At 38.6% G+C, this 144,179-nt stretch overlaps 3 protein-coding genes and 1 pseudogene across 40 annotated transcripts; 1 reads left to right on the plus strand and 3 right to left on the minus strand.

Annotated features, from left to right (window-relative positions):
• Positions 1–47,640: 47,640 nt before the first annotated feature.
• Positions 47,641–48,538, minus strand: LOC145823622 (uncharacterized). Its single transcript, XM_082923109.1, has 2 exons — positions 47,822–48,538; positions 47,641–47,712 (listed from the first exon to the last, which is right to left on the minus strand). The coding sequence occupies exons 1-2, from the start codon at positions 48,536–48,538 to the stop codon at positions 47,641–47,643; spliced, it is 789 nt and encodes a 262-aa protein (XP_082779235.1).
• Positions 48,539–56,158: 7,620 nt separating this feature from the next.
• LOC145823623 (uncharacterized) lies at positions 56,159–96,478 on the plus strand (annotated as a pseudogene).
• Positions 96,479–105,031: 8,553 nt separating this feature from the next.
• LOC145823625 (uncharacterized) lies at positions 105,032–105,424 on the minus strand. The gene has a single exon (XM_082923110.1). It carries the CDS (start codon positions 105,422–105,424, stop codon positions 105,032–105,034), a length of 393 nt encoding a protein of 130 aa, XP_082779236.1.
• Positions 105,425–126,665: 21,241 nt separating this feature from the next.
• LOC114313665 (plasma membrane ATPase 3-like) lies at positions 126,666–133,582 on the minus strand. Of its 38 annotated transcripts, none has more exons than XM_082924423.1 (10): positions 131,709–133,227; positions 131,424–131,558; positions 131,145–131,324; positions 130,611–130,834; positions 130,181–130,285; positions 128,932–129,039; positions 128,568–128,595; positions 128,369–128,420; positions 127,516–128,204; positions 126,666–126,906 (listed from the first exon to the last, which is right to left on the minus strand). In XM_082924423.1, the coding sequence occupies exons 1-4, from the start codon at positions 131,733–131,735 to the stop codon at positions 130,703–130,705; spliced, it is 474 nt and encodes a 157-aa protein (XP_082780549.1). In that variant the 5' UTR covers positions 131,736–133,227; the 3' UTR covers positions 126,666–126,906; positions 127,516–128,204; positions 128,369–128,420; positions 128,568–128,595; positions 128,932–129,039; positions 130,181–130,285; positions 130,611–130,702. The 38 variants fall into 38 exon arrangements, with proteins under 38 accessions (XP_082780549.1, XP_082780546.1, XP_082780556.1 ...); XM_082924420.1 differs by having other exon boundaries at positions 130,433–130,834; XM_082924430.1 differs by adding an exon at positions 133,288–133,557 and having other exon boundaries at positions 128,932–130,834; positions 131,507–131,558; positions 131,709–131,778.
• Between the last annotated feature and the right edge of the window lie 10,597 nt (positions 133,583–144,179).

Below are 144,179 nucleotides of genomic sequence, written 5' to 3' on the forward strand. Positions count from 1 at the left end.
CAGTTTAGAGCCCAAGCCTTAACTTTACCCAAATCCCTCATAAATCCCTCAATATATTCAAAATGACAAATACCTAGGTTAAACAACATAACAAGGTGTAGAATATCCCCATCTCAAAGCTAGGAGACCAAAGGAGATGATGAAGAGCTTCAAGAATGCCCTAAATTCGGTTTTGCTCGGATCAAAGGAAAGCCCTTGAGAAGCTCCAACACTTCAACAAAGGGACTAGGGTTGAGAGATACTTAGATCTAGGGTTATTTGTAGAAAGATAGGGTGTTTTAGAGAGAGAGACAGCCGATCTAGGGTTTTTAGGAGAAAAGAAATCAAAAAGTGACGTAAAATCACTTTGCTGCAAACTGATATATGCGACCTTCGCTCGAGCGAATGAGTTGTTGCCCGAGTGACCAGACACAACAAGTAACCTCGCTTGAGCGCAGAATGTAAAGCTTCAGGTCTGCCATAGACGCAGACACACGCTCGAGAGCAAGAAGTCTCGCTTGAGCGAGGAAACAATTGCACACGGCTCGCTCGAGCACAGGAAGCTTCGCTCGAGCGAAGAACTTACATCTTGCCAGAAAAGTTGCGTCTGGGAAAGAAACTTGAAGACCCTCAATTCTCGGTCGAGTGCAAAAAACCTCGCTCGAGCGAAGAGGCAAGTTACACAAGGCTCGCTCGAGCGAAGAGGCCAAAATCTGGGCAACAACCATTTGAACCAACTAACAACCAACTTGTTCCAAACTCGCCCAACAAGTCCCAAAACTCAAATTCAAAGAATTAAAGGAAGGAAACAAGACATAGACAACAACATACAATCACGGAACCTGAGTTTGGAACACAATAAAGGTCGGGGCAAAAATCAGGATCGCTATATTGTCCCTCCGCTCGAGCGGGATTCGTCAACTCCCAGTATTTCTTTTTGCAGGTTTGCAAATACTGGAAATGTGCATGGGACGCTCAAGCGTCTAGTCTCACGCTCAAAGAATTAAAGGAAGGAAACAAGACATAGACAACAACATACAATCACGAAACCCGAGTCTGAAACAGAATAAAGGTCGGGGCAAAAATCGAGATCGCTATATTGTCCATCCGCTCGAGCGGGATTCGTCAACTCCCAATATTTCTTTTTGCAGGTTTGCAAATACTAGAAATGTGCATTGGACGCTCGAGCGTCTAGTCTCACACTTGAGTGGAGTCTCAAGGTCGAGCGGAGCCTTGTGTCTAACGCTCGAGCGGGGCTTTCCACATTCTAGCGAACTACGTGTATAACAGTCCAAGAAGATGACATTTTGAATCACTTTTTCTTCTTCTCTCTCTCTCTCTCTCTCTCTCTCTCTAAAACTTTTCAAAAATCTTGTTCTTGAGTCTCTCTCTCTCTAAAATTCACCTTCTCTCTTAGATTTTATCTAGATTCGTTGATCTTTTCACCCTAGTACCTTTGAGAAAAAGTTAGAGCATCTTAAGATCTATATTTTGATCCGAATAGAAGTGGGTTTCGGTATTCTTGGAGTTTCTCCCTTGTTTGGCTCATCTTCTTCCTTTGAGGTAGAGATTCTTTCTACACCTTCATATGATATTTAGCTTAGCTATTTGTCTCTTGTGTAACAATGGTGTGATTTGGGGATGTTTTAAACAAACCTAGGGTTTGGGCATAAAATGGAAAGAGAGGCTTTGGGTGAAGATGAAATAAATGCTTGTGGGGTTTGAAAATGATGTTGTGTTATATCTAATTTGATGATTTTTGGCACTTGGCTAATATTTGGTAAAAAAGAGGAAATTGCCCTAATTGGATCAAACTATTATTTTGTACAAATAATGTAAATTGTTATTGAAAATATAGAATTGGATGATCTTTGACATAAATGGAGGAATGAAACATGTATTATTTCACACCTTTGAAAGTTTTAAACAATCTATCTGTTTAAGAATGAATATCTATTTAGAGATAATTGTATTGGGCTATCAGTGGAGGATAGCTTTGATTGTTGTAGAAATTGCATGTGAATTAGGTGAATTGAAACTAATCTATTGAAGATTGTCATTAAATATGATCGTGTTTATATACATTGTATATGTATGTTTGTTTTGGAGTGGAAAGGGGATATGCTCAATGTTTGATTATATGTTTAAATACATTGCATATGTATGGATGATTGTTTGGAAGGAGAAAGGGGATGGACTCCATTATAATTAAGTTAGCCAGAGTGTTCTGGCTGAAAGTCCCAAAATTATACATGGGTGCCTAGCCCGCGGACGAAATATCCATAAAATGGCAATTGTAGTGCTTGTACAGCCTACGTTTACATAGGTCCCATTTAACGGCTGCTTGCGGATGAAATATCCATGAAAAGGAAGTTTTGGAGTGTTTATGCATACGTGTTGTGTGAATTGAAAGTAATTGAGTTGTAGTCTCAGTTCGGTTATTGTGAAATAATGAAATTGACTCGTGAATTGAGAAAGATAAGTAATCGAAATGTCAATTGAAAGTAAGTGGATTAAGACTTGAAATTGATATCTTATGAGTATATAAAGTTGTGAAAAGTTTTACCACACACGCATTGTTTATGCACTTGTACTTATACCTTTGCTAAGTTTCATAGACTGTGTTAGATGATTTCTACTAGGTTGTGGCTCACCCTATTTGGGAATAATATTTTCAGGTAATGATGGCATGCCTCCACCAAGACAATATCATTGAAGTGACCTTTGGGAAGCAAGAGCTTCATGTTTTGTTTATTATGTATAGCCTAGGGCTAAATTTGTATTTGGCAAAGCTCATTTTGTTGTAACCATGTCAAAACTTGGAAAGGTGTAAGCCAATAGGGCATTTACTTCTGTCAAACTCTTTTGTAATCATTAACTTTGTGTAATGAAAGGACCCTTTACCCTGATTCATGCGATTATTGATATATGTTTTGGGTTGTATCTATTGTGTATTTTGGGGGCGTTACAATTTAGAAATATCTATATTGGGCTATCGGCGGAGGATAGCTATGATTGTTGTCAAAATTGCATGAGGACTAGGTAAATCGAAACTAATCTAATGTTGGTTGTCATTGAATGTGACTATGCTTTAAATACATTGTATATGTATGATGTTTGGGAGGAGAAAGGGGATGTACTCCATTGTTTGTGACGAGATAGGGGATGGACTCCATTGAAATTAAGTTGGCCAGAGTGTCCAAGGTAAAAGTCTCGAAAGCTCATGTATACATGGGTGCCAATCCCATGGACAAAATTTTTGTAAAATGGCAAATTGAAGTATTTGTGTGGTAATTGTGTTGATTAGAGGGCCACTAAGTTGTAGTCTCAGTTGGGTTGTTGAAAGATAACGAAATTGGCTCATGATTTGAGAAGAATAAATTAACTTGAAATGAATTGAAGGAAAATGGATTGAAATGTGAACTTTGGGACTTTACGATCATATAAAATGTGAATGTCTTGTCACAAGTATTGTATATGCACATTATACTTATATCTTTATTAAATCTCATATATTGTGTCAGATTGTTCCTTCTAGGTTTTGGCTCACCCTATTTGGGAAAACTATTTTTAGGTGTTGGTGACACGCCTCCGCTAAGGTAATAGCTTGGAGGGACTTTTGGGAGCAAAAGCTTCTTTATTTTGTTATATTCTTTTGTATAGCCAAGGGCTTAAATTGTATTGAGCTAGGCTCACTTTTGTGTAACTAAGCAATGACTTGGAAAGATGTAAGCCTACAGGGCATGTGACTATATATTTAGTTTTAATTCCCTTAACATTGCAACACATGTTGTAGATTCAGGATGAACATTTGTGAATGTATATCGCATGTGTTAACTTTTGTAAACAAACTCTGATGAATGAATGTACCTTATTTCTATTATTCTTCCGCTTGTGAGTTAGATTTATTGTATTATTTTGGGGGCGTTACACGTATGATATTAAAGTTATAATTGAAATTTTGATTATACAATAATATATATAAACATACTAAAAAAAGATCAATATCTTACCAAAATAATAATATCTACCAGTATTATTATATAAACTAGCATATCACACGTGCTATGCACGAGATAAAACAATATATTATTTAATAAAAATATGATAATTATATTTAATTTTTTTATAATATGTAAAATAAAAGTTGAATGAAAGTTAGCCAATCGAGATTTTCTTAATTGTTTAAAATTAAGAAAATCAAAAAAATTAGCATGAGATATTGATCACAAAGCTTCTCACTAAAAATCTCATTTTGTTTATATAAATGGGAGTCTAAGATTCACTTTATGTAAGTGAAATAATTCACTTTTTCCTTCTTTTCTCGATGTGGGATTATAAAATAAAAGTTAGCCAATAGGGATTTTCTTAATTGTTTAAAAGTTAATAGTTGTTTTCGAATCAAGCAATCTTAGACGTTTAATATTTAATTAGGTCAATTTTTAATTTATTTCGAATCAAACAAATTTAACCAATATATTTTGATAAAATCGCTAAAATCGTAGTTAAACTAGCGAATCAGTTAAACCGAAAACAGTTCACCCTATCGGCTAGGTCAACCAACTTATACAAAAATTAATTAATGAAAACTTTTAAATTTTATTTTAATTTTAAAATTTAAACTGTCTCGAACTGAAACATACACGACACTACAATATTAAATAGCAGCATAAGGTTTATATAGTAAAACAACTCATTTTTTCCTCCTTTTCCTGATGTGAGATTATAAAATAAAAGTTAATACTGTTCGGACGAGAAGTTCATTTCTAATCAAGCAATCTCAGTCGTTCAATTTTTAATAAGGTTAATCTTAGTTTATTTCGAATCAAACAAATCTAAGCAATATATTTTGATAAAACAACTCAAATCGTGGTTAAACCAGTAAATCAATCAAACCGAAAACGATTCAGCCTAATCGGCTAAGTCAAACGACCAACCAATTTACAACAAAATTAATTAATTAAAACCTTCAAACTTTATTTTAAAATTTAAATCATTTTGAACTAAAACATACACAATATTATAATATTAAATGAGAGTATAAGATTCACTTTATATATAGTGAAACAACTCACTTTTTATTTTTTTTCTTGATGTGAGATTGTAATTATTTTAAAGTTAAATATTATGAGAGTTTCAAAATCTCATACAAAATTATTTTTAAAATCAAAACGTCTATGTAAGATTGTAAAATAAAAGTTAAATGGAAGCTAACAATGGAAATTTTCTTAATTGTCTAAAATTAAGAAAATCAAAAAAAAAAAAAAATTGGTATTGATTATAGGGCTTCTCACTAAAAGTCTTCTTTTGCTTATATAAATGGGAGCATAAGATTCACTTTATATAAATAAAACAATTCACTTTTTCCTTCTTTTCCCAATGTGGGATTATAAAAGAAAAGTTAAATGGAAATTAACCAATGGAGATTTTCGTAATTGTTAAAAATTAAGAAATTTCAATAATTTATATAAATCGGACCATAAATTACTTTATGTAAATAAAACAATTCACTTTTTCTTTTTCTTTTTTTTTTTCCATTTGAGATTGTAAAATAAAAGGTAAATGGAAGTTAGCCAATGGCAATTTTCTTAATTGTTTAAAATTAAGAAAATTCAACAATTTTAGAATGAGAGTTTGGAGCTTCTAGAAGACTTCTCCTTAAAACTCCCTTTATAAGATTCATTTTATATAAGTGAAACAACTCACTTTTTCTTTCTTTTCCCGATATGGGATTGTAACACTTTATATAAGTGAAACAATTCACTTTTTCTGTTTTTTTTTTTTTCTCAATGTGGAATTGTAATTATTTTAAAGTTAAATATTATGAGAGTTTCAAAATCTCATACAAAATTATTTTTAAAATCAAAGCTATGTGAGATTGTAAAATAAAGGTTAAATGGAAGCAAGCCAATGGAGATTTTCTTAATTGTTTATGTTAGGTTTTATTTATTGGCAATCCCGTTTGACAAAACTCCTTTGAGTTGTAATTTTATTCGCACTTTTATTTCAGTAAGGCTATGAGCGTTTAGATGCGAATCCAACCCGAATTGTGCTTTTCAGAGAAGTTTGTGATGCTAATACTTTCAAGATTGCCACTTCGCTGATTATGACGGGGATTCCAAGTTGCCTGTCCGCTCGAGCGGACATACCCGCGCTCGAGCGGATAATCCCTGGTTCCAGCAGTTTTGGTCGCCTGCAAAAATACTGAGATGTGTGATTTCGCGCTCGAGCGGGCTTTCTGACGCTCGAGCGGACCTCTGTTATATCATGTGCAGATTTTACTGAAGACGCTCGAGCGGGCTGTTGGGCGCTCGAGCGGAGATCGCGGGACAGATTCTATAAATTCGCGTGTTGGGTCAGATTTTAGTATAACTTCTCCAGATCTTCTTTTTGGGTTTTAGGGTTTATATCTGGGGATACTTTGGGAGTTTTCTTTGATGTTTTTATTGAGTATTCAACTCATGATCCAAAGAGAGTACATCAAAGGTTTGTTTGTTATACACAAAAGAGAGAGTTATTCTTCAGTTGTGGATTCTGAAGAATTCGAGCCTGAAGCTTTGGTGGAATCCGGAGTGGCTCATCAGAAAGACAATTCCGTGGTGAAGATAGGGTTGGAAGAGGCACATAAAGGTTGGTTCAATTAGGCGTTGTGGATTCGCTAGGTAATTGAGAGTATACCTGTGTAATTCCTTTAATTCTTCTTAGTGGATTGTCTTGTGGCTGTTGCCCGTGGTTTTTTCATCACAGTTGGAGGTGTCCAATTGTGGTTTTTTCCACGTTAAATCGTTGTGTTTCTTTGTCTTGATTGTTTGATTGTTTGATTGGGATTGTTATATTCTGCTTAAAATTGATACATAATCACAAATCAACATCTAGGGGATTTCTAGTTTTTTCAATTGGTATCAGAGCAGGTCGTTCTATTTTTTTTTAAAAAAAATAAATTCTTTTAGAACGAGATCTTGTTTGATTTGTGATAATGGATACAATTCGTGAAGGAAACTCTATGGTTCGACCACCCCTACTTGACGGATCCAATTATCCTTTTTGGAAAGCTCGGATGAGATCTTTTTTAAAATCTATTGATGAAAAAGTTTGGGAATCCGTCATGAATGGGTGGACTGAACCAACAATTACTGTTGATGGAGTTACAATCCCCAAACCAATTGATCAGTGGGACACAACTGATTACCAAAATAGTAGCTGGAATAGTAAAGCTATCAATTCTCTCTTTTGCGCTATCACACCTGAAGAATTTAGTCGTATTTGTAATTGTGAAGTCGCAAAAGAGGCTTGGGATATCTTACAAACTATTCATGAGGGCACTCCTTCTGTTAAACGCTCAAAACTTCAAAGGCTCACATCTAGTTTCGAAAACCTTTCAATGAAAGATAGTGAGACCTTTGATGAATTTTATGCGAAGTTGAGTGACATTGTAAATTCCAGCTTCAATTTAGGTGAAAAAATTCCAGAATCCAAAGTTGTGGGAAAAATTTTGAGATCCTTGCCCGATCGGTTCCAACCAAAAGTTACGGCTATTGAGGAGGCTCAAGATGTTGACAACCTCAAGCTGGATCAGTTGGTTGGAAATCTCCAAACTTATGAGGCACACAGGAATTTCAAACAGAAACAAAAAGATATTGCTTTTAGTAGTGCTCATAAAGTTAGAGAGGATTCTGATGAGGATTGTAATATAGATTCCAAGATTATGGCTGCTTTTGTTAAACAATTTAAAAAATCTTTTTTGAAAAAGAATCCTAATCTTTTGGAATCTACTCATTCTCATAAATCTAAAGGCAAAGATAAACTCAAAATTAATTCTATAGCCAAGAAGGAGAAAGGAAATATACAAGGAAACTCTGAAAGACTCCAATGCTATGAATGCCAAGGATTTGGCCATTTTGCTCAAGAATGCCCCACTCGTTTGAAGAAGAAGAAAGCCCTTGCCATCACTTGGGATGATGAATCTGAATCTGATAAAGATGAAAGTGACAATGAAGGTCAAGGCGAAGAGGGTCATAAACAATTTCTTGCTTTCATGGCGGCTTCTGAAGCTGAAGGACAAACAGATTCTCCAAAGAGGTCAGTTGAGAATATCACTGATGATGAATCCTCGGAGAGCGATCATGAAGAGCTTGAGCAAGCTTATGAAAAGTTGTATAAGGAGTCTCTTAAGTTATTCAAATTGAATGACAAACTCACAAAGAAACTCAAAGCATGTGAATGTGAGAATGTCAAACTTAAGGAGGAGATTTCCGAGGCCAGGATTAATGCCATCAAGATAGCTGATGATCGACAAGTTCTTTGTGCAAAATTGTTGACTTGTGAGACAGAGAGGATTGAGCTGCTGCAAACCCATGCCATGTATAAAGAAAAGATTGAATCTCTCGAGATGTCACAAGTTGCTTTGGAAGAACTAATGATCAAGAAAGAGAAAGAGCTCAAGTGTGCTATGGCTACCATTGGTCTTTGGAACAAAGGATCAAAGACTTTGGAGGATATCATTGGGTCTCAACAAATGAGTTGTGACAAGAGTGGCATTGGCTTTGGTGGTAAGAAAGAGCAAAAACAGAATGCTTCAACATCTCATGATACAAGGACTCAAGGAAAGGTAGAACAAAAAATTCAACATAAGGATCGACTTCTCAAACTTCCTAGAGTTGGTAAGGTAAAGGAAAAGAAGGCACACCCTGTTTTTATTTGTCATCATTGTGGTATGCATGGTCATATTCGCCCTTATTGTTATAAGTTGCATGGGAGAGCGTATTTGCCTAGACCTAGGAATAGGAAGTTAGAAACCATGTCGAGACGGGTTCCTATTGCAGGAGAAAGGAACCACAACGTCAAGACACCACCCAAGAACCGCAATTCTCACAATTTTGTTCGTACCAAAGCAGTTTGGGTGAGAAAAGTTGACTTGTGTTAATTTGTTTGGTTGTTTTAGTTTATAGGTTTTTGTGTGTTTTTTTTTTTGGGTCTTTTAATGTGTGCTTGTTTGTTTTTTTGTCTTGCTTTGGTTAAGAAAAAAAAATTGAAAAAAAAAAAAAAAAAAAAAATCCAAACAGATTTTCGTAGTATGGTTTTGCAAGCTTGAAAATTTTGAGTGGTCCTTGGTGCATATTGGAATTGATGAGAATATCCATTACTTGTTAATATATGTGTGCTTTCTGTGGTCATTACTCATTTTAGAGTGTGTGTTTTTTGATTAGTATGTCTCATTCTGTACACACTCTTGGATTAGCAAATTTTGGAGTCTTCCGCCTTAGTGATTATTTTTTCTCTATGGACTTCTGTCATTGTATCTTTTGCTTTTCTAGAGGAATTGACCTATACTAGCATATCATGGGTGATGTTGAGTCTCTTAACCACCTACCATCCTTTTGCATCTCCTTGGCTTTCCCCTTAATTCTTTGCAGTCTAGCCATGAGGAAAAGGCTACCTCAGAGTCACCAACCAGGCCATCATTATTATATCCATGCTTCTCTGGTTCGGTTTCCATACTCTTGAGCGTGTCAGCCACCAATGATTGTGCAAAAGAAAAAGAAAAAAAAAAGGGAAAAGAAAAAAAAAATGCACAAGAAAGAAAAGAAAAAAATGTGCAGAAGAAAGAAAAGAAAAAGTGTGTGAAAAAGAAAAAAAAAAAAAGGAAAAAGATTCATTGATTGAGGGGGAGCCTCCGCCTTTACTCACCAAATACCCCTTGATTCCTAGTGGTTTGACTTTCCTTTGGCGTACTTAAGATTCTCTTGTCAGAGGTCCAGCTTTCATATCACTACTAGGATTGAATCTAGTGTTTGTCGAACTCCGAGAGTCACACACACACTTTTTATCATGGGATCTATGCTTTTCACATAATGCATCACTTTCTTTCATGAGGAATTTTCTACAGACTGTGCACATTGTGTTTACTAGTAATTGTGCTTCTTGGATAATCTTGTGTGTTTTAAGGTACAAATCTGAAATGCCTTGCTTGCTCCACCATATTATTTTTTGTCATTGTCTTCTTGTTCACTGTTTTTAGTGTTTGTGGTTGCTTTTAGTGAGGGGGAGTTTGGTTCATCTTGTTTTGGGTTGGTAAGGGAGTTTGGTTTTTCTTTGCAAGAGTTGTTTAGCATGAACACTTTGATATGTTTGATAAGGGAGATTGGCTATATTGTTTTTCATGTTGCTATACACTATTTGCCCTTCTTGTATGCTCCTGATATTTACATTGTCATATCATTGCTTGTGTGGTTTATGATCTTGCTTGTGTTGTTTGAGAGTTGTTTTTCATGAGTCTTAGTTTTCATCTATTCATGTTTTCCATCTCATGTTTCAAGATAATCGTGTCATATGTCTCTTGCTCTTTCATATACTCTTGTGGGACTAATAGTTGTTTTGGAGATTGTGGCACTAATAACTGTTTTGCAGATCATGACCTTAAGAAAGAAGTTGGCTTTTGTTGGCTGTAATGGGTTGGGGTGTTTAGGATTTTATTTGTTAGGTGTGTTTTGTCACGGCATTGCCAAAGGGGGAGATTGTTAGGTTTTATTTATTGGCAATCCCGTTTGACAAAACTCCTTTGAGTTGTAATTTTATTCGCACTTTTATTTCAGTAAGGCTATGAGCGTTTAGATGCGAATCCAACCCGAATTGTGCTTTTCAGAGAAGTTTGTGATGCTAATACTTTCAAGATTAGAGCTCGGATGGAGAAGAGACCCAAAACCAACGTGCTCCAATGACCGAGATTTTCAGATCAAAACGACGCTCTCGACGATCAACACAACTTTTACAAAGGCCGAAGAGAAGGAGGACACTCTAACTAGATCAAACCCTAGAGAGAAGGGAGTATCTAGAGAGAGAGGCTCTCAAAAAGGTTTTTAGAAAAAGTAGGAGAGAGAAAGAAAAGCAAAAAGTGATTTGAAATCACCCAGCGGATAACTCATATACGTAGGACCCACTCAAGCGGAGAACACGACGCTCGAGCGCCAAGAACAAAAATCTGGACACGCTCGAGCGCAATAAGGCCCGCTCGAGCGCCAAGACACAAGAATAAAACACTTTCGCTCGAGCGCGAAAACCAGTCCGCTCGAGTGTAGATTTCCACCTCCCAGAACTTACACCCAGAAAGTACTACCCGCTCGAGCGCCAACAAACCCGCTCGAGCACATAAATCACATCTGCAGAAGTTTTGCAGAAACCCGAAATACTGGAGGTGTGCAATCCCCGCTCGAGCGCAAGAAGACCCGCTCGAGCGGAACGCCTAAAAACTGAACAACAAGGAATTGAAACCAAGGCCTAACCAACCTGTAACAACCCTGTTCAAAACATCCTAAAACTCAATCATGTGGAATTAAAGGACACAACAAGATAGATACCACTACCAACTTCACGGAACCGAGTCCGGAATACAACAGAACAGTAAAGGGATAACCGGGATCGCTATAGCCTCCCCCCTTAAAGAATTTCGTCCCCGAAATTAAACACAAGTTTTTCAAAAACAGGTTTTCTCCATTCTCATTAATATTACAACATAATATTAAACAACCCGACCCATTACCGGTCGATTCCATCTCTTTTCAAGAGGCATTTCACAACAAATATTACAAGTGCATTATCAACATGCAATTTTCTTCCATTTCCAACATGTATGGTTCACAGTTCATATCATAATCAATATACATGATACAACTCCAGTTCTACAATATAGCCAACATATGCAATATCATAATCAACTCCCATATCAGGGTAAGTTCTATAACATACTTTCATTAAACCAAAACATTACCAATGTTTTACAACTTAAGACATATTTAAAGCTCTTAAGTCCAACAATATTACAGAATTTCATTACAAAATTACTCATCAATAAACAAGTCCGGATATTTTTCGCGGACCTCCAACTCACGTTCCCAAGTGGCTTCCTCCACTCCGTGATGTTTCCACAAAACCCTTACCAAAGGGATGGTTTTGCCACGCAGGACTTGATCCCGCCTATCCAAGACCCGAACCGGTCTCTCCTCATATGAGGCATCCTCATCTACCTCTAAGTCGGTCCAATCTAACACATGTGATGGATCCGGCTCATACTTCCGAAGCATACTCACATGAAACACGTCATGCACTCCGGACAACTGCGGCGGTAAGGCTAAACGATAAGCAACCTCGCCAATCCTCTCAAGGATCTCAAAAGGCCCAATAAACCGAGGAGATAACTTCCCACTCTTCCCAAACCTCATCAAACCTCGCCTAGGTGATATTTTCAAGAAAACATGATCACCTACCTCAAACGCCAAAGGCCTCCTCCTACGGTCGGCATAAGATTTCTGACGACTCTAGGCAGTAACAAGCCTCCTACGGATAAGTTCAACTTTCTCCGTCGTCTCCCTAACCAACTCCGGACCCAACAAAGGTGCATCACCCACCTCGGCCCAACAAACTGGAGACCTACACGGTCGGCCGTACAAGGCCTCAAACGGTGCCATACCGATACTAGACTGAAAGCTGTTGTTGTAGGCAAACTCCACCAATGGTAAGTGCCTCTCCCACGTCCCACTAAAGTCAAGGACACACCCTCGAAGCATATCCTCAAGGATCTGAATAGTACGCTCGGACTGCCCGTCAGTCTGCGGATGATAAGCCGTACTAAAGGTCAACTTAGTGCCCAAGGCACTCTGCAAACTCTGCCACAACCTAGCAGTAAAACGAGGATCTCTATCTGAGACGATCGTCACTAGGACCCCGTGCAATCTCACTATGTCCCAAATATACAAGTCGGCAAGATGATCTACCGAATCTCTCACGCGCATAGGAATAAAGTGCGCCGACTTAGTCAACCAGTCTATAACCACCCAAATAGCATCACTACCCCACTAAGTCCTCGGAAGACCTACAACGAAGTCCATAGTGACGTGCTCCCACTTCCACTCGGCAATAGGCAAGGGTTGCAACAAACCCGCTGGCCTCTGATGCTCGGCCTTCACTTGCTGGCAAGTAAGGCACTTCGATACGAAAATAGTCACATCTCTCTTCATACCCCGCCACTAAAACTGGCGACCCAAATCCTGATACATCTTAGTGCCTCCGGGATGCACCGCAAGACGTGAATGATGAAACTCTCGGAGTACTTCCTCTCGGCAAGACTCCGGCACAAACAAACGGTCTCGGTATCTCACACTCAGGTCGGGATACACCGTCAAACCCTTCTCAACTTTCCCACTGGAGATCTTCTCTCGGAAGGACTCCACCTCAAGGTCGCCTCTCTGTGCCTCTAACACTCTAGTCACAAGTGTGGGCTGTGCAACAACAGAAAACAAGGCCGCAGCCTCAACAGATTCGCCCAGATGCAAATCAAACTCGCCAAGTACACCCAGCATCCCCTATTCGCGGATGGCTATACAAGCTACATCACTAATGGATTTCCTACTAAGGGCATCGGTCACAACATTGGCCTTCCCCGGGTGATAATGCAACTCAAAATCATAGTCCTCAATGAACTCCATCCATCTCCTCTGCCTCAAATTCAAGTCCCTCTGGGTAAACAGGTACTTCAAACTCTTGTGGTCCGAGAACACCTCGAACATCTCACCATAAAGGTAGTGCCTCTAGATTTTCAAGGCAAAGATCACTGATGCTAACTCCAGGTCGTGTGTAGGGTAATTCTTCTCGTGAATTTTCAATTGACGTGAGCCATAAGCTACCACTTTCCCCTCTTGCATCAACACATAACCCAAACCCTCTCGTGAGGCATCACAATAAACTGCGTAACCCAACCCTCTCTCCGGAATAATCAAAACCGGAGCGGTGGTCAATCTAACCTTCAACTCTTGGAACGACTTTTCACAAGTCTCACTCCATACAAATTTGACCCCTTTCCGCGTCAATCTAGTCAACGGCGAAGCAAGTCAGGAAAAATCCTTCACAAATCGACGGTAATACCCGGCTAATCCCAGAAAACTGCGGATCTCAAACACACTCTTAGGTTGTGCCCAATCTTGCACTGCCTCAACCCTGGATGTATCAACAGACACCCCTTCCCTGGATACCACATGGCCTAAGAATTTCACCTCTCCTAGCCAGAACTCACACTTCCCAAACTTGGCATACAGCCTATGGGCTCTAAGTAACTCAAGCACCACTCTCAAGTGTGACTCGTGCTCCTCCTCTGAAGGCGAATAAACAAGAATGTCGTCCACGAAAACGACTACAAATCGATCCAAGAATTCCCGGAAGATTCGGTTCATCAAGTCCATAAAGACTGTCGGTGCATTGGTAAGCCCGAATGGCATCACCAGAAACTCATAATGGCCATACCGCGTACGGAATGCCGTCTTAGGAATATCCTCCTCCCTGGCCCTCAACTGGTGGTAACCCGATCTCAAGTCTATCTTAGAGAAACAACGGGAACCCTTCAACTGGTCAAACAGATCATCTATACGGGGCATAGGGTACTTATTCTTGACCGTAGCCCGATTCAACTTCCGGTAGTCTATACACAATCTCAAGGCACCATCTTTCTTTTTAGCAAAGAGGGCCGGTGCTCCCCATGGCGAAACACTAGGGCGAACAAAGCCCTTATCTAGCAACTCCTGGAGTTGAATCTTCAACTCACTCAACTCGTCTGGGGCAAAACGATAAGGTGCTATAGAAATCGGCGTTGTGCCGGGCACTAATTCAATAGAGAACTCTATCTCTCGATGAGGTGGCAAACTAACAAGGTCCTCGGGAAAGACATCCGAATACTCACAAACCACCCTCGGCAACACAACATGGGTCTCATCACACTCACCACTCTCAAAGTTAGCAAGTAGACCACTAAGCTCACTTCGCCCTCGCGAATCATACCCCGGTGGCAAAACACTACCAACCCGGTCTCGCAAGAAATGGAACCACTCCCCGCTCAAGGTACATAACGTGACCCTCTGGCGGTAACAATCGATAACAGCCCGGTATGACGATAGCCAGTCCATACCCAAAACAACATCAAAGCCCTTCATGGGCATGACCACAAATGGAAAAGGAAGCCTATGGTCGGCGACCTCTATATCACAACCTCTAACACCTTGTTTCAAGATCAACTCACCACCAATAGGCGATACCACACAAATAGGAGATGCTAACTGTGCTAACTCCAATTCCAAAACAGATGGAAATGCAGCAGATACAAAAGAATGAGATGCACCCGTGTCAATCAACACACTAGCAACCGAGTTGCAAAACAGAAAAGTACCTCTCACTACTGATGGAGCCGGTACTAAATCCTGCGCGGTAACAGCATACACGCGCCCTGTAGGCCCCTGATCTACCTGCTCACCTCTCGGAGCAAAAGACTACTGCACTGACTGGGACGACGAAGCTCCCGGATTGGCCCTCGAGGCCTGCACAGACTGAGCTGGCTGAAATCCCTGCGTCTGCCTAGAACTAGATACTCCCGAAGTAGCATTCAACTATGGGCAATACCTCTTCAGGTGCCCAGGCTGACCACACTGATAGCAAGACAAAGGCTAGCCCTTGCCCTGACTCTGGCCCTGAGGTCTAGCTGAAGAAGAAGCAGCTCGCTGACCCCCTCCCTTCTGTGGGCACACTGAAGACTTGTGACCCAACTGGCCACACGCAAAACAAGTCAAGCCTCCCTGACTACCCCTCCCCGAGCCTGCACTCGGCACCGGAAAGGTCGATCTAGCAACTCCTCCTTGAGACTGCTGAGGGTTAGAACCCCTCCGTCTCCTGCCATCACGCTGACCATCTTGGCTCCTCTTGGAGCCTCTCTGCCCCTCATCCTCCTCCTGCATCATGAGCTCTATATGAGCTGCAGCATCCACTAAGTGTCTATACTCTCGGATGTAAGACCCACCAACTCTCAACTTGAGGCCCCGCCTCAACTTCCGCTCAAACTCATAGCAACGGCATTCTTCGGACGCCACCAACTCAGGTACAAACCTGGACAAACTAGTGAAAGTGGCCTCGAACTCTGCCACAGAAATACCCTGCTGATTAAGCCGGCTAAACTGATCCCTCAGCTTCTCCCTAGCCACTGTAGATAAGAACCTCTCCTGGAAAGCATTTACAAACGCCTCCCATATACCACCAACACGAGCCTACTCGTACTTCCACCATTGACCCGCATCTCCCTTTAGCTGAAAGGATGCCAAGGTCACTTTTAGTGCCCCGTCCTCGATGCCAAGCATCTCGAACGTCTTACTCATTTGTTCCAACCACTCGTCAGCCTTCAGTGGCTCCTTTGGATCCCCAACAAACTCATCCGGGTTAGACCGAAAGAACTCCCTCTTCAAGAAAGAAGGCCCTGCCTCAGCTGCCTGATTCCCAGCCCTGAGAACACCCAATGCTCCTGCTATCTCTCGTGCCAAGGCACTCATAGCCTGCTGACCTGCTGGCTCTGTCACATTGGCCTGACCAACACCCTCCTGCACTGCCGAAACCTCCTCCGGTAAAGGCATCTCCTGCCTACCATGCCTGCCACGCCTACCGCGTCCTCGTCCTGACATCCTAATAAAGGTAACCAAGACTATTAGTACATTCATAAATGTGCCGAAGCTATAACACTCGCGTCCTAATCCATGGACAACTGTAATTCATTCCACGTAAGCACATAAACACATAAGCACTTACGAATTTCATTTCCGGATAATGATAGTCCCGAGGCGTTACTAGAGTTCCGGTTAGAAACAGCATTGATCAAGTGCTTTTCCAACAAGACTCCCAGAAACCCAAGGATCCAATCAGCATCCTAGAAACTACATTCCATACCCACATAGTACCATAAGTATGTTATCAATTAAGCACATAGCATATGACACTACATCTAAGTCTCTGTCAAGCGAGGCAAACCCATTGTGATCCTAATCACTTCCCACGTACCCAAAGTATTCGAACCCGGTACGCTCTGATACCAAGTTGTAGCGCCCTCAACGTAACACATTAAACCCATCAATATAGACATGTATTGGTAATAAAGATAAACATTCTTCTATTCATCAGAGTAGTTCTTTACAAAAGTATTACATGTTAATCAACAAAAGCAAATGCCCTACGGGCTTACAGCTTTTCAAGTTAACACTTGGTTACATCAAAATAGTGCTAACTCATTTACACATTAAGCCCTTGGCTTGAATATACATGTAATACATCAAAGAAATAAAACGACAAAAGCCCGCCTGCCTCTAGCCTCCCAAGCTACGTCTTTGGAGGTGGCATGCTACCTGTACCTGAAAATGATATTCCCATATAGGGTGAGCCACAGCCCAGTAGAAATATACTAAACCAAGTATGAACAATGACTAAAAGATTAGCAATTGATAGATGGCCAACACAGATACTTTCCCTTATCACACTTTACGATTTCATGACATACAAGTCCATATTACAATCTATTTTCCAATTTCTTTCAATTCTAATTTTACAACCATGGCTCAGAACCTAGCCAAACTACTCATATGAGACAGTAACTCATATCAAACACTTCCCATTTCATAATAGATAAGCATACTAGCTATATCACACAACAACAGATAAGCATACTAGCTAAAAACCCCAACTTTTGTAAAATTTACACAAAGGCCCCAAACTTTCACAAAATTACCAAACCTTCCCCAACATCTCAAAATACTAAAATTTAAAGACAAAGCTCATAGTAAGGAGTAGGTTATCCCTACCTCGAAGTTAGAGCTCGGATGGAGAAGAGACCCAAAACCAACGTGCTCCAAAGACTGAGATTTTCAGATCAAAACGACGCTCTCGACGATCAACACAACTTTTACAAAGGCCGAAGAGAAGGAGGGCACTCTAACTAGATCAAACCCTAGAGAGAAGGGAGTATCTAGAGAGAGAGGCTCTCAAAAAGGTTTTTAGAAAAAGTAGGAGAGAGAAAGAAAAGCAAAAAGTGATTTGAAATCACCCAGTGGATAACTCATATACGTAGGACCCGCTTGAGCGGAGAACACGACGCTCGAGCGCCAAGAACAAAAATCTGGACACGCTCGAGCGCAATAAGGCTCGCTCGAGCGCCAAGACACAAAAAATAAAGCACTTCCGCTCGAGCGCGAAAACCAATCCGCTCGAGCGTAGATTTCCACCTCCCAGAACTTACACCCAGAAAGTACTACCCGCTCGAGCGCCAACAAACCCGCTCGAGCGCCACCGCTCGAGCGTAAAGAAACCCGCTTGAGCACAGAAATCACATCTGCAGAAGTTTTGCAGAAACCCGAAATACTGGAGGTGTGAAATGCATATGCAATGCCCAAAACGGTTTACGTTTCTTCTCAAAATCATGCCATGCTCAATTTATGTCAAAATTGTCAAATCATGTCCTCTGCCATAGGAAACAAGGGGGAATTCTCAAACTGGTGCAACCGTTCACGGATATTTCGTCCGCGGGAAACCATCAAATGGCACCCATGTAAACGTAGTCTATACAAGCATTACTATTTCCATTTACGGATATTTCGTCTACGGGAATCGGCACCCATGTATACGCCCATTTTTCGGGACTTTCATCGTGGACACACATGCCACCTTGATTTGGTGATACACACCTCCTTCCAATAGCTACCCATTTTTTTCAAATTCATATACATATGCAATGTATTAAATGAGCAACAATGTTCAATGCACATGGATGAGAAATTAGTTTCAATTCACCTAATCCTTATGCTATTTCTATAACAATCATAGCTATTCTCCACCGATAGCCCAAAACAAATATTTCTAAACAGATAGAAAATCTCTAATACAGATAAACTCTTTCTAAATTTCAAGGTGAGTGATATTGCATATCCAGTTTCACCATCCATATCAATATCCATCCAATTTCACATTTTCAACAGTAATTCCATTTATTTGTACAAATAAATATTTGAAACATTTAGGGAAAAATCCTTTTTTCTTCCAAAATCCAATCCAAGTATCACAATCAACAATTTTATCACAACTCAACCTCATTTCCACTCCCACAACCATTTTCCATAGATCCATTTGAAACCTCGTCTTTGATTTTAAACCAAAACCCTAGGTTTGTTCAAAATCCTCCAAAACAACAAGATTGTTTATGAAAAACAAATAGCTAAGTTAAAAATCATAAAAGAGTATAGAGAATCCCTATCTCGAAGTTAGGGGACCATGGAGAGAGTGGAAAAACCTCAAGGAAGCGAAAATCCAACTCTATTCGGATGAAAACAAAGCTCTAGGTGAGCTCTACCTTTTTAACAAAGAGAGTAGGGTGGAGAAATGGGTAGATCTTAGTGTATTTGTAGAGAGAGAGTAGTTTCTAGAGAGAGAAGGTCTCAACTTTAGGGTTTTGAAATGTTTAGAGACAGAAAGACATGAAAAGTGATGTAAAAAGTGACTTTTACGAACTGAAATACGCACAGTCCGCTCAAGTGCAAAAAGTGACGCTTGAGTGTCTAGACACAATAAGTTGTTCCGCTCAAGCGTAGAATATGGGACACCTTAAAAATTAATTTATGGGCCAAGGGTTAAAAAAAAATGGATGGTTTATCACCATCCTAATATATAGGATGGTGACTAAGCAAACTATAGCCTGGGCGAGTCACCATAAAGAACACGAGGAAATGAGCAAACAGTGCCACCTGTGGGACAGATGGTCAAATATAAAATTGCCACACGGTGAAAATTCATTTCACTGCACCAACTATAAATAAGCTACTAACACGGTGAAAATTCATTCCACTGCACCAACTATAAATAAGCTACTAAATTGTTAGAGTGCAGGTGCAACTTACTAGTAGCGGAAAATTATTAACAGTGAAATAAAGGTTAAGGGTCAATATTAAGGTGAGTTATATTATACTTTGAGTTATCATAACATATTTTATGTATGTTTTTAATTACCATAATTTATTTTATACAAGTTATGTTTTATAACTTATATTTAGATTTTATGTATGTTAATTATTTTCTGAACTCGATTTGCTTAATTTGAAACCCATGGATATGTTTGTTTAAATTTTAGAAATTATTTGACAAATTATTTTATGTAAGTACCACCACGAGAGTCCCACTCCTTGGGAGACCAAAATAAACCATTGGCTTCTGATTGGTCACTTTGTGGCCTTCTGTTACTATGGATCTATTGACCTCTATTCTGTTTGTCACTCCAGTGACCTCTGTTCTGTTCTGTGGTTATGGTTAGTTATTTACATACTTTTCGTGATTTTAAATATTTTATCTTAAATAACTCTCCTTGGTTATTTCATATCCCCTATACTCTTGGCATAATATTTCTCATTTTGCTGTGTGCTTATAGCTGTTACCCCTTTCAGACGATGAGATATAAAGAAGAACGAAACCTCATATAGTGGGACTTGCATGGAATTTGATGCCGACCTGTTACATTTTGTTTTTCTTTTCTTTCTCTTTCTTTTTCCCTAAAATTTTGTCACCGCATAATAAAATAATAAAAGCCCCATGGATGTATTTTTGACCATTAACAAAGTAAATTTTCTGTTTAATTATTATCTTACTTTCATTTTGCCTCTGTCTACGCCACTTAATTTGTTAAGATGAGAATTAAATAGTAAGTTGCGATTCCAGCCCTAAGCCCCTTGCGTTGGGTCGTGACAGAATACAACTACTAATAGTTTTGCAAACAGCAGACCAACGCTCGAACGCAAGATAGGCCACTCGAGCCAAGACCGCTCGAGCGCAGGAAGCACTGCTTGAGCATAGAATACACTCTCCTAGTAGTTTTATAGACCTGCAAAAGTACTGAAAATTCACAAAGCCCACTCGAGTGCAAGAAGTGACGCTCAAGTGGAGAAGTAAAATTCTGGGCGACAAAAGTTTGAAAACCAAACTACCAACCTGTTCGAAATGCAACCAATACAACCCAATAGCCAAACTTAAGGAAGTATAAGGGAAATAAGAATACAAAACCATGAAACCCAGATCCAAAATGTCGAATAGGTCAGGTCTTAAACCAGAATCGCTATATTAATGAACAAAATTCAAACAAACTCTCACCAAATCAAGTTCGAGCTTGTTCATGAATGGGTGTGTTGATTTACAGTCATATTTGGACTTGTGCAGGAAGTTGGATGAGAGGGTAATTTATAGGTAAATTGGGCCGAGCTGGGTAATGGGCCATTGTGGGCCACAGTAAAAAGGGCATGGAGATAGCCCGGTCCAGAGAGAGCTTCGGAGTTAAGCTCGGTCCATGAGAGCTTTACAGGTAGCTCGGTCACCACACGCAGAGTTAGCTCGGTCGTGGCATATTGCAATTAGTTCGGTCATACTATGTTAGGCCGAAGTATGTTGAGCTTTCCTCAGAACCTTGCTACTGCATAGCTCAGTCCAAGCTCATTGTGGATAGCTTGGTTTCGGACAACCCAGTTGGAATGTCAGCCGAGGTACATGCGCAGTGAAAGGAAGAACCGAGCTAGTTGGAGCTCGGTCTAGTCTGCGGCTTTAGCGTGGCCATGTTATCTCGATCGTATGGACATCCAACCGTGGTAGAACCATCTCACTTGGTTTAAGCAGTGAGGGGGGTGTTGAGGGTAAGCATTATCTTTCAAGAATGTGATGCCAAGGAGGACTCTACATGGAGGAGTAAGAGTCCTACTAGGATTGTGCCACACGAAACCTATAAAAGCTCATAACATCACCTATGGAGAGGTAACACAACTTTGATTCTCAAATATATAGAGCTTTCGTCTATTTGTCTATTTTGCTGACTTAGGCATCGGAGAGGTATCTGGCACACACCCGCCGGCTAGCTCACGTTTGTGTTTTCAGGGGATAAAGCGACGTCGTACGGAGGAGCACAGACTTGATCAACAGGATTATACAAGAAGGTTTATTTCTTTCCCGTACAATTGGCGCCGTCTGTGGGAAAATCAGAAAAAGAACAAAACCTCTTGATCAAGTTTCCCTCGCTAGTTGAATGGGGCACAACGAAGATTTGCCGCAGTCTACCATCGACGGACAAACCCCAGAGGGGGGTAGGAGACGTGAAGGATTGCCCTCTATCCCCTCCATGGCGGACTTAGAGCCCCAGCGACAGAATCCCCGGAGGGATACAAGGGGGAGGCGGAACAACAGACCCCGTCGCTCTCGCTCACAAAGTCCTAAAAGGCAAAGGCGAAGAATCTACCCTCAAGCTCTGGAGGATCGCGTAAAAGAGCAAGATGAACTAATAAGGAAGATGGCGGCGGACATAGAGGCCATGAAGCGCCAGATCAAGGGAAAAGGGGTGGCGACAGGAGAGGGGCGCGAAGGCAATACACCTCCTCGCCACTCAGAAGATCGTGGTAGGCATACCACGCCGTCGCAAGCAGAGAGTAGAAGCCTTAGGACAGGCGACACTCAATCAAGGACTTCCAGAACTCGTTACTCCAGGTCTGAGAGAGCGAGATCATTGAGGTCTTACATTGAGGAAAGTACCTATCGGCCCTCACATACACACCAGACATCATCCAGGCAATTGGAGTTGCCTAGATCGTCTGACTTACGGACTGTGCTTGAAGAAAGGGCACGACGAAAGGAGGATGCCAGGGCATGCGACCCGCACAGAGTTTCAGCCCTTCAGCGGTTGGCTCCTCAGACGCATGGAAGCGTCGAGGTTGGAATGCCAATACCGCACCTTGCCTACGAACCAACAGATAAAGCATTGGCAAGACTACATAGCTCGTCGTTCGTTCCGGCGATTGAGAATGCACCATTACCCTCAGGCTTCATCCAGCCTAAATTTACCACGTACGAAGGGAAGATAGGCCCTTACATGCACCTAAGCCACTTTCGCTAGGTCATGGCAGTATATCGGCGGAACGAAGCTTTGATGTGCATCCTATTCCCATCCTGCCTTGGCGACCTAGGTTTAGCCTGGTTCGAAAGGCTACCAGAAGGCAGCATAGCCTCCTAGGCGCAATTAGCGGAGGCGTTCGTGACAAGATTCAGAACGAACACCAAGATGCCAGTGGAGATTGATCAGCTACCCTCCATTGGCATGGGTGACAAAGAAACATCGAGATCCTACAACAGTTGTTACTGGGAGACATTCAACCAGATAGAGGACTGCCCCACCAATCTCGCTATCGCACAATACAAAAGAGGACTTCCAGTCAAAAACAAATTAAGGGATTCGATTACTATGACACCACCCCTCACTATGGAAGCCTTGATGGAAAGGGTGCACCAACATATTCGGGTGAAAGAGGATGGCCCCCGTGCCAAGGTAAAATCTGGTGCAACAGCAACACCAGACAAGAAGACTACAGCGAAGGTTAATACGGTAGAACGTCAAAGCAAGAATGGACGAGGCAGGCGAGACAATGAAGAGGACCGAGATAAAAGATGGTTGAGAGTCCGCACTACCATTACCACGGTATTCAAGAAACCAATCTACCGGATTCTCAGTGAGATACGCGATGAACCTTTCGTCAAATGGCCAACTAAATTGGGAGAAGCACAGAAGGACTACGACGAAAGATCTCGGTGCACCTTCCATAAGGAAAAGGGGCACCGCACTGAAAACTGCACGCCATTGAGACAACATCTGGAGGAATTAGTGGCAGCTGGTCACCTAGACCGGTACATAGAATGAGGGACGCAGCCAGCCCCCCAAAACAACGACCACCCAGACGGAACACCGAACGACGCCCACCTCAAGGCGTAATGAACTTAATACATGGGGTATTCGAGCCTGAGCGAGTATGTGAGCTCAGGGGCATGATAAAGAAGGCTGAGCACTTAAGGGAGGTATTAAATGCACAGCCCACCATTAAAAAGGGAAAAACAGAGGCCACGAACGTCATGTCTTTTTCAGACAAGGACTTGGAAAGGATATATTGCCCTCACAACGATGCACTGGTCGTTACTCTCCGCATCAAGGATTACGACGTCAAGCGAATTTTGATTGACCAAGGAAGCTCATGTGAGATAATGTACTACGAAACTTTCAAACAGTTGAAATTGAAGGACAAACACTTGGCACCCGCCGTATCTCCTCTGATCGGGTTCAACTCAATGCCAGAATGGCCAGTCGGCAAGATAATCCTCCCAGTCAGAGCTGGAAGCATGACTAAACAAGTGGAATTCTGGGTATTAAAAGTGCCCTCCACTTACAACATAATCTTGGGAAGGACATGGCTGCACGCCATGAGAGCGGTAGCGTCAACATACCATCAAGTCATGCGGTTCCCCAACGAAGTCGGAGTAATTGAAGAGGTCTATGGAGACCAAATTATGTCCAAGCAATGCTTCGTCACAGTAAATGACAGCCGAGCTGCCAAGGGGTTTGTTCAGATGGTAGAAGAGCCCGAAAATAATGAATTATTTGCGGATGTTGGCAAAGCCGCTGAACAGAAGGCAGTGGAAGACTTGGTACAGGTAAGAATAGATAAAAAGAACCCGGATAAGTTCTTTTTGCTTGGCTCATCTATGTCCAGCGCTGAGAGAATAGAGGTCATGGAATTCTTAACTTCTAACATCGAAGTGTTTGCCTGGACGTCATATGACATGCCTGGCATTGACCCAAGCTTTATCTGTCACTAGTTGAATGTCCACCCAACTGCCAGACCAATTATACAGCGCACTCGTAGATCGGCACTCCACCTTGCCGTGACAGTGGCGGAGGGAGTAGAAAACTTGCTAGAAGCAGGAGCTATCAGAGAGGTGCACTACCCCAGATGGACCTCCAATACAGTGGTAGTGCCTAAGAAGAATGGAAAATGGCGTGTCTGTGTGGACTACAAAACGGTCAACAAGGCGTGCCCAAAAGACAGCTTTCCTCTTCCACGGATAGACCAACTAGTAGATCTGACGGCAGGACACAACCGTCTTAGTTTCCTCGATGCGTACAGAGGCTACCATCAGATCGCTATGTATGAACCAGACCAGGAGGTCACATCTTTTACAACGCTAAGAGGACTATACTGCTACAAGGTCATGTCCTTTGGCGTAAAGAATGCAGGGGCAACATTCCAACGGATGGTCACCAAGATGTTTGAACCATTGTTAGGCAAAACAATGGAGGCTTATATCGACGACATGGTGGTCAAGAGCAAGGACAAGAGTGACCATCTCAAGGACCTAAGTGAGATGTTTCAGATCCGGAAGAAACACAAGTTACGCCTTAATGCATCTAAGTGTGCGTTCGGTGTTGGATCTGGCAAATTCCTAGGCTTCCTGGTAACCAACCATGGCATAGAGGCAGACCCTTCTCAGATCAAAGCAATCCAGGATCTAGAGAGGCCCAACTCAGTAAAAGAAGTACAACATCTCACCGGTATGGCAGCCGCACTAAATCGGTTCATAAGTCGGTCGTCAGACAGATGTCGACCATTCTTTCAAGCATTGAAGGCCAAGTTTCAGTGGGATGAAGAATGCGACCGTGCCCTTAAAAGTTTGAAAGAATACCTATCTTCTCCACCGTTGCTAGTGACCCCAATACCTGGAGAAGAACTATTTTTGTACCTAGTAGTCTTACAGCATGCAATTAGCGCAGTGTTGGTCCGAGCAGAAGGAATCCAACATCTACCCATCTTTTATGTCAGCAAGACATTGCTGGGCGCGAAAACCAAGTACTTACCATTGGAAAAATTGGCCTTAGCCTTGATGATGGCATCAAGGAAGTTGTCGCACTACTTTCATGCCCACACCATAATCGTCCTCACAGCTTTCCCATTAAAAGCTCTGTTTCAAAGGGCGAACTTTTTTGGGTGAATCTTGAAGGGGACAGTGGAGTTGGGGCAATTTGACATCAAGTTCCAACCCAGAACCGCGATAAAAGCCTAAGCCTTGGCAGACTTTGTCGCAGAATTCACCCCAAGAAGTCATCATATCTGCCCAGTCGACCTGACTGATACAACCAAACTAGGGTTAGAAGTTGACTCTGGAATAATGCAACCCCTGGTGCAGGATACCCAGTCCGACCATAAAGCAAACCAGAGTAAAGTAAGAGAGGAAGAAGCAAACCATGCTACACCAAGCAAAGACTCACCAGCAAATGAAGACTTGGTACAATCAGATAATGAGGGGCAAACAACAAACATGGACTTTGAAGAAAACACCAGCAACACTCTGGACCCCAAGGCATCATCCGATCGCTCTACCTGCTGGAAGTTATTCGTAGGAGAGATGTGGAAGCTCTTTGTGGATAGAGCATCCAACAGGCACGGAGCAGGACTCGGCATAGTCTTCATCTCACTAGATGGCCTAGTAGTGAAACAAGCAGTCAACCTTGGCTTCCCAGCATCAAACAACGAGGCGGAATATGAAGCACTTTTAGCAGGACTGAAATCAGCATCCTACATGAAGGCCACCAAGCTAATGATTTACAGTAACTCACAGCTGGTGGTAAACCAAATTTCAGGTGACTACAAGGCAAAGGACGACAGGATGGCTAAGTACCAAGAATTAGTCAGAAAAGAGATCAAGAAATTTGAAGTAGTGCGGATAGAACAGATTGGTAGAGAAGAAAACAGTAGAGCGGACGAACTAGTAGGCTTTGCTTCAATGGCAGATACACCCGTCCCACATCCGTTACAGATTGACTACTTACGAAGACCAAGCATTGAAGAACCTGAAGTAGAAGAAGTGTGTTGCGCCGAACTAGGCCCTTCATGGATAGATCCCATCATAGCATTCTTAAAAGACGGCGTCCTACCGGAAGAGAAGAAAGAGGCCAACAAAATAAGAGCAAAGTCGCAACGATTTTAGCTCTCCCCATCAATGGCCTTGTACAAGAAATCCTTCACAGGACCTTATCTAAAGTGTGTCCATCCCAGCAAAGTTGAAGCGTTCTTGTTCGAGATACACAAAGGCGTATGCGGAAGCCACCAAGGAGGAAGATTAGCGTACAGAGCCATTTCACAAGGATATTGGTGGCCATACATGCAAGCAGATTTAGAGAAGTATGTCAAGAAGTGCGAGAAATGCCAGAAGTTCGCACACCAAATACATCAACCTGCTAGAGAGCTCCTACCTTTCACTAGTCCAAGGCCCTTTGCAATGTGGGGCTTGGACATAGTCGGACCACTTCCAGTAGCACTCGGCAACAGAAAGTTCTTTCTCACAGCAACAGACTACTTCACAAAGTGGGTAGAGGTAGAAGCACTAGCATCAATAAAAGAGAAAGATGTAAAGAAGTTCGTCTGGAAAAATATCATCACTCAGTTTGGCATACCGAAAGCTCTGATATCTGACAACGACACTCAGTTCGACGGTAAAATTTTCAGAGGCTTTTGTGAAGAATACAAGATAGAGTTCTATAATTCTACACCAGCATAGCCCCAGGCGAATGGCCAGGCAGAAGCATCAAACAAAGTCATCTTGGATGGATTAAAGAAAAGGTTAAAGAAAGCAAAAGGCAAGTGGGCAGAAGAACTTCCTCTTGTTTTATGGGCTTACCGTACCACACCTCGGCGATCAACTGGAGAAACACCCTTTTCCTTGGCCTATGGCATGGAAGCAGCAATCCCACTGGAAGTGGGCCTCCCCATAATTAGAAGTGAAAATTTTGATCCAGACTTAAATAGAGAGGCCATAGCATTAGAGCTCGACCTTGCAGAAGAAAGAAGAGAAAGAGCACTGGTTCACATCGCTTCATACAGCAAGAGTTGTCCAGAAAGTATAACAAGACAGTGCACCCAAGGCAATTCAAGATTGGAGACTGGGTACTGCGCAAAGTAATGGAAAACACCGTGGTACCTGGAGACGGCAAGTTGGGGCCCAATTGGGAAGGACCTTACAAAGTGGTCGGATTAACAGGAAAAGGGGCATACCACTAGGAAGATGAAGATAGCAAAGCCATCCCCAGGCCATGGAACACTGCCAATCTCAAACTATTTTATTTTTAGCTTTTTCTCCTTAGTATTTGTAATTTTCTTTTTTCTTTCTCAATAAAACAAGTAGTTTCTTTTCAGTGTAGTTGTTTCCTTCTGTAAAAGATTCTTTTAGTGAGTTAGGAGCACTGTAAGCATAGTTGGCCGGAATAACCAACTTTGCATTCTCTTCAGCTAAGATCAGGATTAGTGCTGAAGAAGTTGGCTGGAATAACCAACACCCTTCCTAAGCCCAGGATAAGGATCCAGGCTGCAGGACGTTTAGACGGAATAACCAAACACTTTACTCTAGGTTGGTAGGAATAACCAACTTAGAGGTTGGCTGGAAAAACCAACACCCCTCCTAAGCCCAGGATAAGGATCCAGGCTGCAGGACGTTTGGACGGAATAACCAAACACTTTACTCTAGGTTGGCAGGAATAACCAACTTAGAGGTTGGCTAGAAAAACCAACACCCGTCCTAAGCCCAGGATAAGGATCCAGGCTGCAGGACGTTTGGACGGAATAACCAAACACTTTACTCTAGGTTGGCAGGAATAACCAACTTAGAGGTTGGCTGGGAAAACCAACACCCCTCCTATGCCTAGGATAAGGATCCAGGCTGCAGGACGTTTGGTCGGAATAACCAAGCACTTTACTCTAGGTTGGCAGGAATAACCAACTTAGAGGTTGGCTAGAAAAACCAACACCCCTCCTAAGCCCAGGATAAGGATCCAGGCTGCAGGACGTTTGGTCGGAATAACCAAACACTTTCCTCTAGGTTGGCTCGAAAAACCAACATTTATTGTTCTTCAGCTGAGATAAGGATCTAGGCTAAAGAAGTTGGCTAGAAAAACGAACACTTGTTATTCTTCAACCGAGATAAAGATCTCGGTTGAAGAGGTTGGTTGGAAAAACCATCACTTGTTGTTCTTCAGCTGAGATAAGAATCTAGGCTGAAAAGGTTGGCAGTTATGGATAGCTAGATTGCAAAAATAAGACCGGGATAAGATACCTCGGCTAGAGAATAATATACGTCATTCAGACAAAGTCAGAAAGTTTCATGCATGGCAGTTAACTGAAATAACAGTTGGAACAAAAGAAGCTTTCATTAAAGATTCAAATCAAGTACAAAGGAGGGGCCTCAGCCTGGTTACAATTTTGTGTCCAAAAGTAAAAAGAAGAAAAGTACAAAATCAAGCAAAAAGATCATCTAAGTCAACATCAAGCACAATCCAGTCTTCACCGAAGGATAGCTTGGTTGTGGCAAGCTCCCCTTGGTTAGGCTCGGTCGAAAGCACCGCATTTGCAGGCAAAGGTGGGATGGAGACCTCTAGAGTGGGGGAGGTAGACTGGCGACCGGGCTGAGTGTTGTCTTCTGGAGCCTCATCCTCATTCTCCTCTTCTAGAAATTGTTGTTGTACTGTAGCAGCATACTCCGCCAGTGAGCTCGGTATGAAATATGGAGGAAGATTGAAGACCTCGGTCTCAGGTCCATGACCGAGCTGTGCCACAGCCCCCCTCCACCCACATTTGAAGAACAGATCCTTCGCAACCTCGCACTGCTTGATGTACAAGGCTTCGCCCTCTTTGAAACCGAGGTTCTCCGCATCCTCCATCTTCTTCTCAAGCTTGGTTATTTCGGCATTCTTTTTCCCTTCAAACTTGGCCAGCTCGCGCAAATATTTATCTTTTATCACGGCTGCAGCCTTTTGTTTGTCCGCCTCAGCCGAGCTAACAATACCAGTCAGACGACCATTCTCGGTTCGTAGCTCGGCTAGCTGCTTCCTGGCCTCTTCTAGCTTGGCGATTTTTTCAGTTACTTCGGCCATAGCCTGCCTTGTTGTTTTTCGAAGTTCCAACACTCGCTTGTGAGTGATATGGTTCTTCTGTATGGCCTACAAAAGGATGGAAAGAAACTTTTTAAGTACGACCGAGCAGAAAGTTGTAAGAATTTGAAAGATAAGCAAGTGAGCTACTTACCAGCACCATGGATTTTGTGGACGAGCGTAGGGCCTTCAGCTCAGTTAGGTGGTCATGGTGCTCCATGTCGGGTGGAAAACAAACACTCTTGGCTAGATTGAATGCCATTAGGTGGTCTTTTTCAGCAACCACTGAATCAGTATCCCGTATAGCACGGTTTTGAAAAGTGATCTTGAGAGCCCACTTGGAAGAGTTAGCTCGGTCAGAATGCTTCAGTTAAGGGTTTAGTGGAGGGCTTGGCGGAAGGATGGGTTCTTCTTCATCAACAAGGCGTGGCTCGATTGTGGAAGTCCGAGCACGCTTATTGGGACGAGATGATGAGGGTTGATGGGATGGAGGCGCCACCACGGTCTCCTGAGTCTGACCGGCTGGTGGTACCTCGAGCTGGTTTGTTTCGGTCAGGAGTGCCCTTACAGCTCGTTTCTTGGCCATCACTTGCTCAGCGGTTAGAGGGATCAATCTAATTTGGGGCAAGTTTGGGTCCGGTTCAGGAGAGGCTTCCAATAAAAAGTCAGTTACCTTGGTCTTTCGTTTGCCACTATATCGGTAGGTCGGCTGACAGTCCAATAGCTCGGTCCAACTTCGGTTTGGATATCGCAAGGCAGCGCGAAGTATATTCAAGTTGGGGTAGCTGTATTGAGACTTGAGGAAGTTCAAATCTACATAAAAAAAAAAGACAACAGTTAGTGCGGTTTAAGATTAGAAAATTGAAGTAAAGAAAGGCATAGTATGAAGCCGAGGTAACTCTATCGGCTACACCCTTGTTCCAATTTATTTTGTCACCAGGGATCTGGGCCTGTTGGTCTTCAAAATTTCCAGATACCCAGAGGAAGTCATCATCGTTTACGTCTTTATCCGGGGTATCCTTTATTATCTTTTCACGCCGGCGTCTTATTCTTAAATAATAGACCCATCTATCTTCGGCGGAGCCTATAGAATATTGATGGAAGAGCTCGCCTAAACCGAGATTAAGGCCAGCCCGGCGGTTTAGCTCGGCAATACCATTTATTATACGGTAAGAATTGGTGGAAAGTTGGGTTGGGCAAAGGTTGGTCTGCCTAAGGAATTCACAGAGAAGAGGTTGTACAGGGAATCTTAGTTCGGTTTCTACTATGGACAGAAGGGTAAAGGGAACGAAGCAGTGTTTTCCCCAAGGTATGATATCCAGGTCGGCTAAGATGAGATGGACATCATCAGGGATGTTATAATCCTTTCGGAATTTGGCCATGGCACCTGGTGAGTTAACTAAGAACCTGTACTTTCCCATTTGTGGTTTAAGTTACAAATAAGTTAAACAGTAATATTAGCTCGGTCGAAGTATGATGCTGAGTAGCTTGGTTGAGCGCTCAAAGGAGTGCCTGGGCAACCTAAGTCTGCAAAGTGAAAAACACAGGTGTTAAGCACAGATCGCTGGACCGTGCTACAAAAAATAGGGGCAAGATAAATAAAGTCCTAGCTCGGCTACATAAAACACTATCAGTTTTTAGCTCGGTTTGAGCAAGGGGCTTTTTAGCCCGGTTAAGCTTTTGGGGCAGCACCCTTAGTTCAAACCGAACTAAGGGAGCTGGTTCAGACCCAAGTTTTAGCTCGGTCGGTGGTTAAAGCTATTGGGGAAGCAATCTTAGCTCGGTCTGAAGTAAGGGAGCTGGTTTAGCCCCAAGTTTTAGCCCGGGCAGCGATTGAGGTTTTCTAGCATGGTATTGCGCAAACTCAGTGCGGTTCAATAGCTCGGTTAAAAGAAGCAGAGGGTCCCTAACTCGTGGAAACTACAAGTGTGACATGAAGTTTCAGTTTGGTTATTTGGTATGGCTAGGATAGCACCTAATACAAATAACTTCCTAGTGCGGTTGAAGTATGATGTTGGATCAAAATCAGTGTTTCTCAGGTTATTCATGGAGTACTAGAGGTTCTATTACATGGTTTTTCCCAGAAATATTGAAGCAAAAGTGGAATGTGCTTTGAAAAAACATACAAATAAAACATGCTATGTGTTGCAAAATAAGTCCGAAAACAACAAAAAGGAAGAGGATTCGAACCACTTACCAGTTCAAGTTGAAGAGGCTGAAGATAAGAGCAACGGCAACAAGAACACGAGCTTATGTAGTATAGAAATGGGGTTGCAGAAGCTCAAGCAAGAGAGAGAGAGAGAGAGAGAGAAAGGATGAATAGTGCAAATAAAGGGTTTCAAAACAAAAGGTTTGGTTTTGTGAAAAGGAAGGAAAAAAGCAGGAGTGTTCAAAAATTACGGAGTATAAAGACGGCTGACAGCTGCATTAAGCCAATAACAGTTCGCCACGTGTCCATCGGATGGGAATTGACGGCGACTAAAGAGACGTTTTGACTGGACAGACAGAGCTCAGCATGAATTTAGCTCGGTAGGGAAGCTAAATGCTTTTAGCTCGGTTGGAAGGCTAAGAGTTTTTTTAGCCCGGTTGGAAGGCTCAAGTTTTTTAGCTCGGCTGATAAACGGGTAATCCCTATCATGCTGTGCAGATGGAATTAAAGGGCAATTGAGAGGTTAATTTATAGGTAAATTGGGCCGAGCTGGGTAATGGGCCATTGTGGACCACAGTAAAAAGGGCTCGGAGATAGCCCGGCCCAGAGAGAGCTTCAGAGTTAAGCTCGGTCCATGAGAGCTTTACAGGTAGCTCGGTCACCACACGCAGAGTTATCTCGGTCGTGGCATATTGCAGTTAGCTCGGTCATACTATGTTGGGCCGAAGTATGTTGAGCTTTCCTCAGAACCTTGCTACTGGATAGCTCGGTCCAAGCTCATTGTGGATAGCACGGTTTTGGACAACCCAGTTGAAATGTCAGCCGAGGTACACGCGCAGTGAAAGGAAGAACCGAGCTAGTTGGAGCTTGGTCTAGTCTGCGGCTTTAGCGTGGCCATGTTATCTCGGTCGTATGGACATCCAACCGTGGTAGAACCATCTCACTTGGTTTAAGCAGTGAGGGGGGTGTTGAGGGATAAGCATTATCTTTCAAGAATGTGATTCCTATGAGGACTCTACATGGAGGAGTAAGAGTCCTGCTAGGATTGTGCCACACGAAACCTATAAAAGCTCATAACATCACCTATGGAGAGGTAACACAACTTTGATTCTCAAATACACAGACCTTTTATCTATTTGTCTATTTTGCTGACTTAGGCTTCGGAGAGGTATTCGGCACACACCCGCCGGCTAGCTCACTTTTGTGTTTTCAGGGGATAAAGCGACGTCGTACGGAGAAGCGCAGACTTGATCAACAGGATTATACGAGAAGGTTTATTTCTTTCCCGTACATTGGAGTACAACAAGTGAGACTGGAGAATCTCATCACCACCATCTACTTTGAGATTAAATAAGCCTCAGCCGTTCAACTATTTGTAAGAGTGGAATCTCACCTATTCATATTTTCTGTATCTCACAGATTTAGGCTGTGGGATCATATTCTTATCAATGGTCTCAACCATCCATAGGACAATTATTTGTAGGACAAATTCAAAAACCCACTCATCGTATTATATAGATGCATTATATTTTAATTTTGAATTGAAAAAATATATTTTTGTATTGTTTAAATGGTAAAAGTGTTCTTTATCATATCAATCAATCAATGATCATAGGTTCAAAATTTGTACCCCTCTTAGAACTATTTTTATTTTTATTTTTTGAATAGAAAAATTGACACTTGACGCAAGGAGAAAATGTCACTTGACAAAAGAAGAGAAAGAGGCATGGTGTATGTGATGACCCAAAATAATTTTTTTTTTTATAAAAATAGTCAGTGCATAAATTAATTGAGTAATAATTGGATTGGAGTGTTGTGTAAAGTTATGCGCGAAAATGGTTCAATTTTGTAATAATAATTTTTTTTAATATAATTTTCGATCTCAGAAATTATGAAATTTCTATTATGTTGTTCTTATAAGAGTCTAGCATGTTGGATCAAAATTTCGGAATTTAATGGTGAGTACTTTTTTTTTTTTTGAAAATGCGCAGACTGATTCAGTTTAATATATAGCAGGATTTGAAATTGAGTTTTCGGTGTTTGGACCATGATTGGAGATAAATTTGTTGGGTCTATTTTGGTATATAATTTGACCATGTTTGGCTTATGGGTGAGACTCATGACTTAGATTTAATTTAAATTGAGTTTGTTTAATGACTCATGTTTAACTGTTTGGTCCTTTTTAATTATATAATTGGTAGTAACCACCTTGGGAGTTGTTATTATTTATTATATAGAATTATAATAAATATTTAATAGTTGATTTTATGGTGTGTACCATATGGTGAAAAATTATATATTTTTACAGTGAATAAAATGGGTGTATATTTCATAGTGAGCAATAGATTATATTTTATGGTGTATAAAAATGTTATGTTTTGTGATGAGAAAAAAAATAATATTATTCTTATAATTTATCTTACAAAATTTTGAGATATTTTATAATGTATTTTATATATTCATTTTTGGTGTTGGATTATGTAGGGAGCCTTGGGAAGGCAACCCGCGTGGGTTGCCCCCCCTCCCCTCGGTCCTTCTTCCCTTTCATTTCATTTTTTTTTTTTGCTGACAGAGGGTTCCCCCTCCGTCTCTCTCTGTCTCTCTAGCTCGTGAGGTTAAGTTTGGTGTTATTAATTTGGAAGATGGTGAATACAATGAACTTACTAATTTGATGAATTAAATTAGTTTGGTTAATATTTTAAATCCTTCGTAATTAAAGGAGTGTTATTGGGTTTAATTCTTAACTTTAATATTATGAGATTAAAAGTGACAAAGTTGACCAAGTATGAGATTTGGAGAAATAAGCGAGATTATGTTGATATGGTATGGTATTAGGTTCCTAGTTTTGCTAGTCGAGCAATGTTATAATAACAATTTCATACTTCAAAATTTTTATGAGATATTTGAATTGTTTGGCGGTTTTTGACAAGAAAAGAATAGAATGTGATTTTAGCTCGTTTGGAGCAATTAGATGAATTAGATTAAGACAAAAATGAGTTATCAAAACTTTTATTTATTTATTATTTTCCTTGGTTTAATTCGATGGGGTGGATGTTGATAATTGGAAAGTAAACACTCGTGTTATGTTTTATAATTATAATCAAGAGAAGATTTTGTTATAATCGATTAAGTGTTGGGATATTCACTTATGTTTATTTAGAATTATGATTGAACTTAAAGATTCCGAGATTTCACTTGCATGAGAAAAATGAGAATTTGATTCTATTTAATGTTTGGGATGGGGATGAGTTTTGGAAAGATTGTAATTACATTTCATTGATAGAGTATGTGAGTTAGAAATTGATGAAACTTTGAACTCGTTTTGGTGTCATATGTTATTGCTATTGATGAACCTATTGTTTAAAAGTTTTGGTTTTGGTAACCAGTAGAGGATTACCATGTTGGTATTTAAATGAGGAAATTCTTGGAAATGGAAGAAAATATTTGATTTTGGAAGTTTGTTTTATATAAAGAATATTGTTGAATTGTCTTGAAAAGACTAAGTTAGAAATTGTTGATTTACATGTAGTAAATACATGAACATTGACATTATTATATTATCTCTTGAGATTGTATCATGGTATTACATTGATAGAGATGGAAATTGATCACAATGGAGCATTGTGTGGTGGAATTGAAATTTGGATCTATTCTAATACATTGTTATATATTGCATTGCCATTTCATTTCATTTTTATCATGGATTTCAAATTGCAATTGAAAACTATTGTTTTGAGAAAAGGAATTGTTTTTGTGAAACAAGATCATTTTGAATTATTTTGGGTAAATACATTGGTAAGTCCGGATAAGGGATGTAGTTTGATGTTGGTTAAGTTGCCCTGAGTGTCTAGGGTGAAAGACCGAAAACACGCGCTAAGGAGGTACCACTGCCCTTGCGGTGAGATACCGGTAAAGTAGGGATTTGGTAGTGCTCGATATGCCTACTTGTAGACACCAGCCTAAGGATTACCTGAGTCGTATTTACCATCTTGGAATTTTATTGAAATTGTTGGATTAATGTGTTTTCAAATTGGCATTGTGCATAAGATTTTCAAAAGATGAAAAAAATATTTTTAGCATGACATGACATATGCATTCATCTCATAAGACTATATAAAATGTATTTGATACTTTGTTAGATGTCATTATGAATTGTTTAATTATTTGATTCAATTGATAATGAGATAATTGAATAAATTGAAAACGATGTCATGTTGCTATTGAAGCATGTTTATTTATTTAAGTTAATTGGTTGTGGTTAATTAAATAAATTAGATTTAGGAGATTATGTTATAGAATCATATGGTTTGACATGATATGATTTCACGTATATGTATAAGTACCTTTGTACCCGCATATCTTCTAATGTTTTAATATGAGATTGTTTGGTAAGTTAGTGGTTGCTCACACCCTACCTATACATATGTACAAGGAATGCTTTTCGGATTTGAAGATCAAACAATGGGTTTTACCATTTCATAAGTGTAATGTAGTGATGGATTGCACTACTTCATTTGTTTGTTTGGCTGAGTTCTATTTTTTGTAAAGAGTAGTGTGCTCTCTTTTATTACAAGCCTCAGGGCATTTCTTTTATTTGTATGAAAATGTCACTGTTGTATAATGAGAGGGAACATGTATATTTAATTATTCATCATTTCATCAAAGGATGAATTGTCATTTGTAAATTGGACTTAATTAATGAATATTGGTAATGTTATCCGAGTAATAAAATACTGGACGTGACAGTGTATTGTGCAACGATTCCACAACTTTGTAAATATTTAGCAAAAGGTCCCATACATCGACTAACATCACCATGTTTACCATAATATTCACCTCCATAGTCAGATCTAATAATTTTGATCACTTTGCCAGTTTGTTTTTCAATGTTAGTTTTATAAATCTTAAATTTTTTAGGAGATTCAGATTTATTATGAATTAGATAAACAAAACCATAATGTGAGTAGTCATCTATGAAAGTGATAAAATATTCTTTCCTACACAAAGTAGTAGACAACGGCCCACAAATGTCAGTGTGTATAATTTCTAAAAGGTCCTTGCTACGTGTGGCTCCTAGTTTCCTTGTTTTGGTCATTTTTTCTTTTATACAATCCACACACACTTCAAAGTCATGAAAATTAAGGTTGGGAAGTATATATGTTTTAATCAATCTCTCAATTCTTTCTTTAGAAATATGTGCTAGTCTTTTATGCTACAACATGGATGAGTTTTCTTTAATTAAACATCTTTTAATTCCTTTGCTTTCAACATTCAAAGAAAATTGATTTTGGGACAAATTTAGTTTATATAAGCCATCACACAAGCATCCATTCCCAACCAAAATAAAGTTTAAAGACGAATTGAATTTTCCATTACCAAAGCTAAAACTATGACATTTTGTTTTAAGGGCCGCTCAAGCAGGGAAACTGCCGCTCAAGTGTAGAATTGTTGCTCCCAGCATTTTGTTGCTTTGCAGGCATGTCCACTCAAGCGTGAAATGTCCAGCTCGAGCGTGAAATGTTAGCTTCCAGTAGTTCCACTATAGCGCTGCAAAACTTCTGAGGTTCCTCTTTCTACACTCGAGCGGAGAAGTTGTTGCTCGAGCGGAGCTCGAGCGGGCCTTCTTGATCGTGTCTGGGTGCTCGAGCGTAGGAAGTCACACTCGAGCAGGGAATGCGATATTAGCTTTTTAATACGGTGGTTCTAGATCATTCTCTTATCTCTTTTGTTCTATCTTCCATCCCCTCTTTCTCTCTCTATGAAACCTTAGATTTCTACCACCAAATACCTCACACACCTTTGAAATCCATCCAAGATTGCTTGCTAGGGGCAAAGAACACTTGAAAATTTTCATTATCTACCGATTTGATTGTGGGCTTGCGATAGATTTGTGAAGGAGCTTGGATTTTTGGCTTGATAGTTGAGGTAGGGATACTTTTACCCTTGTATGTCTTCATTATTGAAGAGATTTCATGGCATTGTGTGTGATTTGTGAACTAATTGAAGATTTTGTTGGATTAAACCCCTATTTCGCATATTTACTCATTTACTTAACATTTTTGTTTGAAATCCCTCAATTCCTTCTTTGAGATACAAATGTAAATGAGGTTGAAACCTAGATTGGTGATTAGGAATAGAAACCCTCAAATTAGGTAAAACTCTAAATTCCCAAATTGGATAGAAAATACTTAATATAATGGAATTTCTCTTGATTCATGAAACTTTGTGAACAAAGAAGAGATGGAAATGTGGAATTTGATGTAGTTAAAGGAATGGTGGCTTGAATGTTATTGTTCTTCAAGTTTTATGTGATGTTCATTTAGGGTGATGTTTGACGTTGGATTGTGGAATTGAAATGTGATATAGCTGATAAGCATGCATGAGTCCAAGTGTGAGTCGGTTGTGGTTAGTGTGGTGTTATGTTGGTACCCGTGTGGGGAGTTTAAAAAGGTGCCCAAATGGCCTATCTAGGCTTATCGCTGGATGAATGTGGGAAAACGTTTTGGGGGTATCCACACAGGTCCGCCGTATAATAGCCGGCGAAAGTGGAAAAACGGATGATTTTCTTTCGGTGCCTACCTCCCACCATATAATAGCCGGTAAATGTGGGGGTTGTTTTCTACAAGTAAAAGTAAGGGTTGTTCTCAATTGGATTCATGTAGATGGATGTGTGACTTGATTTCCATAGTTGTGGATGTTTAATTATTGTACATGATGACATGAATTGCAGTTGTCTATGTTATATTCATAATGGTTCATTGTGAATTGTTGATGATTACCTGTGAAGATGAATTATATTGTACTATTTTATTACATTGATGCCATAATCTTGTTCAAAGGATTAGATACTTGGATAAATGTATTCCTACTGGGCATATAGCTCAACCCTAACTTATTTTTCAAGAATTGATGAAGTTCAGCCTCATTGAAGGATTGGTTCAAGTACTAGCTCCATTTCCTTTTTGGGAAAAATTGAAGTCAAAGGCATCTTGGTTGTATTTTTTTTTATTTTGGGATTTTTGTAACAGAACTACCGTATGTATTTTGTGATGTTGTACACCCAATGGGCTTATGTTTTGTTAAGTTATCTAATTCATTGAACTGAAAAATGAATTTGGACATCGTGGGAATGTATCTATTAAATTGTAATCAATTAGTTGTTAGTTCAATAAGAAAGATGACCTTTTGGGGATTAAACAATTCTATTATTATTGTATATTATAGTGTGAATTAGCAGGGTGTTACAAATTGGATCAGAGCAATAGGCTAGAATACTTTGGGCTCGTGGGAAGTGATGTTTGTCGCAATAGGGTCCTAGGCCAAGATGGAACACTTAGGATACCTTGTGTTTTATGTGTTTTTATGTGATTACATGGGTGTGGAGTTAGACTCCTATGAGGTGGCTTTGTCTGTCTCATTTATCGAAATCTTATTGGAAAGACACTTGATCACTATCCTTTCCACTTGGAGGTCCTTGATTGCCATGGACTTAGCTAACATTAGAGGAGCATAACTCATGTGTCCTTCTACATGATTATTTGTGTAGTTATTTGGATTATTTGACGAGAAAGTTTGTGAATTTACAGGGGAAGTGAGTGTGAGGATTGAGTATGGAGCACTTAGGTGTGGAAAGTTGTTAATGACTTTAACGTTGTTCTTATTTCTTATAGATATCCAGACGTGGTGGAGCTCGCGGTAGACCCCATCGGGGAGGCAGGAACGTCGCAACCCAACCTGAGATCCCTCCGCAAGAGGAAAGAGTGGGCCAAAACAACATACCCGTTTCGCCGGCCCAAGAAGCTATGAGGGCCTTGGCTAGGGAAATGGCAGGGGCTATACAGGAGTCCATGAAAATATTGAGAGCTGAGCAAGCGACTAGGACTATTGAAGGGGAGGAAAGAGCTTCTTTTTTGAAAAAGGAGTTCTTTCATTCCAATCCTGCTGAGTATAGTGGCGAGCCCGACCTGATGAAAGCCGATGAGTGGCTGGAACAAGTGGTCAAATCCTTTGAGATTCTAGACATCCGAGAAAATGAGTTGCGAGTGGCATTGGCGGCCTACCAATTGAAGGGGGAGGTCGGGCAGTGGTGGAAATCCGTTAAGCATAGGGTTGATCATACCTGGGAAGCATTCGTGCAAGCTTTCCAAGACAAATTCCTCTCTCCCACTGCTAGGGAGCCATTGAGGAAGCAATTCGAACAATTATTGCAGCTAGATGCACTTGTGGCGGAGTTTAAGGCCAAGTTCACTAGTTTATCCCGTTTTGCACCCAAGTTAGTGGCAACAGAAGAGCTAAGGTGCCTTGAATTTGAGAAGAGGTTGAGGCCGAAGATTTTTAATGAAGGTGGTTGGCAATATGATCCGTGATTATGATCGTTTAGTTGAAGTCGCAACTCATGTGGAGATCACTGTAAAGGCTGAAGTGGCAAGGCAAAGGTCGAAGAGAGCAGGACAGTCAGATGCTAGGAGTGACACGAGTTCTTCCAAGAGGTCCAGGGGCTCATCATCATCCTGGCAATCATCTCCATAGCAAGTTAAATCTTCAAGTTATGTGACAAGCGGGAGTTTGGGAAACATGACCTGAGTTACCGGTGCATGTTATAGAAAAATGCATACAGTTTGGTAACATGTATGCATAGGACTTTCCTTATTCACCAAGCCTTTTCACGAAAATGGGCACTTTAAAGTGCCTGTTGCAGAACAAGGAAAGGCTTTCATATCATGAAAATGCAAGAGATAGCCAACAAATTAACCAACCTTAAAGTGCCCATTACAAAGACTTTCCTTGTTCACCAAGCCTTAAACTCTCTTCCCATACAGTTTGGTAACCTGAAAACCATATATAATGCTCAAAAACAGTCATGGAATGTGAATGAGCTTATTGCTATATGTGTACAAGAAGAGAGAAATAAAAAAGAAAAAGGAGCGAGTGTGAATATAGTGCATCTGCCATACCAAGGAAAGGGTCATACGCACACCACTCATCCCATCATAACTCGTGGTGGACAAGGTTTGCATAAGGTCACTAGTCTCAGCCTTTTAAGATTGTAGGTATCGTTGTCCTATGGCATCAAGGAACATTTTAGCATTGGACTCATCTGGCATAACACCCTGAAAACTCTCAGATATGGACTTCTTCTTGATCATAATGCTAAGCCTGTTTGCCCTATTCCATTTGTGATATTGAGTCTTTTGTTCAACAGTGCTAGTATCAGTGAGTTTAGGAGGCTCATCATCAATTAAGGCAATATCTACGTCAGCTAAACCCAGAGCTAACTCAACATCCCTTTTCCATCCTTTAAAGTTATTCCCAGTCAAGGTTTCAATGGAACAAATCTGATTATTCACTGCAATATTGCTAACAGCTGCAACAAAAATTTAACATGACATAATTGAAATATACATGGGCAATAGCAATAATAATAATAATTTCACAATAACATGCTAAAAATTAACTTTAGCATTATTCTCAGAGGATTGAAATGTATCACCATATAAACACCTTTGAGTAGAATATATAGGACGCATCCTAACACCTCTAAACAAATCAATTAATAAGAATTATTTATCAAAAACTATCCCTTTGGGTTGATACGCTTTTTCAAAATCAATAAAATTGCCTTATTATTGACTTACACTACCTCTAAAATTAATTCACATGATTAGCTCCCTTTGGGAAGGTAATTGAGTAAAATAATTTCAGAAGAGCTTCCCAAAATCTTTATTAAAAAATTTATAAATCTCAATAGGTTAACCACTTTGACAGTATCGCCCATATTAATTTAAGAGTTCTTCAACTGGGACAATTTTAAAATAAATATTCTCCCATTGAAAATATCACTAGTTATTATTTTAATATATTATAGTCTTTGCACCAGTATGTTATCAAATATGCTTCAAATCAATATTCAAAGCAATAAATGTCAACAATGAACTGGATGTATTCCGAAGCAATATTCCGAAGCAATAAACTTAAATACATACCATTTAATTCCTCCATTGTCTTGAGTTTTGCTTTCTTAAAAGAAGATGGCATTTACAATTGGAAAACCTTAGCACCAGCTCTTCCCCTCATTCTCCTATATCTTTCACGTTGTTTTTCAATGGGACTAACAACCCTTTGATTTACATATATATAAATATAGGTAAACCCTAATAAGATATGAGAGGGGACTGGGCCTAAACAATAGGTATTGGGCCCTCCCATTAAGGAACCCAAATAACTCAAACAAGCCTTACACCTCCATACCACATACTTATAATAAATCCACTAAGATGGACCATGGCCCAAAACTTTATGAATCACAACATCAATTTGGGCTCATACCAGTTAGTTTGTCTGAATCACTTTCAACCCATTTTTCACAAATCAAAATGAAACATAGTCAATGGTAGCCCAACTAAAACAAATTAGCAGTTAAATGTTGTACTTTTGCCGACTAAATTTTTTTTAGTCACCAATTTTGGTCACCAAAGGTGCATTCTGTTGTAGTGCCTTTTCTCCTATTTTTTTCTCCCATGTACTTTCAGAAGCATATAATTAATTACTAAAGCCTTTTGTTAGTCTTTGTATAAGTTAAAAGTGGTTAATTTGTCAATATATATATATATATATATATATTATGTGAGCTTAACTTAGATCACATCTAGTTGGCTTTGATTGGCAAGTGTAAGCTTAACTTAGGTTTCCATTACAAATATCCCTTGTTCTTGTCCATCAGTATAGAAATAGGAAAAATTATGCCTCCCCATCTACATGATCCTTCTAAGTCCTCTGCAAGTTGTTAATTAATATAAGGATAAACTATCAATAGTCCTAATAATTGGACTTAATTCCCATTAAATCCTATTAAAAGTTAGTCTAAATAAAATCGTCGCTAAAAATAATTTTTTGTAACGCTTTTTTGCATATGTAGCTAAGACAATTAATGACTTTTTGTCACGATTATTATAAATTGTCTCTAAAACTTACAATTAGTGACGTTTTTATGTGATGATTTTTTTAAATTGTCACTAAAAGTTGAAAATTAGTGACTTTTTTTGTGAAATTTTTTTAAACTATCGCTAAAACTTATAATTAGCAATTTTTTTGTGACAAAATTTTCAAATAATCGTTGAAAATTAATAATTAGTTTTATTTTTTTAATAGTGTTTGATGAAAAATACTATTAATTACCACAGGACCTATTAGACAATAAATCCACCTATTAGGACCTATACGCACGTCTCCCTAAATATAATATACCTTTCATATATTTGAATGAATGGTCATAAAAAATTAAAAAGAAGAATTGCAAATACAGAAGGGGAAAAGAAAATTTACCTGGGGCAACATAGCCAAGGGTACCCAAAGTCTAGGTTTGTGTTGCAATCCTATTTTCAACTAAAATTTTGGAAATGCCGAAGTCACCCAAATGAGCAACCATGTCTTCATCTAACAGAACGTTGTTTGGCTTCAAATCACAGTGAACAATAGGCTCGGACTGACCATGATGGAGATATTCCAAAGCTAGTGCTACATCAAGCATGATGCTTACTCTTTGAAAGAAATTCAAGCAGTAGTTGTGAGAATATAACCATTTATCAAGGCTTCCTTTGGGCATGTACTTCAAAACCAATGCTCTTACCTCAGGGTTAGAGCATGAACTTATGACTTTAACAATATTTCTATGACGGATTGTTCGCAACACTTGACATTCAACATCAAAACTTCTGAAAGCTCCGTAAACTTGCAAATTTAGAATTTTTACAGCTACATATGTACTATTCGAAAGCATTCCTCTGTAAACAGAACCAAAACTTCCTACTCCAAGCAAGTTTGCTTCACTAAAATTACTTCTAGCAACACAAAGCTCCTAATATGAAATCAATCTATGCTCCACGGTCGATAACAATTCAACAGAATCAGGAGTCCGCACTTTACTTTGTTGATATTTTCTCAGCATATATAAGAATCCAATAACTGCCACCAAAACAGTGGCTGCTATGACACATGTGAGCACAATTTTTTTCATATTCGATTTTTTGGTACCATGGTTGCACGGTGGGACTTGTAAATATGGGCTTCCACAAAGTGCTTCATTATGCAAGAAAGATTTTGCAGTGAAATTTGCAAAAGGTCCTCCACTTGGAATCTCTCTAGACAACTTATTGAATGACAAGTTCAAATAACTGAGATATTTAAGTTTCTCAAGAGATTTGGGTATGCTGCCAGATAGATTATTGTAAGAGAGATCTATAGATTCCAATGTTATGAAATCACCAAAAGATTGTGGAATGGTACCTTCAAATGAGTTTCTTGACAGGTTTAGAGAGCTAAGGCACTGAAAGGCCCTAAGGAATGGCGATATGTTTCCTGAGATTTTGTTCAAAGATAAATCCACTTTTTGTATGACCTCCAACTTTCCTATATTCAATGGTAAGCTTCCTCCAAAATTGTTAGAAGATAAATTGAAGACTATTAGATTTTCAAGGCTACAAAAGTTTATGAGTATTGATGAGTTGAGGGCATTAGAACCTAGTAGCACCTTGTTAGCTTTTGATAAAACTCTCTTTAGAATGAACTATATTTTGTATTGATTTTTTATCACTTATTGATTCATATATCTTGCCCATAGGCTTACATCCTTTTATATAGAGAATGTTATACATAAGTTCAATGAATAAGATCCATGAACCTAAACAACCTTGTAATTAATTAGGTACATGAATATAATCTAGACAATGTACTTAATAAATATAAAATACATGAATATAAAAATACATGAATACAAAGAATGTATAAACTCAATATATCCAATGCATGCAATATATCCAATGTATCTAATGTAAATATGGCATTAATTTTAACACTCCCCCTTAATGCCATATTGTGTGACACCCAACATTTCTCTAAAAAATTCAAATTTGTCCCTTGGTAGAGCTTTGGTGAATATGTCTGAAACTTGATCTTCAGTCTTGCAATACTTGATTTGAATCTCATCATCTTCCACAGCTTCTCTAATGAAATGATGTTTGATAGCAATGTGTTTGGTACGAGAATGGTAGACAGGATTCTTTGCCATAGCAATAGCAGACTTATTATCACACATAATTGGAGTAGCTTCACCTTGCTTCTCACCAAAATCATCCAAAATTCTTCTTAACCAAATTGCTTGTGTAGTTGCCAATGATGCTTAAATATATTCAGCTTCAGCAGATGATTGTGCCACAGTTTGTTGTTTCTTGGATGACCATGAAATTACGCTCGATCCAAGAGAAAATGCATACCCATAAGTGCTTCTCATATCATCAACACATCCGGCCCAATCACTATCACAAAATCCAATTAACGTTGCATCAAGAAATTTCTCATAAAAATTCCATAATCAAGTGTACTTTGAATGTATCTCAACACTCTTTTTGCAACCCCAAAATGAATTTGGCTTGGACTGTGCATGAACCGAGACAATAAACTTGTAGCATACATGATGTCTGGTCTTGTAGCAGTTAAGTACAACAAACTTCCAACCAAACTTCTATAACAAGATGCTTCAGCTTCTTTGCTTCCATCTTCCTTTGGCAACTTTTCATTCACAATCAAAGGAGTAGCAATTGATTTGCAATTCTTCATTTGGAATTTCTCAAGAAGTGTTTGAGCATACTTCTTTTGGAAAATAAAAACACCACCATTGTTTTGGTGGATTTCAATGCCTAAAAAATGATGCAATAGCCCCAAATCACTCATTTCATATTTCTTCATCATCTCCCTTTTAAAATCTCCAATCAAGTTTTCATCACTACCGGTAAAAACCAAATCATCAACATAAAGTGAAAAACGAGAATACCGGTTGTACCTTGCCTCTTGATGTACAAAGTTGGCTCACTTTTGCTTCTTTGAAAACCTATTTCATTAAAGTAAGCATCAATTTCACTATACTATGCCCGGGGTGCTTGCTTTAGGCCATATAAAGCCTTCTTCAACTTGTACACTTTATCTTCTTTGCCTTTGACAACAAAGCCTTGAGGTTGATCAACATACACCTCTTCTTCTAATTTTCCATTCAAAAATGCTAATTTTACATCAAGTTGGTGCAAGAACCAACCCTTTTGAGCCGCCAAAGCGATGATAGCTCTAATTGTATCAAGTCGAGCCACAGGAGCAAAAGTTTTTTGGAAATCAATTCCAGGTTGTATTGAATACCCTTTTGCCACAAGTCTTGCTTTGTTCTTTTGAATAGAGCCATCCAGATTGAACTTTGTTTTGAAAATCCACTTCACACCAATTATTTCTTTTTCTTTCGGTTTCTCCACTAACTCCCAAGTCTTGTTCTTCTCAATCACATGAATTTCATCTTCCATTGCTTTCTTCCATGCTTCATCTTTAATTGCCTCTTCAAAATTTTCAGGTTCAATAATGCATAAATTGCATCTTGCATACACATCACTAAGACTCCTTATATTTCTTGGAGTTGAACTTGGAGATGAAGAACTTGAACTTGAACTTGAACTTGAACTTGGAGAAAATTGTGAACTAGCAATTGGTGACAATCTTTGTGGAGATTCAAGAGTTGCAACATCTTCAACTTGTAGACTTTCCGATTCTTCATTGAAAGCAATGCTTTGATCTTGGACTTTCTTTTCCTTCCAATCAAAAGACGCCTTCTCATCAAAGAGAACATCTCTACAAATAATCACCTTCTTTTGATCCAAACTGAAGAGTCTACAGCCTTTGGATTTTGAGCTATAACCCATAAAGATGCATTTCTTACTATTTTCATCAAGCTTGTGCCTTACTTCTTTTTGAACATGAGCATAACAAATGGAACCAAACACTTTCAAGTGATTCACCGATTGTTTCCTTCCACTCCAAGCTTCAAATGGAGTTTTGTCCTTAAGAGCTTTTGTAGGACATCTATTCATCAAGTAAACTAATGTATACACGGCCTCACCCCAAAAAGTTTTGGGTAGCCCCTTCTCATGTAGCATAGACTTGGACATCTCCTCTATGGTTCTATTCTTTCTTTCCACCACACCATTTTGTTGTGGAGTGTACCCAACAGTCAACTGCCTTTCCATTCCAATATCTTCACAAAATTTCATAAACTCATTTGAGTTGTATTCTCCGCCTCTATCACTTCTCAATACTTTCATCAAACAACCACTTTGTATTTCAACAAGATTTTGAAATTTCTTGAAGATAGAGAAAACTTCACTCTTTTGTCTCATGAAATACACCCAAGTCATTCTAGTAAAATCATCAACAAAGATAATAAAGTATTTGTTACCTCCATGAGTTGGTGTATCCATAGGTCCACACACATCGGTACGGACAAGTTCCAATGGTGCTTTAGCTCTCCATGCTTTCTCCTTTGGAAATGACTCCCGGTGATGCTTTTCAAGTGCACAACCTTCACAAATATGTTGCACTTCATGAATGGTTGGCAACCCAAAAACCATATTGTTTTGTTGTAGATGTTTAAGCTTTGAAAATTCAAGTGCCCAAATCTTCTATGCCAAAGCCATGAATTATCAATCATATCCGTCTTCAAAGCCGCATTTTTGCTATACCGAAAAATGAGAGGAAAACTTCTATTCTTCTCCATCTTGATTTGTGCTACAACTTGGCTTTTCCCCCCTTTGTCAAAAATTTTGCAAAAATCGTCTTCAAAGTGAACAAGATATCCATGCTCCATAAGTTGTCCAACACTTAGCAAATTTTGCTCCAAGTCTAGAACTAAGAGAACATCGGAAATGAATCTTGTACCCATCTTGGTTTCTATAGCAATAGTACATTTTCCTTTTGTTTGGACTAAGGCACCATTCCCCATTTTTACTTGAGGACTGTGTTTGATCCGATGCCTTGTGACAAGCATAGAACATGTGCCCTTCACTTTCTTGCTCCTCAGAAAAATTAGCTTGTTGAGTGCTCTTGACTAGGCAATCCTTCCTGACATGGCCAAATTTGTTGCAATTGTAACATTTTGGCTTTCCTCAAAACCAACAATCTTTATCAACATGATTGCTTCGGTTACAAATTCCACACTTTTGTTGAGTGGACTCTTCATTTTCCTTTCTTTGAAAATTAGACCTTCCTCTTCCTCTTGCATTTCTTACTTTTCCGATTGCATTTCTTCCTCCTCCTCTTCCTCTTCCTTGGAAATTAGAGGTACTAACATTGAGCTTGGATTGAAAGGCACTTTCAATTGACTTTTCAGATTGCCTACTCAACCTTTGCTCAAATGCTTTAATTGAACCCATCAATTCTTCAATACTCAAATCAGCAAGATCTTTAGTTTCTTCAATGACAGCAACAATGGGATTGTATTTCTCCGGCAAACTTATCAAAATTTTCTCAACAACTCTTTGATTAGTAATATTATCCCCATAAATTTTCATTTGGTTTACAAGTTCCATAACCCTAGAAAAATAATCCTTCAACAATTCCATATCCTTCATCTTTAAATTTTCAAAATCTCTTTTCAATGATTGAAGTTTGATGGTTCTTACCTTCAAGTTGCCTCTATACTCTTTCTGAAGAATATCCCATGCCTCCTTCGCTTTTGTTGCATTGATAATTCTTGGAAAGATTGCTTCTGAAACTCCTTGTTGAATAAAAGAGAGAGCCTTTGAATCCTTCTTCCTTTGCTCTTTTAATTGGTTCTTTTGGGGATTTGTCAAAGCTTCTTCATCTTTAGGTTCCTCGAACCCATTCTCAACAAGATCCCAAAGCTCCGTATAGACAAAAATAGTTCTCATTTTCACATACCAAAAATCAAAATTTTCACCATTGAAGATAGGAGTGGATACATTTTGGTTGTTGGGATTCGCCATGGACGTCGGTTTGTTCTTCTTCGGGGCTTGTTTTCCCGTATCCGATCTCTACGCCCAGCTTGCTCTTGACCCAACCAAAGCTTTGATACCACTTATGTTAGCTTTTGATAAAACTCTCTTTAGAATGAATTATATTTTGTATTGAATTTTTATCACTTATTGATTCATATATCTTGCCCATAGGCTTACATCCTTTTATATAGAGAAGGTTATACATAAGTTCAATGAATAAGATCCATGAACCTGAAAAACCTTGTAATTAATTAGGTACATGAATATAATCTAGACAATGTACTTAATAAATATAAAATACATGAATATAAAAATACATGAATACAAAGAATGTATGAACTCAATGTATCCAATGCATGCAATGTATCCAATGTATCTAATGTAAATATGGCATTAATTTTAACGCACCTTCTGTAGAAGACTAATATTTGCTATGCAAGGTGGGATTGGTCCAGAGAGGCCATTGTTTTTGTAGTGACAACTCTCGTAACTTTTTCTAAAGACAAAGCTCATTTGGAATGATTCCCTCCATCTTGTTTCCATCAAGAAATAGTCTTTGTAGGCTCAGTAATTTCCCGATTGTTGATGGGGTGGTTCTTGTCAGACCATTGTTGTCCAGATCAAGTGTATTCAAGTTTTCATAATAACAGATTCCCCTAGGAATGTGACCCATTATTTGGCAATTAGATGCAGCAAAAAGTAGAAGGGGACTTATGCGATTTCCAATAGAATTTAGTAAGATGCCATTGAATTGGTTGTTTTCAATAACCAAAGTTTCCAAGCTTCAACAATTTGTCAAAACAGTGAGAAAATGAAGTTTCGGACTTCCAGGATCTCTTGTTAGCCGACTGTTTCCAACATTGATCTTCTGGAGTAGCTGCAAATTTCCAAAATTTGTCAGCATCGGTCCTGTAAATAAGTTGAGTCCTAGACTCAACCTTGTTAGCCTAAAAGAATTAGACTAATATGCAGGAATGTTTCCTCCAAGTTGATTGCTTTGTAGCTGAAGCAATGTAAGATTCGGAAGCCGAAGCCCAGCAGTTTTCGGGAGGTTTCTAGAGAGATCATTAAAATCAAGGCTAGTGAATTGTAGGAAGGAGATGTTAAATATTTCTTGAGGTATTGCCCCGGTGAGGTAATTCACTTCAATATTAAATTCGATTAGTTTTGAAAGGCAACCCAAATCATTAGGAATGTGTCCATGAATATGGCCATCCCCTAAATACAGTTGTACCAAACTTGAAATGTTGCCCAAAGAAAGTGGGATGGTTCCAGCAATCTTGTTACTTCCAATATAAAGCTTCTTAAGCTTAGGAAGATTCCCAATTCCATCTGCGATACTTCCATTTAAACTATTATTATATAGAACTAATTGTGTAAGCTCTTGACACAAGTGTAGCATAGAAGGGAGTGGGCCACTTATCTGGTTATAAGCAAGAACTAACTCTTCAAGATTTGGACAATTGAGGCAAAGGTCATCAGGCAGAGTGCTAGATATGGTGTTTTGTGGAAGAAAAATGTACCACAGTGAGGAGAGATTAAAGATAGCAAAAGGAATTGAACCTGTCAACCCGTTTCTCTCCACTACCAAGTACTCCAATTTTGTGATGTTGCCAAGTGATAATGGAATGGTACCCATAAGGTTGTAATTTCCACCTAATAATAGATAACGAAGCTCAGGTAGCATGCCCAATTCTTCTGGTATACCACCAGTGAAGTTGTTATCTGCCAGATATATCACTTGTAATCTTCGGCACTGGTGTAAACTTGTTAGGATTGTTCCTCCCAAGTAGTTATATTGCAACCATAGTCCTTTCAGGCAATGTAAATGGCCAAACTCATGTGCCAGGCTTCCATGGAAACTGTTGTTTTGTAGGTGTAACACCACGAGAAATGAGAGGTTAGAGAGATGTGGGGAGATGGTGCCTTGAAGACCCTTGTGTCCAAGGTCCAAAACAGTAACCCGTTGTCTACGGGTACTATAGGTGACCCCAATCCAATTACAAAAACTGGTTGAAGTGGTCCAATTGTGAGCCAAGACATTTGTGGGATCAAACTTGATTCCAAACTTGAAGGCAAGTAAAGTTGACTGATCAGTGATGTTGGAAGAAGACATGGCCAACCAAGCCATGAATGAATGTATTAACAGCAATCTAAAGAGAGAGACAGGGTTATGCCCTTCCATAACTGGTTTGAGTTTCAGATAGAAAGCTGTAAAAAAACAGAATTAGAAGGTTGTTGTGGTTTCTATTGTTATTAATATTCACTCTATAGAATTGGTAATGCAGTAATAGGATGGCACAAGAGTTGGCTGACTTGACTTGAGTGAGCTATATAATACAAATATTCACAATCAACATATACTTCCTATTCCTGAATAAGTGTGAAATTAGGTTGGTGTCCATTATTGAGATTTTACAATCTTTTCTTGGTTGTAACTTAGCTTCCTCGTTTTAGTTTACAGTAGTGTTACGTGCACTAATTGGTCTACTAATTAGTATATCATATGTTATGACATTGCCACTTCAACACTATGACCCCACCCACAAACTTTGAAAATCCAAAGCCTCTACAACTATGCCACATCATCGGTTAATACACTAATTAGAATACCAATTTGTGCATATGGCATTATTCTTTAGTTTATGATTGCAATGGTTTTTGGTTGGCTATGTAATTTGAATCTAAAAACTCTTATGTATGTTTGTTATTCTCTTTGAACGAAATTCTTATTTTGCCAAAAAAAAAAAAAAAAAAAAAAAAAAAAAAGCTTTTCATATATTTCATAGAGTTCTTTCAAAACTGTTTCAAACACCAATATTTTATTGATACTTGACTTGAATTAGGGGGTGTTTGCGAAGTAAGATTTTTAGTTAAAATGACAAAAAGTCATAACAGTTGTCAAATTATTCTTTATACTTTTTATATATTTTTTTCATAAAAAGTTTAAAAAATAAAATAAACAAACTCATTTTCAAAACGAGCCCACACTTAGCTGGACAAGAAGGGAAGAAGAAGTTGAAGGACCAAAGGAAGGGGGATCTCCTAAATTACTCCATTTGCCCACAAATAAATGTGAAAAACCTAAGTGATTCGTGATTAGATCAATATTTAATTGTTCCAATTCCCAACCAATTAAAACTCACAATCTAAATCATCAAGTACGTATGAAAGTGATTTAGATTATTGCTTCAAAACACAATAAATCTACACAAACGATTTTTACGTGAAAAAATCACAATTGAAGCACCTCCAATTATGATAAAAAGAACCACAGGCGAAACGCCACAAATCAATCCACTACTGAAAAAAGAAATATTACAAAGATACCAAACAAATTATCCAAAAGCTTTCAATTTGTCTTCAAATCTTCTGCATATCTTTCACCGCAACCTTCGTCTTGGAATTGATTTGATTGATATTAAATCCACAACATCCATTGTCGAACCAACGACTGCAGACAGCATCAAACTCCTTCGATTACTCTGTGCTTGAATCTTCGGATTCCGCCGATGAAGAACACTCTTTAAAGAAGAACAAACAAACTCCTTGATGTGTGCTTATCAAAACATGAGTTTAATACTCAATCAAAACATCAAGGAAAACTAGAAAAATATCCCCAAGAGAAAACCCTAAAACCCTTAAAGAAGATCTAGAAAATCTAACCCTAGATTTGGAGCAACATGAGGTTTTATAGAAGTTGAGATCGCGAGGTCCGCTCGAGCATAGAAATGGATGCTCGACCGAGGACTCTACAACGTGTGTTCCAAACTAGGGTTCACTCTCGAGCGTAAGAACCCACGCTCGAGCATAAAAACACACCACTCCGTATATTTTGCAGACAAGCCACAATACTGTGATGGTTAAATCTCCGCTCGAGCGCCACGTTCCTCACTTGGGCGAGAAGACAAAAATTAAAGAAAAATTACAACTCAATGAATCCCAAGTTTGTCCATGGAATTTGACAACAAGTACGGTCCTAACAATCTCCCCCTTTGTCAATTTCCGGACAAAACTTTTCTAACAATTTTCTTAACAAACAAACCCACTAAACATACTAACTAACACAATCAACAACCTCGACTTTAACGGAAAAAAAAAAAAAAAACAACAACAACAACAAAACCATTATAAAACCATAAGAGCTGAATGTGAATATGAAACACTTAATCCTAGAACAATCCACCTATGGAAACAACCATACAAACCAAAACTGTGAAACTAGATAAATAGCCAAATATATATCTAAATAGAATTCAAATATATATCAAAACAAATGTCAAAAGTGTCCTAACATCCATGCATCAAAAATATTGTGAGTAAACGATACTGGAGAAGAAGCTCATTTTGTTTAATGAAAGAGCCCTGGATCCACGAACGAGATGTACCACATAAAGCAGTGGCCACCTAGTTGTAATCACAGGTGGGTCATACAAGGAAAGGATAATAACAAGGAAAGACTTGGCCAACACCCAAAAGCTCATGAATAAGAGCAGGTGTAATAGTGATAGACTTAGAACTGACCCAGGTCTTAAAAGAAGGGCCAACATCGTCAATCCCATCAATATTACAATAAAATTCCCTCATCCAATCAAGATTTTGATGGCCCGAGAAGGAAAGAACCAAATCCCCACCTAAAGGATCAAACAAAGGGCGAATGTGGATAGACGCAAAAAGTGTTTGGCTGGACATTGCGTTCAAGATGAACAGTCCTAGAGGGGTAGAACTCTCTAAACAACTTGGCATTTTCAGCTGAGGGAAACCGGTTTGTATTAAAAGAAGGGCGACTGGCAATTGACTTCTTTCGTTCAGAAGTGGACATGACTAAACTAAGGATACCGAAAAGCGACAACCACAAACCCTCGAACCCAAGACAAGAACCAAAATCAAAAACACAGACAAAACATTAGTAGAAGTGTCCAAATATATAAGAACCAAACAGGCAAGAGCAGTATTAAAATTAGTATGATCAACCCTCACATAATCAAAATAGAACAGGATCCGGTATTAATATCATGAAGAGCAAAATAAAATCCAAAGAGATATAGGGAAAATCACAAGAGAATAGAGATCGGTGATAGAACCAATCGACAAAGCCCAATATCCCACAACCCATTGGAGCATAAAACCAAAGATTCAAGAGAATGACAAAATATCATCATATTACATACAAAAATGCCAAACCAACCCTATGAGAAACTCAATAGGTACAACCTACTGTCAAAGTGTGTGAATAAGTGGAGAACAACAACTAAACACAGAGATGAAAATTCCACACCCAGTGCCATCAATTTATATTGGCATTGGCCATCAATTTATACAAGATTTCAGCAGGGGCAATATTGGCCATCAATTTATATTTTGGTGATGTCAGCTAATCATTCTTAACATTTAGTTAATGGTAGGGGTTAAATTTTTATGCGAATATAAATCTCGGGGGGCGGGATATAATTTCTAAAACCTAAGGGGGGAATTTTTATTTTAGCTAAATTTCAAGGGAGGTGTAGGTAATTTGCCCTATAAATATATATAGTAAATTCTAATAATTATTAAGGCAAATTATACGGGTAGTCCCTATATTTTCCTCCTTGTATCATTTTAGTCTTTATACTGTCAATTGACTCGATTTTGACTTTTAATTTTAAATTTTGTGTCAATTTGGTCCAATTGATAATATCGTTAGTATTTTTTAAGAAAAATTATTACTAAATTGGTTGGGATGAACTAATTGAATTGGGTAAATTTATAATTTTGCCATTAAAAATATAACACATGACACTTATGTACATATTTTTCATAAAGAAATGTTAAAAGTTGTAACAAATTGTACTAAATTGAGACATAGTTATAAATTTAGGGTAGAAATTAACCAATTAAAATTACAGACATCAAAATGATACAAAAATCAAAATATAAGAACTACCGTCATAATTTATCCTAATTATTATGGTAGGATTATTGTATTGGCACACCACATATCTTCTTCTTGCCTACTCTTATTCTTCCTTTGGCTATCAATCGTCCAATCCCCTCTTTGACAGCATTTTGTAACATCGCCAATTTTTTGCCCGTCATCTCCCTCAAAAGTTCAATGAGCGCATTTAATTGTCGTTGGTTGGGTTAATTATACTTCGTATTTCTATCATAATTTTATTTTGATCAATTTATTTTTAATTGTAATAATTAATTTCTTACACTTTAACTCAAGTTGTAATGTTATTATTTCGTCAATATACAGTTAATGATGTTGACGCAAATTAAAAGTGAATGAACCAAATTGAGATTTTAATGAAAGTACAATAATTAAGCTGAGATTTTGATGAAAGTATAGGGGTGTTAATGAAATTTAAAAAAATGTCATGACTAGTTCTATCAGCCTTATTAACAGTAGATTGACAGAATAGTGACATTGCAATTTGACTTAAAAAATAAATTGTTGACTATCACAATTTTAAATTAAAGAGACCAAAGTGTAATTAACTCATAATATATTGTATTAGGAGGCACGCTAATTTCATATCTTAAATATCTCTCATACTGATTTTACTTTGATATTTCATTAGAGATAAAAAAAAAAATATGTATTAACTATAAAGTGGAGCGGTTTGAAAAGCAGATTATAAATTTCAACCTGCAGTTCAAATTAACCTGTGGTTAGCGGGTAGATTAGTGCAGAGTGAATAGATCGGTGCGGATTGAACAACTTTACTAGTAACTACATAAAACTCTATAATAAGGGAGAAATAAACTATCACCACAACAGGTATGAAACACAACCAAAACAACCCGCCAAGGCCATGGCCAAGCCCAAGACTAACAACCCCCATAATGGGCGATAAATAAGTCATCACCACAAAAGTATAAAACTCTTACTCATGACAGTTTAATCTAAAATCTAACACCACAAAAAATATTTCACAATTATTAGGCCAAATGTATTGATTGACTTGAGAGTCAAGTCCGCTCTTTATTTTCTCGAGAGTTAGATTTAGCCATGGGGCCTTCCCTCCAAGTTTCTTGTAAAGACTTAGCAGCACTTATCATTCAAGTCTTTGATTGGAAAAGATGGCTTGGCTGCATAATTTTCATGGCTTGGCTTGCCGGCTTGCTGGTCACCATTAACTGTCGCAGTACCTGACGTGTTGATCGGCTCTTCTTCCGTCGTCTTCTCTCTCTTCGTCTTCCTTTTTTTAGAGTTGTCTGCTTCTCTCTTTGTATTAGGACTGGGCAACTATCCAACCGACCCCCAAAATCAAATAGTCCGAACCAATTCACCACATAATAGACGGTTTCAATAGTCCAACCAAACGGATGCGAATATATATTTTTCAATCTGCCTAACTTAGGACAGATAGCGGATGCGAGGCCAGTCGATCCCACCCAATCTGCCAACACCTCTTAAAAAATGAAATTATACTTTGTGATTTGTATATTAAAAAATACATTTCATTTAATAATTATATTAGTTACTTTTGAAATACGAAAATTAGAATTTTATTTTTGTTATAAAAAATAAAAAAAAATTAAGCCCAAATAAGGCTCAAAATAATAAAGGCCCTCTAAGATTTTTTTATTTTTTATTTTTGTAGTCGTGCTTTTTGTCAGAGTATGGTTCTAAAGAAAATTTTGGGCCCAACCGATGAGATGTTCACTGAAGCACTGAGTTTGAAGCAATGGGTGAATGCTTCACTTCCGGACCGAGTAATGGAAGCTGTGAATGGCGGTTTGTTGAGAAGAGAAGATGGTAGGGATGTGATTGCCTATAAAGATTCTCTTTTAGCCATTATGGAAATAGGAGAGTGTTCTCTGTTGGTATACCTCCTTATTGGGGTGTGGGATCCAATTGGTTTGTTAAAGAGTTTCAATTTGACTTGGTTTAGATATAATATATTTTTATATATTATATTTGTGGAGACCTAATTCAATTAAGATACAATTAGGGTTTGATTCCAAAACCCAAGATTTAATAATATATATATCCAATATATATATTATTTTGTTTGGAACACAAAAGAAAGGACGGCGGCTGCTATATGCCATACTATTGCACTACTTCGGTAACAGTGCCGAAGCTTGGCAGATTGGTTCAATTTCAGTTATTGAAGCTTGGTTTGGGGCATCTTCGGTTAGTGCTGGGTTTATTGTTTTGGGTCTTCTACAACTCTGGTTCTGAAGATTTTGTTTCTTCTATTTGGTGAGGTCTTTCCTCTTTGTTTATTTGTGATTATTTAGAATTCGCCTAAGGGTGTTTTGTGAGACCATTAGTGTCTCGTTTGTAATCGTTTGAAACTTATTTGGTTGATAGTGGAATCGGATTTCGATCCCGTGGACGTACCTCACATTGAGGGAACCACGTAAAAATTCTTGTGTTACTTTTGATTTAATTTTTCCGCATTAGTTTTTATTCCCATTGATTGATTTACTTGTGGAGAATCACGGATTTTCCCTAACAACTGGTATCAGAGCTTACGGTTTATTTGAGTTTATTTATTTGTGTAAATCAATGGAGGGGAATGTGGGTCGTATGTCTAGCTTCAATGGAAGCAATTGGGTAACTTGGAAAACTAAAATGGAGGACCTATTATTTTGTAAAGATTTGTATGGACCCATTGAGGGTGATTCTGGCAAACCCGAGGGTATGAAAGATGATGAATGGAATAGGCTTAATCGAAAAGCCGTTGGTGTTATCCGTCAATGGATTGATGACAGTGTGTTTCATCATGTTGCTACTGAAACTTCAGCACATGATTTATGGAAAAAATTAGAGGGCCTTTATGATAGGAAATCAGCCACAAATAAAGCCTTTCTGTTTCGTAAGTTGGTTAATTTAAAATATAAAGAGGGCAGCCCTATTCCGGAACATCTGAATGAAATAAAGAGTATTGTTAACCAACTTGCTTCTATGAAAATTGTTTTTGATGATGAGTTGCAGGCTTTGATGCTACTTAGTTCCTTGCCCGAAAGTTGGGAGACTTTGGTTGTGACCGTCAGTAATTCGGCACCTGATGGAGTTGTCACAATGGGCCAAGTCACTAGTAGCCTGTTGAATGAAGAAACTAGAAGAAAATCAGTGGGTTCCTCTCATTCAGAAGCATTTGTTGTGAGAGGCCGAAGCAAAACAAGGGGGAGGAGTAAGACTCCTCATGGTCGTGATCAAAGCCGTGACAAATCGAAAGATGGTTCTTTTTCAAAGAAAGACATGGAGTGCTATTATTGCCATGAGAAAGGGCACATGAAGCGAGAATGCCGAAAACTCAAGAACAAGGAGAAAAGGCGTGATAAAAGTGTGGATAAGAAGCAAGAAGACACAACAGCAGTTACTACCAATGGTGATCTCATGGTCGTTTGTGAAGATGATTGTATCAATTTTGTGGGCCAAGAGAGTAATTGGGTGATTGATTCCGGTGCTTCTTTTCATGTGACTTCTCGAGTTGATTTCTTCACTACCTACACTGCAGGAGATTATGGTTCTGTTCGAATGGGTAATGAAGGTTTGTCCAAGATTATTGGTATGGGTGATGTTTGCTTGGAAACAAATTTGGGTTGCAAGTTGTTACTTAAAGATGTGAGGCATGTTCCCGACATTCGCCTCAATTTGATCTCTACTGGGAAGCTAGATGATGAAGGCTTCAACAACAAATTTGGTGATGGAATATGGAAGCTCACAAAGGGTTCTTTGGTGGTGGCTAAGTGTAAGAAGACTCATACACTTTATTCGATGCAAGGAAAAATTTGTAAAAGTGTTGTCAATACACTTCAAGATGATACTTCTACCGAATTGTGGCACAAACGGCTTGGCCACATGAGTGAAAAGGGGCTGCAAGTTTTGTTCAAGAAAGAGCTTCTACCCAGTTTGAAAGGTACACATCTTAAAACTTGTGTTCATTGTTTGGCGGGTAAACAACATAGAGTTTCTTTTCATAAAAATGTTGTTTCTAGAAAAGAAAATGTTTTGGAGTTGATTCATTCTGATGTTTGTGGTCCTTTAAAAGTTAGAACACATGGTGGTGCACTTTATTTTGTTATTTTCATTGATGATTATTCAAGGAAAGTTTGGGCCTTTTTACTAAAAACTAAAGATCAAGTTCTAGAAGTATTTAAGCATTTTCAGGCCATGGTTGAAAGAGAAACAGGGCAGAAATTGAAGTGCATCCGATCAGACAATGGTGGTGAATACATTGGGCCATTTGATGAGTATTGTCGCAGCCAAGGTATTCGACACCAAAAGACAGTTAAGAAGATTCCTCAACAAAATGGCGTTGCCGAGAGGATGAACCGCACAATTGTGGAAAGAACAAGGTGTTTGCTTTCACAAGCTAAATTGCCAAGATCCTTTTGGGGTGAGGCGTTGAAGACAGCGGTTGACGTGATCAATTTGTCTCATTCCTATCCTTTGAATGGTGATGTTCCAGAAAGAGTTTGGACCGGCAAAGATGTGTCTTATGAGCACTTGAGAGTGTTTGGTTGCCGAGCTTTTGTTCACATTCCAAAAGATGAGAGGTCCAAGCTTGATAGTAAGTCAAGACAATGTATTTTTCTTGGCTATGGGCGTGATGAATTCGGGGATAGATTGTGGGATCCGGTCGACAAGAAAGTCATTCGAAGCAGTGATGTTGTGTTTCTTGAAGACCAAACAATTGAAGACTTTGGCAAAGGTGATCAACCGGAACCAAAAACAAGTGATCTCATTGACATGGATCCATCTCCTTCATCTTCAGTTGATGATGAAAATGGGGGAGATGTGCAGCCACCTATTGAAGATATAGAAGATGATGCTAATTCTAATGAAGTTGAGCCAGAAATTGAGGAAGAGCATCCAACTCAAGAACCACCACCACAACTTGAGTTGAGGAAATCTACAAGGGACCGACAACCTTCAAGAAAGTATCCTCCTAATGAATTTGTGTTGATTTCTAATCAAGGGGAGTCGGAGAGCTACCAAGAAGCAATTGAGCATGCAAAGAAAGGTGATTGGAAAAAGGCCATGGAAGAGGAGATGAACTCCTTACTTGAAAATCACACCTATGACTTAGTGAAGTTGCCTAAGGGGAGGAAAATTCTGAAAAATAAGTGGGTCTTTAAATTGAAGAATGATGGCAAGAATCTGAGGTACAAGGCACGTCTTGTTGTGAAAGGTTTTGGGCAAAAGAAAGGTATTGACTTTGACGAGATTTTCTCGCCAGTTGTGAAGATGTCTTCTATTCGGGTTGTACTTGGCATGGCTGCAAGTATGAACCTTGAAATTGAGCAACTTGATGTGAAGACCGCATTTCTGCATGGTGATCTTGAAGAAGAAATTTACATGGAGCAACCGGAAGGCTTTGTGGAAAAAGGGAAAGAGAAATTTGTTTGCAAATTGAAGAAAAGTTTGTATGGTCTCAAGCAAGCCCCACGGCAATGGTACAAAAAATTTGACTCTTTCATGATGAATAATGGTTTTTCCAAAACCACTTCGGACCCATGTGTGTTTGTGAAAAATTTTCCGGATGGTAAATTTATTATTCTTTTGCTTTATGTTGATGACATATTAATTGTGGGTCAAGATTCTACCTTGATAAACAGGTTGAAATTGGAGTTGAGCAAGTCTTTTGCTATGAAAGATTTGGGGCCGGCAAAGCAAATACTTGGTATGAAAATTGTTCGTGATCGCAAAGGGGGGCTGATTTGGTTGTCTCAAGAAAGCTACATTGAGAAAGTTCTTGAGAGGTTCAACATGAATAAAGCAAAGCCGGTTGGTTGTCCACTTGCGGGTCATTTCAAGCTTAGTTCGAATCAATGTCCTACAAGTAAGAAAGACAAAGAAGAGATGTTGAAAGTTCCTTATACTTCAGCAGTTGGTTCTTTGATGTACGCCATGGTTTGTACAAGGCCGGATATTGCTCACGCTGTAGGTATGGTGAGTCGTTTTCTCTCTAATCCGGGTAAAGAACATTGGGCAGCGGTAAAATGGATTTTAAGGTATCTTCGAGGGACTTCGAAGGTGTGTTTGTGTTTTGGGGATGGTAAGCCGATGCTTGATGGGTACACGGATTCTGACATGGCCGGTGATGTTGATTCTAGGAAATCTACTTCGGGGTATTTGATGACTTTTGCAGGGGGAGCTGTGGCATGGCAATCTAAATTACAAAAATGTGTTGCTCTCTCAACTACCGAAGCTGAATTTATTGCCATTACAGAAGCTTGCAAAGAAGAGTTATGGTTGAAGAAATTTTTGCAAGAGTTGGGTTTGAAGCAAGAAAAGTATGTGCTTTATTGTGATAGTCAAAGTGCTATTCACTTGAGTAAAAATTCTACTTTTCATTCGAGATCGAAACACATTGATGTGAGATACCATTGGATTCGTGATGTGTTAGATTCGAAATTGTTATAACTCGAAAAGGTTCACACAGATGATAATATTTCAGATATGTTGACAAAGACTTTGTCGAGGGACAAACATTTGAAGTGTCGAACTTTGGCGGGTATGGTTGATCTCTCCACCTAAGTCGGTAGGGGGAGAATTGTTGGGTATACCTCCTTATTGGAGTGTGGGATCCAATTGGTTTGTTAAAGAGTTTCAATTTGACTTGGTTTGGATATAATATATTTTTATATATTATATTTGTGGAGACCTAATTCAATTAAGATACAATTAGGGTTTGATTCCAAAACCCAAGATTTAATAATATATATATCCAATATATATATTATTTTGTTTGGAACACAAAAGAAAGGACGGCGGCTGCTATATGCCATACTATTGCACTACTTCGGTAACAGTGCCGAAGCTTGGCAGATTGGTTCAATTTCAGTTATTGAAGCTTGGTTTGGGGCATCTTCGGTTAGTGCTGGGTTTATTGTTTTGGGTCTTCTACAACTCTGGTTTTGAAGATTTTGGTTCTTCTATTTGGTGAGGTCTTTCCTCTTTGTTTATTTGTGATTATTTAGAATTCACCTAAGGGTGTTTTGTGAGACCATTAGTGTCTCGTTTGTAATCGTTTGAAACTTATTTGGTTGATAGTGGAATCGGATTTCGATCCCGTGGACGTACCTCACATTGAGGGAACCACGTAAAAATTCTTGTGTTACTTTTGATTTATTTTTTCCGCATTAGTTTTTATTCCCATTGATTGATTTACTTGTGGGGAATCACGGATTTTCCCTAACATTCTCCAGAATTGGCTGAATGGAGGACTGATAAAGGATGTGGTGATCAAGCTAAACAAGATCAAATTGCAGCTTCTTCACAGTTGATATGCTTGATTTGTGTATGCTCTCGCTGTCATGTGCAACTCCGAAAATGGTTGTGTTTAATTGGCCATGAGATCGTCTGTTTGCTTTGTTTCAAAACATTTATAATCGTTGATTATGCTTCCAAATTCTCGAAAAATCCTCAAATAATCTAACAACTTTGAATATTGTTCCTCATATACCACATATGGGTGTTTAGTAAATTTAATTGTGAATATCTGAATGAAACATATATTAGTCTTAAAATCTTATTTTATATACTTTATAATAAGTTCGGTAAAGTTACGTAAAAAATTTGAAAATGTCATGATACCTTTTAATTGAAAAAATATTAAAAGAGTAATGTTAGGAATTATAAAAAAAATATCATGAAGTTGATTATGAATGATTCTCTACCTTTGGATTATACATACAATAAAACACAACATACTAATCAAATGATAAAAAAATTTCATAATGCATTTCATAATATTTTTTTTTCTTGATCCCTAGTATGATTCATATTAAAATGTGTAATTAAATTTTTATTAAACGACTTAACCGTGTCAATTTTGTGTTGTGCAAATTTGACACTAATTATACCTACTTAATATTGATTATAATATTGGATCATGTTATATACATATTCATATCGAAAAATAATCATCTTGTTTACTAATTTCATGTATGACTCAAGTTGTGTTGTCGTGTTATATATATATATATAAATTCACCCTTAAGTTGGCCAACTTTTTTTTTTTATTAGTAAAAAAATCTTTATTGATGATAACAAAACAACTATTACATCTTGGCCAACTTGTAAAGATAAAAATCTTTTTTGAGACACAAGTTTTCTTTTAATTAGCTCAAGCATGAGTAATAAGACTTAATTAAATCAACATAAGGTGATACATAATATAATAAATAAAATATAAGAAAAATTTATTCATAAATCCCATATGAGAGAATGTCACATCCCAAATTCGGGTATGATCGGCCGTGGCCCACAGGGACTCAGCCCAATGCACACGTAAGCCTAACCACTAATCCATAATCACATTGAGCAACTATACAAAAGTCCAGTAATAAATAACCAAACTCAATCCGGTGACATGCCACAAGTAAAAACGGCAAAACCAACCGTAATCAATACCATTCAAACTTATGGTATATAAACAGCCCACATATCAAAAAAATCCTAAATGAACCTCAAGAAAAATAAAAAGAAGTATGCACAAACTTGACATAACAATCTAAAACAAAATAAATGTATGTCCTAGAGGTCCATGCAATTGAGTCTCAACTACGCCATGAGTTCACCCTAAGTCCTTCTAACACCTAGAAGTGATAAAAACTAAGTCAGCTGATAACTCAATGAGTAGCAACATGGATAGTAAATACAGTTTTGAAAACATGGCTCAATTCCAAAATAAGATATATATCACAGAAACTAGATTGGCATACAGTTTGGTAAATACAATCTCTTTCAAAAAGAAGGTTCCACAGTTCAGCACTTAAAATACTCATGTCTCGCAAGAACATGATAAATGATATTTTCCACTTAAAACATATTATAATATGAACACCAATAATTTTCTAGGTACCAATAAAAACAAATAATATGCCACACAGTTCTCAAGGCTATAAGCCCTGTTGGATCCAATACCGAACTAAGAGTCATCCTCAGGGTGGCACTTGGGTCTTTTCTCAAAGACGATCCGATTAAAGGTCACCTAGCTTTTTTTTAAGGTCTTTTCCTTATAATCGTTGAGCACTAGAGTCATCACGGTCCAACCCGGATCTGTTTCCTAGTGGCCAGAGTCACCACATACAGTGGAATAATTTCCCTAAACTAAATACATATATGGTCCCAATAATCAATACACATCAGTTTCGCAAAACATGGTAGTTCATCATTATAAACATGAGACCAAAACAAATAGTTTATAGTATACCAAGTTCACACATGTTTTAGAAATAATTTGATTCAATTGATAATATAATAATTTATCAAAATAGTTTAGTCATTAAACAACAATTTAATTTTCCAACAGTTCAGGGTAAAGGGAACATTTATAAAAATATGTAGCATGAAACTACTCACCTGAAACCAAAATAATATAATCCTCGAATAGAGTATAAAAGTCAATCTAGTGCCCTGAACCAAGTATGAAAATTACATGTCACTACTAATTTAAAAATACTAAAGAATAAGAACTAGAACTAAGTAACCCCAAACTAAAGCGCACTAACACGGCTCAACCCAACTCACCGTTACTCTTAAATATTACCTAAGTTCATGTTCTTCAAGGTCTAAAATCACCCAAGACATGTGTTCCGATCGAAACTTAACTAAAAATAACTTTAAGATAAAACAGAATTTTAAACAAGTTTTCCCAATATTCGCTAACTTTGAAAATTACAAAACCCACTCCACACTATTCAAAAAATTCCAAAAAACCTCTAGATATCAACTAATATTCAAATCCAAATGGTTTTACTTGATTTGCTTATCAAAATAATTATCTACAATTAATTATATCTAAGCAGGTTATTTTCTGCCGCACTTTAAAGAAATTAACGGTTCTCTTAGTATACAAGAGCAATCAACGCAAGGCCAAAAATATATGAAACTAGACTCATAACCAGTTCTAATGACACTAATCTGATAATTTTTTGTTTTATACCCAAAGAGAACAACACTCCCGAATTTACTGTTAAAACCAATTTTTTGGACATATTTGAACGCATCAGTTTATATGAATTTTTACTCCCAAAAATTATGAGAAAATTCATATATGAAATTCAATATGTAATTGATCTAATGTAAAAATTTCAGTTCAAAATTCATTCGTTTGATATGGTTTCATGATTTTTAAAGTTTGTGGTTCTATACAGAATTTTTAAACTAAAAGAATTTCTCCCATTCTTTATACATAAATTTAATTCCTTGAGTTTCTTAACAGGATATCTATATACAAAATATATAAACCTACAACCTCTCCATCAATGAACTAAATAATAATAGAATAAGGATAAAGAACAAAACCAAAAGGAAGAAGAAAGATAAAGACCTACCACACACCCAAAAATTCTTCCTTGTTTGCAACCCTTCTTTTTTCTTCTTCTTTTCTCTCAACCTTTCTCTCTCTCTCTCTCTCTCTCTCTCTCTCTCCCCTGTGGTGGCTCCTTTATTTTCTAACACATTAATTAAATAAAATATAACTATTATTATAACAAAATATACTTACTAACTTGCCCTCAATATTTTTTTTTAAAAATAATAAATCTTGTCTCTAAATTAAATGCTTTCACCACAAATTTATTTTAAGTTTAAAATTAATTAAAAGACCCTCTAATAATATTTAATTTGCACTTAAAGATTCACAATAAAATATTTGAGATTTGTAAAATTATTATTATCTAATTATTTATTTGATTTGTATATTCGGGTTCTCACAGAGAATATTGATCCATTTAGTCCTAAGAGTTTTCTTAAGAACCAATTAATCCTTTTTGTTTTGAAAAGTTGTCTTTATTTGATTTGGTGCCATTTGAAATTAAGTAAATGTTTTTTTATGATTCATTTTTCTAATTTTCTGATTCATTTTTTGGATGAGAATGAAAATGAGAGGTGTGGAAGATTCTTTTTGGAGTAATTGGTGGCTAAAGTGTTGGTTATCAAGCGTAGAAATCTATATTTTTGTTAGTGTGATTTTTTGGTATTACATTAGAGTGTTACATTAGAGTGCTACGTTTAGAAAAAAATACATTAAGGAGTTTTTGTGTGTTACATTAATTGGAATGTTACATTTGAAAAAAATACGTTAAGAATTTTTTTTTGGAATGTTATGTTTCTAAGTTTGAGAAATTACATTAAAGAATCTTTTAGTGCGTTACATTGGAACGTTACGTTTGGAAAAAGTATACTAAAATGTTTTTGTGTGTTACATTGATTGGAATATTACGTTTGAAAAAAAAAAGACACTACGTTGTTACATTTGAGAAAAGTATGCTAAGAAATTTTTTAATATGTTAAATTGATTAGAGTGTAATGTTTGAAAAAAGTACACTAAAGAGTTTTTTAATATGTTACATTAGAGTGTTACGTTTGACAAAAACACACAAAGAAATTTTTCTGTGTTACATTGATTAGAGTGTTATGTTTGGAAAAAATACAATAAAATTTTTTTAGTGTGTTACATTGGAGTGTTACGTTTAGAAAAAGTACACAAATGAGTTTTTTAATATGCTACATTAGAGTGTTACGTTTGGAAAAAATATGCTAAGAAGTTTTTGTAAAATCTAGTTTTATTAAAAATCCTTTCGAAAATCTAGATATGTCCCGTGCTAACATGATTATTGATTTAGCCAATCCAATAAAAATTATGCACCATGATCAATATAAAGAGATAGTAAGAGAAAATCAATCCACGATACAAGATATTTTTTACGTGAAAAAATACAATTGGAATCCGCCAACTTGTGACAAAAAATCACGGGTCGTCGGCCAAACGAATAATCCACAATGCAAGAAAGATAATACAAGAGATATCTTACAAAGGTCAATCCAGGCACCCGAGTCCACTTACCGGCACACGACTTTGCTCAATCTACAGATACCTCCGCAATCTCCACTGGATATTTGCTACAGTTGTCGAATCGCCACGACGCCAATGATTTCGGAATCCACCGAAATCTACAATCTTAGAATCCATCAAGAAGGTTGTCGAATCACCACAACGCCAATGTCACACCCCAAATCCGGGCATGACCGGCCGTGGCCCACAGGGACTTAGCCCAAGGCACACGTAAGCCTAAACACGAATCCAATCACATTGAACAACTGAACAATAGTCCAATAATAAATCACCAAAACTCAATCCAGACATGTCACAATTATAAACGGCAAAATCAACCGTAATCAAAAATCATCCAAACTTATGGGATATAAACAACCCACATATCAAAAATAATCCTAAATGAACATCGATAAGAATAAATATAAATATGCACAAACTTGACATAACACTCTAAACTAAAGGAATGCCCTAGAGGTCCATGCAATTGAGTCCCCGCTACGCCATGAGTCCACTCTAAGTCCTTCTAACACCTGGAAATGGTAAACAACTAAGTCAGCTGATAGCTCAGTGAGTAGCAACATGGATAGTAAATACAGTTTTGAAAACAGGGTTCAATTCCAAAATAAGATATATATCACAGAAATTAGATTGGCATACAGTTTGGTAAATACAATCTGTTTCAAAAAGAAGGTTCCACAATTCAACACTTAAAATACTCATGTCTCGCAAGAACATGATAAACGACATTTTTCACTTAAAACAGATTATAACATGAACACCAATACTTTTCTGGGTACCAATAAAAACAAATAATCTGCTACACAGTTCTCAAGGCTATAAGCCCTGTTGGATCCAAAATCGAACTAAGAGTCATCCTCAGGGTGGCACCTGGGCCTTTTCTCAAAGACGATCCGATTGAAGGTCACCTAATTGTTTTTAAAGGTCTTTTCCTTACAATCGTTGAGCACTAGAGTCATCACGGCCCAACCCGGATCTGTTCCCTAGTGGCCAGAGTCACCACACACAGTGGAATAATTTCCCTGGACTAAATACACACATGGTCCCAATAATCAATACACATCAGTTTTCGCAAAACATGGTGGTTCATCATTATAAACATGAGACCAAAACAAATAGTTTACAGTATGCCAAGTTCACACATGTTTCAGAAATAATTTGATTCAATTGATAATATAATAATTTATCAAAACAGTTTAGTCTTGAAACAACAATTTAATTTTCCAACAGTTCAGGGTAGGGAAACATTTATAAAAATATGTAGCATGAAACTACTCACCTGAAACGCAATAATATAATCCTCGAATAGAGTGTAAAAGTCCAACTAGTGGCCTGAACCAAGTATAAAAACTACGCGTCACAACTAATTTAAAAATACTAAAAAAAATAGGAACTAAGTAACCTCAAACTAAAGCGCACTAACACGGCTCAACCCAACTCACCGTTACTCTTAAATATTACCTAAGTTCATATTCTTCAAGGTCTAAAATCACCCAAGACATAGATTCCGATCGAAACTTAACTAAAAATAACTTTAAGATGAAACAGTGTTTTAAACAAGTTTTCCCAATCATTCGCTAACTTTGAAAATTACAAAACCCACTCCACGCTATTCGAAAAATTCCAATAACCTCCAGATATGATCTAATATATCCTAAGTTTCAAACCCAATTGGTTTCACTTGATTTGCTAATCAAAATAATTTTCTACAATTTATTATATCCAAACAGGTTGTTTTCTGCAGCACTTTAAAGAAATTGACGGTTCTCTTAATATACACGAGCAATCAATGCAAGGCCAAAAACATACGAAACTAGTCTCGTAACCGGTTCTAATGACACTAATTTGATAATTTTTGGATTTATACCCACTGAGAACAACAATCCCGAATTTACTGTTTCGGACTGGTTTCCTGGACAGATTTGAATACCTCAATTTATATGGATTTCGACTCCCAAAAATTATGAAAAAATTCAGATATGCAATTCAATGTGTAGTTGATCTACTGTAAAAATTTCAGATTAAAACTCATCCGTTTGATATGGTTTCTTGATTTTTAAAGTTAGCGATTATGTGCAAAATTTTTGGACTATGATTCACACCAATTCTTTATACATGAATTTAACTCCTTAGATTTCTTAACAGCATATATACATATACACAAAATACATACACCTACAATCTCTCCATCAATGAATTAAATAACAATATTATTAGGATAAAGAACAAAGAAAGAAGAGAAGAAAACCTAGGAAGCCACACAGCACAACACACCCAAAGCTCTCCTTCTTGGCTACAACAATAATCTTGATGATTGAAAGACCCCTCTCTTTTCTTCATAAACCCACGGCTGCTAGGGCTGCTAGTGTTGTAGAAAACAATTATAACAAGAGTTAGGGTTTGTGTTTATTTTATTTTATACTAGTGGTGGGCACACTTAGGTCAAATAGATAGATAAATATACAAAATACATATATAAGTTACATGCAATTCAAATGGTAAGAGTCTAACTTATTAATTTTGTGGTTTAGAGTTCAAGTCACACCCTCTTCTCTATTTTTTTTTTTTAATAATAAATCTTGCTTCTCAATCAATGACTTTCACCATAAATTTATTTTAGGTTTAAAATTAATTAAAAGATCCTCCAATAATATTTAATTTGCACTTAAAGATTCATAATAAAATATTTGAGATTTGTAAAATTATTATTTAATTATTTACTTAATTTTTATATTCGGGTTCTCACAGCCAATGACTCTGGAATCCACTGAAGCCTACAATCTTGGAATCCATTAAGAAGGTTCACTATTGGGAATGTGTGATGAACTTACAGAGTTTGATGATATACTTGAAGTTCTTATGGCTAATGTATCATCAAGCAGTGAGAGCACTACAAATGATCCTCACTACAAGTTCACTCTAAAAAATAAACTCAATAAAATCTCTCTTACAAAATATACTCTCTCAAAATATATTTCTGTCAAAATAAACTCTCTATAAGTTTGGAAATATTGAGCTCTCTAGAGTGTTAGAAAATAAGTTGGGAGAGATACCAAAATGGTCTTGGAGAGATGCCTGGTCCTTTAAATAGACCTGAGACGGGGAAAGTTCGAGGGTGCAGACACGCTAATTGCGAGTTGTAGAGAAAAGTACTGAGAGTGTCTTTCGGAGGCTGCACATCACGAGCACAAATCAATTGGTCGTGGGCATAGTTCTAAATCGCGGTATCGGGTAACGTAACGGTATCGATCGCGGAGTCTCGATATCGGTAGTATCGGCCGGTACGTATCGGGAATCGGGTGTCGCGGCCGTGAAATTTTAAAAATCATTAGCAATCCCTCTAAAACTCAATTTTATGCATTTTTTTTTACTCTTTTAGCCTTAATTTGTCACATTTTAATCAAAATCTTAATATGTAGGAGCACTTTTGACTCATTTTCAACTAAATGATATGTATTTATTTTAGTCACAATTATAACTTTTAATTATCTGCAATATCATTTTCAACTAAATGATATGTATTTATTTTAGTCACAATAAAATATTTAAAATAAAAATAAAAATCTAATTAGAATAAACCTCTTTAAAAAAAAAATTCTAAATCTTAAACATCTACACCAAAACAAGACACAAATAAAAAAAATAAAAAAAAAATATAGTACAAAAACATGGCACCAAAATAAATAAATAAATAATAAAAACCAATAACAAACCTTTCCACTGATCTAACTTTTGACATATTGGATTGAAGATGTATTTTTCTTATTTTTTTTCCCTTCTTCTGCTCTGTAGAAATATATATATATATATATATATATATATATTAATATAAACAGTGGTGGTGTAGTGTAGAAGAAAAGAGAAAACAAAAAAGGGGGGGCTCTCTCTATCTCTCTCACTCTCTCGGCCTCCACTCTCTCTCACCCTGAAATTCTTCTTTGGAGCCATACATGAACTTCTCTATCTCTTTGCCTCTTCTCTCTCTCTCTATATTTCTGATTTTTGGTGAGACCAAACCCACAGCAACAGCAATGGTTCCAAAAAACAGAGCATCAACAACTCACCAAAAACAGAGCATAAACACAAATTATAACTTGCAACTCAGGGACACAAACCGTCTTTGAAGAAGCTTGAAGATCAAGTGAACTCCATAGCCCAAAGAAGCTTAGATCTTGCAGGTTTTCGGTACTGATTTTCATCCGTACCGGCGTGTATCGGACTGTATCGTCGTATGTATCGGATTCGGGCTGATACGTGTCGGGAATCGGCCGATACGGACGTGAAATCCAATCTCACCGGTATACCGGTGAGTATCCGACGCGGCCCTCCTATTTTCCGGTACGAATCGGCCGGTACGAAACGTACCGGCCGATATTTAGAACCTTGGTCGTGGGTGCAATTAACTTGATCGCGGGTGCTAGTGGTTAGGTCACTAGCGCGATGTCAAGGGCTTGACATCGCAGGCGCAAGTGTGTGGGCTGTAGGCAAGACCTAGACATGCTCCGGCAGCTTTTGCAAACTTTTGCTTCAAGTTTTAAGGCACATTCTCTTGCAGGCTTTTGACAGTTCATACCCTCTGCAAATAGCTTTCTTTTAGGCTGGAAAATGTCAACAATCTCCCATGCCTGTCCTCCAAAAAATATTACACAAGTTGACTTAACAAAAAAAAATCAAAACATTAGCCAATTTCTTTTGATAACAAATCTTTGTCCCAACATGCTCAACTCTTCTTGGAGCCACCAAAACTGAAACTTTCCATTTTACAAAACCAAGAAGATAAAAAACCCACTAAGAAACAATTTTGTCAACTTTGTCTCGGTATTTGTTAAAATAAATCACATGCAACAAAGATTAGCATCAAAAATCCTAACAGTTTTTGTGTGTTTATAGTAATTGGAGTGTTACGTTTAGAAAAAATATATTAAAATTTTTTTTAGTGTGTTAAATTAGAATGTTACGTTTTTAGAGTGTTGCGTATGAAAAAAGTACAGTAAAGAGTTTTTACTGTATTACATTGGAAAAAGTACACTAAGAGGGTTTTTTTTTTTTTTTTTAAATGTTACGTTTAGTGATTTTAACATTATGAAAAAACCCACATTTTGACCCTTTATGTAATTCATACTAGAATGAGACATTTGTATCCATAAGAAAAAAAAAGGACCAAAGAGTGAAGATTCACTATTTAAGATTTATTAATACTTCACCAAAATATAATAAGTAAATGTATTCATCATAACATTATTATTTCATTAATAGTTCCATCAAACTATATATATGCTTCATAGACTTTATAAAATTGTTTTGATTGTGTGTGGTATGGAAACCCTCATCTCGAATGGGGAGTGGGGAGCGTATGATGAAGACTGTGGAGTCAAGGCCACCTCTTAATTTCCTTAATAATAGGGTTACATGGATGCCTGACCCACCTCTTAATTTCCTTAATAATAGAGTTCGATAGATGCCTGACATCATCAAAAATATATATAAGTTCATTTTTAAATTTATTTTCTAAATTTAATGATGTATAAGTAAAATAATTAATTAATAATTAGAGAAAATATGAACGAGACAAATAGCACATGAGAGTGATTGGCTAATTGATTATTAGATCTGAAAAGTAAGTCTAATTTTTTAGCAACACTACTCTTTTGTCATTAACAATGTTATATATAATATTATTTCTTATTAATAAATGCATATGAAATTCAATTATTTAGAAAAAGAAATAAGTTGTATCTATATCGTAGGAATTTGAAAATAAAAGAAAATAAAAAAATGTGAATCAAATATAATAGATTACATATTTTAAGAACCGAAGTAGAAAATTAAAATATTATAGACTATAGTATAGCAAGTAGTATTTTTTTTGAGCATTAGCATAGTTAACCCCAAATAATTAACTATACTTACCGCCCTTATATTTTTACTAAAATTTCACTTTTTCACTTCTACTTTCAACCATACAAACATGGGCCAAGTTTATTTATTATGTCATGGTAAAGTTAAGATTATTTTAAAAGGATTTTATTTTAAGGTTTTTAATATTAAAATTTTATAAGATAAAGAATACTCAACATTTTCATAGTACTTGGGGTCCCTTAATATTTTCGTAGAGAAATTTCTGCACAGAGAAATTTTGGCACAAATAAATTTCTACATAGAGAAATTTGTCTTCACAGAGAAATTTCAACTCTTCAAAGAGAAATTTCAGAAATTTTATGGAAAAATTTAAGCTCGTCATAGAGAATTTTTTAATAATATTATTGAGGGATCTTAACCTAAAAAAAAGAAAAAAAAAAAAAAAAAAAAAAAAACATATTGGACCTCTCCTATAATCAAAAGTTAGAGAGAGATGTTTCACTAATTTTTCAAATTTAAAAGTGCTTTGATTTGGTTTCCAATTTAATTTTGTTATTAGACGCCATTAAATTCACTAGTAAATTTAATAATATTATTGAGGGATCTTAACCTAAAAAAAAAAAAACATATTGGACCTCTCCTATAATCAAAAGTTAGAGAGAGATGTTTCACTAATTTTTCAAATTTAAAAGTGCTTTGATTTGGTTTCCAATTTAATTTTGTTAGTAGACGCCATTAAATTCACTAGTAAATTTAAAAATTGAATTAAAAAAACTACACTTTTAATCTAAAAAATATGCAATCTGTGTCATTTAGGTCATCAATATTTACAAATCCATGAGTAAATTTGATTTTTTTAATTAAATTTAAAAATCTTATTAATAAGTGTCCTTAGCATTAGTTAATATATTTAAAATGAATGTACAGTTCTTTATAGAAGTAGATTGTCGAGAAGGTAACCATAATTTACAAAAGTCAAAATTTAAATAGCCCTGCTCTTGAGTTAACTGACCGGTATTTGGATAGAAACTTACGCTTCATTTGTTTGATTGAAAAATATTTTTTAAAAAATAATTTATGCATTTTCTAGCATTTGGTACGATGAAGAACAAAGCCAATAAAAAAACATTTTCTATAGCCAACGACAAACAAATCTAGCTCGCTCCACGACAGTTTTGCCAATATGCCAAAGTCATTTACTAGTCATTGATCTCCTCCACACAAGTTTCAACTTTTCAATCAAGTCTTGATTTAAAAGATGGCTTTGTTGGCCAAAACAACCACACTCTTGCACAAAGCCCACCACATGGAGAGAATTTACATGAACTCTCTGCTGGCTGTACTGGTACTCGTATTAGCAGTGCAGTCAGCCTTTCCATTCTCAAACTTAACCGATCAATCAGCTTTGCCTGCTTTCAAAACTGCTATCAAGTATGACCCTAACAATGCATTGGGTAATTGGACCACAAGAACCAATTTCTGCAACTGGGCTGGAGTCTCGTGCAGCCGACGCAGACAAAGAGTCACGGCCTTGCGGCTTCAGAGCATGGGTCTTGCAGGCACCATTTCTCCTCATATTGGAAACTTCTCATTCCTCAGGAGGCTTGATCTTCGAAACAACAGTTTCCATGGCTTTGTGACTCAAAACCTTACTCGTTTGCGTCCGTTAACACATCTCATACTACAATACAACCTGTTGGAAGGAGAGATTCCAACAAGCATACAACAATGTCAAAAGCTTCGAGTCATGTCTCTTGTAAGCAACAGACTTGTCAGTTGAATACCAGATGAGCTGACCACCTTACCATTGCTTCGTATTCTTTTCCTTGGAAGTAACAATCTTACAGGTACCCTATCACCTTGCTTTGGTAATTTGTCAAACTCAGAAGGGTTTGGTTTAGAAAACAACCATGTTTATGGAAAAATTCCTAATGAGTTGGGACATCTGAAGAAGTTGCAACAAATTGGTTTTTATGAAAACTATCTCAGTGGGTGGATTCCACCTACACTATTAAACATCTCCACTCTCGAAGAGGTTTTGTTATCAATGAACAGCCTCTCAGGAAATCGTCCTCCGAATACTGGGCTTTGGCTTCCTAATCTTGAAATGCTTGATGTACAACTGAATAAACTTAGTGGGAAAATCCCTTTGTATCTGTCCAATTGCTCAAAGCTCAATGAATTAGCCCTGGCTTTTAACCACTTTACAGGGCCAGTACCTAGAATTTTTGGCAACTTGGGTATCCTTGAAAGGTTTTCTTTGCTAGACAATAAACTAACATTGGAACAAGGAAGCTCTTCAATTAGTTTTCTGATAGATATGACAAACTGCAGCTCTTTGATATACCTGGTTATAGTTGGTAATTCATTGGGGGGAATCATACCCGAATCCATCGGGAACCTTTCAAGTAACCTACAATATTTTGATGCATCTAGATGCCAAATAAATGGTGAAATTCCTAAAGAGATTGGTTCCTTAAAAGTGAATCTTCTTGATCTTGCTGACAATAATATTCAAGGAACTATTCCATCAACAATTGGGGAAATGAAAGGCTTGCAAAGGTTGTATCTACATGGTAATGAGCTTGAAGGGTCCATTCCTGATAAGATATGTCATTTAAGCAACTTGGGAGAAATTTATCTCCAAAATAACAAGCTCTCTGGTTTGATCCCTCACTACACTGGAAATCTAAGCCATTTGCAGAGACTATTCCTAAGTTCTAATAGATTGAACTCGTCTATACCATCGAGTTTATGGAGCCTTGAAAATCCCTTGAATTTAGATTTGTCATTCAAGCTGTTAGGCGGGAGCCTCGATCTAAACATTAAAGCATTAAAAGTTTTTGAAAGCATAGATTTATCTTCAAACAATATTTCAGGCAAGATTCCCAATGCTATAGTAGCTTTTCAAAGCCTTAATTCTCTTAATCTGTCAAGAAATTCATTTTGGGGATCCATTCCAGAGTTATTTGGAAACTTGATAACATTGCACTCTGTAGACGTCCCCGAACGCTCCCGGGAGGGTGAGTCCCGTTCTGTTCATTTGGGGTCACTACAGCTCAGGACTCTCAAATTGTCGCGGTTCTAAGTCTGAACCAAAGAGTCCAAACCCGGCAAATCGTTTTGAGAAAACAGATTTTTAGAAAAGAAGTGCCAAACATGGACTGCTTTGCCAGATACAGAGTCGCCACCTAAATATTTTATTTTGGGAAATTTAGGAAACCCTGACTCGTTGCCTAAGGCCACGTGTCCGTCATCACCAAAGTTGCCTCGGCTCGGGAACTTGGGTACGATTGGGGAAGGTCACTTCATGAGCACCCCCGCTCGCCCGATCAAAGATCGGCCTCTACTAACCATGATATCTATTTTTGAAAATATTATGTGTTCTTATTCCGGTAATTAGCCTAGATTACTATGTGATGCGCACAGCATACAAGTATAGACTGGATCGCCTGAATTGGAACAAAACATTTCATGTTTGTTTATTTGAAAATGGTTTGATGGTGCTACCCGCAAGTAGGCTAAGACGTGGATTTGCCACCCTCAGGTAGGCTTAGAAAACATGATTTTGCCACTATCTAGTGGGCTTAAAACACATAGTGAATGAATTGTTCCAATCCAAATAACCCAACTTTCACCCACAGGCATTCAGGTAGTTATATCATATAAGCATATAGCCTCATGGTAAGCATGCTATTCATGGCAGTCACTCACACGCATGCAAGGATGCTAAAGCATAAAACTTACCGAGTACTCCAAGCCAAAACAAAAGCTAATTAGAAATCCATGCATGATCCTAATTATACAGAAATACCTAATGCAACACATGCAAAATGCAACTATAGCAGGCTCGGCTATTCTAAACATGGTATATGAGATGCAACATCTAACAAGTATTCAACTTTGAAATTGAAATACAAATGCAGTTAGTATGATGCGCCGAGCCCGGTGCATGCAAAACAGATGAATGATGCAAACATGCTGTCATACTGTATGCTAATTGAAATATGCCCTAATCTAACCATCATAAGCTGGTAAATAAAAGGGAGAAAGACGTGGGGTTGGAAGACATACATCACACACACGCACACTTATTACAGTTGTGCCCTCGCGCAGAGGGTCCGAATAAATATACAGTCCCGAATAAAAGAATAGTACAGTCCAAGTAAATATTACAGTCCAAATATGTGCAAATTCCTAATTAATTAACAAATTAACTAAGAAAATAAATAAACTGGCATGCAAGCCAGGGACTACCTTGATTCCATTCCGAATGATGAATGATGCATGCCAGGGTTGCCTTTGCGCGGAAATCCATGACGATGCCCCAATTAGCCTCTGTTTGCACCTGTTCTTGAAATGCGTGCCAAGCCTTGGAAGACCACTGATTCTTGATTTGCTGCAACAGAGAGCAGGAAAGGGGCATAGCAATGTATTTTCACAAATGTATGCATGCCTCGATCCTCGTGCCACCAATCACGCATCTCGATGTATGATGGCCGAGGAGTCAAATTGCACAATTTAATATGAAATGAATGCACATGAAAACACAACAAGACCTAACTCCATCATGCATAATCCGGAGTGTCGGTGACTAGGGAATTGAGACACGTTTCGTCACTCGGAGTACGGAACGTACCTCGTTTCCCGTGCTCGGGCTAACTCCTATCCCAAGCACAATGCAATATGCATGACATGCATGGATGCAAACTAAGATACAACCTAACATGCACAATGTTATGAAATGGCATACACGATGCACGAGGTAACATGGCATACACAATGCACTAATATACAACCTAGCATACAAAATGCTATGAAATGGAATGGAATACACAATGCAATATGGACATACACCAACACAAGTGGGCCTCAGTCACACTCACATAGGAGGCCATAAGATGAAAATGAGACAACTCGAAGTGCGTGCACGCGTGCACGCAAATCGAGGACCGAACCTACGGCACGGAATGCCACTCTAACAAGACATGGCAAAACATGGAATATGGCATATGATCATGCAATTTTTAGAGGCAAAATGAGATGCAAAACATCCCCGAATCATGGCAAAATGATACCCGATGCGTGGAACGAGTCCCGAAACATGAATTTTGGTGCATGAAATGGCCTATAGCTATGCAATGCATGCATAATTTGAACATGAAGTATGAAGAAAGAAGCTAGGCAGCCCCAAAAAAAGCATGTTTACAGTTTAAATCATGGCCAAACGGGGAACACAAATGAGGCTAGATTAGCATACAAAAATGGGGCCAAGAGAGGGGTAATGAAGCAACTCACAAATGCTGGCCCCAAACAGAGAAGGGGCCTTCTAAAATATTGAAGAGGGGCCAAAAATATGATGTATTACAGTTTATGACAAACCCCAAAAACAGATACAAGTATGCTCAAAATGCTATGCAAAATAATGGCACCAAGAGAGCTATAACATGAAGTATAAAAAGGATGTCCCAAACAGCCATAGACCCTTAATGAAACATGAAGAGAGGGTCAAAATAGTGCCATTTTAAGTTCGGACCAAGGTCCAAAAACAGAAGCTCAATAGGCTAATAAATCATGCAAAAATGGGGACCAAAGAGGAGGATAATGACAAGTGGCACATGGAGGTCCCAAACAGTGATGACCCCTTCTTCAATGTTGAAGAAGGGCTCAAAATAATCCTATCTACAGTTTACATCATGCTCCGAAACAGATTACACATAGGCCAAAAATACTATGCAAGATTATGGCATACAAAGGGGTAATGAGGCAAGTGCAAAATGGGGGTCCCAAACAGGGTAAGACCCTTAATGAAAGATGAAATAGAGCTCAAAAAAATGTCAATTTCAGTTTTGGTCGGAGCTCAAAACAGCATGAAAAAGGGGCTAAGAAAACTTGCAAAAATGAGCTAGAAAGAGGGAGAAATCAACTCACCCTTGAAGACCAATCCTTTGCTGCCTCTTGGACCAAGAAAAGCTGCCTCCTAGCCTCTGAGAAGACCTCCAAACTGCTGGAATGGAAGTGGCAGTGTGGTGCTAGGTGGTGATGAAGAAAAGGGTGTAGGACTTGGTGTTTTGAGGCTTAGAGTAGAGAGAGAGGGAGAATTGATGCAAGGCTCTCAAAACAAATTTTGTAACCCTAAAATCTGAAGGGGAGGGGCTGTATATATCAGCAAAAGGGGTGGAAAAGAGAGGGAAAAAAAGGGGGGGGGGGAAACAAATCAAGTTTCCCCCCAAAATGGCCAAACCCTCGGACATGGGTGTAGTGGAAAACAATTCACTTCTAGGACACACTTGGGGAGGGGGGCATGGCCGGCTAGTTTAAAAGGGAAAAAAACTCATTTCACCAAATAGGTGGCCGGCCAGCTAGATTTTCTGGCCGGCCAGCTACTTTCAGGACAAAAAAAAAAAGGCTGCCGGGAAGAAAAGTGGTCGGTGGGTGATTGTGAAGTCCAATGGTGGCAAATTGAAGCCCCGGAAGTTAGATTTCCAATGGTGCAAACCTTACATTAAAATTCCTCCTGTGGAAAAAGTTATGCCAGTTTCCGTAAAGCCGCGCAGATTTCGGTCCAACCAGAGTAATGCCCTACTTCAATCAACCATATCTCCCCCGTCCGGAATTGAATTTAGGAGATTCTTGAGTGCAAAATGAAGCCCCAGGAGTAAGCTTTCCAACGGTGGTGGCCTCATAGTTTGATTCCAAGTATCCAAATGAATAGGCCCGATTCGGCGAGGGCTGCTCGACTTTCTTTTAACGGCTCATGCCCATTTTCTCCCCCGACTGGATTTCTTCCCTCTTCTCTTCTTTTCTTCAACTTCAAACCCCTAAGTAAGGTGTTTTGAAATATTTTTCAAGGATTTCATCTCTCTTTCATTCATTTCCACTTTGTCCTTGCTCGGTTTACCGAAAAGTGCAATTTTTGACAAAATGCGAGCCTCGGAACATCGCAGAAACTTTATTTCAAAAATGTTTTTGAAAGAGAGGGTTTTAAGTCTAAAATCTTTTGATCGAGATCGTTCTGGTCCAGAACAGGGGTATGAAGTTGAGATTTGACTCTCTATTTGCCGAAGAAATTGAACCTTTGCCCTGCACACCTTTCTCCACCATGTAAATCATCAGTCACGTCGAAGTCTTATGGACGGTCAAAAATGGGGTGTCTACAGTTGCCCCTCTTTGACAGAACTCGGAAGTGAAGAAGTGACGGGAGTGAATGTCAAAGCCAAGAGATGACCCATTTTTGACGAGGCCGAAGACTTGGACAAACAAACAAAATATAGACAAATAAATGGTTGTGCCCGCAGGCTGCCTACGTATCCTTTTGCAAGGAATCAAACCAGCGTAGCTCAGGGGCAGGATGCGAAATGATATGCAGAAAGATTTTGAAGATTGGACTTATATGCTACGCGAAGCCAGTTTGATAATTGGACTTATACGCTACGCGAAGCCGGTTTGATAATTGGACTTATACGCTACGCGAAGCCGGTTTGAAAATTGGAGGATTCATGCAATGCACTGTAATGTAATAACTGAAATGCAATGCAATAGCTAGGAAATGAAGGTACCTCACAGGGGCAATTGGCAATGACTTACCTCATGCTGCTGGGGATCTCCTGCTTCTTCTAAGTTGAACAACAGGTACTACTTTTCTCCCTGACTATGGCTGCAGCTTTCCCTATTCTCCAACAGGGTGACAGACTAGGTTAGATCAGTATCCAGAATTGAGGTGCATACAGATGCTATCTCAATCTATGGGGCTGCCATACAGATTTCAAGCCGAGGATATACCCCTGGGTATTTAAACCATACTTTAGTCTCGGAAATCCCAAACCTTTGCGTTCTAGGCATAAGCCATTCGAACTCTAGTTTCCACCGTCTCAGTTGGTCTCCTAGGAACTCACCGCAAACACAGGCAGGTGGCTATACCAGACCACCAGAAGTCGTTCGAGAACGACAAACACCAAAGGAATTGCACCTTTAGAGGATTTAAGGTCTCCTAGACCGGGGAGTGCACAAGACAGTGCGAAGAAATGCAAGTGCGATGCGCAGAATGGCGCGAATGATGATGCAAGATTTAAGGTCTCCTTAGACCGGACGATAAAACAGATATGATGCAATGGATGTAACAGATGTGATGCAATAGATAATAGATGCGATGCAACAGAGAGTACAACAGATGCAAAGGGCGACATATTCCAACCACGCTGGACACGCGAGTGGAGGCAAAACAAAAAAAATCAATCAGGAGCGCGTTCTACGCAACCTAAGATAAGTTCCAAACACGCTGAAATCGCGTAAGGAACGGGACACTCAAACCACGCTAAAATTGTGAGAGGAGGCCCCAAAACAACCGCCCAGGTGCGTACACAACGCAACCTAGGATAAATTGCAAACACGCTAAAATCGCGTAAGGAATGGGACACTCAAACTACGCTGAAATTGTGAGATGAGGCCCAAAAACAACCGCCCAGGTGCGTACACAACGCAACCTAGGATAAATTCCAAACACGCTGAAATCGCGTAAGGAATGGGACACTCAAACCACGCTGAAATCGTGAGAGGAGGCCTAAAAACAACCGCCCAGGTGCGTACACAACGCAACCTGAGATAAATTCCAAACACGCTGAAATCGCGTAAGGAATGGGACACTCAAACCACGCTGAAATCGTGAGAGGAGGCCCAAAAACAACCGCCCAGGTGCGTACACAACGCAACCTGAGATAAATTCCAAACATGCTGAAATCGCGTAAGGAATGGGACACTCAAACCACGCTGAAATCGTGAGAGGAGGCCCAAAAACAACCGCCCAGGTGCATACACAACGCAACCTAAGATCAATTCCAAACACGCTGAAATCGCGTAAGGAATGGGACACTCAAACCACGCTGAAATCGTGAGAGGAGGCCCAAAAACAACCGCCCAGGTGCGTACACAACGCAACCTGAGATAAATTCCAAACACGCTGAAATCGAGTAAGGAATGGGACACTCAAACCACGCTGGCCGAATCCTCGGAGGCAACGGCTTAATGTCCGGCTCATCCTCTACTCGTGGAGAACCTCCGCCATATGGAATATCGTCAGCCATCTGAAAAAGATGCGAAAATGAGCAAAATGAGCGAAACGAGCCAAAATTGCAAAAAGTCAACAAAGTAACCTGAGATAAATTCCAAACACGCTGAAATCGCATAAGGAATGGGACACTCAAACCACGCTGAAATCGTGAGAGGAGGCCCAAAAACAACCGCCCAGGTGCGTACACAACGCAACCTGAGAAAAATTCCAAACACGCTAAATTCGCGTAAGGAACGGGACACTCAAACCACGCTGAAATCGTGAGAGGAGGCCCAAAAATAACCGCCCAGGTGCGTACACAACGCAACCTGAGAAAAATTCCAAACACGCTGAAATCGCGTAAGGAATGGGACACTCAAACCACGCTGAAATCGTGAGAGGAGGCCCAAAAACAACCGCTCAGGTGCGTACACAACGCAACCTGAGATAAATTCCAAACACGCAGAAATGGCGTAAGGAATAGGACACTCAAACTACGCTAAAATCGTGAGAGGAGGCCCAAAAACATCCGCGTAGGTGCGTACACAACGCAACCTGAGAAAAATTCCAAACACGCTGAAATCGCGTAAGGAATGGGACACTCAAACAACGCTGAAATCGTGAGAGGAGGCCCAAAAACAACCGCCCAGGTGCGTACACAACGCGATCTGAGATAAATTCCAAACACGCTGAAATCGCGTAAGGAACGGGACACTCAAACCACGCTAAAATTGTGAGAAGAGGCCCAAAAACAACCACCCAGGTGCGTACGCAACGCAACCTGAGAAAAATTCCAAACACGTTGAAATCGCGTAAGGAATGGGACACTCAAACTACGCTGAAATCGTGAGAGGAGGCCCCAAAAACAACCGCCCAGGTGCGTACACAACGCAACCTGAGAAAAATTCCAAACACACTGAAATCGTGTAAGGAATGGGACACTCAAACCACACTGAAATCGTGAGAGGAGGCCCAAAAACAACCGCCCAGGTGCGTACACAACGCAACCCGAGAAAGTCCCAGAGGACAACGATCCCAAACGCTGCTCAGCGTAAAAGGATAAAAGGGAGAAGATAACACAAGATGCAAATAAATGGAAGTATGGTGTGTATGACAATACAAGTGGAAAAGTTCATAACAATGCAGGTGGAAGGGTGCATAACTTTGAAGCAAGCTTGATCTTGCGCTTGAGGTAGAGGCACACTCATACTTCGGAGCATTGACAAGGCTTTGAAAAGGTACATCCGGAATACAATCACGAAATTTGCTGAAGGTGAAACACACTCAGATGCTTCCATTTTCCCTCTTTTCTTTTGCTTTGCAGTCCGGAACCCATGTAGCTTCAGATAGGTCCTGGTTTTACTGTTCTCACGTGACCTAGGTTGAACCCCGCGACTTTATGAAAGAACCAATTCTGTTTTGCACAAATGTGGAGAACGACACAACACTCGGAGCACAAAACGATTTTATTTTTGAAATTGAGAGATGAGTTTTCGACCAGGTATTGAGTCCACGACTGAACACAGCAAAACGACTCAACAAGGAAATAAAAGGCACACAACCTAGACACATCGAGTAACACTCGAAATGACTCAAAACAAGAATCGAGATAAAACAAAAACACACGACACTCAGACATGCACAGGGAGCCTATTTCGCCGGGTAGTGTTTCCCACCCTTTCTCATTTGTGGTTCTCACATCACTCGGCCCTCAAGCTCTGTTTTTTCTGAAAAAGCCCTTTTCTCACTTTTCCTCTCATCGCACATCTCTCTATTCTTCGATCTCTCATTTTTCATCCCTTCCCTGGGTGGTTGATGGATAAACAGCAAATTGTGGGCTCGTACCCCTAGCATTCTGCTAGATTCTCTTTCTTCCACTCGCAGCTAGTGAATTCCTCCCATGGAAGGGTTGCGCTACAACTGGGTGTGTAGCAAATCTGCAGCTAACATCAGTTGATGATGCTTTGCTGAGGAGTTTGGACGTGATAAGATCTGTCCAGATGATAGAGTGGAATATCTTGCCCTATTCTAGTTCGTGCTTCGCACTTTGCTTGATACCTCGTTGCTTGGAGGATGTGAGAGCTTTCTGCCCTTCGTTGTGCCCTTTTCTGGCGAATACGGTGCCTTTTCCGACAAGTAGAGTGCCCTTTCTGGCAAGTATTTTGACAAAGGGGAAAAGGCAGAACACCTGACCCAACTGTGCCCCTAGTTCATCATTTTGACCATTTTTTGTTTTTGCTTTCTACTAAAACAGTTTTGACCAACATGAGAGTTAGATTAACGCGTTTGTTCGATTTTCTGATTTAAAATCATGCAAGTTAGGCTATAAGCACTGAAAATTTTCCTCTTTTGGGTCCAAGAAATGGTCCAGTTTTGAAAATGGAATACTTTTCGAGAAGATTAGTCAACCTCAGTAAAAATTCTCAAAAAACTATTTTTGCAAATGACCACTGCTCAACTAGCACGGAACCTACTCTTGAGATGCACGACCTCGGATCCATAGCAATGGAAAATTGCCCCTTGTCTGAAGGACACTGCATGGCAACGGAAAGTTGCCTCTTGTTTGAAATGACACTGCGGCGTTTTGAATGGCAACGGAAAGTTGCCCCTTGTTTGGATAGCACTGCAGCGCATTGTAGTCAGTCCTTAGAGCGACGAACACAACCAGACTCTCAGATACAGAGAAGACAAAGATGACCAGAACCATCGCATGGACACAGTTGATTTGGAAGTGTTTATGGCTGGACTTCAAAATGAAGTTGCCTACGTATCCCAAAGATGGAAATCAAGCCTTACGTAGTTCGGGGTTAAGGTACACTCGGGTATTTAACCTCTCCTTTTTATGCTCTAACTTTTGCCAAGGCGCCTGTTGCGAGTTTTCGACCTTGCGAGCTTTGTTTTTCTTTTCTTTTTAATTCTTTTCATTTCTTTTCTTTTTTGATTTTCTTTTTTTTGTTCTTTTCTTTGCATTTTTCTTCATTTTTTCTTTCATTCTTTGCACTTTTCTTCTTTTTTTTTTTTTTGTTCTTTTTCTTCTCCTTTTTTTTTTCTTGCTCTAACTTTTGCCTGGGTCGCCCTTCCGGGTTTTCGGCCCAGCGAGCCTCTCAAAGGGTAAAAGTGTAGCTTTGTCCATGTCCAATGGTTTTGAGATCCTGAAGTCGTCTGAATCCAGGAGAGTGGCTGTTGATTTGTAAGAGGACTCATCTTCAGCTCTTCGAGCATGTCTGATATCTTTGCCCCTAGTTCGAGGGGTACTTCTGTTCTAGCTTTGCAAGCTTCTTCTGATCTTCTGATCTTTTTGATCTGACTTTCCTGGCCTCTTGTTCGAGGGCTGCTTCAAATCTAGCCACACAGGCCTCACATCGTAGTTGACCGTTGAACCTTCTGAATTCAAGTTCAAGGTTTGGAAGCGAAAGGGGTTGAGTCTCGAGGCTGAGAGCGATCCTAGGCTGCACAATCTCAAGAGCGATTCCACACAGGTCTTCGCAGGACTGCGCAAAACATTTTATTTTTGAAAGTTTTTAAGAAAGCGACAAATCGCTCGCGCTGAAGATAGTGTGAAACCAGTCTGAATCAAGCCAGGGTCCTTCTCAGTACTCACACTAACAAGCATGATTTCATTCATTAAGGGCTTAGCACGCCTCTCTTTCTCTCAAATGATCAAAGTTTTACAAATCCCGAGGAATTCCTTCCTCTTTGTTTTCACCGCAGTGTTCAAAAAAGTTTTGAAAAACTTAGGTCGATACAATGATTTCAAGGCACAGAAAAGACAGAGTTCTTTAGTCAAATACTGCCGTCTCATTCAGAACTTTCGGCATAACTGGCACAAGGCGGAAACAAATGCGAGAGCGTGAAGATCATTGCTGTTTTATTCAAAAATCTGTTGGCACAACTGGCTCCCTGGCAGAAACAGACTCAAAACAAAATGAAAAGACAAACATAAAACAAAATGGTGACGCCCGAAGGTAACACCCCCCGGAATCACCCGACTCCTATACAACAGGACTGACTCGATACGACAAGATAGACCTCAACTGACTCAGTATGAAAAGACTGACTCAATACAAAACGACAAAACTGACCGAATACCCAAGTCAGAAACTGGCATTCGCAAATGCTCAAAACAGTGCCTGTCCTTCCCACATCTAGAGTAAATCGAGTGCCACCCGCAGCTGGTTCAACCTCTGATCAGATCACATTATCTGCCCACAAATTCACTGATCAAGTGCTGATAGACTTTGCTGGACTTGGTGCGGCAATGACCCCGTTGTCAATCAGATCTTGCACTTTGTGGTGAAAACAAGAGCAATTGTCAGTACCATGACCAGTTTGTTGATGGAAGGCACAGTATTGGGCAGCATCATGCGTAGCCGGAAGAGGATTCGGGAGAGGCCGAGGCTCAAGGGGTTTGAGATGGCCTTGTCTTATAAGGATTTGGAAAGCTTTGGACAAAGGCATGTGGAGGGCATGGAAGACCCTTTGACCTCGGGGTTGGTACTTGAAAGTTTGTGGATTTTTGCTGGACGCACCAGCAAAGGGCTTGGCAGGTGCTGGCCTGGTTTGTTGATCTCTTCCGAGTGCAGGATTATAACTGAAAGGAACGTTTCTGATACAACGACCCTTTTCTCGGCTTGCCCCTTGATTCAAACTGCCCCCAACTTGAGTGGCAAAAATATTATCCACAGTTTTTGCAACCACTGTAAGCACTTGCTGTTTGTTTAGTCCTTCGGCCTTCAAAGCCTCAACAGCCAACAGAAGATGTTCATGGGGACCAATGCCTGCCCCTACCTTGTTCTTATCGTCTGCCTCCACTTTGCCAAGGGATTGGCATTCCTCAAATGCAGCCCGTTCCAAGACTGGGGAGCCTTTTGACATAAACTACCTGGTATATGATGCGGTTGATGACGGAGCCAATGTCCCGGAGGCCAGATCTTTCACAGTTCTCTGAAGATCTTCTATCATTCTCTTCAGCTTAGAAGTAGTGGGCTCACGGGTTTGAGATGATTGGGGTCCAGGTGCATCCATCATGCATAAGTCCATGCTTTCTGGAATGAACACCTCAGGCTTGGGTAGATGGGCTGGGGTGATGTATATGCTGGGGTCGAAGGTGGATGGTAGTGTATGGATGAGGTTGAGATGGGGAGATGACGAGTCAGCACTAACCTGAGGTCCTTTGGGTGGAGCTAGGGTCTCTTCATCAATAAGATCCTGAATCTTATGATGGAGGCGGATGTAACGGTTCGTATCATGACCGTGTTGTTGATGATAGGCACAGTATTTAGCTGGGTCATATCTCGGTGGAAGAGGATTTGGAAGGGGTTGGGGTTCTAGGAGTTCTAGGTGCCCTTCTTCTTGTAGCTTTTTCAAAGCTTGGGAGAGACTCATGTAAAGAGGATGGAATTTTTGGGCTTGGGGCCGAGTTGAAGTGGCTGGTTCTTGGTCATTGAGGGAAGTGGTGATAAAGTCTACTTCTGAGCGTTTTGCAGATGTGCTACCATCAGTAGTAGCATTGGAACTGCGAGCAATATTCTTTCGCAAAGGCTCATCATCTTCCACAAAGATTCCTTGTCTGATGGCATCCTCGATTTGAACCCCCATTCCATGAAGGTCTGGAAAGGTAAACAGTGGTAGAACGATCATTTTCTGCAGCAACATGCCATGTAGATTCCGAACAATCATCCTGATCTGATCTTTGTCGGAAGGCCTTGTAGTCATCATTGAGGCTTTTGCTCTCCATCTTGTCACGAACTCTGAGAAACTCTCCTTAGGTGCTTGGCGGGTGACTTCGAGATCACGAGTCGTGACCTTGATCTGTGTGTTGTAGGAGTATTGAGCAATAAAGGCCTCAGCCAGCCCTTCCCAATTCTGTTTCACAGAGTTCTCCAATTTTGCATACCAGATTGCGGCTATCCCAGACAGGGTTCGGCCGAATAGTGACAATTTCTGGGCTATGGTCAAACCCATTGGCCTCAAAATATCAGAAAACAGTTGGAGGTGCACCATTGGGTCTTCAGAGCCATCGAATCGATCGATATGTGGCATCTTGAACCGATCCGGTAATGTCACCACTGAGTCAGTATAACCATCCTCTATATTAGGAATAGAGTGGGCCCCCTGAGACTTTTTGAACAATTTCTCAAGCCTGCTCACTTTCAATGCTGTGGGGTCCGTCTTGAACTCATAGGGGGAGTCTGGCAGGTTGGTGGGTGTTTTAGACAGCTGGGGTAGCACCGGGGGCGGAGCTGGCCCGCCTAGAATGTCCGTATCATCCTGGACGTGGGTTGCCTCCCCAAGTATGGGAACTCTTGGTGGGGGAGGAGCCTGGTGTGAAGTAGATATTCCAGTTTGCTGCTCTAACTTGGCAATTGTCTCTGCTTGTTGCGCTATGACCACAGCCTGTTGCTTGGTGAATTCCGCTTGACGGACAGCATCTTGCTGCATGGCTTTCATACTATCCTGGAGTTGGCGCACCATCTCTTCCAGACCCGACATATTGCCCTGATCTAACTGAACAACTGGTATACCTGTGTCTGCAGTAGGCTTAGAAATCTAAACCTGGCTGTTCAAAGACCACTGAGCTGGTAGCTGCTGTACTGGTGGTCTATGCCTGACCGACCTTTTCACCCTGCCTCTGGTAAAGGAACACTGATTGCCCTTGAACTGAATCTCTGATCCAACAAAGTCTATCAACACAAGTTCGGTGTACCCGGGGAATATTGGGGCCTTCTGAAGCTATGGTTCCAAGACTGCCTAGCAAAAGAGAAAACAGACATCATCTCAGCCTGATTTCACCTGAACAGATATGAGCATAGTTGAATGAGTGTGCTCTCTATTGAATTCTGCCCAAAATTCTGCCGAAAAACTGATACCCTCAGGTAAAACTGATTCTTCCAAATACTGATGCCCGCAGGCCTGATGCCCAAACTTGTAGACTGATACATGCATTCCTATAGAGACGCACTCTAAAAGCACATAGCAGACAAGCGAGAGCCAAAACACCCCTATGTTGGGGTAGGGTTTCCCTGTCCTATTTTGTCAGGAGCTAGGGTTTCACTACGCACGCAGCGGTTTCAAACAACCTATAAACGGGTAAGCAACCTGTCCTAGTTTGGAATGGTCACTACGGATTCCGAATATGCACTAGGTCGAATGGTCAAAAGGGTGCCCCGGTAAAACTGGGGTTTGTGTTCCCATACTGGCAGAGCCCACAACCAGTCAGCCTTATGGTCATGCCTTGACAAGACAAGCCTCCGGCAAACCATTCAGGAATAGCAGATGGCAAACACGGTGTCCTAGGCGCACCAATGCAAATGCAATGCAAAGAAACACATAAGTGTAATCAAAACAAGATATCATGAGTTTGAGTCAAGTTCTCTAAATCCCCAGCAGAGTCGCCAGAAACTATAGACGTCCCCGAACGCTCCCGGGAGGGTGAGTCCCGTTCTGTTCATTTGGGGTCACTACAGCTCAGGACTCTCAAATTGTCGTGGTTCTAAGTCTGAACCAAAGAGTCCAAACCCGGAAAATCGTTTTGAGAAAACAGATTTTTAGAAAAGAAGTGCCAAACATGGACTGCTTTGCCAGATACAGAGTCGCCACCTAAATATTTTATTTTGGGAAATTTAGGAAACCCTGACTCGTTGCCTAAGGCCACGTGTCCGTCATCACCAAAGTTGCCTCGGCTCGGGAACTTGGGTACGATTGGGGAAGGTCACTTCGTGAGCACCCCCGCTCGCCCGATCAAAGATCGGCCTCTACTAACCATGATATCTATTTTTGAAAATATTATGTGTTCTTATTCCGGTTATTAGCCTAGATTACTATGTGATGCGCACAGCATACAAGTATAGACTGGATCGCCTGAATCGGAACAAAACATTTCATGTTTGTTTATTTGAAAATGGTTTGATGGTGCTACCCGCAAGTAGGCTAAGACGTGGATTTGCCACCCTCAGGTGGGCTTAGAAAACATGATTTTGCCACTATCTAGTGGGCTTAAAACACATAGTGAATGAATTGTTCCAATCCAAATAACCCAACTTTCACCCACAGGCATTCAGGTAGTTATATCATATAAGCATATAGCCTCATGGTAAGCATGCTATTCATGGCAGTCACTCACACGCATGCAAGGATGCTAAAGCATAAAACTTACCGAGTACTCCAAGCCAAAACAAAAGCTAATTAGAAATCCATGCATGATCCTAATTATACAGAAATACCTAATGCAACACATGCAAAATGCAACTATAGCAGTCTCGGCTATTCTAAACATGGTATATGAGATGCAACATCTAACAAGTATTCAACTTTGAAATTGAAATACAAATGCAGTTAGTATGATACGCCGAGCCCGGTGCATGCAAAACAGATGAATGATGCAAACATGCTGTCATACTGTATGCTAATTGAAATATGCCCTAATCTAACCATCATAAACTGGTAAATAAAAGGGAGAAAGACGTGGGGTTGGAAGACATACATCACACACACGCACACTTATTACAGTTGTGCCCTCGCGCAGAGGGTCCGAATAAATATACAGTCCCGAATAAAAGAATAGTACAGTCCAAGTAAATATTACAGTCCAAATATGTGCAAATTCCTAATTAATTAACAAATTAACTAAGAAAATAAATAAACTGGCATGCAAGCCAGGGATTGCCTTGATTCCATTCCGGATGATGAATGATGCATGCCCGGGTTGCCTTTGCGCAGAAATCCATGACGATGCCCCAATTAGCCTCTGTTTGCACCTGTTCTTGAAATGCGTGCCAAGCCTCGAAAGACCGCTGATTCTTGATTTGCTGCAACAGAGAGCAGGAAAGGGGCATAGCAATGTATTTTCACAAATGTATGCATGCCTCGATCCTCGTGCCACCAATCACGCATCTCGATGCATGATGGCCTAGGAGTCGAATTGCACAATTTAATATGAAATGAATGCACATGTAAACACAACAAGACCTAAATCCATCATGGATGATCCGGAGTGTCGGTGACTAGGGAATTGAGACACGTTCCGTCACTCGGAGTACGGAACGTACCTCGTTTCCCGTGCTCGGGCTAACTCCTATCCCAAGCACAATGCAATATGCATGACATGCATGGATGCAAACTAAGATACAACCTAACATGCATAATGTTATGAAATGGCATACACGATACAACCTAACATGCACAATGTTATGAAATGGCATACACGATGCACGAGGTAACATGGCATACACAATGCACTAATATACAGCCTAGCATACACAATGCTATGAAATGGAATGGCATACACAATGCAATATGGACTTACACCAACACAAGTGGGCCTCAGTCACACTCACATAGGAGGCCATAAGATGAAAATGAGACAACTCGAAATGCGTGCACGCATGCACGCAAATCGAGGACCGAACCTACGGCACGGAATGCCACTCTAACAAGACATGGCAAAACATGGAATATGGCATATGATCATGCAATTTTCAGAGGCAAAATGAGATGCAAAACATCCTCGAATCATGGCAAAATGATACCCGATGCATGGAACGAGTCCCGAAACATGAATTTTGGTGCATGAAATGGCCTATAGTTATGCAATGCATGCATAATTTGAACATGAAGTATGAAGAAAGAAGCTAGGCAGCCCCAAAAAAAGCATTTTTACAGTTTAAAGCATGGCCAAACGGGGAACACAAATGAGGCTAGATTAGCATACAAAAATGGGGCCAAGAGAGGGGTAATGAAGTAACTCACAAATGCTGGCCCCAAACAGAGAAGGGGCCTTCTAAAATATTGAAGAGGGGCCAAAAATATGATGTATTACAGTTTATGACAAACCCCAAAAACAGATACAAGTATGCTCAAAATGCTATGCAAAATAATGGCACCAAGAGAGCTATAACATGAAGTATAAAAATGATGTCCCAAGCAGCCATAGACCCTTAATGAAACATGAAGAGAGGGTCAAAATAGGGCCATTTTAAGTTCGGACCAAGGTCCAAAAACAGAAGCTCAATAGGCTAATAAATCATGCAAAAATGGGGACCAAAGAGGGGGATAATGACAAGTGGCACATGGAGGTCCCAAACAGTGATGACCCCTTCTTCAATGTTGAAGAAGGGCTCAAAATAAGCCTATCTACAGTTTACATCATGCTCCGAAACAGATTACACATAGGCCAAAAATACTATGCAAGATTATGGCATACAAAGGGGTAATGAGGCAAGTGCAAAATGGGGGTCCCAAACAGGGTAAGACCCTTAATGAAAGATGAAATAGAGCTCAAAAAAATGCTACTTTTAGTTTTGGTCGGAGCTCAAAACAGCATGAAAAAGGGGCTAAGAAAACATGCAAAAATGAGCTAGAAAGAGGGAGAAATCAACTCACCCTTGAAGACCAATCCTTTGCTGCCTCTTGGACCAAGAAAAGCTTCCTCCTAGCCTCTGAGAAGACCTCCAAGCTGCTGGAATGGAAGTGGCAGTGTAGTGCTAGGTGGTGATGAAGAAAAGGGTGTAGGACTTGGTGTTTTGAGGCTTAGAGTAGAGAGAGAGGGAGAATTGATGCAAGGCTCTCAAGACAAATTTTGTAACCCTAAAATCTGAAGGGGAGGGGCTGTATATATCAGAAAAAAGGGGTGGAAAAGAGGGGGAAAAAAAGGGGGGGAAAACAAATCAAGTTTCCCCCCAAAATGGCCAAACCCTCGGACATGGGTGTAGTGGAAAACAATTCACTTCTAGGACACACTTGGGGAGGGGGGCATGACCGGCTAGTTTAAAAGGGCAAAAAACTCATTTCACCAAATAGGTGGCCGGCCAGCTAGATTTTCTGGCCGGCCAGCTACTTTCAGGACAAAAAAAAAGGCGGCCGGGAAGAAAAGTGGCCAGTGGATGATTACGAAGTCCAATGGTGGCCATTCAAGTGTCCAAATTTAAGCCCCGGAAGTTATCTTTCCAATGGAGCAAACATTACATTAAAATTCCTCCTGTGGAAAAAGTTATGCCAATTTCCGTAAAGCCGCGCAGATTTCAGTCCAACCAGAGTGATGCCCTACTTCAACCAACCATATCTCCCCCATCCGGAATTGAATTTAGGAGATTCTTGAGTGAAAAATGAAGTCCCGGGAGTAAGATTTCCAGCGGTGGTGGCCTCATAGTTTGATTCCTAGTATCCAAATGAATATGCCCGATTCGACGAGGGCTGCTCGACTTTCTTTTAACGGTTCATGCCCATTTTCTCCCCCGACTGGATTTCTTCCCTCTTCTCTTCTTTTCTTCAACTTCAAACTCCTAAGTAAGGTGTTTTGAAAGATTTTTCAAAGATTTCATCTCTTTTTCATTCATTTCCACTTTGTCCTTGCTCGGTTTACCGAAAAGCGCAATTTTTGACAAAATGCGAGCCTCGGAACATCGCAGAAACTTTATTTCAAAAATGTTTTTGAAAGAGAGGGTTTTAAGTCTAAAATCTTTTGATCGAGATCGTTCTGGTCCAGAACAGGGGTATGAAGTTGAGATTTGACTCTCTCTTTGCCGAAGAAATTGAACCTTTGCCCTGCACACCTTTCTCCACCATGTAAATCATCAGTCGCGTCGAAGTCTTATGGACGGTCAAAAATGGGGTGTCTACACACTCCTTGGATTTATCCCACAACAATCTATCTGGTGTTATACCTAAGGCTCTTGAGAAACTTTCACATCTCAAATACTTGAATTTGTCTTTCAATAGGTTATCAGGGGAAATTCCAAGTCAAGGGCCCCTCAAGAACCTCACAGCAGAGAGTTTTATGGAGAATGAAGCACTCTGTGGCGCACCAACTTTACATGTGCCACCCTGCACAAGTCATAGAATGCAAAAATCGAGAACAAAATTACTTATTGAAATCATTATGCCTACCATTGCATTAGTGATAATCTTTGTTGCTCTCTTCTTCATTTGGAAAATGTATCACAGAAACAATGTGGAGAAGTTGAATTCAATTAGATTATTGCCTGTAGCTGAGCATAAAATGTTTTCATACCAAGAGCTTTCTAGAGCTACAAACGACTTTTGTGAAGCCAACTTGCTCGGTGTAGGGAGTTATAGTTCTGTATACAAAGGAGCACTTTCTGATGGAGAAATAGTAACAGTAAAAGTTTTGAATTTGCGAGTAGAGGGTGCTTTCAAAAGTTTTGATGCAGAATGCAGTGTCTTGCGAGCAGTTCGCCATAGGAACCTTGTTAAAGTCATTAGTACGTGTTCTAATCCAGAATTAAGAGTTTGATTCTTCAATACATGCCTAATGGAAGCCTCGAGAAGTGGTTATATTCTCATAACTTCTGTTTGAATCTCTTTCAAAGAGTAAGTATTATGGTTGATGCTGCATTAGCTTTGGAATACCTCCACTACGATCAAGCAGAGCCTATCATTCACTGTGATTTGAAGCCTAGCAATGTTCTGTTAGATGATGAAATGGTTGCACATGTTACTGACTTTGGCATTGCAAAGATTTTGGCACAAAACAAGACTACAACGCAAACAAAGACTTTGGGCACCCTCGGCTACATTGCACCAGGTATGCCTCACATATTCGTGTAACTTTTCCTTCCAAAACTATTCTCTTTTATGACAATGATACATTTTAGAGTGGCAATTGTAAATTTTTGGGCAACCATTAAGGCTAGAACAGTTCCATGCAAATATTTCCAGGTATGTGGATGATTTTTGGACTTAGCTCGATTAATTTAATTGTTATTTTGATGTTGCGATAAAAGAAAAATAATAAGATCAAGTTGCCACCTTTATCGATTCTTTTTTTCCCAGCAACATTATAACTGATTCATTGCTAATAAAGTCTTTTGTTTGTTTTTGTGTAACTTAAATGTGGTTAATTTGTCATAAAAAAATAATATTTATTTTGTGAGCTTAGTTTAGATCACTTCTAGTTAGCTTTGGTTGGTAAGTGTAATCTTAACTCAGACTTCAATCCAAACATGCCATGTTCCTGTCCATTAGTAGAGAAATAGTAAAATTTATGGGCTTGGATGTGTAACTCTATACTAGTACCAAATATTCACCATGCCTAGTGTCACATATGGTTAATTTTCAGTCTCAAAATTTTCCTATGATGGCACCAACTCCTAACACTTGGTCTCATCCAATGCATGCAACACACCAACGCAATAATGTTTGTCAAGTACTTAAGATAAAGCAACACAACAATTATGGAAAAACCTAACCTTTATTATTGCACCAACAATTACAAAGGAAAGCCAAATGCCAAAACTCCCAAATACTTGATAATTTTTGAGTTTGCATGGCCATTCCAATACATAGGCTACAATTAGAATATTTGAAATTCAAATAGGCAACAAAACTCAAGGAGTACATGCCACATGGCATGGCAGTTGACACCCTCAACTGCCAAAGAGTTAGGACACATCTGAAATAAACCTACAGAAATAACTGCCACCAACTGCTCCTACATTTGAGCCTTCCTTGTCCCTTGCCAACATGTCTTGGTTTGTGCATATCCGCCCCTATATTTTAAGATGCCTTTGTCTTGCCTTAGAGAATTCAAATTGAACAAGCCACCAGCCAAATAGAGTCTTGAGTGCCATCTGTTGGTCTTGGTCCAGTCCATGTGCCTTGCTAACTAGCCAAGTGTCAACCACGCCATACTGTCTAGCCAAGTCAAACCATTTGATTATATTAAACCCTCAAGTATGCTGTAGCCTAACATTAAGGTCATGTTAATGCCTTGCATCTACCATGTTGCCTACAGTTGCCACCACTGAACGGCACAACTGATTGCCCACCTTGTCACATTGGCATGCCTTCCTCATGCCTTGGTCCAGACTGGACATAGGTGTAAGGTGTCACCAAATGTCAGGCCGCGAGCTCCCAAATGTCAAGGTGCTAACACCTAGCCTATTATAGACCAAAAACAAACACTACAAGAATTTTCACTTCTGGCAACTAAATTTTTAGTGACCAAAAGTTAATTTTTAGTCACCGAAGGGTTTCAACGACTAAATTATTTGGTCGCATAAGTAGTCGTCGAAGAATTGTCAGTAAAGGTCATTAGCAAAAATGTGGGACATTAGGCGACTAAAAGTTTGGTCGCCGAAAATGTAGTAATTTAATTTAATGTCCATCCTTTTGGCGACTTAAATTTTGATTGGCAAAGAGTTCTTGTTTTGGCTACTAAATGATAATATTTATAGGTCTAAAACAAAGCCTACTCTTAATTACCAAAATTTGGGTATGGTACAATATTTAAAATGTTAAAATTTGTCAAAACATGTTCCAATAGGAGAAGTGAAATTTATTTTACTTTTTATTTCAAAAAAAATATATCAAATACAAATAGCATTTGTGGGACCCCATCAAGAGATATAGAGAGATTTTTTTTTTTTTTTTTTTTTTTTGTATTTGCCAAACATTTGTTCCCATATTTGGCACAATGGACGGAAATACTAAAATTTAGCGGGCAACTGCATTGAAACTTTTTTTTTTGGGTCTATACTACTATATTACTGGAGCAATGATAGCTTATATAGGCATTGAACATGCTCTAAGAACTTTTTATTTTTATTTTTTTATATTGTAATTTTTATTGTCGTGCTTTTTGTCAGAGTATGGTTCTAAAGGAAGAGTTTCCACCAAAGGCGATATATATAGCTATGGAATAATGTTGCTAGAAGCATTCACAAGAAAGAAACCAACAGATGAGATGTTCACTGAAGCACTGAGTTTGAAGCAATGGGTGAATGCTTCACTTCTAGATTGGGTAATGGAAGTTGTGGATGGTGGTTTGTTGAGAATAGAAGATGGTAGGGATGCAATTGCCAATAAAGATTATCTTTTGGCCATTATGGAAGCAGGTGTAGAGTGTGCTGCAGAATTGCCTGAACGGCGGACCGACATAAAGGATGTGGTGACCAAGCTTAACAAGATCAATTTGCAGCTTCTTCGCAGTGGATATGCTTGATTTGTATATGCTCTTGTTGTCATGTGTTGTTTAGTTTTCCCATGAGATCCTCTGTTTGCTTTGTTTCAAAACATTTACAATCGTTGATTATGCTTCTAAATTCCCGTACTTTAAGATCCTCAAATAATTTAACTTTGAATATTTTTTAACAGATTTGAGAGCAATGATCCTTTGGTTTTAGATTGTTCCTCATATACCACGTATGGGTGTTTAGCAAATTTAATTGTGAATATCTGAATGAAATAATTCATGAAGTCGCATTAGAAGGGCTCAAATCTTCTTTTTTGTTTCAGTTAGTTGTTGGTAGTGCCTATGGCCTAGTTAGGTGCTGTACATTTTGTGTAATTAAATAAAAAAATAGATTCATATTTAGGAATTAAAATTGTAGAAGCAGAATACATGCTGGAAATTACAAACAGAACATAAATACATAACAAAATAAAATGGCAAAAGGAAAGCAAACCGAAGCCTGCACTAGACAGTGTCCTTAAAACAGATTCGCCGCCTCACCGGTTGGGTGCTGGAGGTTGTTCGATGTCTGTCACCTAAGATATGACGGTTGGACCAGCTGCAGCAATGCACCGACTGAGTAGCTTCGGTGAACAGAACTATGACAACACTCCCTCACTAGGAAGAATATAAAACTGGAGAAAACTATTGAAGACAAGAAGAACAAAAATTCTGGGTGATGAAAATGAAGAAAAGTGCCTCCTTTTATACACATGGAGGGAGAGAGGAAAAGACTCCTGCCATCAAGGCCTATCACAAATGTAGAAATGAATTCTATATTAAACTTGAAAAACTGTTGGAATAATCACTACAAGAAAAAACACATTCGTCAAAAGTAAATTTTTAGTCGCCAAAAGTCGGTTTTTAAGTTTCCCCAACTAAATTTTTTAGTCGCCGGTTTGGTCGCTGCTAAACGGTCGGGAAAGGTATTGGCGACTAAAAAACTTTTAGTTGCCAAAAAGCAAGTCTTTAGCGACTAAAACTTTGGTCGCCAATAGTCAATTATATTTTTTTAATTATACATTTGGCGACTAAAGTTTTAGTCGTCAATAGTCAATTATATTTTTTTAAATTATACATTTACCGACTAATGTTTTAGTCCCCAATACTCAAGAAATCGGCGACCAAACAGATTTAGTCGCCAAAAGCTCATTCTGAAAAAAATAAAATAAAATTACACCTTGCTCTTGTAGAGATTCGAACCATCAACCTCCCACACCATAAACCTTATACAACACACTCCTTCCATTATACCTCCATAACATCATGTGATTATATATGCAACATATATTATTTATATAGTACTTAGACCCGTATTAATATAAAAGTATATATATAAACATAATTATTTTTTATTGAACATAATTTATGTAAAAATAAATTATTTAGTAGAAAAAAAAAGAGACCACTTTTGGCGACTAAACATAATTTTAGTCGCCAATTCTATACTTTTGGCTACTAATTATTTTTTAGTCGTTAAAAAAAATTTCTGCGCTAAAATTACCACTTTTGGCGACTAAACTTCTTTTTAGTCGCCAAAAAAGCCTCACTTTCGACTACTAAACATGTTTTTAGTCGCCGAATGCTTCACTTTTGGCTACTAATTTTTTTTTAGTCACCAAAGGGCCTTACTTTTGGCTATTAAAATTTTTTTAGTCGGTAAAAGCCTCGCTTTTGGCGACCAAACAGATTTTTAGTCGCCGAATGCCTCACTTTTGGCTACTAAATTTTTTTTAGTCGCCAAAAGGCCTTACTTTTGGCTACTAAAATTTTTTTAGTCGCTAAAAGCCATATATCGGCGACCAAACAGATTTTTAGTCGCCAAAACCTATACTTTTGGCTACTAAATTTTTTTAGTCGCCAAAAATCTTTACTTTTGGCTACTAATGCTTTTTTAGTCGCCAAATGCTATACTTTCAGCGACGAAATGTGATTTTTTAGTCGCCAATAGTGCTTTTTCTTGTAGTGAATTCATCATCATTATAGAAGAGTTACACACATATTTCATACACCTGTGTAATATGTATAATTCTGCAGCCCATCACACTAGCCTGGCCCAAAAAGATTAAGATGGGTGGGCCAAACTCAACCTCCATTCCAAGCCTCAAGCCCCAAGTCCCAAGATCCACGATCCACGAATCACGGACTAGGACCCGCCACGGTCTGGTCCGGGTGGCGGCTGCGCGTGCACGCGTGTTGCAATTTTTCCATAACCAATTTGGACCATAGTCTTGGCCAAGTCCATCCTTGAAGCATCCATAACTCCCTTCCTTCGAAAAATTTAGATGCCCTAAAGGGCTCACACCCTTAGGAAAAAAATTGGATTTAAATACCCATCAATTCTCTCCTCTACAATCAATATGGGATATAAGGTTTTACATCTTTCCCAACACCTCTTTCATGAGGCTAACTTAATGAGTCAATTTCTCATTCAAATCTTAACGGTTTTTTGTCATTCTTTTTGTGGTGTAAAGATCTCATTACAAGGAATCTAAACTCACTTTAATCCACCTCAATTGAGGTTTAGCACCCACTTTAATATTGCATTAAAGTCACCAAAAATCCATTATTTTTCCAACATTAGGTTGGATAAAGGTCCTTCTTGTACCCCTTAGGTTGTGTTTGGTTTAGGGTTTGGTAAGAGATTTGAAAAAAAAAAAAAGTAGGTGAAATGTAAAAGAAATATAACTACATTTCACACACTTTTCATGCACCTTTTCCATTTTCCTTTCCAAATTACTCGCCAAATCCCTAAACCAAACACAACCTCAATGGGCCCCACTTTGGGCCAACTCAACGCTTTGAATGGTTCATTTTGTAAAGTCTGTTGAGATGATCATTAATGTAAGAAATTAAGTTGATCAAATATCGATAGCGACATGATGAGATCAAATTTGTTTTAAAAAATATGAACGATAAATGTGATTTTGAGAATAAACTAGCATATTTATAAATAAAAAAAAAATCCAATCATGCAGCCCACAATATTCGATAAATGTAATTTTTTTAACATAAATAATCTTCTCAACGTGTTTTGTAAGACAAATAATTCCAATTAACAATGTGGGTCCAAATTGAAGTCGATCGAGAGGCAAAACACTCTCTAGTAGACATTTTTATTAAGTCATTGAGGTGCACGTAAACTAAACCGAACACTCAATCATAAAAAAATAAAAATAGTAAAGTCATTGAAATGAATTACAAGCATAACCCTCCTTCCAAGTTCCTTCACACAACTTTGAATTGCTAGCTGTTTTTGTCATTGAAGCCTTGGATTGAAAAAGATGTCTTGGTTGGCCGTCATGCTTAATTGTGTTACTCATTTCATCAATTACAATTTTTTAAAATCAAAATCTATTTTCCCTCTCTTCAATTACTTGATTAATTACTCTAAAATTGGTTTCTAATTTGACATTCACAGTAAAACTATGAAGTAAGAGTAATTTGATAAACATGTACCGTATCGGTACTTACCAAGTACTGATACTTTCTATGAAACATTTTATTATTTCAAATTTAAAAAATTAATATTTTTTTTATGAACACATCTAGCCATACTCAGACCTTTTTTTTTTTTTTTTAATTTTACCGTATCGATATGCCCATATTGTATTAGTTCTCCTAGTCATACTCATGATTCATTATAAGCATCTTCATTGAGACAAACAAAACCTGGGAAACACTATGGTACATACCCTGCAAATAGTATGTACCATATGCAGTTTATAACTACAAAGTAAAATGACATAATTTCATATTTTCAGAATCATAACTATAAAAAAAATGTCATAACTAAACACAAGTCATCACTAAAAAATTCATGAGTTGTAACTAAAATAACGTCATAACTAAAAAAGAAGATTGGTCATAACTAAAAAAGAAAATGACATAAGTAGGGGTACATATAGTATATCATTTTCTAGTGTGTGTATATTAGAATTTCCCACAAAACTTTTATATAATCTTTGATAAATGATTTGACTTATAATTAATTTTGTAAGAATTTTTTAACTTTTAGTGACACGTTGTCTGTACCGAATACTGCACTAGATGATTATGGACCCGAGCTCTGCACCTGATTGGACTATCCAGGAATCAAGACCCTGCAACAGAGAGCACTATCAGAGCTGCCCAGCTGGGGTTGGCCGAATAACCCTTTCGATGTAGAAGTAACTGGACAGAGAAGATAAGAGACTCCCTCTAGGTGTAAAGAGAGTAAAGTGTGCAGTGAATTCAGTTCAACTTTGTTGAGTTAAGTTGAGTTACCTTCAGTGTGAAGAGAGTGAAGTTTATATAGCACACTTGTTGCCCAAGATGGTTTCATGGAGCTTTGGGGTTGCAAGGCTCCCTTTAACATTGCTCAAGGTGGGGGACCTCCAGGTAGTTGACATTAGAGGCATGTGCTCTTTGTAATCATGCTTATAACAGACCACATTCCCTTGATCAACTGTTTCCTTGATTCTAGGGGGAGGAGACCAGCAAAGGTAGCAGCCTCCATGTGCATGTGTTCAGAACTTCCATGTTTCTCTGAGAGGTCTCCTTGGTTTGGTACCATTGTGCCCCGACTTAGCCTTTCACAAGACTGCTTGTACAGATGGCCTAGCCCATTTAGACATCTTTGTGTAGGCTCGGCCCACTTTGGTTCTGATGATGCGTTCGGCCCATCAGTCCGGTTCATGGATTCAGTTCGGTAGGTCGGCCCAATCCAGCACCGCGGCTGGACTGGCCTTTTCACTGCGAGTTAGGCCCATGTATCATGGAGATGGGCTCAGTTGGCTGGCCCATGTATTTATCTGACCCATCTGGATTTGTTTTAGTAGATTGGGCCAGCCCATGGCTTGGGTGTGACCTATTTCATATTCAGCCCCTTCATTTGCCCACTAGCTCGCGCTAAGGTTCTCCTTGGAGGGAGCTACTGTCCGATACCCTAACCGTTGTATCGCTTTGGATTTGGTCCAACTCGGCCTTGGTGGTGGTTTAATCCTTACACATACATTTCTATATGCGTCCTTTCACAAAGACACATGGCAGTGTGTCACTAGTGTGTAGAGATAGTGCGCCAATTCCATACAGAGGGACGTGATTTTGTACCACCACGCCGTTTAGGGGTAGTAAATACCCTAGGGTTATCACCTCAACCCCCTCATCTGTTCTTAGTTTTGAATTTCCCAAAACCTCTTCATTCTCTTTTGTTGGTTCTGACGGTGCTCTGCCTAGACACTTACCGCCATCATTCTGGGCTACGAACGCTGTTGCTCTCACTCCAGTCTCAAAGACCTTCGTTCTTCATTGTTCCTTCATCGAATCTCTATAAGCTCTCCTGAAACTCTTCTTTTCTCTTGCTTTTCTATTTATGTTGCCATTGTTGGTCCTTGTGCCACTGTTTCTAGCGACTGGTGCTATTTCTCTGTTTCTTGCTTAGTTTAGTTCTGTCCTTGCCCTTCTAGGTCAAGACGATGGAAAAATTTCGTGTATTGGTGGATACTTCTAAGGCGATGGCCTTGTTCCATCATGACTATGGTATCCCTGATGATGTTACCCTCACGTTGGCTAAGGTTAATGCCAAGCGCATGGGTACAAGAAACACTGCTACGTTCCCCATTGCCACTATCGTCGAAGTGGAGGTTCAGTTCCTTCTCGACCCATTAGTACAACGCTTTCTGTACTAAGTCCAACTTACCCCAATGTAAGTATCTATAAACCTATTCTAAGTTATTTACTGTGTCTTTGCTTTGAACAGGCGATTGGGCTTGAATCTCGATAGTTGGGAGATCTTGGGCAGTTATACCATTTCTCACAACAAAGGCCACAATACCTATTACATCTGTGTCCGTTCTGTTGACTCTTACCTTGTCACTGGCTTACCTAACTCTGATAAGCACAATGATGATTTCTTGCAAGTTGGTGGGAACTGAGAGCTCCCTGCTGGGACTGAGTTCCAGTCTGAGAGGATGCCTCAAAAAGATGGCTACCTATGTCTGAATCATGTGCCCTAGTATTTCTGTACTTCTGTTTTTTTTTTTTTTTAAAAAAAAAACTTATGTTTTGTTTGAATGCTGTGCTAATGCTATTCCTTATCTCCGCAGAGGCTTCCCATTACAAACGTAGACCAACCTGTGAGAACATTGAAGCGATCGAGGTTGCTTTGAGATACAAAAAAAGAGGTTTGCCCCTGAACTACCAAACTATCAGGCCACTTACCGAACCATAATCCCAAAAAAGGCAACACTTGTTGCAACCCTACTTGACTTTGATACTGAGACCGAGTCACCCACTGTCCCTTTAATTACAAACTGCCAGCACGGCCGAAGTCTATCTGTTGAGGGAACCCTTTCTCCTGTCCCTAGTTTCACAGGGGGAAGATCGATGTCAAAGAGAAGGGTGCTAGTGGATCTAGAGGTGGAAGCTTTTGGCTCTTCTAATGTTCTGGAGACTCCTTTGGTTAAGGCCAAACCAAAGAGTCTAATGGATGTGAAACTGGAGATAGGGGCCTCTTGCCCTTCTACTGAACCTGATGCCTCAATTGTTGAAAGGGAAAAAAGAGGAGAGAGACCGGTAAGGCTATAGTTGGCGAGGCTTCTGAGGAGCTTGTTGTGGATAAGTCTTTTGAAAAATGGGAACCACCCATGCTGTATCGAGGCATACCTATTTCCACTTCTGATTCAGTTGTTGCTTCTGGAAATTTTGCTTTTGATTTGACCAAAACTTTGCTGCTACCAGTAGATATGGCAGATCATAATGGACCTCGCAATATTCCAACCTTGAAGGGAACCCTTCAAATGATGACTGCTGTGAGTACTTTTGTATTTTTTTTTTTTTCCTGTTCTTACTAGTCTGTACCATTTCTTTACCTTTAATACCTATTGTTTACTGCAGTGTATTCAGAGGATGCATTTTCAATTACCCGAGTTGAAGCATTGGAGAAGGCCATGTTGGAGGCCGCGATGACTGTTGAGAGGTTGACAACGAATTTGGAGGCCAAGAAGGAGGGCCGTAGGACTTCGGAGAGAGAGGTGTTTCGTTTGAACAAGGTTGTTGCCTCTGCTGAGAAGTCAAGAGAAGTTTCTGTTAGGGTCTAGGCCCAGCTCGAGGGAAAGGTGGCTAAGTTGGAGGCAACTATAGCAGTGATGGCTGCTGAGCGCTCGACTTTGGAAGCCAAGCACTGGCAGCAGGGCTGGGATGAAGCTGGAGCTGCCTATAAGGAAGAGGTGTTGGCGCTACGTGATAAGCTCTTTCTCAAAATCTAGACAAGTGCCCTGGCTGCTGCTCAAGTTTTTGAAAAGTCCCCTTTGTTCCAGGATGTTCCTATTCCCTTAAAGTCCTTAGGTTTGAAGACTGTTACCACGCTTGCTACTCCTTCATCAAAGGTTTCTCCAAGCATTGATTTTACAAACAAGATTCCAGAAAGCGGTGTTGCCAATGAAATAGCGAATGTTAAAAGGGGTGAGCAACTAGAGACTGAAGCTGCGGGAGAAGTGGTTAAGGAGGAAGTTGGAACTGCATCTACTTTTTCTCCCAATGATGACATGGACAAGATTGTGAACAATGCCCCTGAAATTCCTCCTAGTGATGAGAGTTAAAGTGGTTTTTGAAAAGACTTGAAGTTTTTTACATTTTTTGCATTTTTCTTGTTCTTGCTTTCTGATGTACTGGAGCTCGGTCTTCCTGTCGGGTTGCCCCTTTATACTTGTTAAGACAATTTTTCTTCTTTTTGTTACTATTTGTGAGGCTACTTGTGCCGGTGTTGGATGATGGAATCTTCCTTTTAATTTACAATATGATGCTTTCTTGCTCTTATGTCTGTGTTATCTGTACTGTTTGCCCTCAATCGAGCACTGTTGGGGCCTTAGAACCAAATAGCTGCTCTGTTTAATTATTCGATAAGTTGCATGGTTGTGCTTGCTTTGTAATCGAAGGAGAGTGTCTTACTTAGGTCCAGGTTGATTCCAAGAAAAATAATTGTTTGCCTCCACTTGGAGCTCAGTCAAATTGATACTGAAGAACTTGCACCCTAGTAGAACTACTTACATCTGTCTCAACTTTGATAGCATGAGTGCAGTTGAACATGACAAAAAAAGTGATGTCTTACTCAGGTCCAGGTTGGTTTTGAAAAAACAATTGTTTACCCCCATCTGGAGCTGAGTAAGACTAATATTGAAAGTTTGGTCCTGAAAGAATTTAGCCAAGTTTGTTCCAGCTCTGTTTGTATACCGCAGTATTGAAGTGTTGATGTACTTGGTACTTAAGAAAGAATCGTTGGTGAAGAATCTGTGATTTGCATAAAAGAAATGATCAGTTGAAAAATTCATTAGTGCAGTTTCCACCAAGCAATTTCACTTAGCTAAGTTCCATTTTTGTTGCCAAACATAATTCCACCAAGCAATTCCACTTGGCATGTTTGAGTGCTCAAATTCCATTTGGTCGCTCCAAAGCTAAGTCTGTTTGGTAAACACCAAAGCTAAGTCCGTTTGGTAAATTTCAAAGCTAATTCCATTTGGTAAACACCAAAGCTAAGTCAGTTTGATAAACACCAAGGCTAATTCTATTTGGTAAACACCAAAGCTAAGTCCTTTTGGTAAACACCAAAGCTAATTCCGTTTGGTAAACACCAAAGCTAATCATTTTTATTTTGAAACACACCCCCAGAGCTTGGACGATAAGGGCTAGGATAATTAAAAATCTATTCTGGCCATAAAGCTATACAGGTGCTTCGGACAAAAGTTCAAAGAAGTGGGGAGACATTTCCATTAATCAAAAGATAAATGCCTTTACACTTGATGGATAATTTGGGGGATAGTCTATTGATAGTACTTCTTGAGGTTTGCTACATTCCAGGGCCAAGGTATGGCTTTACCCTTGAGATCCTCCAAGTAGTATGATCCATTCCCAACGACTATAACCTTGTAAGGACCCTCCCAGTTAGGTCCTAACTTCCCTTTGCTAGGCACCCTCTTGTGAACCATAATTTTCCTCAGAACCAACTCTCTAGGTGTAAATTGTCTTGGGAGAACTTTCTTATCAAAACTCTGGATAAGCTGCTGCTGATAAGTTACAAGTCTGATCAGTGCTGATTCTCTTCGACATTCTACCATGTCTAGTGCCTGTGCAATAGCTTCCTCATTACTTGCATCTTCGAACAATTCTGACCAGATGATTGGGAGACCGACTTCTAGTGGAATAACAACCTCCATTCCTCAGGTCAAGGAGTAGAGTGTTTCCCCTGTCGAGTGCCACGCCATGGTTCGGTAGGCCTACAACACATGGGGTAACTCTTCAATCCACTTCCCTTTTACACTTTGAAGCTGCTTTTTTACTCTGTTAATGATGGTTTTGTTTGACAAATCTGCCTACCCATTACTCTGTGGGTAGCCCGGAAAGGAGTTCTGATATTCAATCCTGAGATCGGCACAAAACTTCCTTAAAATCTTTTCGTTGAACTATGTTCCATTGTCTATGATCAATACCCGTGGGATGCTGAAACGGACCACGACATTCCTCATAACAAACCGCTTTGTGTTTGCTTCCTTAATGCTTCCCAATGCTTCGACCTCCATCCACTTGGTGAAATAGTCGGTCGCAGCAATGAAGAATCATTTGTTTCCAGTCCCCCGTGCCAAAGGTCCAACGATGTCCAAACCCCACTAGGCAAAAGGCCACAGTCTAGTAATCGAAGTGAGATTTTTTTGCTGGCTGATGAATCAGAGAAGCAAACCTTTGGCACTTACCACACTTCTGAACATACTGCTCTGTGTCTTACTGCATTTTTAACCACCAGTACGCATGAGTGAGGGCATGATGCCCCAGTGACCTTCCACCAATGTGGCTTCCATAAATCCCATCGTGAATTTCATAGAGAACATTCTTGACTAGATTTGGATGCACGCATAGCAGATAGGGGCCAAGGTAGGAGCATTGGTACAGTTTCCCAGATGGTGAGATCCAAAACCGAGCTGATCAGTGTCAAACTTTATTGGCCTCTTTATTGTCTTTAGGGAGAGTGCCAGATCTCAAAAAACCAAGTATTGGATTCATCTAGCTAGGTTCTAGGTTAGTGCAAAGGACTGGGTCTGGAGATGCAATGCTCGGTTTTGGCACAAACTCAACCCAAAATTTTCTAGCATCTTTGGTATCTACTGATGAGCCAAGGTAGGCTAGAGCATCAACATGACTATTTCTGTCTCAATTGATCCGTTCCACTCGTATGGATTGGAATTTTTTAAGTAAATCTATTTCCTTGTATGCATACATGACCATTCTTTCATCTCTTGCTTCATAGACCCCAGTGAATTCGTTGACAACCAACTGAGAATCGCTGAAAACCAAGAGTTGATTTGCACTGAAGTGCTCGGCACTACGCAAATCAGCCAGTAGTGCTTCATATTCTGCCTTGTTGTTAGAGGCCTTTCATCCAAGCTTCAGAGCTTGCTCCCAGATGAATCATTCTGGGGATATGAGTACCACCGCTGCCCTCGAGCTTCGGTTATTGGATGATCCGTCAATGTAGAGCTACCAAATGTCACCAATGAAGAGTTTTCATGCTTCCGAAGCACACTATTTTCCTAATTCGATAGTGCATGGCACCCGAGCCAAGCTGGAGTTCTAATGTTCGATGCTCTAGGCAGGGGCGAATTCGATGACAAAATTTGCTAAGACCAGGGCCTTGATTGTTGTTCTAGGCAGATACCAAATGTCAAAATCATCAAGCTCAATTGCCCATTTCGCTGTTCGGCTAGAGAAATTGGCTCGGCCGAAGATAGATTTGGGGGGGAACTCAGTGAAGACATTGATAGTGTGTCCCTAGAAGTAATTTTATAGCTTTCTTGAGGTAATGAGCAGGGTATAGGCTAGCTTTTCTAATGGCAGATATCATGTCTTAGCATCCAGGAGAGTTTTATTAACGTAGTACATTGGCCTCTGTTCCTTGTCCACTTCACGAATCAGTACAACGCTTACTGCATGATCTGAAACTTCCAGATACACGTATAGTTCTTCCCCTAGTTCTAGAGCGGAAAGGAGAGGTGGTGTACTAAGATACTTCTCGAGGTCTTGTAGTGCCTCGGTACACTCGGGCCCCTATTCAAATGCAATCTTTTCCTCAGTAGCTAAAAGAAAGGCTTCATTCGATCTAAGGACATGCTAATGAATCGGTTTAGTGCTGCCGCCATTCCAGCCAATTGTTGCAGTTCTTTGGCCTTTGTCGGTATCTCTATTTCTTGTATTACTTTGATTTGATCTGGATTTGCTTTAATTCCTCTGAGTTACCATGTACCCCAGGAACTTCTCTGTTCCTACCCCAAAAGCGCATTTCAAGGCATTGAGGCGAAGTTGATGGGTTTTCAGGATGCTGAAAACTTCTCTTAGATTAGTGAGGTGGTTTGTAGCAAGCCTGCTTTTAACCACCATGTCATCTATATATGTTTCCATAGTCCGACCGAGTTGCTCTGACATTTTTAAGGCCGAACGACATTACTTTATAGCAATAGGTGCCTCTCGGAGTGATAAATGTTGCCTTCTCTTGATCTGGGCCGAACACATATCTGGTGATAGTCGCTGTAAGCATCTAAAAAGCTTATTCACTTATGCCCGACTATTGAATCCATAAGTTGATCTATGCGAGGCAAGGGAAAATTGTTTTTTGGACAAGCTTTGTTGAGACAAGTGAAATCAACATAGACTCTCCACTTTTCATTCTTCTTTTTTATTACGATTGTGTTGGATAGCCGCTATGGGTTTGAATTTTCCAAATTGCTCCCGCCGCTAGGAGCTTATCAACCTCTGCAATTACTGCTTTGGTATGCTCAACTGAAGATCTTCTGTTCTTTTGTACGATGGGTCGAGCTGATGGGTTGACATTAAGCTTATGGCAAGCAAATTCCGAATCCAGCCCAGGAGTATCATATGCCGACCATGGAATACCTCCATATTTTCTCTCAGCAAGTCCAGTAACTGAAGTTGTTCATCAATGTCTAGTGAGGTACTAATTACCAAAACCTTTTCCAAATCGTTTACTATCTTTTCGATTGGGGTTCCTTCGATATTTTTCAGGACAAGTTGTTCTACTACTTCAACTGTTTGAACCCGATTGAAGAGCTGTTTAGCCTTCATGGATTCCATGAAGCAATGCTTTGATGTAACTTGGTCCCCTGAGATCTGCTCTACTTCATGCTCTGTTGGGAAGGGGATAAGCTGTTGATAGGTTGAGGGGACTGCTTTCATTCGGTGAATCCATGGCCGACCAAGAATGGCGTTGTGTGCAGACGGAGTGTTAGTAACCAAGAATTCTATCTGAAGAGTCTTTGTCTCAGCTACTACAAGTAACACTATCCTACCAAGTGGCCATTCGAGTTGAGAATCGAAGCCAACCAACGGTGCTGCCGTTGGGGTAAGATACTGCTCAGAGAGACCGAGCTTCTGAACAAATCCTAATACAATATATTTGCGGCATTACCTTGGTCCACCAGGACTCATTTCATATCAAATCGTTTTCCAATTCCCACAGTTATAATCAATGTATCAGTATGTGGATATTGAATACCTTCTAAATCTTTCTCAGTAAATGAAACAATACATAAAAAAGACTTAGGTATTGTTCTAACCTTTTTTGGTGCTGGTTCAACTGATATTACTTGATGAATCTGTACAGCTTTTGCAATTTCCTTTTAAAGTACCTCCTCCCACTTTGTGATTAGCTGTGCCATTGATTACATTGATGACCAGTCGAAGCGGATGCTCTGTGTGATATCCCTGTTCCGTCATGTATTAATTGGTCCTTAACATGAATGTGATTATGTGTTTCATATGATTTTGTGTGCCATTATGTGAAAATATGTGGTTTTGAATTTTTATCTGTTCACCGTAGTAATATCTGTTTGATTGTCTGCTTTGGAAATTAAATTGAAGGCCCTATCGGCCACCGAAACCGAAATTGGTCGCACCATTGTGATTGGCATAATTTTTAGAGCCTACAGTGAAGTTTAATTGAAAAATTGATTCAGATCAAAATTAATTGATTTAATTGATGAATTAGTGTCCAATTATTTATTATTATTAAATTGGAATTAGTGGGGCTTTATATAAAGGGCCATATACACTCTCATGGTTTCTTTTTGAGCTCAAAATCTGAGATATACATTTGAGAGGGTGAGAAGGCCGGCTATAGAGAGAGAAGGGGGGAATTGTGCAATTTTGGCCTTGAAGCTTAATAACTTTGAAGTTATACTCAAGAATTTGCTGTTGATTAGAGAAATTGAGCCTCTAGGTAGGTAATTGATCTTGAATTCAAGTTTGAATAATGGTCAAGAGCATGAATTAGTTTCATTATAAGGAAATTGAGTTGATTTTGTTGTATTTGAAGTCATGGAATGCATGCATGTGCATAATAGCCATGAATTTGTATAGTTGAGCATGAAAAATATGATCCATGTAGAATTGTGGCTAGAATCCATGCTTGTGACCACCATTTGTACAATTTGAGTTGAAATGGAAGTTATATCTCACATGCATGTACCATTCATAAGAAGTATGAGCTTGAATGCATGAAATTGTTATGTTGAAAGTGAATTTGGTGTAGATTGGGACATGCATGTGATTAATTTGTGAAATTGAGCTCCATTGTGTTGTAATTTGGTGTTGGTATCATGTTAGTATATGATTATGTGAACTTTGAGCCAAAAGCATGCATCTAGAACCATTGAATGTCGAATTGGAGCTCAATAACATGTTCTGGAAAACCCAGAAAATTTGATGTCCGCTCGAACAGGGAAACCGCCACTCAAGCGCGAATTTCGTGCTCCAAGTATTTTTACAGACTTGGATGTCCGCTCGAGCGGAGAAGTTCACGCTCGAGCGGGGAGCTATATAGACAGACCTTCAGCTCGAGTGCCAGACTTCACGCTCGAGCGTAATTTTGATGCATCCAGTACTTTTGCAGGCCTCTTGGGTCCACTCGAGCGGGGAAATCCACGCTCAAGCGGGGACTCTGTTTTCTGAAATTTTGAAACGGCATTCTGAGCTTCGTTTTCCGTCCTCTTTCACTTCTAAGTACTCTTAGGCATGCATTGAGCATTGTAATTGAGTTAAAGAGATAAGAATGAAGCCTAAAGAGAAAAATGTGAATTTAGAACGGATTAAATTGTTTGTGACCCTTTTGTGTTCATGGAATGTGTAGGGTCGAGTTCCAGGGCAAACCAACCAACCGATCATTGTGAGTAATATCTTAACAAAGATACCTGAAATATGTTGTTGTCCAAATTACTTACTTCTATGTAAGTTTTATAAGTTCATTGATTCAATTGGTGGACAATGTTGCTATGCCAAATGAATGGGCCAGAAGCCAGTTTGATCTGAATGATAGAGTGAATGGGCCAGAGGCCGTTTTGACAAGAATGAATGGATGGACCAGAGTCTGTTTTGACATGAATGAATGGGCCAGAGGCCGTTTTGACAAGAATAAATGGATGGGCCAAAGGCCGTTTTGACATGAATGAATGGGCCAGAGACCGTTTTGACATGAATGAATGGGCCAAAGGCCGTTTTGATATGAATGAATGAATGGGCCAGTGGCCGTTTCGACATGAATAAATGAATGGGCCAAAGGCCAGTTTGACATAAATGAAAATATGAATTGGGCCCAAGGCCATTTGAAGTATGCTGTTCTACATATCGTTTGTATAACTTCTTTATTTGATATTATTCACTGGGCTAAAGCTCACGCTCATTCATGTGTTTGTAGGTGAGCCAAGAGAAGTCCAGAACCAGCCCCAGTGATGTCTGTGTGGAACAACAAAGGTTTTGAAGAGTCAGCCCTTGCGTCTCACACACGAGACCCGTCTTCGCCTTTTTGTCACTCTGTTTTATTTTGTCATATGGGCGAAGTCTTTGAATATGTTGTATATAGTTTTCTTGGGTTGACTTAGACTTATATGATCCTGTATGTACAGAACCTTGTGTAGTACATATTTTGTTGTGAGTTATTAATATGCATACGTATGGTTTGTCATGATGTGCCATGTACGCACAGCTCTATGGACAAAGTTTTAAATTGCTTCCGTTTGGCCCCCCATTAACTCTATTAACATACATTTGGTTTGGTTTGGTTTGAGGCCGTAGGTAATCTCATGATTACTGGCCGGTTATGTCCTCTACCCACGGGGGGGGTTCGGGTCATGACACTCTGCATTTGGTTGTGGTGGGGGATTCCCCTGTTCGGTCATGATTTTGTCTGGATCGATGTATTCTTGGAGGTGCCCAGCAGGTACTAAATCCTTCAAATGTTGTTTTAATGCCCTGCAGTTCTGGGTCATGTGCTCCCTGTTCCAGTGATAGGTACACCTGAGCTTTTGGTTGCGTCGAGCTGGGTCTCCCAACATCTTTGGTGGCCAAGTAAAGAATGGTCCTCTCTTGATTTTTCTCATAATACGGTAGATAGGTTCTTTGACTATGACAACTGCTTCATGGGATTTAAACTTGTCCACCTTATTTATTGCGACTCATTGGGGCTCTCCTCGGTCAGTTCTTCGTCGGTCTCCCCGACTCGGCTATTCAGCTGATGCCACTTCAATAGGAATCTGATCATCTTCAAAGAGAGTGTACTGTTTAATCCTGGCACGTAAATCCTTTAGTGCTGTGGCTAGGTGCTTGCTAAGTGATTGCCTCAACTTGCTTTCTGGCCACAGCCATGCTTAAAAGACATTATTACCATCTGTTCGCTGTAGATATTTTCCTTCAAATTGTTGTATTCTTCCTAGTACCTCCTTGCGTAGTTACGCAGTGTTTCTTTTTTTTCGTTTCGGAGACCGAATAAGGTGTTCGGCACCTTAGGGATTTTGGTGTTGGAAACAAATCTGGCCAAAAATTCTTCAGAGACCTACTTCCCCTCGTAGATCGGTCCAGCAGGGAAACGATTGAACCATCGGAGTCCGGACTCTTCCAAGCTGGATGGAAAGACCTTGCACATTAGTGCCTCAACTCGGTTCCACAAAGGCATCATCAGCCGGTAATGGCTAATGTGCTTGAGTGGATCTGACTTCCCATCATATGGTGTGAATTTCGGTGGAGTGAACTTCTTGAGGGGTTTCATAGCTTCAATGTCTGGGGAGAAAAGAGATGAGATGAGTCGATCCAGTGCTCGGTACTCCATCTGATGAATAGTGCGTTCAAGGTGCTGAGCCCATCACTCTCGTCGTTGCTCATTACAAATTCCCCGCTGAGGTTTCAAAAATTACATCCCACCCATTCACAATTAACGCCGTTAACGAATATCATAAATTGACTAAAATACCCTTTTAACAAATAATGGCAAATTACCTACACCCCCTTGAGGTTTAGCTAAATTACAAAGTCTCCCCCTGAGGTTTAGCTAAATTATAGATTCCTCCCTGAGGTTTAGCTAAATTATCATTTTTAAATAAATTATGAAATGCAAAATTAAAATGGAAAAACACTTATCACACTACAAAAAATTAAGGTTTTAGAGACCAAAATTTAGGGACAAAATTATTTTTAGGGGACCAAATATTTTTGTTGTGAAAAGTATCGTTATTATATTTTTAGAAATGAAAATTGAACATTAGTGATTAATTATTATCTTTTTGATATCAAATTTGTTCCTAAAAGTCTATTTATTATTGACATTTTCGAAATTTTATTGCTAAAAACCTTATTTTTGACTTTTTAGGGCGACCTTTTAGCGACTATTTTCATGATAGAAATTAGTCTCTAAATATTTTTTGCAACAAAATTTTCACTTTTAGAGATCAAAAAAATTAGTCTCTAAAACTCTTATATATTGTAGTGTCAGATGGTGAAAATATCATAAAATTAACAAATAATTAAATAAGTTAAAAACACAAGAAATGACTTGTCAAAAAAATCTTAGAATGTGTTTGGTTTGATTTTTAAAATTTTATTTTTAAATTTTTTTTAAAAAAAATTAGAAATTAATTTGGTTAAGAAATAAAAAAATAAAAAATAATTATTTTTTTTTATATAATTTTATCTTTTGAGTGGTTAGAAATAATTTTTACAAATTAAATATATTTTTTCATATTTATTTTTTAATTAAATTATTTTTTTTTTTTTTAAATTCTGAATTTTTTTTTTCCTAAACAACAAATCAAACATGGTTCCAAAAACTTACTTTTTTTTTTTTTTTTTCTATCTAATGTAATTCTTTTGTAAATTTTGTTGATTTATCAAAGGGATTTCAACAGGGATAATATTGTTCATCAATTTATATTTTGGTGATATCAGCTAACCATTCTTAATGTTTAGTTAATTGTAGCGGTTAAATTGTTATGCGAATATAATCCTCGGGAGCGAGATATAATTTTGGAAACCTCAAGGGGGAATCTATAATTTAACTAAACCTCAAGGGAGGTGTAGATAATTTGCCCTATAAATATGGAATTGGGTGGCTACTGTGCGGGGGTACACAGCAGCCACAGTTGTGCACCCAATTGGGCCCTTTTCGGAGCCCATTTTGATAATCTGAACCGTTCACATTTTAAAATACATCAAGTAGAACATACTTGTAAAAAATCAAGTTAATCGGATATTGTTTATCCATTCATCCACACACATTTATATCTATAAAAATAAATAACAATTGTAATTTAAAGTATTAAAATGAATACAAATGTGAGTGGATGAATGGGTAAACGATATCCGATTAACTTGATTTTTTACAAGTATGTTCTACTTAATGTATCCTAAAATATGAATGATTCAGATTATCAAAATGGACCCCGAAAATGGCACAATTGGCTACACAGCAGTGGCTGCTGTGCACCCCCGCACAGCAGCCACCCCAATTCCTATAAGGAAAATATATAGAGTAAATTCTAATAATTATTAGGGTAAATTACATAGGTGGTCCCTATATTTTACTCATATCATTCTAGTCTTTATACTGTCAATTGACTCAATTTTGACTTTTTATTTTAGATTTTGTGTCAATTTAGTCCAATTGATAATATCATTGGTATTTTTTAAGAAAAATTATCACTAAATTGGTTGAGATGAACTAATTGAAGTGGGTAAATTTATATTTTTGCCATTAAAAATATGACACTTGACACTTATGTGCATATTTTTCATAAAGAAATGTTAAGAGTTGTAACAAATTGTACTAAATTGAGACAAAGTTATAAATTTAGGATAAAAATTAACCAATTGAAATTACAAACATTAAAATGATACAAAAATCAAAATATAAGAACAACTATCATAATTTATCCTAATTATTATGGTAGAATTGTAGTATTGCCACGCCACATTTCTTCTTCTTGCCTACTCTTTTTCTTCCTTTGGCTATCAATCGTCCAATCCCCTCTTTGACACCATTTTGTAACATTGCCAATTTTTTGCCGTCATCTCCCTCACAAGTTCAATGAGCGCATTTAACTGTCATTGGTTGGGTTAATTATACTTAGTATTTCTATCATAATTTCATTTTGATCAATTTATTTTTAATTATAACAATTAATTTCTTACACTTTAACACAAGTTGTAATGTCACTATTCCGTCAATCTACAGTTAATGATGTTGACGCAAATTAAAAGTGAAGGAACCAAATTGAGATTTTAATGAAAGTGCAATAATTAAGGTTAGATTTTGATAAAAGTGTAGGGGTGTTAATGAAATTTTAAAAAATGTCATGACTAGTTCTATCAGCCTTATTAACAGAATGGTAACATTGTAATTTGACTTAAAAAATAAAGAGTTAACTATCACAATTAAAATTAAAGAGACCAAAGTGTAATTAACTCATAATATATTATATTAGGAGGCATGCTAATTTCAAATCTTAAATATCTCTGATACTGATTTTACTTTGATATTTCATTAGAGATAAAAAAATATATATGTATTAACTATAAAGTGGAGTGGTTTGAAAAGCAGATTATAAATTTCGACCTGTGGTTCAAATTAACCGGCGGTTAGCAGGCAGATTAGTGTGGATTGAATAGATCGGTGCGAATTGAACAACTTTACTAGTAACTACATACAACTCCATGATGAGAGAGAAATAAACTATGACCACCACAGGTATCAAACACAACCAAACCAACTCGCAAGGCCAAGGCCAAGCAGAAGACTAAAAACCCCCATAATGGGCGATATATAAGTCATCACCACAAAGTATCAAACTCTTCTTCATGACAGTTGAATCTAAAATCTAACATCACAAAAAGTATTATACAATTATTAGGCCAAATGTGTTAATTGACTTTAGAGTCAAGTCCGCTCTTTATTTTCTCGATAGTTAGATTTATAGCCATGGGGCCTTCCCTCCAAGTTTCTTGTAAAGACTTGGCAGTAGTTGTCATTCAAGTCTTGGATTGAAAAAGATGGCCTGGTTGCATAATTTTCATGGCTTTGCTTGCTAGTCTTTGACACTACACTAGCGGTCACCATTAACTGTCTGTCGCAGTACCATGTAAGATAAATTGATAGAGAGAGAGAGAACAAGTGAATAAATGAAATGTGTATTTCATAGATTGATTTACAAAGGGAGCCTAGCTCTCTTCTTATAGAGAGAGAGCCACCGAAAGCATAAAGCTAAAGCAAGCTAATGCTACACTAATTATGAAAGCTAAAGCTATACTAATTATTAAAGCTAAAGCTAAACATAATAATATACATAATATTATACTAACATAATATATTATATATTCTAGCATCCCCCTCAAACTCAAGGAGGATAGGTAAAACCAACTTGAGTTTGGAAAGGAACAAAACATGAAGATAAACTAATACATAAAATAAAAGAGGATAGTAGACACTGTATGGTCGTGTCGGACTGTTGGTGAAGACACTGTATGGTCATGTCAGACCGTTGTAGCAGGACAGTTTACGAGGTCATGTCGGACCGATGTAGAAGCTAACCGGAATCAATGTCGGGACAGTTTATGGGGTCATGCCGGACCGTTGTAGAGGCTGACCGGAATCAATGTCGGGACAGTTTATGGGGTCATGCCGGACCGTTGTAGAAGATTGTGGTGGTGCACCAAGGAGGCGACTTAGGGAGTGCGCCATGGGGTGGCTTGAGTGGTTCCCATGGTGTATAACCATGCTCACCAGCTTGAGTGGTTCGCATGGTGTGTAACCATGCTCACCATGATATATGTATAACCCCCCCTCAAACTCAAATAGGTGTGAAGATAGAAACCTATTTGAGGTTGAAACAAAGAGATTGATAAAGGGGAGCAAAACAGCTCAACACAGAGTGAAGATGTGAAAAAAAAAAATAAAAAAAAATAAAAAAAAAATGGTAGAAAGGTTTTTTTATTTTTTTTGTTTTTTTTTTTGTTTTGTTTTGTTTTGTTTTTTTTTTTTTTTTTTTGTGGTGTAGAACTGTGAGCAGGGTGGATCTGTGATAGGAATAAAACAAGGGTGTGTTGGGAGAATGGAATAAAAAAAAAAAAAAAGAAGATAAGAGTGATTTTATGTTTAAATAAAAGAAGTGTGGGTGGACAATATTAAAATAAAAAGAAAGGAAAAGAGGGGGTTTAAAGGGAGAGAGAAAATCTGTTTCTATGGGTGGAGGCATACACTTGTGGGTCCACGGTTTTGGTCAAAAACACCAGCCCATAGTTTGGGTTTTCTTTTTGCACACTACCAGCAATGGGTTTTGCATAGTGGTGTGATTGGAGATGGGGCCCGCCACTACACATGTTGGGCATCTAATATTGTTGTTAAAGCCATGTTTGAGGAGCTGTTTTTGGGTAGTGGGATTTTTTTTTTTTTTTTTTTTGTTCAGTCTGTGGCAGTCAATGGTGTCAATGGTCAAAACCCAGAATGTGTGTGCACGGTGTTGTGTGTAGGTAGTATCCATGCATGCTGGGTCTGTGTATGATCGGAGAGAGAGAGGTGGGAGAGAACAGCCTAGGAATTTAGAGAGAGAAGAGAGAGCTCTGTTTTGTTGTCCATCTTCATGTGTGTCTGGTCCGTGTGTTCCCCGTGTGGTGTGTGTGTATCTGTATATGTAGCCGAGAGAGAGAGTGGATGTTCTGTGTGTGGAGAGAGAGATCAGTGCCTGTGTGTGAGTGTTTCTTGAGTGTACCAGTGTGCATGGTGAGTGTATGGTGTGTGTGCGCGCCGTGTGAATGGTGTGTAGCTCTATGTGTGGTGTGTGTATTGAAAACTCCAGCGGGCAGCGAAGGCAATATTGCCGGCCGGAGTAGCTGGTGATAGAGTAGCCGGAGGTGGAGTGGCCGGTGGTGGAGCTGAAACCGGCGGAGCGGACACCACAGGAGGTGTGACCGGAGATTGACCTCCAACGCCGGCGACGACAATGCAGATAAAGCTACAGCATAGATGGACCTGCGATCCATATCCACGGCCTCACTGGTGTGAAGGTGTTGATTATTCCCTCAGAGAGACAAGAGTTCAGTTCAGTTATGGAATTTATGGCAGCGGAGTGAATGTATGTGTAGAGGTCCGGCGGGCGGCCAAGGCGAGGCTGCCGCCCGCCGATGAAACAAAATGACTAGGTTGTTAACCTAGCTCTGATACCATGTAAGATAAATTGATAGAGAGAGAGAGAACAAGTGAATAAATGAAATGTGTATTTCATAGATTGATTTACAAAGGGAGCCTAGCTCTCTTCTTATAGAGAGAGAGCCACCGAAAGCATAAAGCTAAAGCAAGCTAATGCTACACTAATTATGAAAGCTAAAGCTATACTAATTATTAAAGCTAAAGCTAAACATAATAATATACATAATATTATACTAACATAATATATTATATATTCTAGTACCAGATGACGTGTTGATCGGCTCTTCTTCCGTCGTCTTCTCTCTCCTCGTCATCGTTTTATTAGAGTTGTCTGCTTTCTCTCTTTGTATTAGGACTGGGCAACTATCCATCCGACCCCCAAAATCAAATAGTCCGAACCAATTAACCACATAATAGACGGTTTCGATGGTCCAACCAAACGGATGTGGATGTATATTTTTCAATCTACCTAAATTAGGACAGATGGCAGATGCGATGCCAGTTGATCCCACCCAATCTGCCAACACCTCTAAAAAAATGAAATTATACTTTATGATTTGTATATTAAAAAATACATTCCATTTAACAATTATATTAGTTACTTATGAAATATGAAAATTAGACTTTTATGTTTATTATTAAAAAAAAAAAAAATTAAGCCCAAATAAGGCTCAAAACAATAAAGGCCCTCTAAGAACTTTTTATTTTTTTATTTTTGTTGTCGTGCTTTTTGTCAGAGTATGGTTCGAAAGGAAATTTTGGGCCCAGCCGATGAGATGTTCACTGAAGCACTGAGTTTGGAGCAATGGGTGAATGCTTCACTTCCGGACCGAGTAATGGAAGCTGTGGATGGTGGTTTGTTGAGAACAGAAGATGGTAGGGATGTGATTGCCTATAAAGATTCTCTTTTAGCCATTATGGAAATAGGTGTAGAGTGTTCTCCAGAATTGGCTGAATGGAGGACTGACATATAGGATGCGGTGATCCAGCTAAACAAGAACAAATTGCAGCTTCTTCATAGTGGATATGCTTGATTTGTGTATGCTCTCGCTGTCATGTGCAACTCCAAAAATGGTTGTGTTTAATTGGCCATGACATCGTCTGTTTGCTTTGTTTCAAAACATTTATAATCGTTGATTATGCTTCCAAATTCTCGTGCATTAAAATCCTCAAATAATCTAACGACTTTGAATATTGTTCCTCATATACCACATAAAAAATGCTTGGGAGCACTAATTAGTGCTCCCACTAATTAGGTGGCAGTGGATTCCGCCATTAATGATGTGATGTTTTGATCTTGGAGTTGTATTTTTTTTTTTTTTTTTTTTACTTTTTTAATGTATTAGTGCTATTAGTGGTGATATTTTTAGTGGGATGAATCATTATTGTTCTATACCACATATGGGTGTTTAGTAAATTTAATTGTGAATGAAACATGTATTAGTCTTAAAATATTATTTTGTACACTTTTTCATAAGCTGGGTAAAGTTAGGTAAAGAATTTGAAAATGTCATGATACCTTTTAATTGAAATAAGGAAAAATTATGTAAATAGTTCTTGTATTTTACACGATATGTCAATTTGGTTCCTATAGTTTTAATTTGTTCGATTTTGCCCTTTAATTTAACGGATTGTGTCATTTTAGTCCAATAAATAACAGTTGTTAAGTTAATTTAATAAAAAGTCAAACAATGTGTCAATTTGGTCATTGTGTTTTTCACAATGTGTCAATTTAGTCCTTGTAAAAATTGAGAAAATTGAAACTAAGTGAACCAAATTGACACATTATTTGACTTTCCGTTAAATTAATTTAACAATTGTTATTTATTGGACTAAAATGACACAATCCGTTAAATTAAAGGGCAAAATCGAGCAAATTTAAACTGTAGGGACCAAATTGACACATCGTGTAAAGTACATGAACTATTTGCATAATTTACCCTTGAAATAATATTGAAAGAGTAATTATAGAGATCATGAAAAAAATATCATAAAGATAATTATGAAAGATTCTCTAACTTTGGATACAGATATAATAAAACATAACACACTAATCAAATAATGAAAAATCTTCATGATGCATTTCATGATATTTTTTTCATGATCCCAAGTATGATTCATATTAAAATGCGTAATTAAATTTTTATTATACGAGTTAACCGTATCTATTTTGTGTTGTACAAATTTGACACTAATTATAACTGCTAAATATTAATGATAATATTGGATCATGTTATATAAATATTTATATCGAAAAATAATCATCTTGATTACTAATTTCATGTATGACTTGAGTTGTGTTATCATGTTATATATATATATATATATATAATTCACCCTTAATTTGGCCAACTTATAAAGATAAAAATCTTTTTTGAGACACAAGTATTCTTTTAATTAGCTGAAGCATGAGTAATAGGACTTAATTAAATTAACATAAGGTGATACATAATATAATAAATAAAATATAAGAAAAATTTATTCATAAATCCAATATGGGAGAATGTTGATCCATTTAATCCTAAGAATTTTTTTAGGAACCAATTAGTCTTTTTGTTTTGGAAAGTTATATTTATTTGATTTGGTGCCATTTGAATTTAAGTGAATGCTTTTTTTATGATTTATTTTTTTAATTTTCTGATTCATTTTTGGGAGAAGAATGGAAATGTGAGATGTGGAAGATTCTTTTTGGAGTAATAGGTGGCTAAAGTGTTGGTTGTCGAGCATAGAAATCTACATTTCTGCTAGTGTGATTTTTTTGTATTACATTAAAGTGCTACGTTTGGAAAAAATATACTAAAGAGTTTTTGTGTGTTACATTGATTGGAGTGTTACGTTTGAAAGAAATACACTAATTTTTTTTTTTTTAATATTATGTTGTTACGTTTGAGAAATTACATTAAAGAATTTTTTAGTGTGTTACATTGGAGTGTTACATTTGGGAAAAGTACACTAAGGAATTTTTGTGTGTTACATTGATTGGAATGTTACATTTGGAAAAAAAAAATACACAAAGGAGTTTTTTTTAAATGTTACGTTCTTACATTTGAGAAAAATATGCTAAGAAATTTTTTAGTATGTTAAATTGATTATTGTGTTACGTTTGGAAAAAGTATATTAAGGATTTTTTTAGTATGTTTCATTGGAGTGTTATGTTTGACAAAAATACACAAAGAAGTTTTTGTGTGTTATATTGATCAGAGTGTTATGTTTGGTAAAAATACAGTAAAACATTTTTAGTGTGTTATATCGGAGTGTTACGTTTAGAAAAAGTACAGTAAGAAGGTTTTTTAGTATGTTACATTAAAGTGTTACATTTGAAAAAAAGTAAATTAAGAAATTTTTGTAAAATCTAGTTTTATTTGAAAAATCCTTTCGAAAATCTAGATATGTCCTGTGTTATCGTGATTATTGATTTAGCCAATCCAATAAAAATTTTGCACCATGATCAATATAAAGAGAGAGTAAGAGAAAATCAATCCACGACACAAGACATTTTTTATGTGAAAAAATACAATTGGAATCCACCAACTTGTGATAAAAAATCATGGGTCTTTGGCTAGACGAATAATCCACAATACAAGAAAGATAATACAAGAGATATCTTACAATGGCCAATCCAGGCACACGAGTCCACTTACCGGCACACGGCTTTGCTCAATCTACAGATACCGCCGCAATCTCCACTGGATATCTGCTACGGTTGTTGAATCGCCACGACGCCAATGATTTCGGAATCTACCGAAATCTACAATGTTAGAATCCATCAAGAAGGTTGTCGAATCACCACAACGCCAATGACTCTGGAATCCACTGAAGCCTACAATCTTGGAATCCATCAAGAATGTTCATTATTGAGAAGGTGTGACGAACTTACAAAGTTTGATGATGAACTTGAAGTTCCTATGGCTAATGTATCATCAAACAAATGAGAGCACTACAAATGATCCATACTACAAGTTCACTCTAAAAAATAAACTCAATAAAATCTCTTTTACAAAATATATTCTCTCAAAATAAACTCTCTCTAAGTTTGAAATATTGAGCGCTCTAGAGAGTTAGAAAATAAGTTGGGAGAGATACCAAAATGGTCTTGGAGAGATGGCTCAACAAATGAGCAAAGGGTTCTTTAAATAGACCTGAGAGAAGGCAAGTTCGCGGGTACGGACATGTTAATTGCGGGTTGTAGAGAAAAGTACTGAGAGGGTGTCTTTCGGAGGATGCACATCACGAGCACAAATCAATTGGTTGCGGGTGTGATTAACTTGATCGCGGGTGCAAGTGGTTAGGTCATTGGCGCGATGGCAAGGGCTTCACATCGCGGGCACAAGTGTGTGGGTTACAGGCACGACCTAAACATGCTCCAACAATTTTGCAGACTTTTTCTACGAGTTTTAAGGCATGTTCTCTTGCAGGCTTTTGATAGTTCATATCCTCTACAAATAGCTTTTTTTTAGGCTAGAAAATGACAACAATCTCCCATTCTTGTCCGCCAAAAAATATTACACAAGTTGACTTAACCAAAAAAACCAAAACATTAGCCAATTTCTTTTGACAACAAATCTTTGTCCCAACATGCTCAACTCTTCTTCAAGCCGCCAAAACTGAAACTTTCCATTTTACAAAACGAAGAAGATAAAAACCAACTAAGAAACAATTTTGTCAACTTTGTCTCGGTGTAGCCTGACTTTTCGTGCTCCTTTCGGAGAACAACTAGCCCTACAGTATCGGACTCCCGCGGTTCTGAATCTGATCTCACAAGTGCAATGTGAAATAGATAAACACCAAAGAGTCCAAATTTGGCAAATCTTTTGAAAAATCAATTTTGAATCAAATTGCCAAAAATGGACTGCTTTGCCAGATATAGAGTCGCTACCTAAATATTTTTGAAAAATTTAGGAAACCCATGACTCGTGCCAAAGGCTATTTGTCCATCATCACCAAGATTGTCGCGGCTTGGGAACTTAGATACGAGAGGGGAAGGTCATGAATTGAGCACCCCCGCTCGCGAACAGCTTCTACTAATCATGATGTGATTCTTATTTACATTAATTGCTCTTGTTCCGATTTATTAGGCTAACTTACTATGTGATGCGCATGCAAGTATTGACTATTTTGCCAAAATTGGAACATTTGATTTTATGTTTATTTTGAAAATTATTTCGAATATGTACCACTTGAAAAAGTGATTGCATATGAACATTACTCAAATTATTCTAATTCAAGTAATCAGCTTCCATCCACAAGCATTCAAGCAATTTTATCACTTAAGCACTTAGCCTCATGGTGAACATGTTTTGATATGGCAACTACCATACAATATGCTAAAACAAAGAAAATCTCACCTAGTACTAAAAAAGATGACAAAGTTAGAATAATGCATAATCCTAATTATGCAATATGACTAATGCAACACATGCAATATGCAACTACTAGGCTCAGCTACTAATATGGCATATGAATCAATTCGATAGCATGCGGCCTAAGCACGTATTCAAAGAAGTATTTAACTAACAATGCAAGTTAGAATGATGTGCCGAGAATGATGTGTCGAGCCCAATGCATGTAAGACAATGGATGCAAGGCATGGGAGATGCTAAAGAAGACATGATGCCCTAAACTAACCATCATAAAAGGGAGAAAGATGTGGGGTTGGAAGACATACACATTATTACAACTATGCCCTAGCACAGGAGGGTCCGAATAAACTAACTAGCTAAGCTAATTAACTAGCTATTACCAAATGAATTAACTAACTATTACAACATGAATAAACTAACTATGCTAGCTAGTTATTACAAAACCAATGTTAATGAACTACTCTAGCTAATTAATACACTAATTAATTAATTACAAATAGCTGATTAATTATAACGTGAATATGACATGAAATAAGTAATTAAGCTAACTAATTAGCACCGAGAAAGTGAGGGATGCTTACGCATGCGCAGATTTCCACCCGAAAAGCCCACCGTTCTGCTGCCAGAATGCCTCTGTTGCACAATTAGAACATCTGTAGACACCTCATTTTTGACGGCCCTTCAAGACTTGGATGTTCTTGTAGGTACATCTGATGATAAGTTTGATTGCTCGCCGAGCGCTCAAAGTCCTCAGTGGAATGCCACAGGTTTGAGCCTTTCAAACCCTGCATCTATTTTGTCTCCTTTTTGGATCATGTCTTGGTCTTTATCCCCTGCAGTCTCTGGTGGCCTACCGGCCAGGGCTTCTAGTCTGCCGGCCATCAATGATGCCTTGTCGGCCATTATTGATGGCCGACCAGCCACCAGTGTTTTCTATAGATTTTTTATGCCAGTTGTGCCAGATGTTTGCACAGATGCTTGCATCTATCCACACGTGGAGGGCTAGATCTCCTTGTATAGAATTCATGTTTTCTATATATAGGGAGACCCTCTCTCATGTTTTGAGGTTGGAAGATTTAAAACTAAAAAATTCTCTCTCTCTCTCTCTCTCTCTACATCTCTCTCTCTTGAAATTTTGTGCTTAGTTGTTAGCTACACTCTACTTTTGCATATCAATCCTTAACCCAAAGTGATCACCTTTTAGTTGAGGTCCCTTGAGGTCTTGATTGAACTCTTGAAGGTGGTTTTGGCTTGGATTTGTGCCTAAAGTGGTGCTTGGCTTCAAGAGGTATAACACTTGTCTTTTAACTTGTTTTAATACACTTGTTTATCTATTTCTTCCCACTATTTTTGGGCCATTTTTGAGTCATAAAAACTCTATCAAGATGGGCTGAAATTTGTGGTTTGAAGCCATTTTAAGGTATGGGGTGTTTCACCCTTCTTTGTACCTTATTTGTAAGGCTTCTTCACTTGTGTTTCCCATCTTTAAACCATCTTTTTTTTGGCCTTTAAACACTGATTTTTAGAGTATTTTTAGTGGCAAAAAATATATTTTGAAGTCCAAAATTGGAGGGGTTAGCCTCCACTCCTTGTGTCTTGTTTGCTAGCCTAGTTAACTCCATGTGTTAGCATGTTTTTCTAACTTTTTGTAGCTTTGTTCCAGCATGTTTTTGCCCTTCTTTTAGACTACTTTAGCTCTATTTTGGGCTATTTGGGTCAGTTGGGCTTTGTTTTGCATGGTTGTAGTGTAATAGTCCTCACAAGTTTGGTGTTTTAGGCCATTAGGCACCTCTTGTTTGAATTGATTGCATGATTTGGTGTTGTTTTGTACTTCATTTCAGTACTAATCACCTCTGCAATCTCCTTCCTTTCTTGGTTTTCTTTTTTCTTTGAAAGTTGTTTCAAGTCATTGGTTTGTCTAAGTGTGGAATTGAGGATTCATACTTAATGGTTTAATCCCTTTGGGGGTTCATTACCAATGGTATGAGACTTCTTTCATACCCAAAGCAAATTGTGTTTTGAGCCTTCTTTCCCTTAGAGAACTCTAACTCACCTTTTGGACTTAATGGACTAAGTAATGATTGGTAAGTTAAAATGAGTAACTAACAACTTGGGACTAAAATTGAGCAAGATAATAACTTGTGCGTTGTGTGTTTAATCGGACGTTAATTGAACATAAGGAAAATTAGGATAAAATGTCTCAAGTTTCCTAGGTCTCCATTGCCCTTGATCATGCATGATAGGTTGATGGTTCTTGAATGTCTTGTTTTACATTCATTGAGCGTGCACACCTTGAATCACAAGCCATCATGCAATGAAATTGCTTAGATTGGTGGTTTGTGGTTTAAATTCACAACTCCGTGGATTTGTCCATGAAAATGAGGGGTAAATTGTGCAGATAATCATTGGAAAAACTTTTTTTTTTGCTCTGTTTGTATTCTGTTGCAGTATGGTGATCCAGTGCATCAATGGCCGGCAGGCCACCATCCATGGCCAGCAGTGCACTATTGATGGCCGGCAGGCCACCTTCTTGGCCGACAGATGGCCGGCAGCATTCATCCTTGGCTGGCTGGCCACTGATGTAAACCTCAACAAATGTTGGTAAGGTGGGGCATAATGGTTCTGGAAATGTTCAACTCTGCAAACAAAGGCTTTCGAGAGCAAAATGGAGGTCTTTTCAAGCAGAAACCTAGCATGTGTATCTTTCACTTCCTGAGGCGGAGTAGTGGCAGCATAGTTAGGAAAGTTAACTGCTTAGTTTACTTGCGTTTGTGTTGTAAATTAATTAGTTAGCTTACTAGTTAATTCATTGAAGTGTTTTAATAATTAGTTAATTATTTTAGCTTCTTATTTTGGTTTGTAATAATTAGCTTAATTAACTTAGCCCTAATTAGTTACTAGTTAGCTTAGCTTTATTCATTCAAACTCTCCTTCGTGAGAGCAAAATGTAATAATGTGCATGCCTTTCAACTCCACGTCACTACAACAAAATTGAATTTTCACGGCTTGCAATGCATGCCGTAAAAACTCTTTCACGGTATGCACACAAATGTCGTTATATGACATGCCGTAGAAAGTTGAACATCATTTACGGCATGCAGGTAAAGTTGTTAAAAGTAATAAATTAAACATTAGTGACATACTTTGTATGTTGTATATAAGTTTTTACGACATTTTTTTCATGCCATAAATCATTATATTTTTCATGGCATAATTTTGCATGCTGTAAAAAGTTATTTTTAATATATTTATAACATACTTTGTATGCTGTATATAATCTTTTACGATATTTTTTTGCATGCCATAAATCACTAGACTTTTTACGATATAATCTTGCATGCCGTAAAAAGTTATTTTTAATATATTTACGACATACTTTGTATGCCGTATATAATATTTTATGACATTTTCTTGCATGTCATAAATCATTACACTTTTCACGGCATAATTTTGCATGCCGTAGAAAGTTATTTTTAATATATATATACACACACACACACACACAAGAACATAACCTTGCCTAGCCGTATGCAACTCCAAACAAAAGCAGTAGCTTATAAAGTGTAGCAACTTGTGAACAAATTAAGCAAAAGTAGCAACTATGAATTAAGGACAAAAACTAACATCCACACACCAAACAACGTGCATACTAGCTTCCATCCTCAATTTCTATCATATCAAGCTAATAACAACCTCACAAACGTACAAACTAAGAAAAGTATTCAAATCATATGGTTCACTAATTTCCAAAATATGACTTTAAATATACAACTCCACCTACAAATTTCTTGGGGGGCAAAAAAAACATAACCTGCATAAATAAACGAACAGAAACAAATCAACGAATGTGTCATTGGTATTTTACATGGTTCAAAAACTTATAGATCACAAGACCAAGTAAACTAAAAAGTTGCATCCTTCAAAGAAAACATACATTGTTCCAGAAAATTTGAATGGGAAACGAAAAGAGTACATAACAAAAGAAAAGAAAAGAAAAGAAAAATAGATAGATGCATCAGATTGCTACAAAAAATTAATAATAATAATAAAATATAAAATATAAAATAATAATAATTGGCTTTTGTTTTACAACCAAAACTACATCCCACGAATCAACCTTTGGCACACTGATTTTAAGAGCTAGAAGAAGGAAGACTCCCACTCCCAATCCAACAATCCTATTCCAGAATAAAAGATGAAAAATCTAGAAATCCCCTAGATGTTGATTTGTGATTATGTATCAATTTTAAGCAGTAATCAACAATCCCAACCAAACAATCAAGACAAATCAACACAATGATTTTACGTGGAAAAACCACAATTGGACACCTCCAATTGTGATAAAAAAAACACGGGCAACAGCCACAAAACAATCCACTAAGAAGATATAAAATAATTACACAGGTATACTCTCAATTACCTAGCAAATCCACGCCCGAATTGAACCAACCTCTATGTGCCTCTTCCAACCCCGTCTTCACCTCGGAATTGTCTTGACGATGAGCCACTCCAGAATCCACCAAAGCTTTAGGCTCAAATTCTTCACAATCCACCGAAGAACAACTCTCTCTTTTGTGTAGAACAAACAAATAATCCTTTGATGTAAACTTCTAAGACCATGAGTTGAATACTCAATCAAAACATCAAAGAAAACTAGCAAAATATCCCCAAATATAAACCTTTATATCCAAAAAGAAGATCTAGAGTAGTAATCCTAAAATCTGACAGAAACACGTACTTATAGAAATCTGAATAGCGATGCTCGCTCGAGCCACGAACCCTTCACTCGAGCGTATATTCATCTCTTTCAGGTTTTTACACAGACGCAGCCTTCGCTCGAGCGAGGACTTCTTCGCTCGAGCGACCAAGGGCGGACAGGCAACTTTGAATGCAATTTTGCATTTTGCTTCGGGGGCGCTGCCCCTCGACCCCGCCGTGGCGCTGCCCCGGACCCGCCAAGGGGCGCTGCCCCCTCGACCCCCGCGAGCTGACCGGGCAGCTCGATCCCCGTCATAATCAGCGAAGTGGCAATCTTGAAAGTATTAACATCACAAACTTCTCTGCAAGGCACAATTTGGGTTGGATTCGCATCTAAAACTCATATCCTCACTGAAATACAAGAGCGAATAAAATTACAACTGAGAGGAGTTTTGTCAAACGGGATTGCCAATAATAAAAACCTAACAAAAGATATCACCAAAAAACAAAAAAAAAAAACTCCATAAACAAACAGAAAATCAATAATAGCTTCAACAACATATATATATACATACCTCAAAAGGCAATAGATTGAGTCAGGATCAAGGCAAAGAATAGTAGCAGATCCTGCAAATCGCACAACACACTGTTATACGTCATACAAGCAATAGAGAGAGAGAGAGAGAGAGAGAGAGAGAGAGAGAGAGAGAGAGAGAGAGAGAGAACTATGGCAATTTGAAAGCAAACAGAACATTAATCAGGAAAAAAAAATACCTGAAAGAGATGGATTGTGTATTGTTATCTATAGAGAGAGAGAGACGAATCATTTCGAACCATCAAAAAGGCAATTCGAGTTAAAATGAATGGAAAAACAGAGAGAGTGAGAGATCTGAGAGAGAATGAGAAGAAGATTGAAGTGCGTAACTAATATTTCAAATGAATATTACATCAGATGTTGCTATAATATGATAGTGTATGGTGTATTGTACTCCATGATTTATATCAATATTACAGAATAGAAACTGAAGATCCAAAATAATACTAATAGCCGTTAGGTACTTATAAACAAAATAAAAAATGTCCAACATTTTTTAAAACAAGGAAAGAAAAGAAAAAAAAAATGAAAGCAAAGACCTACCCATAAAAACCAATCAGTGATTCACTGCAGATTTCAAGAAGATTGGGACTGATATTGTATGACCCAATTCTATGCTGACATTGACCCCAAGGTTGATAAGGAGCCAACCTCAACAAGTAAAACCAGATAAATAATATAAATATGGGCATAAATCACCAAGAAATGTAGAAAAAAATAATATATGAAAGGAAACAAACAACGGGACAATCATCATTACTCATGAGAAAATCATTAAGGCTAGTTAGACAACAATGTCAGCTCCACTACTGCGAAATCAGCAAATACCTGAATTAACCCAAACACATTTGAACATTTCCATACTTGGGTGGAGTTCAGTGTTTTTGCTTTTTGGCTTATTTAGTCAAGAAAAAAAAAAAGAAAAAAAAGCAGCTTTTAAGCCCAAGCCAAACGGGGACTCTTATTTTGTTGAGATCATGAAATGTGGCAGCATATTGGAAATCTTTAATTATTTGGGGTATTCTCAAGCTCTGCAATAGAGTGATTTATGATTTTTTATATTCATTATGATCATTAAATAATTATTAAAATAATTAGTACAACCACATGAAGAGGCAACCAATAATTGCATTGACCATGTAAATTAACTAGTAGAAATTAACTACTGTAGATAGCATGGATAACAGAGGCTATCTCAATAGTATCCTAAACAACATATGCAAGCGGAACACAAAGAGGTGGAGGTTAGTTTACACTATGAGAAAGCAATCTAATTTCAAGGTGATGTATAAAGTGGTAGATATCCTTGGAAAGGCAAAGAGCTAATACCCATATCCATCCAACAAAAATCAACAAAAACAATCACCAGATTTATTAGCATTCATCAATAAACCAATTTAACATATTTTGGTTTTAACTCCATCTATGTACAGTCCATGTGGTGAATATTTTGAAGGGCAATCTTGACTCCAAAAGGCAAGCATGGAGTTAATTAACTTAATGTAATAACAGAACATGCCAGAGAAACTTATGGAAGGATAATAAAATGCTCACAGATTAGTGCATTTCAGATAGGTAACTTTTGATGATAGTACCCTCTTTTTTGGTTTTGCTTTTGATGATACTACCCTCTTTTATTGATTTTATTGTTAAAATGAAGTATCTGTTGCTCAATACGTCATAAGCTTCTATCTCTATGAATTCTACTGAGTAATAGCTAATTCAAAAAGACATCTGTGTTGAGTAGAGTAGTAGAGAGAATGACCAACAAATAATGACAATAATATAGTACCTGGTAAGCTACTGCAAGAGATCGTAACCCTTGCTCTACAAACTTATCAATCACAGCATGAACTCTACGCTCTATTTCCGATTTATTGTGTGCAAGATTCAGTATCTAAAAACCATATCCAATGCATAATTAGGCACAAAAAAATATAAAAAGGAAAAAAAAAGAAGCAATATCAGATGCAAGATATAATGGAAACAGTTACTAATTAATATACATGTTCTAGTGCACCTTTGCTAACTCGATGCATTTTACCTTCACTGTCAATATACGTCTGAGCTGTTCACTTATTAGTGGGGTTAAATGGAAGGAAGTGAACCTCTTGAATGCCAGCTCGTGCCTTAGTTTTTAGTAGAAGTCAAAGAAGAAAAATAGGAACACACATATTAAATGGAGAACTGATAACAAAAGTCATTCAGAAGGAAAATCTCACTCAATATTATGGTGCATTTGTTTCAGCAATTCAGAATCAGAAGCCTAAATTTTTTTTGGCACCCCCATCCTATGTAGTAGAAAGTTTGTAGACTAATTAACACTCTCTTTTGGATTAGCCAGCGTCCCGACAATAGCATCGTCTATTGCATCTTGGTTTTCCACTCGGAAGGCTCTAGCAGCCATCAAAACTACAGCCTCTCCATTTACTCCTCTAGCAAAGACCTATGAGAATACATCCAGACAAAAGGTTGGAACATGAACTACATTACAGAATTTAGAAATTCAATCTGAAGCAAACAGTCCCCCAAACAACCTCAATAATACTTTTCAATAGTCAGTCAGTGGATTTTGAATATACATATTATGAATATTTGGGAGCCATATGTCGATGTGAAAAGGAATGAATTAAGTGTACTAGAGGAACAAATTAGACATTTTTCTCTTATCATCTCCTGAATACCTTAATTCTTTTATTTCATATTTTTCATGACTATGATCTTGAACAAAACAAAGTTAATTTGAATGTCCATACCTTCTGAAAATGGCCCACTTGATTTGTGCTGTCCACAAGGTGAGCAGCCTTGCCAAAGAAGGTGTGGACACCGGTGGCAATGACCACTGCTTCAATCTCTCCCTGTTTGCAAGTGGATCCTGAATAAACCCCATCCCTAGGGCTTTTTGTCACAGGAAAGGACTCACATGTTAGTGTAGACTGCAAAACCCATATAGAAGTATTCCAGTTAGATAGCTTGACTATTAGACGATGAAATCAACAAACTTCAATCAACAGAATAATAGTAGTCACAAGCACTTGGTCTATTTTCAATGGGTCACCCTCAAGGAGACGAGCATCTGCAGGGATTATGTCACCAAGTTTAATACTAATTACGTCACCTGGAACAAGAACAACTGCATATTCCCCACTCCATTTTCCATCACGAAGAACCTATGATTTTTTGTTTTAGATTAATCAATTTAGGATAGAAGATACAAATTGTAAGTCATAATCCAGCCTTAAAAAAACTGGAAAAGCAAGTTACATATATGTGTGAAGGTAGAATTTTTTTGAATTCTTCTAAAGACCAAATTCCATTACCTTTGCTTTTGGTGCAAGGCAGGCCATGAGAGCCGCAGCAGCATTACCAGCATTGTTTTCCTCAATAAAACTTAAAACAGAATTGATAAAAAGCTGAGTAATGATCCCAACAAAATCCTGCCAATCAGGTGGTTTTCTTTGCAGAAAATAGGGTAATATGAAGTTCTTATAAGCAGTATCATCCACAGACAATTGAAACTACTGGGAATAAAAAAAAACACAGCTATGCTGTGGGTTCATGAGCATTTGCACAACATAAGAAATTAAACTATAAATACCATGTGGACACACTTGTCGGACACAGCATCGGCACCTATCTTGGAGTGTCAGTGCTTCTTCACTCATTCGATTAGTGTGTGGTGTTTCATTGTGTGTGTAATCCAAGGATAGAGAATCTTCATGAAGCTTTTTATGATATTTCTTTCATGATGCCTAGCATTACTCATGATCTTCAAAAGCTTTCATAGCTCAAGGCTATAGTAAAAGAAACAATGAGATTGTACCCTGCAGCTCCATTGCTCGTGCCAAGGGAAACAACTCAAACAATTAAACTAGAAGGATATGAAATTCCACCTAAAACCTTAGTCTATGTGAACGCGTGGGCCATTGGAAGAGACCTTGAAGCTTGGGACAACCTATACGAGTTCTTCCCTAAGAGATTCTTTGGAAGTGCTACTGACTTCATAGGTCAACACTTTGAGCTTGTTCCATTTGGTGCCGGTCGAAGAGGTTGCCCTGGGATCTACATGGGTGCTGTGACAGTGGAACTTACACTTGCTAATCTTCTCTATTCATTTGATTGAGAACTACCTAATGGGATGAAGAAAGAAGATTTAGACACTGAGGTGATGCCTAGTATAACAATGCACAAGAAAAATGCCCTTTACCTTGTGGCTAGAAACTATAATTAATGGATATGAGAATTTGATCTTTTGTTCTAAAATATATGCATGTCTTAATATACTTCCAGCTATACAATTGTGACTCGAAAATCTTATATTTCAAAGTTTTAAATTACAATTGAAGCTTTAAATTACAATTACATTGAAGTGAACGCCAAATAGAATTGCCGCACATGGCTCTGCCTCCACTCCATCCATAAATGAACCAAATTTTTCAGCAAATTGTTACAATAAATGAAGATTATTGATGAATATCATTTTCCTAATATCTAGTTGCAAACAGTAATCCGCTACACACAAAATACAACTAAAATCCAACAGACAACAAAGATAATAAAACTTTAAGTCTTTAAAGTCTTCAAATCCATTCATAAAACAAGCAAAGGAAATAAAGGTCCATAAAGTTTTTCAGAGAAACAGAAAATTTGTCTATCACTACAACTAGAAGAAATTTTGTTAAGGAAAAGGCATGTGCAGTGTGCACAAGAAGCATGAACATGAAACAGGAAAACTGGAGTGAAATTTAATGGAGATTCCATCAACAAATTATTATACAACAAATTGCTCAAACAACGAAATTCTTAAATTAAATGCACTAGTTTCGTTATTTGACCAAACTCGACGGGAAGGAAGAGCTTGAGAGAGAGAGAGAGAGAGAAAGAAATGGTGGTGCTCACCTTAGTAGACAATGGTGCTCGCTCCCATCGCCGGTGCAGATGGTGCAGGCGGTGGAGCTTCGAAATCTCAAAATCGAAATTGCCAATCGCTCTGAGATTGGATCTGAGATGAATCACCAATTGCTCTGAGATTAGATCAAATGGGGCTAAAGAAGGTTGATTCGATCGGTTAAGAGAGATTAGGGTTTAGAGAGGGTTGAGAGATAGAGGTCGAGACCTAGAGAGTGAGTGAGTGAGAGAGTAAGAGAGATTAGGGTTTAGAGAGGGTTGATTCGATCTGTTAGTTTTTTGTTTTAGATATTCCAAGTTTTTAAATATTTTAAATAATTTTTTTTTTACATTTAAATTCAAAAAATTTACATATACTTAAAAGAAAAATATTTTTTAATTTTTTTTTTAAAATCACTAAATTCAAAAAAATATAAAATTTTATACATTTCATATATATTATATTTTTTTACAAATATTTTATTTTTTAGTTGTATTCATGTTAGGCACATCTAAAAAGTAAAAAATAAATAAATTATTAAAAGAAGGGAAAATATCAAATCGAGGTAATTTAAAAAAAAATAATTACAAATTAGTGAGAAGCCATATAAATATTAATCATTAAAATTATAAACTTTTTCATGAATATGTAATTTTTTTTCCCAAAATCCCACTAGGTGCAAATTATCCCTTAAAATAGACACTGAATTATAAAATAATGTATAAATTATTTTTTACGTTGTCCTCAATTAGGAAAATTTAAGGTGAAAAGCTTGGTTGGAAATTGTTAGTTTTTTTAAATAAAAAAAAAATTGGATTGAATTTTTTTTTAATAAAAGCTTTCGGGACATGCTAATGCATGCCGTGTATAGTTATAATATTTTACGACATGAAATGTATGTCATCTTAAATACAAATATTTTATGACATATTTTTGTATGCCGTGAAAATATACATTTTTTACGGTATGCTTTTGCATGCCATAAAAAAAATTCGGATTGAATTTTTTTTTTTTTTGCAAAACTTTTCACGACATGTTAATGCATGCCGTGTAAAGTTATACTATTTTACAACATGAAATGTATGTCGTCTTAAGTGCAAATATTTTACGACATATTTTTGTAAGTCATAAAAACATACATTTTGTACGGCATACTTTTGCATGCTATAAATATATGAATCAACGACTTACATGGTATGTATGCTGTTATTGACAAAACATTAATGGCTTGCAAAAAAAAAAAAATGCCGTAGAATGTACTAACTACGACATGCATTTAATGCATGTCGTAAACATGATGCCGCAAATGGTTAGTTTTGTTGTAGTGCGTCTTTCTCCCTTTTACTTAATCGCTCTTGATGGTTAGATTAGGGTCATGTCTCAATTTAGCATACCTTATGCTTGCATCCATTCATTCATATTGCATGCACCGAGGCTCGTCACGTCATTCAAACCGCATTGTCATTTCAACTACTTCTTTGAATACATGCTTAGACCGCATGTCTTGAATGAATTCATATGTCATATTAGCAACTGAGCCTATTAATTGCGTTCTTTGCATGTGTTGCATTAGACACTTTGCCTATTTAGGAATCATGCATATTTTTCTAACTCATATTTTCTTGGCTTGGAGTACTAGGTGAGTTTTAATGCTTTAACATGCTTGAATGAATGTGAATGTTGCCATGACTAGCATGCTTGCCATGAGGCTAAATGCTTACTTGCTAAACTATTTGAATGTCTGTAGATGAAGGCTTGTTGCTTGAATTAGAACGATTCAACGAATGTAAGTTTTAAGCCTACTTTGTTGAGTGACAAATCAGTTTTAAGCCCACTATGTTTGGTGGAAAACCCGCAAACTTTAAGCCACTTGAGGTGGAAAATTCAAACCATTTTCACAAAACAAACATGAGTCGAATTGTTCCAACTTGAGCAAACTAGTCTATATTTGCTTGCACGCATCACATAGTAAAGCTAGTCTAATAATCGGGACAAGAGCACATAATGTTTATAAAAATCATATCATGATTAGTAGAGGCCGATCTTTGATCGGGCGAGCGGGGGTGCTCAATTCATGACATTTCCGTCTCGTACCTAAGTTCCCGAGCCGAGGCAACTTTGGTGATGACGGACACGTGGCCTTTGGCACGAGTCATGGGTTTTCTAAATTTCCCAAAATTAAAACATTTAGGTGGTGACTCTGTATCTGGCAAAGCAGTCCAATTTTGGCACTTTTGATTCGAAATCAATTTTTGAAAACTATTTGCCCGATTTGGACTTTTGGTGTTTATTAATTTCACATTGCACTGGTGAGATTAGATTCAGAACCACGGGAATCTGAACTGTAAGGCTTCTTTTCAAGCTTCTAAAAGGGGGTGCGGAAAAGTTGAGCTACAACATCTTGCACTATTTTTCACCTCAAAACCAACCCTGCTCTGTTTCAAAAGGGCATTGCTCAATTTGACAAAAGTGGCCAACCATCTAGAAATGGTGGCTTGCCGGCCACAAAATCCTGGTTCCTCCTACTGCAATAGAGAGCAAACAGAGCACAACCAAGGTATTTTCAAAGGAGTGGTAAATTTGATTCACAAACCATCAATGGATGCAATTTCATTGCATGATGGCCTATGAACCAAAGGGTACAATTTCAATAAATGCAACAAATAAAGACTCTCAAACCCCCTCCCTATCATGAATTGATCAAGGGAAGTGGTTGACATTGACTCTTGAACCGTTTACATCACTAACAAGTATGAAATGATTCAAGACTCAAGGGTTCAATTAACGTCCGATTGAACCCTAACCAAGTTATTATCTTACATCATTTTTAGTCCTCATTTTATTACTCCATTTTAATTATCAACTATTCCTTAGTAAATTAAGTCCAAAGGTGAGCTTTAAGTCATTTAATGAAAGAAGCATCAAACCAAGAGTTGTTTTAGGTATGAGAGAAGTGTCATGCCGTTGGTAATGAACCCCCAAAGGGATTAAACCATTAAGCACAAGACCTCAATCTCATGTTTTAAATAAACAACTAGTTTGAACCAACTTTAAAAGAAAAGCAAAGCAAAAGCCAAGAAAGGAGGGAGGTTGCAAAAGTGATTATGGGTGAAAACAAGTATGGAAAGCCATAAACAAATGCTATCAACTCAAATAGGTCAGTGGCTAAGGCCTAGACCACCAAGCCTATGAGGACAATTACACTACATGCATGTAATACCAGGTTGAAATGCAATGAACCACTAAAAACAGTCCTAAAAAAGTGCTAAATCAGTCCTAAAACATGCTAGAATTAAGACAAAAAAAGCTAGAACAATAAGTTAAAACATAAAGCATGTTAAACTAGTAAACAAAGCATAAGGAGAGGAGACTACCCTCTCCATTTTTTGAGACTTCAAAACAAAATTTTAGCCACTGAAAAAGCTCTGAAAATCAATATTTAAAAGCTCAAAAAAAAAAAAAAAATTAGTGTAAAGGTGTGAAACACATGGGTAAAGGCTAGAGAAGTAGGGTGAAAAGAAATGTGAACTACCATGTAGACACGCCATTTTTGACCGCCCTTACGATATGGACGTCACCGCTTGCACACCCAATGATGAGCGTAGATGCTTGTCAAGTGCTCGAAGTCCTCAGCAAATACCACAACTTTGAGCGTTCAAACCCTACACACCTGTTGCCTTATTTTTGGACCAAAACTAGAGATCTTCAAGCCTGCAACCTCTTGTGGCTTGCCGGCCACTGCTATGGGCTATCGGCCAATGCTTCTGCTTGCCGGCCATTGATGTGGCCTGCCGACCATAAGTGTGTTTTGCAGATATTTTTCTGTCAGTTATGCTAGCTGTTGGCACAGATGCATGCACCTTCTTACATGTGCATGTATTGATATTTCTGAGGGAGTTGCATGGTTTTCTATATATAGGAGGCCTTCCCATCCATTTTTAAGGTTTGGAATTTTTAGAGAAAAAATTATCTCTCTCTCTCTTGCAATTTCTTAGCTTTATGCAAGCTTTTGCCTACACACTCTTAACCAAACCTCTCCATCTTTGAGCTGAGGTACCTTTGAGCCTTGTTTGAGCTCTTGAGGGTGTGTTTGCCTTGATTTGTTGCCTAGAATTGGTTCTCCTGTTCAAGAGGTATAAAGCTTTGCTTTTCTTCTTGCTTTATTTTCTCTTTTTCTTACTGTTTTCCCATTGTTTTTGGGCTGTATAAACTCTATATTTTTGGCCTGAAACTTGTGGTTTAAGGCCAATAAGGATTGAGGGGTGGTTCACCCTTCTTTACACCTTGCTATTAAGGCCTTTACCTTTGTGTTTCCCACCTTGACACCATATCTTTTTGAGCTTTTAAACACTGATTTTCAGAGTTATTTAAGTGGCTAAAATCATGGTTTGAAAAATTGGAAGGGTTGGCTTCCCTCCTTCTGTCCTGTTTACTAGTCTAGTATGTTCTATGTTTTAGCTTATTGCTCTAGCTATTTTTATCTTAATTCCAGTATGTTTTAGGACTTATTTAGCACTATTTTAGGATTGTTTTTGGTTGTTCACTTCATCCGAGCTTTGTTTTGCATGCTTGTAGTGCAATTATCCTCATAATCTTGGTGGTTTAGGCCTTAGCCACCATCCTATTTGAGTTGATAGCATTAATTTCATGCTTTCCTTACTTGTGATCACCTTTAATCACCTCTGCAACCTCTCTCCTTTCTTGGCTTTTGCTTTGCTTTGAGAGTTGTTTCAAACCTATTATTCTTTTAAGCTTGAGATTGAGGTTGTCATGCTTTTTAGGGGTTCATTATCAACAACATGACATCTTTCTCATGCCTTAAGCCAACTCTTGGTTTTTCACTTCTCTTCATTAGAGGACTTAACTCACTATTGCACTAAATTGATTAAAGAATTGAAAAGTAACTAAAAATGAGTAATAAAATTGGTGAATAATAAAAGTACATGATAATAATTTTGTTTGGGTTCAATCGGACGTTAATTCAACCCTTGAGTCTTGAGTCGTTTCATACTTATAAGTGATGCAAACGGATCAAGATCCATTGTCAACTACTTCCCTTGATCATTCATGATAGGGAGGTGGTTTTAAGAGTCTTGTTTTGTCGCATTCATTGAACTTGCACACTTGGCTCATAAGCCATCATGCAATAAAATTGTAACCGTTGATGGTTTGTGAATCAAACTTACTACTCCTTTGAGCTGTTTGATGATAAAGAGAGGTGAGTTGTGCAAATAATCCTTGAGAATACCCTGTTCCTGCTTTGTTTGCTCTATGTTGCAACAGGAAAATCTAGTCATCAGTGGCTGACAGGCCACCATTGGCGGACGACAGGCTCTCACTTCTAGCATGCCGACCACCTATGCAAAATCCAGCAGTGCACTTTTGAAGTAGAACAAAATTGGTCTTGACGTGGAAAATAGTACAAGTGTTTAATTGTGCAATAGAGGCATTTGGCAGCAGAAACAATGGCTTTTTCGGGTGGAAAATCCACGCATGCATGAGCATTCCTCCTTTCCCGAAGAGGAGTAATTAGAGTAGTTAATTTAGTTACTTCATGTTGTACTTAATTAGTTGTAGCTAGTTAATTTTGTAAAGTGTTGTAATTAATTAGTTAGTTAAACTAGCAATTTAATTTTGTCTTGTAATAATTAGTTAGCTAGAATAGTTAATTAATTTGTTGTAATAATTAGTTAAGTAGTTTAGCTAAATTATTCATTTGGGTTTGTAATAGTTAATTAATTAGCTTAGCTTTAATTAGTTAGCTAGTTAGTTCATTTGGACCCTCCTGTGTGAGGGTGCAATGTTGTAATAACGTGCATGTCTTCCAAACCCAAGTCTTTCTCCCTTTTATTTACCTGCTTATGTTAGTTAGTTTAAGGCATCATGTTTGTTTGGCATTCTCCATGTTTGCATCCACTTGTATTGCATGCACCAAGGCTTGGCGCATCATTCTAACTTGCATAGTTAGTATTAAATACTTCTTTGAAATACGTGCTTAAACTGCATGCTATCAAATTGATTCATATGCCATATTAGTATCCGAGCCTAGTAATTGCATATCGCGTGTGTTGCATTAGTCATATTGCATAAGTTAGGATGATGCGTTGTTCTAACTCTTTTATTTATTTTTTGGCTTGGAGTACTAGGTGAGCTTTTACTCGATTTAGCATATCGCATGCATGTGATTGTTGTCATGTCTAGCATGCTTGCCATGAGGCTAAATGCTTAAGTGATAAATTGCCTGAATGCCCGTGGATGAAGGCTAGTTGCTTGAATTGGAAATAATTTGAGTAATGTTCTTATGCGATCACTTTTCAAGTGGTACATAATCGAAACAATTTTCAAAACAAACATAAATCGAAATGTTCCAATTCTTACAATTTAGTCTATACTTGTGTGTGTGAGCATCACATAGTAATGCTAGCCTAATAAATCGGAACAAGAGCATATAATGTAAATAAGATTCATATCATGATTAGTAGAGACCGATCTTTGATCGGGCGAGCGGGGGTGCTCAATTTATGACCTTCCTCTCTCGTACGTAAGTTCCTGAGCCGAGACAATCTTGGTGATGACGGACACATGGCCTTTGGCACGAGTCATGTGTTTCCTAAATTTCCCAAAAATATTTAGGTGGCGACTCTGTATCTGGCAAAGCAGTCCATTTTTGGCAATTTGATTCAAAATCAATTTTCCAAAAGATTTGCCAGATTTGGACTCTTTGGCGTTTATCTATTTCACATTGCACTTGTGAGATTAGATTCAGAACCGTGGGATTCCGATACTGTAGGGCTTATTTGTCTTCCGAAAGGGGACACGGAAAGTCGAGCTACAATTTCTGGTGACTCCACTAGGGACTTTAGTGAACTTGACTTGAACTTTATGATATGAAATTTTATTTTCACTTATATGTTTGTTTGCATTGTATTTGCATTGATGCGCTTAAGTCACTGTGTTTACCATCTGCTATTCCTAGACGGTTTGCCGGAGGCTTGCCTAAAAGCTTGCCAAAAGGCTGACCGGTCATGGGCTTTGCCAGGATAGGAACACAACCCTTGGATCTGGACTACCGCTATACCGCTTTATCCTCCTTTCACTTCTCGGTGTTAGGTGTGAGATATATATTAGGTAGTCTTGCTGAGATACCCTTTTGACCATTCGGCCTAGTCTCATATCGAAAAGCCATAGAGATTGTTCCATACTAAGGCAGGATGCTTACCCAAATACAAGATTGCGTAAAAACCACTTTGTTTGAATAGTGAACGCTAGTTCCTGACGAAACTAGGACAGGGTAACCCAACCCCCTTATAGGGGTGTTTTGGCTCTCATTTAACTGGTATGTGCTTTATAGTGAAACTGTACAGAAATGTGCACATCAGTTGCGAGTTTGATATCTGTTTTAGGGGTAGAATTCAGTGTTGAGTGTAGTCCTATAGCTTTGATTACATCTGTGTTGGTAACATCATTAGCTGAGGTGATGTGCGGCTTCTAATCGCTTCAGAAAGTTCGAATATCCCCCAAGTACTCTGGACCCTAGTCAGAAGGCTTTGCAAAGACGGAGATCTTGTTAAGGGGCAGCTCGTGTTTACTTCACTCCCACCAGTTACAAGACGGAGGAGAGTCAAGCAGAGTTCACCAGTCTAGTTTTTCCAGCAGTCACCCCACAATTCACCTGTATCCAGTCAGGTTCAGGGACAGTCTTCTACTTCTAGTCCAGTACGAGATTACTTACCTATTCTGATGACACAACATCCCCCAGTCAGTATGAAGGAGTTGATACATCATGTTCAACAAATAGTTGAAACCCTACAGCAAGATGTTGCCTGTCAGGCCGTGGTCACAGCCCATCAGACTGAGGTAATAAACAGGCTATAACAACAACAACCATAGCCGGCAACAGCCTTTGCATCCCATACACCTTCCACGGGTATCCCAGCACCCGCATCCACTGCCCATACTACGAATGTACAAGAAGATCAGGGCAATTCGGTAGACCCGATCCCTGCTAATGTACAAGAAGAGGCAGTGTTGAAACAGCTTAAGAAAATCCAAGCTAACATCTCAATCTAGGTTCTTCACATGGCCTCCTAGGTACATTGACAGGCAGTACTGTTAGCAATGGACAAGGCCAAATTGTCCATTGACACTACCCCTGAACAGCTTGTGGGATTGGTCTTCCTAGGTGGCATCGAGCTAATCCTAACCTTTTCTGTCAAAGAACTGCCACCGGAGGGCTCAGCTCACAACAAACCCTTGTAGATATCTGTGGAGTGCAGGGCGAAATGGGTACCGGTGGTGTTGGTAGATACCGGTTCGGCCATCAATGTCTGTCCTTCTCGCACAGCTTATGCAATCAGCCTTAAACTAGTCGACTTTGTTCCCATAACCCAAGTAATTCGGGCATATGATAATACGAGCAAGGAGGTTATGGGCACGGTGGAAGTCAGAGTTCAGGTGGGCCCAACTCAGTAGGAGGTTGAGTTTTATGTCTTAGATGTGCTGGCTACTTTTAATTTACTGTTAGGGAGACCCTGGTTGCACCATGTGAAAACTGTCTCCTCCATTCTCCATCAAATGTTGAAGTACCCTCATGGGGGAGGAGTAGCGATTGTTTTTGGGAATTCATCCATTCACCTGCCGCCGGAGGTAACTACGACAATGCTAAAGATCACCCACGGCAAGGAGGATGTATTCCTCTCAGGCTTCACTCTAGTTGAGGCCTGGGTAGTGCTGACCATTTTGGCCTCAGACGAGGGCATATATGTTAGCGCCCAGTCTATCTATTTCATGAACAAACTACAACATGTGCCAGGAATGGGGCTTGGAAGAAGTGGCCGAAAAAGTGTCACAGCACTAACAAATGTGCTACACAACCCACACGTCTTTGGTCTGGGCTATGTACCCACCAAAGAGGATTAGATCAGGAAATGAGAAAAAATCAGAGGCAGAGCCAAGGCCAAGCAAGCCATGAAACTCTATGGGCTCATTCACAGGCCAATCCAGAGAACGCTGAATGGCCGCTTTGTTTAGGAGGGAGAAGATTTCCCCTTTTGTGGCTTTTCCGAGCCTTGGATGAATTCCACGAAGCAGCATGTCCTCGGGTTCGAGATCTTTTTTGATCTACAGTTGCAAGATAGTGATATCAAGGAAAAGGCTGAACCATGTACTGAAGCTAAATAGAGCATGAAAAATGGCTCAGACAATAGCAAACTTGGAGTAGGGGTAGCACTGGCTTGTCTCCTGACAAATCCTACGGCCGACTCAGAGGACTTGGGGGATAACCTTACCATCTCCATGATCGGGGAAGAACCGGGTGTGAACCCAACAAGTAGCATTTTGGATGCATCAGAGGCACCATATCTTATCTAGCAGCTAGAGGAAGGCTATCTGTCTAGTTCTGAGTCGAGTGATGAGCTAGAATTTGATTCCACTGAGTTTGTGGAGTCGGAATCAGGTTTAAGTTCCTCTGAGTCTTGGTCTGGTATTTCTGAGGGTGGTAACCCGGATACCAAAGTTCTATCTAGGTCTTCATTCAGCTTTTCTTTTGAGTTTGTAACTGAAGATCTGGACCTTTTAAATGAGAACTCTATGAATTCTGTGTACTTCTATGTGCTGTTGGTTTATTGTATTGACCAAGATTTTCAGAATTTCAATGAAAGCGAAGAGGAAGGAATTCCTCTGGTTTTGAAAAACTTGATTAATCGAGAAGATGAGAGGTTTGTTAAACCCTGTGCTGATGAAATCATTACCATTAATGTGGGTACTGAGAAGGATCCGCGTCTAGTCTAGATCGGGTCCACGTTGTCTTTACAGGAGCGTGAGCATTTAGTCACTTTGTTAAAAGATTTCAAAGATGTTTTCGTGTGGGACGAAGACATGCCTGGAATCGATCCTTAGATTGTACAGCATCGGATCTCTCTTGACCCCGAGGCCCGACCAATCAAGCAGAAGTTACGTAGAATCCATCTAGATTGGGCGTTGAAAATCAAGGAAGAGGTCACCAAGCAGATTGCGGCAGGTTTCTTGTTAGCATCTAAGTATTTGACTTGGTTGGCCAACATCGTCCCAATGCTAGAAAAGAATGGTCGAATCCAGGTGAGTGTAGACTTTTGGGACTTGAACAGAGCCAGTCTGAAGGATGACTTTCCTCTGTTACACATTGATGAGTTAGTAGACTTCACTGCGGGCCATGCATTGCTATCCTTTATGGATGGGTTTTTCGGGTACAACCAGATTCTGATGGCGCCCGAGGACAGAGAGAAAATCTCATTCACTATGTAGTGGGGTACCTACTGCTATCGAGTTATGCCGTTTGATTTGAAAAACGCTAGAGCTACCTATCAGAGGGCTGCGACCATCATTCTGCATAACATGATCCACAAAGAGGTCGAGGTATATGTGGATAACATGATTGTCAAATCCAAAGAAAGAGATGGCCATTACACCATTGAAGAAATTCTTTCAACGGATCAGAGAATACAGATTGATGTTAAACCCACAGAAATGCACCTTTGGTGTAACGACAGGGAAAATGCTGGGCTTTTTGATCACACAGAGGGGTATCGAAGTAGATCCTTCCAAAATCAAGGCCATCCTAGAAATGCCACCACCAAGGATTGAAAAGGAGGTGCAACGCTTTCTTGGTAAAGTGCAATTCATAGGATGGTTTATTTCCAAATTAACCTTGACTTGTGAACCACTATTTTGTCTCCTGAAGAAAGGGGAGAAATTCTGATGGGATGATCGCTGTCAGTTCGCCTTTGAGTGGGTTAAGCAATACCTCCAAAATTTGCTTGTGTTGTCACTGCCCGAACCAGGGAAGCCTTTGATTATTTATTTGTCAGTGACAGACACGACCATGGGATGCATGCTCGCTTAGGAATCTGAAGATTGGGTGGAGAAA

Source organism: Camellia sinensis, chromosome 4 (assembly GCF_055761805.1).
Source record: "Camellia sinensis isolate YWXY chromosome 4, ASM5576180v1, whole genome shotgun sequence".
In the NCBI taxonomy this organism is placed as follows: Eukaryota; Viridiplantae; Streptophyta; class Magnoliopsida; order Ericales; family Theaceae; genus Camellia; species Camellia sinensis.

Excerpts from the sequence above, each read along its gene's own strand:
- LOC145823622 (XM_082923109.1), bottom strand. The coding sequence starts at position 48,538 with ATGGCGAATCCCAACAACCAAAATGTATCCACTCCTATCTTCAATGGT. Across the intron at positions 47,713-47,821 it reads GAAGAAATGCAATCGGAAAA|ATTGTTGGTTTTGAGGAAAG; the intron begins GTAAGAAATGCA and ends ATGTTGATAAAG.
- LOC145823625 (XM_082923110.1), bottom strand. The coding sequence starts at position 105,424 with ATGGAGGTTGTTATTCCACTAGAAGTCGGTCTCCCAATCATCTGGTCA.
- LOC114313665 (XM_082924426.1), bottom strand. The coding sequence starts at position 131,735 with ATGGCCTGCCTTGCACCAAAAGCAAAG. Across the intron at positions 131,559-131,708 it reads GCCTTGCACCAAAAGCAAAG|GTTCTTCGTGATGGAAAATG; the intron begins GTAATGGAATTT and ends AAAAAATCATAG. Across the intron at positions 130,835-131,144 it reads AAGTGGGCCATTTTCAGAAG|GTCTTTGCTAGAGGAGTAAA; the intron begins GTATGGACATTC and ends GTATTCTCATAG.